The sequence below is a fragment of the Jaculus jaculus genome, chromosome 10 (genome assembly GCF_020740685.1).
Source record: "Jaculus jaculus isolate mJacJac1 chromosome 10, mJacJac1.mat.Y.cur, whole genome shotgun sequence".
Classification (NCBI taxonomy): domain Eukaryota; kingdom Metazoa; phylum Chordata; class Mammalia; order Rodentia; family Dipodidae; genus Jaculus; species Jaculus jaculus.
This window is the reverse complement of record NC_059111.1, coordinates 64,741,490-64,872,130: the sequence shown is the minus strand read 5'-3', so window position 1 is coordinate 64,872,130 and position 130,641 is coordinate 64,741,490. Positions and strand designations below refer to the sequence as shown.

General features: G+C 40.1%; 1 protein-coding gene and 2 pseudogenes across 1 annotated transcript; 2 read left to right on the top strand and 1 right to left on the bottom strand.

The window, feature by feature from the left end:
• Nucleotides 1-37,613: 37,613 nt before the first annotated feature.
• On the top strand, nt 37,614-38,557 carry LOC123463966 (annotated as a pseudogene).
• A 15,080-nt stretch (nt 38,558-53,637) lies between these two features.
• Nucleotides 53,638-122,597, bottom strand: Asb4 (ankyrin repeat and SOCS box containing 4). The gene is made up of 5 exons (XM_004656207.2): nt 122,287-122,597; nt 111,989-112,288; nt 79,266-79,756; nt 56,991-57,104; nt 53,638-55,779 (listed from the first exon to the last, which is right to left on the bottom strand). The coding sequence occupies exons 1-5, from the start codon at nt 122,471-122,473 to the stop codon at nt 55,591-55,593; spliced, it is 1,281 nt and encodes a 426-aa protein (XP_004656264.1). The 5' UTR covers nt 122,474-122,597; the 3' UTR covers nt 53,638-55,590.
• Nucleotides 57,185-66,627, top strand: LOC123464042 (annotated as a pseudogene).
• Nucleotides 122,598-130,641: the final 8,044 nt, after the last annotated feature.

The following is a 130,641-nucleotide window of genomic DNA, read 5'->3' as shown; positions in this document are numbered from 1 at the left end:
CTGCTAACAATTTCCTTGTTTCCTTGACACACAAGTGGTTGATTAAGTGCATTGGACAACCATCTTTACCTAGGTATCCATAAATGATTTCTAAACTCATGACTCTCCATGTATGAACACATATATCTTTTTTGATCAAATCATTGTGTGAATCCTCAGTGAATATGAACTTTTAAATTTTTTGCTATTTATTTACTTGTGAGAGAGAGAGGGAGTGGGGAGAGAGAAAGAATGAGCACACCAGGGCTTCTGACCACTGTAAACAAACTCCAGATGCTTGTACCACTTTGTGCATCTGGCCTATGTGAGTATCACACCTGGGTCCTTAGGTTTCACAGACATGTGCCTTAAATGCTAAGCCATCTCTGCAGCCCAGATATGAATATTTAAACTCAATAAAGTAAGACTAATATTTATGGAAACTCTCTAGACAATTTCACCCAAATTTCAAATTTGGCTACAAATAGTAAAATCACTTAATTTCAATTTGTATGATTAGTGCAAAAGGAAAAACCATTGGGAACTATAGCATAGGCATAGATTTTAATCATTGCTTTACTCTTCTACTACAATTTCAAGGGTTACAGCTACATTTGGATGTGTGTCAACATTGAAAGTATGTGGAAGTACTTGGTCACTTTGGTCTGACCTGGTGAAAGAGGTGAAAGACATATTTTTTTTACAAAACCTATTTAAAAACTCATTGAGCCTCTACTATGAGCACTTTATATCCATTAGTGTTTTATCTACGTTTATCACTTTTTCTTTTTACAATTTTGTTACTTGTATCCAGTTATTTAATGAACACTCACTGGATAAATACCTGAATGAACATATTCATGGTCTTCTGATGATCAGCCAGCATTCTTATCATTAAGGGAAGATTGAAATTCTAGGTTAAATAATTTTACAAAAGTTTTATAAGATTGAATATTTTGTGTGGCATCCTAGAATTTTTATGACATGTCCAAAACTGAAATATGTTTCAAAACCAGTTAATTTACAACTGATTTGTGCTCATTGTTACCCTCTATTAATCATGTTTACCCATTATAAATCATCATCTCAGTCACTAGAAATTAAATAAATAGCTATCACACCCATAAAAATTTCTTAGCACAAAGGGCTAAGTGTTTTAGTCTTTGTGAGTGTTGTTTCTTGCTTTTCCTTATCACTCCAATTAAAATGTGATGCCATCCATATGTCATGGTTCCTAAATGGAAATGAACATCTGTCCTTTGGTAGGAATTTTCAATTCCTTCCCAAGTATAAATAAACATTAAAAGCCACTCAAAACAGAAATGTCAGTAGCCTTGAAAATACTTTAAATCTATTAAATGAAGTGGAAACATGTGGTGAGCTAGCCACATGATAAATGCACAGCATAATGAAGTTCATCAAAGAATTATCAGATATCATTCTTATGTTTACTACTAGCACTTAATGCAGTGATAACACAGGTTTGTTCATTTATTAGCATACTATCTTCCATAAATACATAAGAGTACTTTAAAATCTAAGATATGGGCTGGAGAGATGGCTTAGCGGTTAAGCGTTTGCCTGTGAAGCCTAAGGACCCCGGTTTGAGGCTCGGTTCCCCAGGTCCCACGTTAGCCAGATGCACAAGGGGGCGCACGCGTCTGGAGTTCGTTTGCAGAGGCTGGAGGCCCTGGCGCGCCCATTCTCTCTCTCTCCCTCTATCTGTCTTTCTCTCTGTGTCTGTCGCTCTCAAATAAATAAATAAATAGATAGATAATTAAAAAAAAATCTAAGATAATTTGTTGAATAGAGGAAAATCTAGAGATTTTAACCACTTCACAAAGCTCTGCCCTTCAATGCATCTCTAGCCCCTCTAAACATGCCTTGACATTTGGGAGAATTGCACTTAATTCAATAATTTCCCATTATATTAATTTTCCAATATAATAGCTTGCTTTTGAATTATAAATTTAAGGAAGGCACTTCATATTAAAAATGCTAGAAATCTAAATTTTCTAGTAATTTCCTTTTTTGTCTTTCTTTTTTTATTATTAGATATGGACATATTTTGTATGTAAAATCACATGTTGATGCCATCCTTTCCCTCCTTGCTGCCCCTTTTCTGAAGAGACCTTCCTCACTGAGGATGCAGGTCAACCCCATGGAGATTGTGGGTCATGCATTATGGGGGCAGCAGTCAGTTATGGGGGAGAGGTAATGTCTCTGCACAAAATGCCCCAACTTGTATCTCTAACAATCTTTCCACCTCCTCTTCTGCAAAATTCCCTGGGCCATGCTGGGAGCATTTTAAGTCTATTTCAGTGATGGTCACTTAGAAGCATCTAGATCTCCGGTTTGGTAGGTGTTGAGTGTCCTCAGTAACTTTTTCCATCACCCTTGTGCTGATATCATCTTAACGAAGAAAGTAGCATTCTTGCTCATTTCCCCAATTCCTCTGTGGTTTCAGCTGGGGCCCAGATGGAGTGTGCTGGGTCATTTATCTCAAGTCCACTTCCCATCTGAAAAATATAAGCATATTCTTCAACAGAGAGTGAAGTTAGCACCAGTTAAATGGGATAACCATTATTAATCTAGAGAGAATTAAAAGGGTTTAGACACTTATATTCTAAGGTTAGTGGGAGCTTGACAACGGAAAGTGAAATCTTTATCTGGATATGATTCTGATTTATTTCCGAGTTTCAGACATGGTTTCCTTTTCACTGAGCAGATCTGTTAGCCAATCAAGAGCAGTTGGTTACCCACCATGGCTGTGTGCCACTATTGCACTTGTGTGAGCATCACATCAGGTTGTTTGCTTCTGAATTGCTTAGACTTTGATTTGCTTGGATAGATGTTGACCATTTTTCTCTGGTAGCTCATGTAGTGCCTTCCAGAACTAGATGGGATAATCATCTGAGGACTGGCTCTCCTCTGGATTCCAACCAGTTCTCTCCATGGTCCGTGCCAACAGTGTTTGTGTCTTCAGCAGTAGGGTCTTACCGTTAGCCTCTGGTGGGTAATCAAGTGCTCTGACAGAAGACTTTTTTGCTTTTTTTGGAAGATCCAGTAGGTCTCTCTGATCAATAGCTCATTGTGGATGTAGACCACATCCTGGTACAGGGAATTATAGGCCAGAACCAAGGGAAAAGAGAAAAGAAAAATACAGAGAAGAAAGAGAAACAGGAGAAATTTGAGGTCAGATTTCATCTCACTCTCTCCAGGGCCCTTCAATTCAGGTGCTGCCTCTGAGGTACGCTTGAGGGTTCCAACTTTAGTCTGATTTCCAGGATATAGGATTCTATAGTACCAGTTCAATTTGGGTTCAGATTTTGTGTTCCTCCAACCCTTCCCTTACATAAGGTATAGTGATACCACCAGAGGTGTTTCTTTTGCTGAGGATATGTTTGTATATCTGTGGCCTTCTGCCATTCTATATGAATTGTGTCAGTCTCAGTGAAGAATGATACCGGTATTTTCATTGGTATTGCATTAAATCTATATATTGCTTTTGGCAGAATTGCCATTTTCACAATATTAATTCTACCTATCCAGGAACATGGGAGGTCCTTCCATCTTCTTGAGACTTCCTCTACTTCTTTCTGAATGTTTTAATGTTTTCATTATATAATTCCTTCACATTCTTTGTTAGTGTTTTTTTGTTGTTGTTGTTATTGTTGCTATTGAAAATGGGACAACCTCACTGATTTCTTTCTCTGTATATTTTCCTTTGCATATAGAAAAGTTACTGATTTTTGTGCATTGACTTTGTATCCTGCCACTTTGCTGAAGGAATTTATCACCTTGAGAAGTTTTGGGATGCAGACTTTTGGGTCACTTATATATAGGATCATGTCATGTGCAAGTAGGACTAACTTGACTGCTTCCTTTCCAATTTGAATCCTTTTATTTCTTTCCCCTTTCTTATTGCTTGGGCTAGTACTTCCGTACTATGTTGAAAACCAGTGGTGAGAGTGGGCACCCCTTCTTCCTGATCTCCTTGGGTTTTTCCCCATTAAGGATTATTTGTGCTTTAGGGGCTTTATATATAGCCACTGTTGTGTTGAGATACAAACCTTCCATGCCTATTCTTTCCAGTGTTTTGATAATGAAGTGGTGTTGTATTTTGCCAAGGGCCTTCTTTGTACCAACTGAGGTGATCATATGGTTCTTATGGTTAAGTTTATTTATGTGGTGTGTTATGATGACTATCCCTGCATCCCTGGGATGAAGCCTACTTGATCAAGGTGGATAATGCTTTTGATGTGTTGTTGAATTTGATTTGCAAGGATTATTCAGGATCTTTGCATCTAGGTTTATTAGGGATATAGGCCTATAATTTTCTTTCCTTGTTGCATCTCTGTCTGGTTTTCATATTAGGGTAATAATATTTAAGGTTATTACTGTGAGGTTTGAATTAATCCCTGCCATGATGTGGTGTTTTATGGGATTTGGTGCTTTCTTGTCTTTTGTACTGTTTTGAGCCTGGTTTATTTTGGTTATTGTGATCTTCTTGTTGGCTCTTGAGATTGGTTGTTTGACTGTTCTGTGTGTATTGTCTCAAGTATTCTCTGTAGGTTTGGCTTTTGTTCATATAATTATAGAGTTGACTTTTTATGGAAAGTTTTTCTTTCACTATGTATTACGAGAGATACCTTTGCTGGGTAAAGTAGTATGGGTTGGAAGCTATAGGTTCTTAGACTTTGCTGTGTTCCATTCCAGGCCCTTCTGGCTTTCAGGGTTTCCATTGAGAAATCAGATGTTATTCTAATGAAATTGCCTTTGTAATTTTTGAATTGTTTTTCTCTTGCGGCTTTTAACACTCTCACTTTGTTTTCATTGTTAAGGGTTTTCACTATGATGTGTCTTGGAGAGTACCTTCTTTGGTCCTGCCTGTTTGGTGTTCTGTGGGCTTCTTGTGTCTGGATGAAGCTTCTCTTTTGCAAAATTTGGAAATTTTTCTTCAATAATTTTTTGCATATGTTTTCTATGCCTCTGGTCTGGATTTCCTGTCCTTCTGGTGTACCCATGATCCAGATGTTTGGTCATTTTAGAGTGTCCCATATTTTCCTCATATTGTGTTCACTTGATATTTTTGGAATTAGCAAAGTTTTGGGCCTCCCAATCAATTTCTTCTTTCTGTCTTGTCTTCCAGGTCAGAGGTTTTGTCTTCCACATGAGTAACTCTGTTAGTGAGTGGTTCTAGAGAGGTTTTAATAAGTTTGATTTGGCTTTTGTTTTCTGTTGTGTTGTTTTGTATAATGTACATCTCATTTTTTTTTTTTTATTTATTTGAGAGTGACACACAAAGAAAGAGGCAGAGAGAGAAAGAGAGAGAGAATGGGAATGCCAGGGCCTACAAGCCACTGCAAATGAACTCCAGATGCGTGCGCCCCCCTGTGCATCTGGCTAATGTGGGTCCTGGGGAATTGAGCCTTGAACCAGGGTCCTTAGGCTTCACAGGCAAGTGCTTAACCACCAAGCCATTTCTCCAGCCCCCATCTCATTTTTGAGATATTATTTCAATTCAAATTCTGATTTTCTTGATGCTTCCTGTAGTTCATTCTTGCATTTGATCAAGTCTTCATTAAGCTTAATCAACTGGTTGTTGAGATCTTCCATTCTTGACTTACCTTCAATTTATTCATATATCTTTGGAGGGTTCTAATATTTTCTTCAGTCATGTTAAACCTACTGGCAGAAGCTGAACACTCTAGGAGATTTTTCTGTTCAATTTCATTGATATGATTATTGGTTTTTTGATAGTTTGCATCAAGTTCAGCAATGTTTTATCAGGGTTTCATTGGTTGTTGCATTTTCATTTTGGGAATAAATTTCTGTTGATTTCTCTATGAGTTCATTGAAGGTTTTCATAGTAGGACTAAGCATCTTTGGTGGAGATCTCTCAGGTTTTTTTTTTTTTTTTAAATTTTTCATTGGCTTTTTTGCTTTGTTGTCTGCCCATTTTAGGAAGACTCTATTTTATTGAGGAGGAAGCAAGCTTGTGTCCTTTGGCCCATTCTCCCTCTGATTAATGTGAACAGGGATATTGGTACCTAGTGGCCAGTCAATATACCAGAGCAAAAGGCCTTATTCCACAGCTCACACAGTGGCCAGACCTCCCCAAGTAAGGTACAATGAGACCCACCATGACCAGGGGACAAGAAAGAGTAAGGGAACAGGATCTGGCCTACTTCATGCTGAGCCCTCCAGGACATAGACCAGTGTAGGCAACCTAGCCCAGATACAGGTATACCCATTCCAGATGGCTGTAGGTACCCACATACTGACAGTGTAAGGAACTCAGACCTGGGCAGTGGGAGGAGTCCAGATATGGGTCCTGCCTACTCATCCCAGACCACTGCAACTGCCCATATACTGACTGCACAAGGAACTCAGACCCAGGAGGAGGTGGGAGGATCCCAGATATTGGTCCAGTGTACTCACTCCAGAACCACAGCACCTGCCTACACACTGACCAGGCAAGGAAATCAGATACAGGAGGATGTGGGAGGGGTCCAGAACTGGGTCTGGCTTACTCATTCCAGACCGCTGTGCCTGTCCATGCACTTCTAGTAATTTCTTACTGGATAACTGCCTATAATCTCTTTCTTAACTACTAGATAAGCTCTTCTAAAGAAACTTTCCCAGAATATCACCACCAAACTCAAAACCCTTGACTGGCTTCCCAATACCTAAGAAGTTAATATGTATAGAGTATGTATGAAAAACCTCATTATAGTAGCCATCAAAAACATACTTTAATTTTTTTTCACCTAGCATTGTGGCACACACCTTAATCCCAACACTTGGGAGGCAGAGGTAGGAGGATCACTGAGAGTTTGAGACCACCCTGAGACTATATAGTGAATACCAGGTCAGCCTGGGCTTCAACCTGGGCTAATGAGACCATACCCTCAAACAAACAAACCATATATATATATATATATATATATATATATATATATATATATATCTTGATTTAATTTATTTATTTGAGAGAGAGAGAATGAAGGAGAGAGAGGGAGAGAGAGAGAAAGAAAATGGGCACACCAGGCCATCCAGCCACTGCAAACATACTGCAGATGCACGCACCACTTTGTGCATCTGGCTTATGTGGGTCCTGGGGAATCAAACCTTTATTTTGGTTTTAAAGGCAAGTGCCTTAACTGCTAAACCATCTCTCCAGCGCAAAACATTTTTATTTAGTATAATTTTGATGAATCAGAACAGAAAAGCAATATAACAAACTCTCCTCAAGCAGACTTTTCTAATGATCTAAATGATAACATAGAATTTTGGTCAATATAAGAAAGGATGCGTTTTTATTTTCCCATGTGTCAGGGCCATAACATACACACACAGCTAACTTAATCCCTTTACTTCATGTTCAGTACAAGGTCTTTTCCCTGAAGGAGCTTAAAATCCCATTGGAAACTTGAAAAGTCAAGAAATTAACTTATGAAATGCTAAATCATAATCAAGAATTTTTTTTTTTCTCTGAGGTAGGGTCTCACTCTGGCCCAGGCTGACCTGACATGTTAGTAGAAAAATCACCTTTACATATTAATCAAAATGGTCAAGAATTTTAATAGCAGTTTAACACAATAAAAATATAATAATTCCTAATGTATTCCGGAAAATATACTACCATTAATTACTATGAAAAGGTGATTTTTCTACTAACATGTCTCAAAAGAGAGGGATGTGTCTGTGAGGAGATAGAAGAACCATTGAAGAAAACATCCAGGAATGTTGGAAAGGAATGGGGGAGCTCTCCAGATGATATGTTGAATGTCTCAATGTGGAAGCCAGGGCCTCCAGGAAGCACTGATGAGATAGTAAAAGGATCAGAAAGGAATTAGTGGCTAAAAGGCCATGTAACTCCGGGTCGTTCCTTTTCTTAAAACACTGAAGCAATCATGACAATGTAATGTAATGAAGATTTAACTTCCTATTAAAATAATGATGTGTGTTTTCATGGATGAACACAGTAGGCTTCCCCCAATTACCACAACTGTCAGCCATGCAGAGGCTGGAGCCAGGCTGCCCACATTCCATCCCAGCTCGCTTCTTATTAGCAATGGAACATTACTGTCTGCCTTGGGTTTCTGAATTGTATAATGGGGATAATATCACCTCTTCATTTTAGGACTGCTGTGAAAATTAGGTGATAATGTATGAAAAGCATCTTGACCAGTGCTTAGCACATATATATATATATGTGCTACTTTAGCACATATATATATATATATGCTACTTTATTAGAAATGTTGAGTATTAAATACTAGATCCTTAGGTTAAATACCAATATCAATGAGTTGATAGCAATAATAATAAGTATGGTTCTTCAGAAATGATGTCATGCAGTGTTAACCTGCAATATAACAGTGACATTAACACATTTGCTCTATTATACTCCATTGCTCAATTATGACCCTAGGTTCGATCTTCATGACAAAGGCATGCTAAGCATGGTTGGTGATTGAACATTGCTAACCCTCAAACATGTAGAAAGCAAAAACTAAGATCTTGGCCTCATTTGTAATGTATCCAGCCAAATATTGGGTAGATAGTGGTACCATGTGTTATACAATGATCTGTTGTTTCTCTGAGGACCTTTGGCCACCACCACAAGACTGCATGAACTTCGAAGAGAAGTCAGTTCAATGAATGTTGTAAATAAACCCAGATATCTAACACAGCACCTGTCCAAAGCACACATTCAGTAACTATGTCCAGTGGATTAAAGGAGGCTTATGCCATTTGAGTAACAACTAGGCTTCAGCTGTTCCCTGAGACCCTTCTGAAATATCATGTTTCCTTTTGTGAAGGCATATCTCCAAACAATAACAAAAACAAGCACAAAGTCTGGTTTCTGAAAACAGTACCCTGTTTTGTTGGAAAGCAGAGGGTTATTTTATTTTATTTTATTTCTTTGAGGAGAAAATGCTTTTATTGATCACAACATGAAACTGACATGAAATCCTGTTAGAATGGAACAGGATAAATAGTGCTGTTACAAAATTTGTATTTTCACATCTATTTTAGAGGAAAAATATTACATATTAGGGCCTTTCTTAGTGTTACGGATTGCTATCAATAAAAACTTTTTTGGTAAAAAATAGTAATTATTTTTTTAACTTGTGTTCTTAGACTATCTCGCAATGGTTCTTTGTAAATAAAACTATATTTTACATTCTGTATGGTGAGATGTTATTCTAATTTTCATGTATTCTAGACAGTTCTAGTTAGCATGTTCCTTTACTGTGTACTGATCTAGTTGGAATTATTATAGGAATAAAACTTGCAACTGAACTTGAAGAAATAATTTTTTAACCAAAAATAATAACTATGCATTGGAATTTTTTAGCTATGCTTTTCAGTGGGCATAAATATCTATCTCATATATATTAAACTAGAAATTGATTCTCCCAAACTTTGCTTTTAATATCTCTGAACCTAAATTAAGTTAAATAGTAAGTTGACAAATTTTCTGTAGAACTTGGAGACGAGGAGATGGCTTAGCACTTAAGGCACTTGCCTGCAAAGCCTAAATTACCCAGGTTCAATTACCCAGGACCCACATAAGCCAGATGCACAAGCTGGCACATGCATCTGGAGTTCGTTTGCAGTGGCTAGAGGCCCTAGTGAGCCCATTCTCTCTCTCTCTCTTTCTCTTTCACTCTCTTTCTCTCTCTCTCCCTCCCTCCCTCTCACTTTCTCTCTCTCAAGTAAATAAATAAAAATAAATTATGTAGAACTTATATTTTGGGTGTATTTCTTAGTCTTTTATATTAATTCATCATCATACCATGTTCCATTTTATCTCTTATACAAATTGATTCCTTTTACCTTATAATAACTATAATATTACCATATCCAGGTAACAGATAGGAAGCAAAGCCATAGAGAAGTCATGTAAGCTGTCCTGGTGAGAAGCCAAGCTGACACTGCTCTATGGAAACAGATCCTTAAGGAATGTGCCCTGCACAGCCACAATTAAGAGTGAGATCATGACAGTGCATCTTCTGTGAGTGCCCCTTAAGGGAGAGGAGCACTGACACTAGCTTTATTGTCCCTTAGCCAGTCCCATTAGCTGCAAGTTCTGGACTTCTACAAGTATTGTTGGAAGGCACCGCCAACAGACTGAAGCATCAGCAGTCTGATATTCTAAGGCCAGCCCTCACATCTACAGCATGGTACTTAACCTTTATAGACATTAAAGGAATTCACTTAGTAGTCACCAGCAAATCACCACTAAAATTTCTCAAACCCCATGAGTATCAGAAAGCTTCAGGTTCACTAAAATGAACTTCCAGACCAGGCACAGTTATGGAAGAAGAAATTTATTGAAGCTTACAGATTCAGAGAAAATTCCATTATAACAGAAGAAGCTGGCCTGCTTTCACAGGACCAAACACAGACAGAGAAGCACAGCCAAAAAACCAACAGCCACACAGCACAACACACCTCAGGAACTCCAGCTAGGCATACTTCGTATATCCTTAGATTGAAATCTTAAACCCACCACCACACCTTAGCTTCTGCCCAGTGACCCTGCCTCCAGCCAGGTGGCTACAGATACAAATACGAACTAATAAAATACTGAATATATTGGGGGCCATCTATTCAAAGTACCACACCCCACATGCTGCCAAGCATGAGGGATACCATAATCAACCACAGTGATCCCTATATCCCAGGACCTTGTGGCCTATTTGTATACATTAGGGAACACAAATTTTCTCTGTCTCACTAAGGAATTGATAAACTGTTAGATGCTGTTAGAGTTCTTTACCTACATCACTGAGCATAGTTAAGTATAGGGTGCCACATGACTGTCACTGCACCACTTTAGAGGGGGGAAAGAGAGTAGTCAGGGGAGCTGATGCAGGTGTCCTTATACCTAAGCACAAATACTTTATCCCTGCCTCAGAAGTCTTATAGCTAGTCTCAAGATTATATGACTAAAAATAGATATTAAAGCAATAATATTTATAAGCTTAATTTCCCTAATGTATACAATCTCTTCACTGGGATCAAATACTGAAAATCCCACATTTTCATGCTTTGGAATATAAATAAATGTCTAGAAGTTACATGTAAGACATGTTTCTCCAGATGTACAAACTGATGGCATGTCTCCATGCCTAGCATTCTCTTCACCTCTTGAACTATACCTCCACACAGGGAGATTTATTTATTTATTTTACTATTTATTCCATTATCTTTACATTTCCAGCTTGTCCTTTAACATAGGTCATAGCAAAATAGGGAAGGAGTAAGAAAGAGTGCAAAGGAAGTACTACTTTACAAGTTGAGGGTCAGCAGAAAGGAAGAAATAAGAAAGAAAGAAAGAGAGAGAGAGAAAGAAAGAAAGAAAGAAAGAAAGAAAGAAAGAAAGAAAGAAAGAAAGAAAGAAAGAAAGGAGGGAGAGAGGGAGGGAGGGAGGGAGGGAGGGAGGAAGGAAGGAAGGAAGGAAGGAAGGAAGGAAGGAAGGAAGGAAGGAAGGAAGGAAGGGGGAAAGGAAGGAAGGAAGGGGGGAAGGAAGGAAGGAAGAAGGAAACAAAGAAAGAGGAAGGAAGGGAGTAAAAAAGAAGGAAAGAAGCAAAAGGTGGAAAGGTCTCTGGAGGGTAAGAGGAAGGGAGGGTAGGAAGAAAATTACACAAAACTAATGAATCAATTCCATTCTATAAGATATAACCCTAAATAAGGGGAAGGAAGATATGAACAGAAGAGCCTCATAGAAGGTGTAAAAAGCTTAACCTTAAAACCATGGGCTTTGGCTAGTAAATCCCAGAGCTAGAATTGGGTTGTCCCCATAGTGAGCTTTTGGTCAGAGGGAGCAGGTCTCCAAAACACTGCAGGCCATTGCCAAAGCACTTGGTTGAGAGACCATGGTGGAACTGAGAGGGAAACCAGTTCCCTTCTGGATAGCTCTCACAGTGGTGGAAATTTCTATGAGAGCTAGTGGGGAATAACCTTTGCCAACAGAATGAATAATCAGGAGATCCTGCCAGATATGAAATCAACCAGTTGGGCACGAAGTATACAGCTGTGCAATAGTGGCACATAGCCTATGTAGGTAATCAACTGCTCATGGATTGGAAATAAGACCCACTCAGTGGAGAGAGAACTCATACCTAGTTTTAGGAACCAAGCCATATTTCCAAGGATAGGAAGCCAATAGACTCCAGAGATAAATTCCACTGCCTTTAGCTAAGAAGAATGGATATACACATCAATATATCTCTCTAATAATTGATTATTCCCTTTAGTCCAATTTGCTCTCATTTTTGATCGGGAAATTTTTTTTTTTAATTTTAACAATGGTAGAGAATACTGGGGAAACCAGGGGACATCAATGCATCAAGAATAGATAGCTGTCTACCTACCACAAGATGACAAGATGGGCCACCTTCACCACATCTAGCTGGATCCATGAATAGTGCTGTCATGGCTAGCCGGAAAACAAGTTGCAGGCAAAGGGCAATAAACACTGTGGTCAATCAAGCCTCATAAAAACAGAGATACAGAGGCTACAGAGAAGGTAACAATAAATCAGATCTCTAATGTGTTCATGAGGGCTCAAGGAACATTGTGGAAAAAAAGAGGCAGAAAGATTGTAAGAGGCTCAGGGTGGGTGGGATTAGCCTGAAGTACCATTCCCCTCCCCCCAGGAGACTGACTGGGGCCTTTAGTACCCCACAATGAATAGCAACAACCCCACTGAGGAGGATCCTCAGTAGAAAGGGAATGAGGGAAAGGGGCTATAAGAGTACAGCCTTTTTATTTAAAAAAGATCAATAATTTTAAAAAATAGAAATTCTAGCACATCATATATATTTAATTGTAGTGAGAATGTCATTGCTGGTAGAATATCATTAAAATTTTCAGCTAATCTAATCTGAATCTACCCAACTTGCCAACATACCTACCAGGCATCTCAAGGACTGGATAATAGGGAGCGTAGGGAGGAAGGGAAGGGTAAGGGAGGGAGAGGGGGACACAAAACTGGACCCAAATGGCAATGGTACCTTATAACTCTACATCCCAAAAGACAGACCAAATGGTTGAACTTCCATTAGGCCCTTAGAGGGAACACCAGATTCATAAGGCTCCCTTGAGAGGGTACAATGAAAACTGACCATTATCTCCTCCTGTTTCTGCCTCTCTCTCTCTCTCTCCCTCTCTCTCTCTCTCTCTCTCTCTCTCTCTCTCTCTCTCTCTCTATCTCTCTCTCTTTCTCTCCCTCTCCCTCTTCTCTATTATCTCTCTATCTCTTTTATATCACTTATCCTTTTTTTCCTTCTCTTTTTGGGCACTGACTTGTAACTCCCAGTACCAGCATGTGGCTATCATCCACAATGAGATTTTGATCACAGAGACCTATAAGGTCTCCTAAAAGAAGACAGATTTATGTCACAGTGCTTGAGGACCCACCATAGGTTAGTGGTAAGACCCTACTGCTGAAGACATCATACACTGTCAGTATGTATCATGGAGCAACATGGCTGGAAGCTGGAAGAGAGTCAGCCCCAAGACAGTGAGGTGCTTCATTAGCAACTTGGGATAATGACCAATATCTGCCCAAGCAACACATGGTCTAATCTACTTAGCAACAAACAACCTGATGTAATGGTCATACAAATGTAATAGTGACACATAGCCATTGTGGGAAACCAACTGTTCTCAATTTGGCTAAGTGATCTGCTCAGTGGAAAAAAACCCATAGCTGGAACTGAGGAACAAGTCAGAACTATACCCAAAAATGGACCCACTCTCCACTAAACTTTCTGAAAAACAATGATTATCACATCTTCTTAGTGCTAACTTTACTCTCCATTGGAGAATTTGCTTCTCTTTTTCAGATAGATGCAGATCCTAAGGAGAGAACCACATCATACCTCAGAAAGGCCCCAGTTGAAATTAGGAATAATTGGGGAAACATGCAAGAATGCTGTTTTCTTGGCAAAATGGGAACAAGCACAAGGGTGAAGGAGATAGACACAGAAATCAATCAACCCCTACCAAACCAGATATCCAGAGACACAGAGGCATCCAAGATCTCAACATGGAAGCAGACCTAATATGAACCCAACATGGTCCAGGGAATTTTGCGGAATAGGGGGCCGAAAGAATGTCAGAGCCACACATTGGGTCATGACATGCAGAGACATTTCCTCCTACCCAAAACTGAAGGCTAACCCCACAGTGTACAACCCATATACCCCATCAAGGAGGGTCCCTGTGGAGGAGGGAGGACAAGGAGGAGACTAACAACGGTACCAGCTTGACTGTATTCACTGATTGCAAAAATTATAAAGAAATTGTTCACATAAAAATATTGAGCAAATAAAAAATCATGCATAAAGGATGATAATTGCTCCATCTTCTACACTTCCTTCCACATTTCACTCTTTAGTGAGGTCATTTATGAAAGGACAGTGACATACCTAACATTTATTCCTTGCCTCTTTTTAGAATCAACCAATGTATATGTGGCAGAGTGGTAAATAAATTTTAGATTCATTGCTTGTACCTTGCAAATCAGATTCATGAAAGACAAATTAACAAGAAAAAAAACAGACTTAATTAATGCATGCACATATGTTCACACCAAGAAACTCAGTAAAAATTGTCCCACTTGTCAAGGGATGTTTAGAATGTAGGCTTCCACAGCATCTTTAAAAGAACAATAAATGTGTAGGAAATTTAAAAAAAAAAAAAAAGTTTTGGCTTTCTAGGACTCCAGACAGCAACAAAGGAAATATATGGGGAAATAACAGTAACAACTGTATGAGCCAGTCCATCTCAGCACAAACTTTCTGTGTAGCTTATCTATCTCTGAATAGACTCCATATTTTTTGTGGCCATAAAACTTCATTGGGTCAGATGATTTATGGCAGCCCTTATTTTTTAAAAGCTCCTGCATTGAAATACATAAGAAGCCAAGAGCTCAGCAGCAAAGTAGACTTCTTATAGACCCACTATGGCTCAGGGAATCTTGTGGAAGAGAAGATGGAATGATTATAAGAGACACATGGTGGGAGGATTTATCCAAAGGCACTGCCACCCACCCAACAACTGATTGCTGCTCTCACAACTCATAACCCCAAACCCCATGGTGAATACCAACAATCCCATTGAGGAGGAACCTCAATGGAGTGGGTGCAAGGAGGAGGGAAATGATGGTGCCAACACATGATTGTATCCATAGAAAGTTTCTACTTCATAAAAATAATAAAATGTTTCTGCATGGAATTTGATGACTTTGAAATCTCTAATTTCAAATTAATCTTTATGATGAAGTGGCATATTAGGTAATGGCATTTATGAATCCATCACATAGTGATCAGAATGTTAAGGTTGTTTATTCTGACTGCTTACACATGGATCATGTACCTACCAAGGAGATAACAGGAATGAGACTGGCAACATTTGGCTCCAATTGAACCATGTATGTTGAGCAGGTTAGTTATGAAGTGTAGAGGAACAGGTGTATCTGGGAAGAAAAGGATGCTATCCACCCAGAATGTATCTTCTGCAGCAAGAAAGGAGCCCTAGAGCCAGATAGGGGAAGGGGACTTCCCTCAATTCTTCATTGCTGTAAGAGGAAACAGTGTGAGATACATGTAGATTATAATCTAAAATGAGGATTTATTTATAAAGTAGGGGGTGGTAGTTTGGATGCATGACCCCATAGATTCAGGCTTGTATCTTGAGTCTCCAGTTGGGGGAGCCCCACTGGGGTGGATCTTGGAGACCAGCCTTAAGGGTGTGTTTGAGGGCGATCTTGAGTGCAGCCCTAAGGTGTGTGGAGAGCAGTCTGGAACTCTGGCTGTTCTGGCTTGCTGGTTTTGTGATACTGGTTGTTGCTGGTGTCTCTCTGCTTGGATCTATGAAAGGGAGACAGCTTATTCCCCCATAGATGGTGTTTTTCCTGGAATTGATAAGCCTACAACAAACCATTCCCTCCATAAGCTGCTTCTGGTTAGATGTTTGTCCCAGCACAAGAAACTGACTGTGACAAAGGGGAAGAATGAGAGGAAGACATTTGAGGACAGATAATAGCTTTGAAGTAATGGCAGAGCACAAGAAGATGAGTCTATAAGAGTAAAGATGGTTAATAGGAAGAGTAGAAAAGTTGAGCACTAACTTCTCAGGGTATTTTTTTCATATTTTAATTGGATTCAGTCATCAAATTTCTTTTCTATAAGAGATCAAATAAGAAATACGTTAGGTTTCATTGACTACATGTTGTCTGTTTCACGATATATATATATATATATATATATTAACATCTTTTCAAAAGGTAAAAACTGTTCTTCACTTTAAGCAGGCTCTAGTTTGCTGACCACTGGTCTGGTACAAGCCAAGAAAGGAAGGGAGTCCCAGGCATCTATAGGTCATAATTGGCTTGATAAAAAATTATAATCTCCATTTAGAAATTTATTTAAAAGTGAAAAGACAAGAGATAGACTTGAAGAAATGTTTGTTTTTATCTGATAAATGCACTTATGCAGAAAATACAAAAGAATCTCTTCAAGTTCAATAAAGAAGAAAATACAAATTTTAAAGTTGGCAAAATGTTTTCTTTTAGTCTCTTCTAATGATTTAGTCATGGAAAATAGTTGTATGACAAAGAAAGTCACTGGAGAATTACAGATTAAGTATATAAGGTTCTAATACATATATTTGAATAACTGAAATTTAAAATTGCAACTGCTTTTGCTTGTTGTCAAGGATTTGGAGCAACTGGAAATCTGATATACTATTGGTAATATAGCACAAGCATTTAGAAAAATAGCCTGATGGTTTCTTTAGAAGGTAAATAAGTAATTTATCATATGTTCCAACTTTTCCCTGCCATCTAAAACAAGCAAAAGTAATAAATCTATGCAAATATTGTAAATGGAACATTGCTCAACAATACAGGTAAGTGAAGATACAACTGATACAATAAGAAGTCTCATAATACATGGAGATATTAGACCAGAGAAAGGTAAGTATCCTATGGTGCTATTATAAAAAGCTCTAGAAAATGAAAGCTAATCTATTACAGATAAATTTGGGTCTTATGGATAAATTTGGCTAACTGGAGTGCTTCCTGGAAACCCAAGTCCTAAATTCATGTCTGTTAATTAACCAAAGATTTGACAATCCATACTAAAGAGAGTGATTTTTAAATCACCACATTTTATTCAAATATCACAGGGATGTGAGGGGGGAAAAGGGCTGAGGAAGGGAAGATAGTGGGGAGAGGGGAAGTGCACCATGGTCCAGAACACCATGGACATTGGATTAAAAAAAGAGAGAAACAGTGAGAAGAGGAGTTTAAAAGAAAAGAGGGCACTTTCAAGTAAATTAAAATAAAAATAGCTCATAAAAAATGCCCCTTCCCAGGTTTCCAGAGTGGGCAGAGATAATCTTACCAGCATGAATACCCAGAAAGGAATTATGTGCTGCTCCCTGGCTAGGGCAAAGAAGACCTTCCCTGTGGGCCCCAAAATGATATATTTTAGAGCCTGTACTCAGGAAAAGGTGGATACACCTGCACCAGGTCTCCTAGCCCATCATCCTCTGCTCAGAGGAGGAATCCACCCACACCTGTGAAGGATGTACATTCTCTATATACCTGATAGGGTGAGTTGAGTCCTGCAATTGAAGCAGGCTGGGTGAGTTGAGATAGGTGGGGTGAGCCAAGATGATAGAAATGGCAAGGGTGTGATGTAAGATCTCTCCCTCAAGGTCTGTCCTGCCTCCTTGTGGCTAACATAGCCTCTCACAAATCTTCAGTGGAAGAAAGCCAGTCAGGGATTGATGAGATGGTGGGAGAAGTGGTGAAGAGATGGGATTACAAAGGAACATAAGGAATTCATGGAAGTGGCAGAAATACTAATTATCTTGATGCTTATATAAGCATATCAACTGTACACTAAAAAAAAATTTGTCATGTCAGCTTCCCAAAACCATTTTTAAAAAATTGTATTAGTTATGTTCACAGTGTGTATACAGTCATGTTGGTACCATTGTTAGCCTCCTTCCTATCCTCCCCCCTCCACAGGGACCCACCTCATTGGGGAATATGGGTAGTGCATTGTGGGATTAGCCATTAGGTATGGGTAAGAGGCAATGTCTCTGTGGATACTGACCCAACTTGTGGCTTTAACAATCTTTCCAACCCCTCTTCCATGAATTTCCCTGAGCCATGTTGGGTTCATTTTAGGTCTACTTCCAGTAATGAGGTCATGAGACCCTCTATGTCTCTGGATATCTGGTTTGGTAGGAGTTGAATGTTCTCTGCATCTATCTCCTTTACACTTGTGCTGGTACCAGGTTCACCAAGAAAGCAGCACTCTTGCTCATTTCCCCGATTACTCTTGGTTTCAGCTGGAGTCTTGTAGAGGTTTGATGGGCTGATTCTCTCCTCAGGATCTGCATCTATCTGTAAAAGAGAAGCAAATTCTCCAATGGAGAGTGAAATCAGCACCAGAAAAGTGGGTTAACCATTGTTATTTTAGAGGGAATTTAATAGGTGTAGGCCCTCTTGTAGCCCATGGTTAGTGGAAGTTTGATAATGTAGAGCAAGCTAATTTTTTGGATAGGGTTCTGACTTGTTTCCTAGCTCCAGCTATGGGTTCTGTTCCACTGAGCAGATCAGTTAGCCAAATCAGAGCAGCTGGTTTCCCACCATGGCAGTGTGCCACTAATGGACTTGTGTGAACATCACATGAGGTTGTTTGCTACTGAGTAGCTTAGACCATGAGTTTCTTGAATAAATGTTGGTTATTTTCTCCCAGTTGCTCATGTAACATATTCTGGCAATAGATGAGCTAACTGTCTGTGGACCGACTCTTCCAGATTCCAGTCAGGTCACCCCATGTTATGTGCCAACAGCATGTGGTGTAGTAACCTCTGGTGAGTCATCAAGTACTCTGACAGAAATCCATCTTATTTTGGGAAACCTTGTAGGTCTCTGATCAACAGTTCATTGTGAATGTTAGCCGCATATTGGTACTGGGAGTTACAGGCCAGTGCCAAGGAAAAGAAGTAAGAAAAAGATAGGTAATATAAAAGAGATAAAGGGAAGAGGGAGAAAGAGATAGAAACAAGAGAAGATTAAGGTTAGACTTCGTCATACCTTCTCCAGGCCCCTGTGATTCAGATGTTCCCTCTAAGAACCTCATGAACTTTCAACCATGTTGTCTGTCTTTTATGGTGTAGAATTTTACGGTACCATTGCCATTTGGGTCCAGTTTTGTGTCTCCCACTTCACCCTTACCCTCTCCTCCCTCCCCACCCTTTGTAGTGTCCAGATGCCTCAGATGCCTACTAGGTAAGTCAGCATCTTGGGTATATTCATGTTAGGAGTCACAGATGATTGAGACCATGTGATGATTATCTTTCTGTAATTGGGTACATTCACTGAGAATGATCTGTTCCAGGTTTGTCCATTTTTCTTCAGATTTCATTGTGTCATTTTTTCTTATTGCTGTGTAGAATTCCATAGTGTCGATATACCATATCTTGGTTATTCATTTATCTAACGATGGACATCTGGGTTGATTCCAGCTCTTAGCTATTATGAATTGAGCAGCTATGAACATGGTTGAGCAAATTTCTCTGAACTGAGGCATGAAGATGTTAGGATAAATGCCCCAGTAAGGGAATACCTGGGTCTGTTGTTAACTCTATAGTCATCCTTTTTAGGAGTCTCCATTTTGCTTTCCATAGTGGTTGTACCATCTTACATTCCCACTAACAGTGAATGAGGGTTCCTATTTTGCTACATCCTCTCCAGCATTTGTTAACATTTGATTTTATTAATGCTTGCTATCCTTAATGGGGTAAAGTGGAATCTAATAGTTGTTTTAATTTACATTTCCCTGATGATTAGGGATAATGTACATTTTTTGTTCATTTTAAAAAATGTATTAATTTGAGAGTGACAGACACAGATAAAAAGGCAGATAAAGAGAGAGAGAGAGAATGGGTATGCCAGGGCCTCCAGCCATTGCAAACAAACTCCAGATGTGGGTGTCCCATTGTGCATCTGTCTAACATGGGTCCTAGGGAATTAAACCTCAAACTGGGGTCCTTAGGCTTCACAGGCAAGCGCTTAACTACTAAGCCATCTCTCCAGCCCAATGAACATTTTTTAAAGTGTGTGTTTGCCATTTGTATTTCTTCCTCTGAGAACTGCCTGTCTTGTTCTTTGCCCCATTTTGTGAATGGGTTATTGGACTTTTTATTGTTTAGGTTTTTGAATTCTTTGTAGGTTCTAGAAATTAGGCCTCTTTTAAGTTGTATCACCAGCAAACATTTTCTCAGATTCTATGGGTTATCTATTAGTTCTTCTTATTGTATGTTTGTCTGTGAAGAAGATTTTCAGCTTCATGAGGACCCAATAGTTGAATGATTTCTTAAGTTACTGAGCTAATGGGGTTTTGTTCAGGAAATCTTTTCCCATTCCTATATCATGGAAAGTTCCCCCTATTTTTTTCCCAGTAGTAGCTGAGTTTCTGATCTTATATTGAGGTCTTTGATCTATTTGAACTTGATTTTTGTGCATGGCAAGATGTGTGTATCAAGTTTCATTTTCCTGCATATGGTTATCTAATTTTTCCTGCACCATTTGTTGAAAATGCCATCTTTTTTTGCAGCCTACATTGTTAGTGCCTTTGTCAAATATCAAGTAGCTGTAGTTATTTGACCCAAAATCCAGGTCCTCGATTCTTTTTTTTTTTAATTTTTAATTTATTTATCTGAGAGCGACAGACATAGAGAGAAAGACAGATAAAGGGAGAGAGAGAGAATGGGTGCGCCAGGGCTTCCAGCCTCTGCCAATGAACTCCAGACACATGCGCCCCCTTGTGCATCTGGCTAACGTGGGACCTGGGGAACTGAGCCTCGAACCAGGGTCCTTAGGCTTCACAGGCAAGCGCTTAACCACCAAGCCATCTCTCCAGCCCAAAGTCCTTGATTCTTTTCCATTGGTCTATAATTTTTTTTTAATTTATTTATTTGAGAGTGACAGACACAGAGAGAAAGACAGATAGAGGGAGAGAGAGAGAATGGGCACGCCAGGGCTTCCAGCCTCTGCAAACGAACTCCAGACGCGTGCGCCCCCTTGTGCATCTGGCTAACGTGGGACCTGGGGAACCGAGCCTCGAACCGGGGTCCTTAGGCTTCACAGGCAAGCGCTTAACCGCTAAGCCATCTCTCCAGCCCTGGTCTATAATTTTTTTTATGCTACTACCATGCTTTTTTTATTACTATTGCTTTGTATTACAGCTGTAGATCAGGTATGCTGATGTCTCCAGAGCTGTTTTTGTTTTGCTGAGGATATGCTTGGATATCAGAGGCCTTCTACCATTCCATATGAATTTTGAGATCAATTTTACTACCTCTGTGAAGAACAGTGTGATTTTTATTGGTATTGCATTAAATCTGTATATTGCCTCTAATAAGATTGTCATTTTCCAATGTTAGCTCTGCCTATCCAAAAGCAAGGGAGGTCTTTCCATTTTCTCAAGTTCTCCTTGATTTCTTTCTTGAGTGTTTTTATGTTTTTGTTGTATAGGTCTTTCTCATTCTTGGCTAATGTTATCCAAGGTATTTGATTTTTTTGTTGCTATTGAAAATGTGACAATATCATTTATTTCTTTCTCTGTAACTTTGTCTTTTGCATATAGAAAGGCTACTGATTTTTGTGCATTGATTTTGTATCCCGCTACTTTGCTGAAGAAGTTAATCTCCATTAAGAGTTTTGAGATGGATGTTATCAGGTCTTTCATGTATAGAATCATGTCGTCTACTAATAAAGCTAATTTAATTTCTTCCTTGCCAATTTGTATCCCTTTTATTTTTTTTCTCCTGTCTTATTGCTTGAGCTAGGATTCCTACTACTATGTTGGAGAGAAGAAGTGAGAGTGAACACCCCTGTCTTGTTTCAGATTTCAATGGGAATTCTCTCAGGTTCTCCCCATTAAGTATTATTTGAGCTTTAGGAGCTTTATATATAACCTTTATTATATTGGCATATAAACCATCCATGCCTATTCTCTCCAGTGTTTTGATCATGAAGTGATGTTGTATTTTGTCAAAGGCCTTTAGTGCATCTGTCAAAATGATTGTATGGTCCAATCTGTTTGGAGTTCTGTTAGCTTCGTATAACTTGATGGGACTTTCTTTTGAGAGAGTGGGAAAGTTTTCTTCATTAATTTTGTTGAATAAGTTCTCCATGTCTTGGTCTGAAATTCTTACCCTTCTGGTATTCCCATGATCTGAACGTTGGGATGTTTAAGGGTATCCCACAGTTCCCTCATCTTCTGTTCACAAAAATTTTTGGACTTAGTGAAACTTTGGAACTCATGAACTGTTTCTTCTGTTTTGTCTTCTAGTTCCAAGTTTCTGTCCTCCACATGGCTGACTCTATTCTTGAGTGCTTCTATAGAGTTTTGGGATTATTCAATTTAGTTTATATTTTCTACTTTTTTATGCATAGTTTCCATCCCTCTGTCTAGTTTCCTTTTCACATTATTTTCTGACTTTCTTAATGCTTCTTGGAATTCAACCTTGCATTTCTTTATGTCTCCATTGAGCTTAGCCAGACGGTTATTGACGTCCTCTTTTCTTTTTCACTCTCCTTCATATCCTTTAACTACCTTTGGAACCCTTCCTGGATCTTTTCTATTAGGTCTAATCTAGGGAGGACAACATTCATATGATTATTGGCCCTTTCTTGCTTTTCTGCAAGTTTTGACATTTGCTTGGTCAGGGCTGCATAACTTGTATCTTCATTTTGGGTTTCTAATCCTAATGTCACTTCTATGTTTTAATTACAGACATCCATTGCAGGACTGGGCGATCTTATTGGATTTACTTGCATTTAATTTTTCATGTTATTCCTTTTGTGTTGTGGTCTGCCCATCACAGTGTACAAGTCTCATTTAATTTAGGAGGAAGCTATTGTCTACCCTTGAAGTGGCTTTGGTGATTATCCCTTTTTATGTTTGCCTCCACTAGGCTTCTGATGGCAATGGGGCCTGTCTGCTCAGAGGGAAAGAGCCTGTGAGGCTCTGGTGGGGGCCCAGGGACCTGATATAGGGGTTTGTTCCATGATTTGGGGTATGATACTGCCTGGTCAGGTGGCCTGAGAAGAGGTAGGGGGGAATGGGATAAAACCGACTAATGTTGTGGCTGGGCTGTAGAAATGGAGAGATGGGAATGCATGGTGGTTCTACAATGCTGACGGGTGGGGACAACGGGTCCCTTGGGACCCTGTATCAGGGGGTTGACAGGACTGGTGTGTCCTGTAACAGGGTAAGGTCTGGATATGGGACTGCTGTGGGTCAGGTGACACATGGGGGAGCTTAACGGTCTCCTGTGGTGAGAGAGCCTAGGGACGGAGGAACCCTAGCCTGCTAGCCAGGGTCCACACATGGAGGGACAGTGGCATGTGGAGGTTCCTGGTGGTGGGGGAGTAGATTGCTGACCTGGGTCTGAGTATGGAGGTGGGGAATGGCAGTGAGTGGGAAGGCATTCATATGTGGAGGTTCCCAGGGGAAATACTAGCTTGCTGGCCTAGGTCGGTGCACTGGGGTGGGGTGGAGTGTGGCAGTGAGTGGGAAGGTGTTCCTGGGTGGAGGTCCCCTGGGCAAAGACTACACTGCTGGCCTGGAGTAGGGGGTGCTGGCAAGTGGGAGACATGGGTGGAGCTACATTGGCCTGCTGGCATAGGTCCATGCATGGGCATTGAGATGGCAGGGAGTGGAAAGGCATTCATGAGCCTGGAGGTGCCAGAGGAACTATGCTGGCCTACTGGCCTGGTTCCACACAAAGGGGTGGAGGGCAGTGGTGAATGGAAGGTATTTTGGGCGTGGAGGTGCAGGTGGAGCTATGCTGGCCTGCTGGCCTGGGTCCCCTTTCCTGTGGTTGGTGCAGGAGGAACCTGCAGCTGGGACTATGGCTAAGACAGCTGCTTGAGGGGATTGGGGCACTGGTGGACTACCTGAGAGCATGGGAATCAGCAGAGGTCTATTAGAGTCTGCTTTCCCCTAGAAGATCCAATGAACCCTCAATGTCTTGCCTTTCCTTCCCCAGGAGGTGCAGCACTGTTAGCAGATGCTATCTTGACCGGAAGTCCCCCAAAACACATTTTTAAAGAGCAGTGAGTGGATAGGCATGCTTAGGAAGGTAAAACCAACTCTCAAGAGTAATTCCCAGGCTTCTGACTTTTACTCATGGCTAAATAATGGGATCTTTCCTGAGATTAAAGTAGATGGAACAGACACATTGCAAAGTTTAGCATCACATGAGGCTAGGATCTATGGTTCTAATGAATACAAGCAAGACACTAGTGACAGAAGTGGAGGGTCTAAGAGGTTTATGGTTCAGAATCCAAAAACAGGCATGTCAGCATGAGAACTGCAAAGTTTATGGGCTTTTCATGAAGTCATAGCCATGCTACGGCATAGAGAAATAGGACAGATGCAGACCATGTGTCCCCACATATCTGGGTGTGAGACTTGCGGTAGTGATTTGGCTTACATGAAGGTTATGTGGTGAAGAAAAGTTCAACATACTGGAGTAAGTTACCAAGACATGGGAAAGCTTGAATAGGTAAGGGAAGTAAATGAGTGATGTCATCAGAGCTAAAAGTTAAAGGGTATGAGTTGCTAGATGGCTGGTCTTGGATTGGAGGACAACTAAGGAAAACAGGGAGGTAAAGAACTGATACTTTTGTTTTGATCGTTGTCTGGGGATTAGCCTCCCAAGGTTCAGACTGGAGAAGGAGAGAGTAAATAGAAAGCTTAGAATTGCTGTTTTTACTCTTCTTGATCCACACACAATATGGCTATGGTGGCTACTGGTGAGCTCCATTGCCTCAATCTACTAGGGAAAGGTGACCTGTGGCTAGGGCTTCTCATATACAAGCTTGCATGGAGCCCCTGGTGCAGGGCACTGCAAAGTGGAAATCAGGCTACTGAAATTGAGTGGTTAGTATGCCCATCATGCTCCAGAGGTCAGCAGGAGGTGCATAAGAAGGTTAACAATTATTACAGAGGGGCTAGGGACATGGCTCAGCGGGTAACATGTTAGTTGTGCAAGCATGAACTCAGAATTTGAATCCCAACACCAATGTAAAAATGTCAGGCATAGTGGCAAATGCCTGTAATACCAGCACCGGGGACATGGAGGCAGAGATTCTTTGGGAGCTCACTGGCAAACTTGTTCAGCCAAATCTATGTGAGCTACATTCAAAGAGATATCCTGTCTCAAAGAAATAAGATGGAGAGTGACTAAGGAAGACCTCAGACTTTGACCCTGGCCTCCACAAGTATGCAAATAAAATGCACATGTATGTACACACACATGTGCTCTGACCCATGTATGAACACATCCACATACACAACAACATCCACATGCAAAAATTGTGACAAAAACCTTTATGCTCATTAAAAAATACAAAGTGCTATACTATAGAAGGTGTTTAGCCAAGCACTGGACAATATCATCCCAGATAAGAAGATACAGATTGGCAGTGGTGCTACAAGTCAATAAGCAAGCTTTTTGGAAAAAAACAAGGGCATGTAAAGGTTTTTAAAGGAATTTGTATCCTAGGAGAAAAACAGATAAGCAGAAAAGGTGAAAAAAGGTGTTAAGTGAAGTTCCAGGGACAGAATATGTACGGAACTTGCCCACATATACACATTCATTTCTAAGGTCGCATACATTGGTGTTAAAAGGAAGAAAGAAAGACAAGAAGGTCATGATGAAGTTTATTACAGGGAAACTGAAACAAAAGTTAGTGCAGGTAGGTGGAGTTAAGGGGCTCAAGGGTCATGACAAGTGTCAATATCAGCTGACATGATTTCTTTTGACCAGGGAGCTAATGACCAAAGGAGGGCTGCTAATGAAAATGAGAACTGCGTTTGGGTGCACGATAGCCTGTGGAGGAGGCAGGCAGTTTCACAGCTCTGTAAATGGGCTATGAAAGTCAAAACACTTTCTTAATGTCTTCAGTGCTACACTGAAGAAGTCCCAACAACATGTCATTTTATTTCTTTCCTCTCAAAAGAATGTTAATGTGATAAGCAAAATAGTTTCACCATGTCTTATACTTCTTTTTGAAAAGGAGTGTTAAAGAATCATTTTGCTCTTTCAGTCCCAGGAGCTCCACATATTAGGGTTTTAACAACTTTCTCAAAATTGGATGGTAGGAAGTTTTCCTCTCAAAATGCATACCAGTTATTTTCACTTGATGTCTAAAAAATCATTTCCAGTTTGGCTGTTTAAATTTTAATGTGGATAAATTGATGAGGGACATTTCTTCAAGAATTCAAATAACTAAAAGGTGAAAGCTAAAAGCTTTAATATTAAAGGAGCTAGGGCTATTCACTGAAGACAGTGGAATGATTTAATATTTTCCACCAACGGACATGTTTTGTCTTCAGGATTATCTTGTCACATAGGTTTTTCTCTCTGCACAGGTAATATACAGGAGCATACTATGCTGCATCTAAATGTTCTGCCCTGAGCTTAAGCCTGGTACTAAACACATCATTCTGAACCATAGCTTCACAGAAGGTCCCTAAAAGAATTCTTCTGTAGCAAGTTGTAGACATTCTGTGTTATTAAGAAATGTAGTTAAATTTTATGAAAAAAGTTTTGCCAAATCTGTAAAGATCCAATTTGAGTTTAGGTTATTCTCAAATGTGGTATATTCAGAGGTCTGCAGAAAGTTGGGCTATACATTTAGCTTAATTTACTTCTTCTTCTTCTTCTTTTTTTTTTTTTTTTGATTGTTTTTGTTTTTTGTTTTTTAAGGTAGGGTTTCACTCTAGCTCAGGCTAACCTAGAATTCACTGTGGAGTCTCAGGGTGGCCTCAAACTCACAGTGATCCCCTACCTCTGCCTCCCAAATGCTGGGATTAAAGGTGTGCACCACCATGCCTGGCAATTTACTTCTATTTTTAAGTGACAAATGAAAACCTGTATGTACCTACAATGTGTAGCATAGTGTTTTGACAAATATACATACATTTGGTAGTGACTAAATTACTATGCATACCATCTCATGTATTTATCATTGTTGGTTTTAAGATCTATTTTGTTAGCTGTCTGCAAGTATACAATGTAAAGTAATTAACAATAGTTTCCATATTGTACAATAGATTCCCAGAATATCCAGAATACATGAAACTACCCTAACCAACATCCCTCCATCCTCCAGCCTTTCCTGGTCTCTTTAGAAGCCTTTATTCTACTGTATGTTTCTTTGAGCTCTTTTTTTTTTTTTTTTTTTTTGGTTTTTTTGAAGTAAGGTCTCACTCTAGCTCAGGCTGACCTGGAATTCACTATGTAGTCTCAGGGTGGCCTCGAGCTCACAGAGATCCTCCTTCCTCTGCCTCCCGAGTGCTGGGATTAAAGGTATGCACCACCATGCCCAGCTGAGCTCTATTTTTAATAGTCCATATGTGGCCCTTATAGTATTTTAGCATGTGGCTTTTTTTCGCTTTGCATAATATGCTCTGTGTTTGCACATATTATGTCCCTTCTTTTTAAATTTATTTATTTGCAAGCAGAGAGAGGCAGCGAGAGAGAGAATGGGCATGCTAGGGCCTCTAACCACTGTAATTGAACCCCAGGTGCATGTACCTCTTTGTGTATCTGGCTCTAAGTAAGTACTGGGGAATCAAACCTGGGTCCTTAGGCTTTGCAGGCAAGCCCAAACTTTCCTTCTTTTTAAAGGCTGAGTATTATTTTATGCTATTGTGTTGTGGTGGTTTGAAAGTTTTGAATATTTAATCCCTAGCTGGTGGCAATTTGGAAAGGTTGTAGAGTCTTTGGTAGTCGGAGCCTTGCTGGAAGAAGTATGGTACTGGGGACAGCTCTTGGGATTTTATAATCCAGCACTGACCTCCCAGAGCTAGTGCAATCTTATTTCTTCATCTCACCTGACAGTACAAGATAGAATTCCCTGCTGTCTGCTCTTACAATATTTCCTTGCTGTGATGAAACTTCTCCTCAAGACTGTAGGTCAAAATAAACCCTCTCCTTCCATAAGCTGCTTCTGGTGAGGTCTTTTGTCCTAGCAGCAGGAAGGCAACTCATACAATTCTACATGGTTTTAAAGCATGGTTTCAAAGGTTAAAATATGTGAATATCACATTTTCATCTATTTGTCCACTGATGGGCTGTAGGTAGATTTCATTAAGATTTATAAATAATGCAGTAGAGAATGAGAGTACAGATATCTGTTCAGCATACTGATTCAATTGTCTTTGGCTATATACTTAGAAGTGGGATTGTGTATATATATGTGGTGTGTGTGCATGTACGAGTGTTCATATGTGTGTCAGAGAACATGTGTATAGGTGCACGTGCTCTTGTTTCAACTTAATGATATATAAAGACCTTATTTGCAAGTTTAACAGATGGTAACTACAGCAGCTAGGGGTGAGGTCCTCATCTTTTGGAGGAACATAATTCCACTTATAACACCCACCATGATCAACCTTACTTCTCATCATAATGCATCATTGGCACCAAGAATATTTTGTGATTTTAGGTGAACAAATAAGTTTGGGGACACAAAAAGGTGAAATGGCAACAATAACAACTAGAAACAAAACAAGTTCGATTTTTTATGTGTGTGGTATATTCATGCATGGTTTAGTTTACATGAACAGCCTGTTGAAAATAAATGTTCTATGAATTGGAGTAAGTTTCTAAAAGCACAAGAAAGAGCTTCTAAAAGGAGAGACAGGGTTTCTTGCTGAGCCTGGAGCTCAATGACTTGGTAAGCAGCACCCTTAATCACTGAGTCATTTCCACAGCCAATAATTAAGTTTCTTTTGTTGTTGTTGTTGTTTTGCTTTTTCAAGGTAGGGTCTCACTCTAGCCCAGGCTGACCTGGAATACACTATGTCGTCTCAAGGTGGCCTAGAAGCCTAGAACTCACGACAGTCCTCCTACCTCTGCCTCCTGAGTGTTGGGATTAAAGGTATGTGCCAACCTGCCAAGCCCCAAGACATTTTTTTAATGGATAAACTTTTGTTTATTTTTTTAAGCTTTTAATTGATAGCGAACATAATTATAGACAACAAACCATGATAACTTCCTCAACCATCCTTATCCTTCCCTCTCAAATCCACCCTTCACCAAATTCCCTGCCCCTTTCAATTCATCTATTATTCTGATGGTATCATCTTTTCCTCTTGAAGGAAATACTATGATACTATGAAGGTCTTGTATCAGAAACAATGTAAGACCCAAGACTATTTTTTTTATGATTTATTTGAGAGAGAGAGAGGAAGAGGCAGAGAGAGAGAGAGAGAGAGAATGGGCACACAAGGGCCTCCAACCACTGCAAATGAACTCCAGATGCGTGTGCCCCCTTGTGCATCTGGCTTATGTAGGTCCTGGAGAATTGAACTGGGGTCCTTAGGCTTCACAGGGAAACACCTTCACAGCTAAGCCATTTCCGCAGCCCCCACCAAGACTACTTTTTTAAAGAAATGTTTTCTAAGTTTTCCTTCATACAAGGCTCTTAGAAAAGAGCCAATTTGGGTACAGTTGTGGAGGCCAAGTGCAAATCCGTCCTCTGTCCTCTGTCTTAGCTTGCCAGCATTTCTTCAAGCCCGTTTTGCTCATCTGTTTACCTCCATCTCTGGGTCCTGACTCACAGTTGTAATAGTTTTTCCTTCTTCATGGATGGCTTTCACCTCAAAAAACGAATACGGGACTTGTTCTGAGTCCTATCTTAACTTTCTGACTGATAAATGACTTATATGAAGTTATTACTCACTTAAAGGGGACACTTGGGGTGCATTTACATATCTGAAGATATCCTCTAAACACTTACCACAAACCAAAGTAAGCTTGCCATAATAGCCAACAGAGGAAAACTTGCTGTGCAAGATGATTTTAGAACTCTAATACTGTATACAATCAGTTGCTAAACCCAAAAGCCAATATTTTTCTTAGTGTATCTTATCTTACTTCAATATTTTAAGAATTTGAAATCTGAATTATTTATAGAATTATTGTTGGATAATTTTGCTGGTGAAATACCCAGAGTTAAGTCTAACATGAAAATGAGCCCTCAGGATCTTTCCAGGCCTCTGAGCAGGTAAGTGGAGAACACTGAAACACTGACCCTGATTTTCATAGATCAGGTTCACTCCAGTTCTATTTTCCCCAGAAGTAGAGCTTTCCTGAAAGAGAATTATAAAGAAAAAAGACTTAGCCTCAGAACCAGGCTCTTTTCCAATTCAGTCAGGTTGAAAGTAAGGACAAGGCATGTTTAGTGATGGAAACTCCTTATCTGGCTGATGGATTGGTTTTGTTTGTTTGAACAAAGGACTCTTTCAGACCAGAAGCTTAGCAACCAGCATCTAACTGCTAGCTGACCTCTGAGCCTTTAGTAACAAAAGTGACAGCTGCCAGTGGCAATACTGTAGCTTTTAATAAAAATTAAAAAATAAATTATGAAAGGCCATTTTTGTTTTGTCACAAAGTTGAAATTTTGCAAATAGATTTGTTAAAAGATAATGGGATTTAGTTCACATCTACCTCTTCACTAGTCCATATAAAATATCTTTAAAGGCTTTCTAGTGCCTCAAAAATTTTCCCACAAACTTGGCTCATCATCAAAGGTAACACCACTGATGCATATTATTCATTCTTAAAATACAAACATGAGTTTGTTTTCAATGCTCAAAATTGATTTTCTTCACTTTATGTAATGCTTGCTTTTCTGCTTTTTTCATTGCTTTTTCTCTTCAAGATAAAAATTAGAGTGTTAATATGTGTATGTTTCTGAAATATTTTTTGTTCAGTGTCTGATGATCATGTATTGTATATATGAAGCATATCAAATATTTAGCTACAATGAATTTTTTAAATTTATTTGTTTGAGAGAGAGAGGCACATACAGAGATAAAATGGGCATGACAGGGCCTCTATCCACTGCATACTCTAGAACTCTAGATGCATGTGCCATCTTGCACATCTAGCATTATGTGGGTACTAGGGAATCAAATCCCACAGTTAGACTTTCTAGGCAAGTGCCTTAACCACTGAACAATCTCACCAGCCCCCAATTTTAATTTTTTTTTTACTTGTAAATATCACCTTTAATTAAACTCTGAGTATTCGTACTAGTGCACAAATGTGATATAAAATATATAGCAAAACACACTGACCTTTTGTTCTAATAATGTCACCATGATTTTCTATGGATTTTCACAATAATGTCACACAGCCAGTCAACATCTTTGACTAAAGAAATGAACATTCACATGGTAATTTCTGCCCACCCCACCCCTAATTCCCAATGGCTTTCTTTCTATCCACCAGCACCCACCCCCTCTTCTGCACAGATTATTTTCTGTCCCTGTAACTCTGATCAGAGGACAGAAGCTGTCTTTTGGACATCAACTGCATGCATGGACCTATGCTATGTGCTTGACATAATCTCATATTTATTACATAACTCAGAACTGTTCTAATCAGAGTGTCCATCTTGAAACTAAGAAATGGGGCTGGAGAGATGGCTTAGCAGTTAAACTACTTGCTTACAAAGTCAAAGGACCCTGGTTTGATTGCCCAGAACCTACATATGGCAGATGCACAAGGTGGCACATGCATCTGAAGTTCATTTGCAGTGGCTGAAGGCCCTGTTGCACCCATTCAATTTCCATCTGCCTCTTTCTGACTCTCTCTCAAATAAAATAAATAAATAAACATGTCAACATTAAGGGAATTACTGAATAGTACATGAAAATTGGCATTGAAGATGTCTGAGTTCTCTCTCCTTCACTCACAGCCCAAGGTCTTCTTTCTTTCATTTTACTGCCTGGCCTTTTGTGAACTCCTTTCACACCATAAGCTTGCAGGATTCTTCTCTGTCTGCACTCTTACACAACACAGGTTGTTTTTAAGGACTTGTTTTTCTCATAACTAAGCAGTATGCTATTTTAACCAGGTTGAAAGTGAGATTAGATGTCCCTTGTGATACCCTCCATCCCTAGAGAGCCAGAAGATGCATGAAATGTCAAAGAAGGCAAATATCTAGAACTCCTAGAGAAATATAGTCAACAGCCCAGAAAAATGTCCCTCTATGAGGCAAAATGAAAGCTCAAAGAAATAGTAAAAACATATTGCTTTATCCCAAACCAAAATAACAAATTAAGCATCTTTGCCTTTCAATAATTAAAAACACAGTGATGTCTTCTGAATATCTATCTCTTTAGGTGGTTATCAACAATATCTGCCATCTGTACAGCACTGACTGTTTGCCAAACACTTTACATTCATCTGTAGTTTATTGAACGCTGTGAACTCCACAGGGTTCAAACCTCAGAAGTTTTCTTTTTCCTCCCCTTCTGCTTTACCTCCCCTCAAGTCTTTCCTTCCTAAGAGTTCATGGCATCTCTAGCAGATGCTAGCTTTCAGGTCTCATCAGATTATAAAAATCACTTCCTGAGCCACCAACTTCAGTTTCTCACCCAGTGTAAATGTCCACCTCCCTCCCTGGGCCCTGTGACAGGGAGAGGATGCTTCTTTTGATTTTCTGCTATCTCTGCATCTTCTGCTTCTCTTTCTATGTGGAATACAAACAGAAAGGATTTGCCAAAGGGAATTCCAATGCTTACCAGTGGTCATGGTGATCTCTGCCCCAGGGCCAGCCAGGCAACCAAATGCTGCATCTTTTGAGAGACACCTGATGACTCTCTGCCTCTTCACCATGTGGCCACCTCCCTCAGAATGCCAGTTCCAGTGGGTCTCTTAAAATCTCAGTTTCTGTTCCTATATAGTCCAGCCCACTGATGTTTGCTGTGAAATTTTCTTCTTACCGTGATTTTAGGCATCATGATAGCTCAGTCTGGTACCTTCTAGACCACCTTCCCTAGAGGAGTTGTGTATTTAAATTTCCACTTCTAGGCAATGGGAAAATGTGTTCTCTTGCAGTTCATTTTCTGTATGCTGAATTTGTTCCTTAAATTTCTTTTCCATGGCTCAAGTAGGCCACAAGGACACTTCAGTGGATCCATTGCACAAGTAGTCATCCAACTGAAAAGTGAGATTCTAGGCTCAACTTCTTGTAAGTAAATCTAATCTCTATTAACCTTCCTCTTGGAACATGTCATTGGTTTATTGTAAGAAGTGGAAGGAAATGACACTGAGCTCTTTTGAAAGCTGAAGATTTACAATTCAATAGTTCTCCGAAGATTAGTGACTAGAAAGTGATAACTTGGATAACAGAATGGATTTGTTTCTTATTAAATCCTAATTGTCTACTTGTTCCCTAATTGTCACTTATTTGTCACCAACTTTGGAACCAAACTGCCAATCTATGCACAATAAGAACAATCTCACTTAATATTCTATTACACCCAACTCTTCAGCAAAGATATTGTTATGCCTTAGGAAAGTTGAATGTGAATTATATATAATTAATATGACTTCATGAATTCTATCACAACAGATTATGCTTGGCATCTTATAGAGCTCAATACATATTTATTGAATGAATAAATCACGTAAATTAATGGCTCAAGGTCATGCTTAGGATGAGTAAAGCGGCATTCAAATTCGTTGCTTCTTGATGATCAGCATCTTGCAAATGGCACCTTCCACACACTGATACTGAGGATACATTGTCACCATTCATAACACCCCTTTCAGTCCAAATCAGATAACCTTTTAGTGGAGTTCTACATTCCTCTCCCCACATTGGACTCAAGCTGTGTTACTGCTCCATCCGCAAACAGGTGAAACCAATTAGCAGGTCTTGAACACAAAGTGAGCTTATCCTGTCTGGGCTTGGCTTCATATATTTCATGTAGTGAAATTTTTCGGGGTAGAATCCTTTGTATTGCCAAAGATCATTCTTTTCTATACTTTTATATTTCAGTTGTTTAATAAGAAGCAATAAGCTACATGACCTTTTAAGTTTTATAGTTGTTATAGATTCGTATATGCTTCTCTAGTCATACAAAATTAGGTTACATTTAGGGACTTGGCATTCAATGATTATGGATGGATAGATGAGTGAATGCATATAAGGATGCCTGGATAAATTGCTATGAATGAAGTGAAAGCCTATACTTCAGGTAGTTGACACCATCTGTGGTGGTTTGATTCAGGTGTCCCCCATAAACTTAGGTGTTCTGAATGCTAGCTCCTCAGCTGATGGATATTTGGGAATTAATGCCTCCTGGAGGGAGTGTATTGTTGGGGGCGGGCTTATGGGCTTTATAGCCAGTTTCCCCATGCCAGTGTTTGGCACACCCTCCTGTTGCTGTAGTCCACCTTATGTTGGCCAGGGGGTGATGTCCACCTTCTGCTCATGCCATCGTTTTTCCCTGCCATTGTGGAGCTTCCCCTCAAGCCTGTAAGCCAAAATAAATCTCTTTTTCCCAGAAGCTGCTCTTGGTTGGGTGATTTCTACCAGCAATGCGAACCGGACTGCAACACCATCTGAACATGTCTTGGTTAATGATAATTTCATAAGTCAGAAAAGCAGAGTCTTAGAAACTTGAACAATTGTAACTGCAGTGAAACAAGAAGCTATACTCTACAAAAACATAATATCTGAAAACACTCTTTAAAAATATTTATTTTAAGATGGTATTTGGGGCTAAGTAGATTACTAGAGTGGTTAAGGTGCTTGTCTGCAAAGCCTAATGATTGGGTTCAGTTCCCCCGTACCCACATAAAGCCAAAGGTACAAAGTAGTGAATGCGTCTGAAGTTTGTGTGCAGTGGCTGCAATGACATGCCAATTCTCTCTTCTCTCTATTTCTCTCTGCTTACAACTAAGTAAATAAAAATATTTTTATTTGCATTCATATTTTACATATTATTATAAAGGGAGAAACACTGCTAAATTTTGATTTAAAAACCCCAAGGATTTAGGAAATATCTGTGAAAGGAGACAGAGGAATGTCCAGGACCTCTAAGAGAAGAGTCAACTTTTCTCTTGACTTTGCCTGCATTGGCTGAATTTCAAGCAACTTTCACCTTCCTTGCCAGAGCTAGAACCAAGGGTTAATGGGGCAAAGGCAGCTTAGACTGTCACCTTCCTACCTGCAGTGGGAAAGATTGAAAACAAGTCTAGGCTCCACCTCAAAGTTCCACCTCTGCTTCTGAGACACAAGCTAACTGAAAGTACAGGAACCTTTGGACCTGTGAGTCCACATAGCAAAATTACACCTACCAGGAGGTGTGGCAGCCTCCAGCAAAAATTTTAAAATGAGCAGAAAAGTTGAGAAGTCCAGTGAGAATCATCAGTAGAGTTAATTTGGGATGGCAGAGGAGCAAAGAGGACTATGGCTATTGACTACTACACAATGTTCCAGTCCAAGCAGAAAGAGGCCTAGGGATCTACTTTGGCATTGATCACACTCATAAGTTTCGGGCACCATCCCAGAGAACAGCATGTTCCCTGCCGAGTGTATAGAGGACTTCAAAAACATGTTTGTTTGTGTGTACGGCCAGCAGGCAGGGCCTGGCATAGTTGCTTCCTGTCACGAACTGCCTGGGGTATCATGAGGAGACCTCTGACTTGAGATCTGAACTGCAAGCCCCTGGGAAACTGGTCTTGTCACTGCATCCAGCAGGACAAATTTGCTGGTGTGTTCATCATGCTCATGGAATAAGGGCAGAAATAAATTTTAGCAAGCCCAAATATTCTTGTAGACTATGGTTCAAATATATTCTATTACAGAGAGTAAATATAGATGTGGTTTCAGCTAACCTCCCATTCTGGTCACCAAGACCTCCTTCAGAAAGTTGCACCTGCTTCCCCAGTAAGGTCCTCTCTTGGGCATGACTGTGTACCCCATGAGAGCTAAAATAACACACAAATGAACACTGGACCTAGTCATGCCAGCTCGGAGGCACTGACTCACCAGCTCTTCACACTCCCTTATCAGGAGGGAGAAATCTGAGCTGATGAAAGGATTAGCCAGCCTGGTCCCCACTGGCCCTTGTGGAGCTTCCAGTAAATAGAAATGGGGTCAGTAGATTAAATGAATATCTGGGCCCCTTAGAATGACAAACTAGGCTCACCTGTCCTGAATTCTAATATCAACCAACCACTGTGAGCCATCTCATGGAGAGACCATTGAAGAGAGGAGTTTATTCATACAGACCTTGCTCTTACGGACGAGGTGGGCCATAAAAAAAATGGGTCTGCCATAAGATTTACTTTACTCAATGTCAGTGGCATTCCTATATTTTCCATTTTCTGCCTCCTGAAACATCTTTCTTATCAGGGTCTTGTGCTGCAGTTATTGATTGCAATCTTTCTGTACCCCATCCTCCCATAACTCTCTCCCAAGTGGCACATTTCTCCTGTCCCATAAGCACCTCAAATTCAATGTGTCCAAAATTAATTTTGACATGACAGACCATATAGAATAGTAACTTTAAAACAATACAAGGGCTAGGGAGATGCCTCAGTTGGTAAAAGCACTTTTTATGCAAGTGTGATGACCTAAATTTGGATCCCCAGAATGTACATGAGGCCAGATATAGTAGCAAGCATCTGCAAGCCACCAGAAGCTCTCAGACAAGCCAGCCTACCCTATGCAAAGGAGAACAAGAGACCCTGCCTTAAACAAGATGGAAGATGAGAACACCGAACGTTTTCCTCTGACCTCCACATGGGTGCTTTGGCATGCACAAACCCACACTCACACACAAAAAATGCATATGCACATTACACACACATGAATATAATAAAATAGATAAATATAGACAAGGTGAAGCGCATAAATACTGCATGAATATAACTTATTTTGAATCTGCCTGTATCTCTAACTAGCTGTGGGATCTTGGGCAACTCCATATTGTGTGGCAGCTTCCTTGCCAAGACAATATAAATCACAGTATAATCACAGGTTGCAGTGAGAATTGAATTAGTCAAACAAGGTACATAGTTATAATGGTAATAGCTAAAAGAACACATTCAGTGATGATTTCATTGTTTCATTTGTCAAGGACAATAAAGAAAGAACACAGGATTTGAGAAGACCCGATTTGAGCCGCAGTTTTGGCAGTTACTACTGAATGGTCGCGATCAAGTTTCCTAACTTTTCCAGCACACATACAGTGCGGCTGGCACTATGCCCATCCATTGTTGGACAGTGACTGTGTCAAGCATTAAGCTGAGTTCTCTGAGTATACAATAATCATTTAGAATAATCACTGGTAATTGATGAGATAGCATTCCTTCCCTCACTCAGTCATTAGAGTTCAGTGTCTGATGTACCCAGTGGCAGAAAGAAAACACACTGGTTCTGGTTCGAGAAGAGTCTGTGGGATGATCCCATGGGAGCAATCTCCCTTCTTTCGCATCTTGTTCCTACAGGCTCCTGGCCTGTCTTGACAATGCCACTCACATTCAAGGAGGGTCTTCTCCCTAGCTGGCTGATTCGCGCACTAAGTCACCTCTGGAAATGCCTTCCCAGGCATCAACAGAAGGGTTCTTCAGCCCCTGTCTAGATGACTGTCACCCCAGGGAATTCACCACCGCAAGTGCCGAGATGCTGTGTCAGCTCTCAAAGAAATCTAAGCTAACGCTTCTAGAAACATCAGCACACCTTCATCAGAATGGCTGAAAATGGGTTCTTGCGGGTGGTGACTGAAGGCGGAGGCCTGGGCGCTGCTGTTTCTGAGCGAGGTTCGAGCAGGAGGGAGAAGCTGTGGCCGGGAGGGAGGTCCAGCTGCCCCCAGAGTGCCCGCGGGGGGGAGTCTGGGAGGCCACGGACTGCGTCCTTCAGGTCCTTCAGAGAACCGGGGTGGGCCGGCCAGTGAGAAGAGCACCGCCCTGAGCAAGGTGGCTCTTGGCCCCAGACCTCTCCAAGGAGCAGCTACTCCCGCTACCACCCGCCCACGACTGCTTCAGGTGGTGGCTGCAGACCTCTGTCCCTATCCGCGTCTCTACTCAGGAACTTACATTAATTTTAGGAACCCTGATGGCATCCTTCTGTTCAGAGATCGTTTTGACGGATATATCTTTATTGGTAATAAAAGCTTAGAGTACCCTGCAGTAGTGGAGTTTGCACCATTCCAGAAGATAGCTAAAAAGAAGCTTTAAAAAAAAAAAAAAAAGATGCCAAGACTGGGAGCATCGAAGATGCTTAAAAAACATAACTTTTTTGGAACGTATTAAAAATGGAAAATTGGGAAGGCAGAGAATTGTAGAAGAAAGGTAAGAAGAACGGAGGAGGAGGGAGTTAGAAAAGAAGCAGTTGGGGGAAGAAGAAAAAAGAAAGAGAAGAAGAAATATGCAAAAGAAAAGAGGCAGAGAAGCAAAAGAAAACTGAGAAAGAAGTAAGGATTAACTTCTCACGAAACTGGAAAAGGGAGAGGAAATAACCTCAGAGAAACCAAAAGTAAAAGGTGACTACGTAGGTGTGGGAGCTGAGAAGCAGGAACTGTGTCCAGCTCTGAGGACCCCTGAGTGTGGGCTGTGGAGAGCCAGCTGGAGACACTTGGGGAGAACTGTGGGCTTTTGTTTCTACGACTTCCTCCAACATGGGTTCATAGCCTGATCAGGAACATGTGCACTTCACATTCCCCTCGGAATCTAAGATTTTGGTGGGATATGCAAGCATCCTTTTGTGTATATCCTGTTCAATGGCAGGAGCTTAGTAAGTGTTGAATCTACAGTCTTAGATCTGTCTTCAAATCAGTTTTCTCTGTTATTTCCTTAAATGTTTGTTACCTCTTGGTATTCTTCCTTTTCCTCCTTGTCTTCCTCCCCAGACTCCTGCACTTAGGTCTCCAGGGTCTGACTTCTTGGTCTCCCTTCATGAGTGATTGTTATTTGTTGTTTTCTTCTGCCTTGCAATTTCCCACCCATTTGTTTTTCTAGCGCTCCTCCTGCAGTTTATCTACAACTAAATTTTAATTACACACAATTGAAAAAAAAAAAAAGGCTGAATTTAGGAAAACTAACTTTGCTGGTTATGGACAAGAACACTCAGCAACCAGAACCCTCATAGTAGTTTAAAAGCAATACTAACCACAGAATTTAAATTAAAAATAATACATCATTTTGGAACATTATTTGGCACATTCTTATACAATTTAGCTCATACCTACTGACTGATCCACTTCTGCATATTTACCCAAGAGAAATGGTAACATTTCCATGAAACAATTTTAGCAAGAATATTTATACTGTTTTTCTACTGCATTACGTTAGGGTTTTCCAGAGAAGTAGAATTGACAGTCTGTGTGTTGCTAATGAAGGAGATATGTTCTGATGAACACAATTATAATGACAATATATAGAGTCTACTTACACAAGCCTCTATGGTATAGCCTCGAGCTTTTCAAAGTGTGGGTCCCAGCTCCATATGAGGATGCCTCACTGAGTACGGGAAAGGTTTTCTAAGCAAGTAACAATCATGATGAATTCACACTTACGCATGTCATGAATCAGGTGTTTATACAGCACCTGCCTGGGTTCTGAACACAAACATGCCCTCTGCACTGTGCATGTCGCCCCTCCATGCTACATGACTGAGCACTGCCTGAAACACCTGGGCTCAGACTTGAAAATACTTTATGCTATGAATTGCAGTGCTTTTACTGTACAAAGTTTTCTGGTCTTGTATAAACAATAGGTTGATTATGTAAACAAAGGCTTATTATTTTCCTTAGTGTGTGAATATTGAATTAGTATAACTTTGGATGATACTACTTGAATACTTAATGGTAAAAATTGTTTGTTTGAGGGGTTGACTTGAATTTCATAAAAAAAATTACATGAGTTTTGATATAAATGTAGGACAGAATTTATAAATTTTTCTGGAATGATCCAAACACATTTCTGCTTTCTTATACTTTATATTTATGTAAAATCATATTCTCAGCTTTGACCATTATAAAATCAAAATATCAATTAATTCTGAAAAATGTTGAAGATGACCTGTATCTTATGGAAGCAAAAACTCACCCAAGGTATAACTCCTTTTTATTTTTGTGTATATGTGTGTGCTCATGTTATGAATGTATGTGTGTGTATTCATGCATAGGTATGTACTTGCATGTGAACTCTAAAGGACAACCTCAGGTATTATTTCATAAGAATGCATCCATAGGTTTTTTGTTTGTTTGGTTGGTTGGTTTTAGGCTTGCTTGCTTGCTTTTTTTTTTTTTTTTTAAATTGGACACAGTGTTTCTTATTGACCTGGAGCTTGCCTATTAAGCAAGAAGACCAGCTGCTCACCAAGCTCCAAGGATCTGCTTGTCTCTGCCTCCCCAACACTGGGGTTATAAGCACTTCCCACCTTACCTGGAACTTCTATGTAGGTTCTGCAGATAAAATTCAGGTCCTCATGCTTGCCAACTGAGATATTGCCCCAGCCCACGATTTAAATCTTCATTTAAAAATAAATAATCATATCTGTTGCATTCTGGTTCACATTGCTGGCAGAAATCACCTGACCAAGAGCAGTTTGTGGGGAACCAAAAAAGGTTTATTTTGGCTTACAGACTCAAGGGGACACTTCATGATGGCAGGAGAAAAGGATGGAATGATCAGAGGGTGGACAACAGAAACATTGGCAAGGGGAAAATGGCTATAATACTCATAAGCTTGCCCTAAAAATCCATTGTTCCCAGGAGGCTTTCATTTCCAATTGCCATTATCTGGGGAACTTAGCATTCAGAACACCTACGTTTATGGGGGACAACTGAATCAAACCACCACATTCCACTCCTAGCCCCCATAAACTCATAACCACCCATTCAGTCCAACTTTAAAAGCCACCATAGTTTTTATCAATCCTAATGATGTTCAAATATCCCCATAGTCCTAGATCTTTTGAATGAAGCATAACACCAAAAGGAAACCAAGAAAACCATAATGGCACAGAATAAACACTCACACTGAAAAAGATGGCATTGGGTATACCAAAGAAATATTCAACCAATACAAGACTTAAACAGGGAAGATCTCCAAGTCCAACAACTCTAGTCAGTGACAAATTTCCTAGTCCAATAATTCTAACCTAAGTCTCCAGAGTTACAATTCCACCCCTCCAGCTAGGCTGCTCACAATCTTGGAAAACTTCCTCCAGGAACAGTAGCTCTCCTTAGCAGCCATCTCATGGTCCTGGCATCTCCACTGGGTCTCCACTACAATCCATGGTCCAACATCACAGCTCCATTGGGTCTCCATTGCAGATAATCCAACAAGACTGTTTCATACTGCCCATGGCCATTTCCAAAATACAAGACCATGTTGCAAATTCAATGAACCTTTCTTTCTTGCATTTCTTATATTCCACAATAGAAGGTGAGTTGCCAATTTGTTAATCCAGTGGGAAATAAAGCAGACTTTGAAGAACAGGACACCTCTTCAGCATTCATACCCCTTCAAAAGATTGCATTCTTTCTGTTGTCCCAATGTAGGTCCACTGTCTCAGTCTCAATGGTTGTTTTCTCTCAAACAACTGCAGCTGAAAAGGCAACAATTTTAGCCCAAAGATTTCTTTTTTTCTGTGCCATATCCCACTGCTCACACCAGTCCATTTCTACACAATGCAACACTGCACAACTACTCAGGACACGAGCATAACAGCAAGCCTCTCACACAAACTGCTTCCAGTCCAGTCCAGGCAAAGCTCTTTCTCACCCTTACAAGCTAAATCTCACAGTTCATAGCTCTTACTGCACTTAGATCTTTCAATTCTGACCATAATAGTCCAGCAAGCTATAGTTAAAGTATAGCAAGGCATCTTTTAGGCCAAGGTTTCAAATCCTTCCACATTTCTCTTGAAAATCAGTTCCAAAAGGCCAAAGCCACACAGTCAGGTGTCTAGCAGCAGCCCCACTCTTCAGTACCACTTTACTGTTGCAGTCAGGTTCACATTACAGGCAGAATAGACACAGCCAAGAGAAGGTTGTGGAGGAAAACAAGGCTTTATTTTGGCTTACAGACTCGAGGGGAAGCTCCATGATGTCGGGCAAAAACATTGGCATAAGCAAAAGGTGGACATCACCTCCTGGCCAACAACAACAGGAGTGTGTATCAAACATGGGCAAGGAGAAACTGGCTATAATACCCATAAGCCCACCCCCGCAAAATACACCACCTCCATGAGGCTTTAATCTCCAATTGCCCTCAGCTGGAGAGTATAGCATTCAGAATACCTAAGTTTATGAGGGCACCTGAATCAAACCACCACAAAATCTATCTCATTAGTATGTAAATTTCCTCTTTCTTTAATAAGTGGTAAAGTAGATATATACTGAAAATTTCTTTTTAAATAAATGCCTTTATGGTTTATCATCAGTCAATGTTTGATTTACATGCCTATTTGATATGTCTGTAACCTGGAGTTGTATAAACATATGTCAGATCAAGAGAGGTTGTAAATGGAAAGTTTAAGAGGCCCTTGTTTAGTCTGATGCGCTTAGACTACATGATGTAGCCTATTACTACTAGGCTACAAACTTATATAGGACTGAATACAGTAAGAAACCTTAGCAAAATGGTAATTATTTGTGTATCTAAACATATAAAAGCTATAGTACTTTTAAAATGGTGCATATGTATTATTGTTTAGTTCTAGAATGTCCCTCAGAGTCCCATGTGTTAAAGGTCCTCAGGTTGGTGCTGTTAAGAAGTGATGAGGGGCTAGAGAGATAGCTTAGCAGTTAAGTGCTTGCCTGTGAAGCCTAAGGACCCCAGTTCAAGGCTCGATTCCCCAGGACCCATGTTAGCCAGATGCACAAAGGGGTGCACATGTCTGGAGTTCATTAGCAGTGGTCAAAAGCCCTGGAGAGCCCATTCTCTCTCTCTCTCTCTCTCTCTTTCTATCTCTCTCTGAATCTTTCTCTCTCATCACACTCAAATAAATAAATAAAAATGAACAAAAATTTAAAGAAAGAAGTGATGAGGTGTTTAAGAGTGGGAATCTATTGGATAGATGTGAAACCTTTGTTGGTATGCTCCTGGAAGAGATTGTGGGAACCATTATCTTCTTCTCTCTCTTTGCTTCTAGGCTGTGGTGGTTTGACTTAAGGGTTCCCCTTAAATCCATATGTTTTGAATGCTTAGTTCCCAGCTACTGGCAATTTGAGAGGGGGATCCCTTCTGAAGAAGGTATATCAATGGGGAATGGGCTTTGGACTGTTTGTTACCGCTAGCTTCCTTATGCTAGAGGCTCACTCTGCTGCTGCTGTTGTCCACCTGCTGTGGCAGAGTGATCTTCCAGCCTCTGCTCATGCCATGCTGGCCCTGCCATTACTAAGCTTCCTCTCATGACTGTAAGCCAAAAAAAAAAAAAAAAATCCTTTCCTCCCATAACCTGCTTCTGGTCAGGTGCTTTGTTGCAGCAATGAAAAGGGTAACTGCAAGTGGTTGTCATGAGATGGATACACCTCCTCTAACAAGCACTCCAAGAAAAGTACCAGGACCAAGGGACCATGCTCTTAAATCTCAGAAACTGTGAGCCAAAATATGCCTTCCTCCTTTTGTCACAGTAATGGAAAGCTGACTAATACAGTATATATGACTTATTGACTATGAGTAGAGATTCCAGTACTAGAGGTTTCTGTGTGAGAGCCAGGGAGTGAGATAGAGGTGAGTAGCTGTAAAGCCAGGGACATTACCTTGCACCAGTGTAGGCTTTACAGAAGTGTGCACTTGGGCCATACTACATTCAATTTTCAATTATTTCTTTAATAATCAATTATAGCTAGGTATTTAATTATTAAGCTATTGTGTGGGATGGTTTTCTTGATTTTCTTCACTCTGAATTCATTATTGGTGTAGAAAAGGGCACTAGTTTTTGTGTGTTGATTAATGTGAAAGACCAGAACAGCAATGCTTGCTCCTGGAATCCCTCCTGAAGGACCTGAGTGGGGCTGAACTACAGTTAACTTTATTTGTTAGGGATAGAAGTGTACTGTAAAGTAATGACCTTAGTGTGGTATAGTAAATTCATAACCCAGTATCACAATATCAAATGTTATGTAGTTACACATGCTGTACTTTTCTACAGTTGCCAGGGCAGGAGATTTGTTTGCACCAGCAGCATCTTAATCACATGAATACCTAAGCATTATGATGTTACATCTGGTACATCATTGGGTACTAAAGTTTTTAATCCCATTGTAAGCATATAGACACTGGCTTATATGCAGTCTATCAGTAACCAACATGTTTACACACAGTGCACTGTATGAGAGGGAAGAGAGGAGAGAAAGAATTTCATGGTTCACTCTTCTGATTATGCAGCTCTGTAGGTCTCAGTTCTGCAAGTCAGCTCACAACTTCTATCGTAAATGTTTCAGGCACAAATCTGAGGACAGCCTGGAGACAGCAAGTCCTATTATTCTAACACAGAAACTGATTAGATGAGCCTCACTCCCACATTATGGCCTGGAATTCACCCTATTTTTTCAAATGTTAAAAAAAATACTTTCACAGAAACACCTAGACAGATTTTTGGCTAAATATCTGCATACTGTAGAGTAGCCAAGATAATCTGTGAAATTAACCATTATGTCCAGTATTTACCAAACAGGAACCAAATGTCAGAAAAAGAAATATGGGGGCTGAAGAGATTGGTCAGCAGTTAAGGCATTTGTCTGCAAAGCCAAAAGATCCAGGTTTGACTTTCCAGTACCCATGTAAGCCAGATGCACAAGGAGGTGCAGGCATCTGGAGTATGTTTTCAGTGGCTGGAGGCCCTGGTTCACCAATTCTCTCTTTCTCTCTGCCTCTTTCTCTCTCAAGTAAGTAAATAAATAGATGTTTTCTTTTAAAAAAAAAAAAGGAAATATGGGACTGGAAAGATGGCTCTGCAGCTAAAGGTGGTTGCTGACAACATCTGCCTGCCCAGGTTCAATTCCCCATTACCCACATAAAGTCAGGTACACTGCACTGGCATAGGCCCTGGCACACCCATTCTCATTCTCTATCTATCTATCTATCTATCTATCTATCTATCTATCTATCTATCTAACTCCCCTTGAAAATAAATAAGTAAAATATTTTTAAAATAAATATGTCACAGTACATTCATATGAAGGGCTACTAGTAAACAATGAGTATAACCTACTAGCACATGGAAAATTATAATTTACTCTTGAAAATATTAAGAGAAAGACAACAGACACAAAAGAGGACATGCTATATGATTCAAATTATTCAAGGTCAGAGAAAAGTCAAACCAACACTCACCAGAATGGCAGCAGCAGGGCAGTGGTGCCTCAGGGAGGTGAAAAGAGGCCAAAAAACAAACAAATGAAAAACACCCAGGGGTGATGTGTCCTTAATTTTATGAAGATTGGTCACAAAGGTGGATACATTTTTTAAAACGTGTGTATTTTGCAAAAATTTGACCTTAATATTCTAAAAACCTGTAGATGTTACAATTCCTTCCTTTAAGGAGGTTGCTGCCTAGTGGAGGAGAGTTATAGGCAGGCACATCTATAATACCCTGGGGCAAGTGAAACCCTCAGTTAATCAACTCATTAAAGCTCACACACTGGACATGGGATATGATGCACTGATGGTTTTAAGCACCTCACGGATAACCTAGTGTTCAGTCTTGATGAGAACCCTTGTTCCCATCAGGACCCTGTGAAGGCTAGATTTTGCTATTATTGACCTTTGAAGCCCCAGCACATACAGGGTCCAACTCAGCAAATATTTGTTGACTAGATAGATAGTAAAATTCTATGCTTCTTCTAATAAAAAAAAAAAAAATGGAACCACAAACACTGTGCTGACAGTCATCACTTGCTTTCTAGTCATTCCAGGGCTTTCTCTATATAAGTACTTTCCATGATCCTAGGAAGACACTGAGACTAGAATACAGAAGTGGCCACTGTATTCCAACTTGACTATCAGCTCCAAGCAGTTGGAAGTGACGGTCTACATACAGTATATTGAGTAGTATTCTGAGAATGAGTCTGAAGTGGAGGGGAGAAACTATCCTAATTGGCTAAGCCTGCCTTCCAAAGATATGGAAAATGCCATGCTATGCTTTGGCCTTCCCAGAGTAGCTCAAGTTGAAGTACCATGGGTTCTTTAAATAATGAAGTATTCAAATAATAAAGCTGTGCTTAAAAAGAGGCACATGCTGCATCAATAAGACAGCTCTGTTCCAATGCAGAAAAATATTAAGACTAATTGAGAACCAATGCCAGTATCAGCAGATTGAGAGCCTCTCCTCTGTTGATTGATTGGCATGTGGCAAGTTTCCTCCAGTGAATGGAATAACCCTGCATTCCACTCACCCCCCAACCTGTTTGTTAGGTATATATGTGTGTTAGCCATAAATGGAATGTGTCGGATCCACAAATCAGCATCTTATAGAAGTCTAGATAGACCATTCACTGATGAAAGGCATGGGCCACCACACCCAGCTTAGAATTCAACTGAAAAAATAAAGTATATATCACAATACAACTATCAAAATTTGGGCTGGTGGTGTTACTAAGTGGCTGAATATTTGCCTGACATGGCCCAGAGTTAAACTGAAAAAGAGGGGAAGAGTAAAGGAGAGAGAAAAAACAATGAATCATAATATATTCCTGGATGTATTAAACATGCTGGAGGGTTCTTCCCAGTCAACTCCCTAATTAAGCAATTACTCTCCCTAGTGGCCAACTCAGAAACTGCCTCTGAGGCAGTATGGCAGAGTCCAACTCCTTTAGGATGTAGGTCAGCTATTCTGCTGTTATCTTGAGAAGCAACTCTTTTTGTGCTTTTGCCAAAAAGAGCCTTTATGTCCTGCAGTAGATTTGTCTGGCCTTGAGCATAAACATATGGAGTCCTGTAACCTGGATCTCTGCTTCAGCTTTGCAAGGTCTTATTTAAAGACCTAAACTTAAATGTCTTATTTTTATGTATTCCTCCTTGTTAACTCCCTGGTAGTCTTTGGTTTTTATCTTGATCCTGACCCCCACCTGCAATCTTTTGCTAAAAGACAATAATCTTATCCATAATTGAGGCTTTCAAACTGGAAATAGGAAAAAGATTAATTAAAGGGGGCAATATTAAATTTCCTAGTTTATGTCTGGCTTAAGAGTAAACTAGATACAGCTTCATTTTGCAGAAAACACTAGTCAATTGTTGACAGTCCACAAGAAGATCTAAGCATCTCCACTATATGGCCTATTCTAAAATCTACCCAATCGATGGCAAACAACATACCAAGGTTAGAAGAAGAAACAAAGTGAAGAGAGAATAGAAGGAAGGAAGGAAGGAAGGAAGGAAGGAAGGAAGGAAGGAAGGAGAGAAAAGAAAGTAAATGAAATTAACAGCAGTAGTAATGAAGCTGTCTAAAAGGAGCTACAAGGAGATGCTGGCTACAATGCTGCACCAACTATTCTTTCCAGATTATGATGTTCCCACAGGCTAGATAATGGTGAAAAGCAGGGAAGATTTATTTGAAACTATAATCAGAAGATTAAAGAAATGCACCATGGACTATCTCTTAGGTTTCCTTAAGCTTCAATGTTTGATTTTCTTTGGAGATACGTTTTAGATGATTGCTGTACATAGTTCCCTAGCTCTGAGGCTTGGCCGGAGAAAGTCCTCTCACAGTGCTTTCTTAAAATCATACCGCCACAGGCAGAGGACCATTAAAGGTTAGCTTGGACCCACACTTCAGAGTGAGTCAGTAGCACAGGAAAAATGTCAAAGTAAAAGCACAATTAAAAAAAAAAACACAGAAATTGAGTCTTGGCTTTAGAAATTCTGGCATGAATTCCAATGTGATATTTGACTACCCCATCATCATTTACCCCATCTGACCATTTGCTGGAGACAAACCACATCCATGATGCTACTTTAGATGTTTTATGTATGTCATTTTGTTTCATTCCCCAAAGGGCTTGGTGTGTCAGGTATTTAATCATGATTGTCCAAACAAAGCACCTAAGTGCTAGGCATATGGCTCAGTGGTAGAGTGCTTGCCCAGCATTTATAAGGACCCAAGTTTAAAGGTCTCAGCACTGTAAAAAGAAACAAAGAGAAGACACTGACACTCGGGTTCAGAAACTGACCAAAGTTCACATAGATAATAAATAGCACAATCAAGATGGAGATGGAGACCACGTGTTTCCCTAATGCCTCACTGAGGTGTTTACATGAGGACTGAGCATTTCATCTCGCTGTAACCTCACCACAGAATTACCCAGTGGTTACTTAAGAGACAATCTGCTGATGCCTAAACTTTGTCTGATAGATGGTCCTCTGAGCCTTTTCCTGTCTGTCTGCTTCAGCAGTGCTGAGCTTCCAGGCCCTGAAGGTCTGTAATTATGCCTCTGCTTCTGTAAACAATTCATCAGTTGAATCCGGGTGCTAAGAACCAAGACAGTCCTACAGCTCCAAACTCCTGTTCTGTCATACTCTGGTGCCCTAGAATCCTTTTCTCAATGTAATTGTTTAAATAATACTTAGCCTCTGGTATTTAAAAGTGCAGAGCTGAAATCCCTCTTCTACTCAAAAATAAATCAATCCATATGACTGCAGTGTTTTATGTGTGAATAAAAGGGTTAATTAGTACCATGTATAACCACAGCTTCATGTCTAAAAGTTCAATATTTATTTATCATCTGGGTATGAAAGAGGCAAATTTGAGGGTAATAGTGAAGGCAATTATCTGGCTTTAAGCATCATGAATGCTCAAAAATGATAAAGCATCCTATATACATTCCACAGTACTATCATACTTATTAATATTGCAAAAGTTACAAGGTTGAGAAAAGAATACTTATGATGATAATATCCATTAGTTCCTCAGGCTGCGTCCCCACAGTTCAAGACATTTCACTACATGGGCCCACCCATCTTCTCCATCCTCATTCTCTACTCTCTTGTAACAAACATCCATAGTCTAACAGCAAGTCTACATAGTTGCTAGTGGTTAATTCTCATTGAACATTACAGATCTGAACTTATCTCAGTGATACTTCATAATCCTAATGGTTCCTCTACCTTAGTTTTCCTCCAGCCTTATCCTCCCTTATGTCACATTCCCCAATCCCATCCTATTTCAAAACACAACTTCATCCTCCCTTAGGTCACAAACTGAGGTGCTTTCCATGTGAATGTATGTCCCCCATAGCCTGAGGATTTTTTAAAATTTGCTTATTTTAAAGCAGAGAAAGAGAGAGAAAGAGAATTAGAGAGAATGGGCATTCCAGGGCCTCCAGCTGGTGCAAATGAACTCCAGATGCATGTACTACTTTGTGCATCTGGCTTTATATATGGTTATTGGGGTACTGGACCCAGGGTATTAGGCATCTCAGGCAAGTGCCTCAACCACTGAGCCATCTCTCCAGTGTCTGAGGTACTTTTTTGTTTGTTTATTTTTATTTATTTATTTGAGAGAGACAGAGAGAAAAAGGAAGAGAGAGGGGAGGAGAGAGAGAGAAAAAAAAATGAACACATGAGGCCCTCCAGCCACTACAAATGAACTCCAGATGCAAGTGCCACCTTGTGCATCTGGCTTAAGTGGGCAGTGGGTAATTGAGCCTTGAACTGGGGTCCTTAGGCTTCACAGGCATGTGCTTAACCACTATGCCATCTCTCCAACCCCTCTGAGGTAATTCTTTTTTAAATTTGTTAAAATATATTTATTTTATTTATTTATTTGAGAAAAAGATGGGGAGAGAAAAAAAGAGGGAGAAAATTGGTGTGCCAGGGCATCTAGCCACTGCAAATGAACTCCAGATGCATGAGGCCCCTTGTGTATCTGGCTTGTGCGGGTCCTGGAGAATCAAACCAGGATCCTTAGGCTTCACAGCCAAGCACTTAACTGCTAAGCCATCTCTCCAGTCCACTGAGGTATTTTTTATTAAACTTGCAACTTAAGTCTCCAGCAGCCTGCTGGTGGAGGTGTCACTGGGAGCAGGTATTTTAGTCTACTCCTAAGTCATATTAGAGCCAGTTAGAGTGCTGGCTCTTTGTGTTTGCTAGCTGATGATGGTGTCTCTCTGCTGTGGATCTATGGAAGTGAGCCAGTTCTTGTGCTGTGAAGGAACTTCCCCTGGATGCTGCAAGCCTGAGAGAAATGCTTTCTTACCATAAGCTGCTTCTGGTCAGATATTTGTCCCAGCAGTGAAAAGGTAACTGTAACACAGACCAATGTCATCCTCCCTCAAGTCATAGACCCCCATCCTTATCTTCATAAGGCCATAGAAAAGCCCACCAGCCCATAGGCTGTACCAGAGCTACAATAAACTCTCTGTGCCCTCCACCCCAGCACCAATTTCATCCAAGCCACCACCACTGAGCAGGCAATGTCATTTGGGGGGAAGGGAGTGTGCATGTGTGTGTGTGTGTGTGTGTGTGTACGTGTGTGTGTGTATGTGTGTGTGTGTGTGTCTGCTTTTCAGGATCTGAAGAAGAAATAGAAGGATGGCCAAAAGTAATTTAATCATTTACAGGAGAACCAGCAATGTGCAAGGCAGGTTTAAGGCACCTGTACATGGGTAGAGGCAGCTCAGCAAAAGATGTGATGACCCCTAGGAATGAAGGAGCAAGGGGAGGAAGCAGTTACTATAACCCAAGAAGGAATAGAGGACTAGGTAATAGGCTCCTGACAGGGAACTCAGCCACCAGCAAGCAGCCCAGTGAAGACAAATCCAGGCCATGCCCTAGTTTCTGCTGAGCTCCCCATTTACTGGACCTGGAATCTGGGAGTCTGGTTGATGCCTTCCATGAAATCATTCTGTAAAGACCCATAAGCAGAGAAGAGGAGGGACTGGTACTCAAATAGATTCATCTTTCCAGTGCTACCCACTGCTCATGAACCCCATACTGCTTTCAGATTCCTCAAATGTGGAATTTTTCAGGGAGGACATGTCTTCTTGTGTGTCAGGAGATCCTTCCCATCTTCAGCCTCCAATACTGCCTTCGAGTGACAGCTCTGTTTGGTCAGTCCTTCCCTACTTGATGAACACCAAAATCTAATCCAGGGGCATCTTTAATGTAAAAAGTATAAAGTAAATCACTATCTTATTTTGTTAGTTGTATTAGCATATAGCTGTCTCACAATATCATTGAGGCCTATCTTTATTGGAGAAAATCAATTAGTAAAGAGGAAAATTTAAAAAAAATAAATAAAAATTAAAAAAAATAGATTTTATTTATTTGAGAGAGAGAGAAGGAGAGAGAGAATGAATGGCACACCAGGGTCTCTAGCCACTGCAAACAAACTCCAGACGCAGGCACCACTGCCCCCCCCCCTTGTGCATCTGGCTTACATGGGTCCTGGAGAATGGAACTGGGATCCTTTGGCTTTGCAGGCAAATGCCTTAACTGCTAAGCCATCTCTCCAGCCTCCAGTAAAGAGGAAATTTAAAGCTGGGGAGATTACTCAACTGTTGAAGACACTTGCAAAACCTGCTGACCCAGGTTTGATTCTCTACTTAAAGCCAGATATTCAAAGTGGCATATGTGTCTGGAGTTTGCCACTGCAAAAGACCCTGGTGTACCCATTTCCTCCCCCCACTCTCTCTCCCTCTCTCTCTCTCTTTATCTCCTCAAATAAATAAAATAAAAATATTTGTGATAAAGATAAGATTGTATTTTTTAAAGAGGAAATTTAAACATGCCTGATCCATTTAGTAGATTGTTTAAGGAGACAGAAAGGAAAAGAAAAAGCAATCATCACGAAGAGGACTTTTGCATACCTCATGCATTTCATCTCCTTGGTGGCAGGTGTGATGAAACATGAATACGGCAGTTAGTCATTTATCACTAAAACATGGCTTCTGAAAATCATCTTTAAACAATCTTCTTGTGGGGCTGACAGAAAAAGATCCTACAATTAGTATCTAATTCAAAGAAATACAATTTCCTTTTTACTCTTCCTTTCTTAGTAAAAGCAAATAAAACACTGCGATACTAAAAGTGAGTCTTACAGTGTACTTCTACCTTCATCAAACCCAAAACTGAATGTGCATAAATACTGAATAAAGTCTTGCAAGAAAAAATGAAAAATGAATGAAATCCTCCATGCACCCTGATGTGGCATAGCCTCCACTGTGAGAACGCTCTTTAATCCACACTGCTCACCAACACTCTTGATTTCCTCCTCTTTCCCTCACTGAATACAGAAGCAACTGAATAGCTCTCTCTGTCAACGTGGCAAGTGTTCAAGTGGCTCCATGTTCTACCAGAAATAGTAAAAAGAAGTTTTAAAATTTCATCCACTTGCTTGCTCCCTAGCCCTCCATAGTAATCTAATCCCATTTCCATCCCCATTCCTCGCGTCAGAAAAACCCAACGTGGTCAGGGTCCTGATTTGGGGCTGCCTTCAAAGTGCCTGACACAGTGGGAGCTCACCTGAGTCCCTTCCCAAAACGAGCAGAAATCCCCCGTGTGTCTGCTGCTACAGTGGCTTCTCTTGAAGGATCTGTTACTCCACGGAAAGAAGCCTATCCCTAAATAATAATGGCTGTACCAATATCAAAGACGGTAACAACATGCCTCCAGTGCGGCAGGGTATGTGCTTCACTACACGAACAACTTAGACCTCAGCACAATCCTGTTAAAGTTCACAAGGTAGATATCACTATTATTCTCCTGTTATAGGTGACAGCATCTTATGTTCTCCATGGAGCAGGTATGTCATTTTGTCTAGAACTTGGGTGAGATGAGGGTGGAACCCAGGATATGAGCCAGGCAGTCACCAGAGCCCAAATTCGGAATGTCTAAGTGTACTGCACCTACTTCTGCCCTGATAGAAAGTGTCAAAGAATCTTTTAGGGATGGTAACTATTGTGTGTGCATCCCAAATAAAATAAGTGAATAGATATAATCTTTTTTCAAAAAGTATTTGAAAATGTATCAACTTAGAACTTTGTGAGTTCTTCACAGTCAATCAGATGAGTAATAAAAAATACAAGGCTCAGCTGTCTTTCCTCACTGATAACTCACTGCAAATGGTTTGCTACATTTCATATCCCTACCATCTGTTTTTGACTACTGTGTTCTTATCAGAAACTAGTGAGGTCCAAATAGAAGGATAAGTAAAGATATAACACTAAGTGATTAAAAAAGTAGACCACTATTGTGTCTAGATTCCAAGAAGGGCAAAAAAACAAAACTGGATAGGAAGTCATTTCCTCATAACAAAGTTTCTACCTCTCATGAAACTTCGTACAAAAGACAGATTGTGTGTGTGTGTGTGTGTGTGTGTGTGTGTGTGTGTGTTTCTTTTCTTCAGGACATTAGATGTCTATTTACAGAAAGTCCTCTCAAATACAAAGGTATCGATAAGGGTATAATTTCCTCTGTTGCTTGGCTCAGGGTTAAGTAGATGGTGAGAATAAAGGGAAATGAAAAGCCCCAGGATAAGAGAAATGGTGAAAAGTGGATAGAAGGATTCAGTTCCTTTCTTTTTTGTTATGATTAAAGTTCACTCACTCCTACAGCAATAGCTTGCATTTTATTTGGGTTCAAGCCATACTTACCTTTTACTTTCTTTTGAAAAAGTTATTTATTTACTGGCACAATTTCTCATTCTCTCACCTTTTTTAAGGTTGAAAAATGCCATGAAAGGTAAGAGTTCTTCAATGTTCTTGCTGAAAAGTCAGCATTTGTGTGGGAAAATGAGTATTATTGATAAATAACTACTCACAAAGATGAAGGAATCAAAGTGAGCTTTATTTGATTTAAGTACAAGTTCAAAAATAAAGAAAAATCACATTAAGTCCACAAATAATTCAAAACAACTAGCCACATATTCTGATAAACTAGTGTGAATGTTTAAACACAAGTAAGCCAGGTTAGAAGTATTTTATTTCCCCTGCAAGGAACGTCGTCGCCTCTTCTCTTGTCCTCAGCATCTGGTTACTTGTTGTAAGTGAGTCAATCACAGAGTTTTCTACCAGAATGTGTTTGAAGGTGGAAGGACCTCACAACCCTTTGACTATTCTGGGATGGGTCTAGTACCATGTACTTAAGCAAACTACTTTTTAACATGATTCACATAAACTCAGCATTCTGCTCCACAATAGATATCATGTTTAATTACAAACTATTTTCCCTAATAAGTTGAATAAAACTGATACTTCAAAATGATGATTTTTGCCTGCCTATTGGTTTTCCTACACAGCTCTGGGAATAAGAAAATCCCAGGTTAGAAGCACATCCTAATGGAAACCTAGTGGAATATTTGACATTATATGTAGTCAACACTCAAGTATCCAATAGCAAATGAGATGCAAGGCCACACACAAGAAAGAAGCTTCTGCACAACAGGCAGGTCAATGATTTTGTACTCCATTACCTCTGCTCTAAAAACGTCATGCCCAGAGATCATAAGCTTATCTAACAGTGATTGGCAAGAACAAAATACTGAAGCAAAATTCGCCAGGAGGCCCACTGACAAATCATCTACATTTTTCCTTCTGCAAAACACTATCCTAAAAAGTCTGATTAGCACACACACTTACATCTCCAGGATTCTCAAACTTTCACCATTTTTAAGCGCTGTGCTTTCTGAAGGGTGCCATCCTAGCAAGAGGCTTCTTATCTTTGAGCTAAAATGTTCTGAAATCTATGTCTGGTGTAGAAAAAGCTCAAGACACCCTTTCTTTTGCCCACTTTTCTAGATCTCCCTGTTTTCTATAGGGATGCCACTGACTGTACACTATGGTTCTCAGCATCTGGAAAGGTACTAAGTAGGAAACTATATAAAATAAAACACTATCTAGGTTGTTTGGAGAAGTTTAACTACATTTATGCTATGAGCAGCAGGGGATCCCTCTACATCACATAGTCTCTCACTCTTTGTCTTCATGCATCAAATTACAATCCCATGGTTCACATCAGAAGCACACTTTTGAAGATAAGCACTATAAACACATCTGCACCTGTACTCGCCCCGTTTCTCCATACTGCAGTCACCTGCTTGTATGTCCGGATCCTCTGCTAAAGGGTGAGACTCAGGAGAGCAGAAGTCAGAGCAGACTCCTCCATATCTCCAGTCTCCGGCTCAGTGCGTGCTGAATTCCTGACTACTAAGTGGACTGGACTTTCTTTCCTGTTTCTCACTTGACTCAAAGATGTCCTGGTTTCAACTATACTCATGTTCTGAGGACTTTGGTTTGGGGAGTAGGAGTTTGTAAAACGAGTGACAGTAATGACTGCTCAATGCCCATGGGCTACAACAACAAGTGAAAGAGGCCACTCACAAAACCTGCTATGGCAAACTAAATGGTAATGTAAACTTATTACTGATAAGGTAGAGAATGAGATTGGTTGTAAGAAAAATGTGGGTCCCTCTTTAGATTAGATAATGTATGAAAAGTTTTACAAAATGTGTGAGGCTTCAAATAAGGACACTATGCATATGAGCTACTACTGTGACGTCAGTACCTTCCAGATACATTCTTGTCTTTGAAAATTCCTTAACTTTCCTTGCTTGGTTCCCCTCGCCATGATACTCCAGGATTAATGACATAGTGTTTGTAAAGTGTTCTGAAATCCCTGAAGTGTTATAATGAGCCCAAGTACCATTTTATTTATGCAAACTGTGTCTACCCAGCGAGTCCACTTAAATGTCTAGGATTGGGAACTGCTGTCTCATAAGGCTTAATAAATGATTCCCTCTGGCTCTAAGAGCAAGTACTTTTTCAATGACAATGGGAGGGAAAGCAAAGGAATTGCTTTGTGGCATCTGTTGTGCAGTGCTTTTCGAATGGCACATCTCGATAAATGCATGAGGGTCCTCGGAGTGTTACAGCACACCGTGAAGAGAGAGTGGTAAAAATCCCAGTGTTTCTGAAAAGGAAGGCAAGGCAGGTTAAGAGGAGGAAGGCTCACAGTTCCCACTAATGAAACCCATACTGATGCATTGATCCCTGTTTTATACATAAGAAGAGCTATCTATGGTCTCTGACAAACACAATTAAACATGAAATTAATATTGGGGAGGTGGGGAAGTGGGTTATGAAGAGCATAGAGAAAGAAGGGGGAAAGTAATCTCAATTCACAACCCAGGAAATGAGGTAATGTATACTTGTATGAATTGCATGGACCAGAATAGTAATTTTACATTACAATTTTACATTAACCTGATGTTCCTACATGTACTTCAGCACCTGATATAACCCACACATTCAGATCTTTAAAGCAGTTTTAAAGCAGGATAATTTTTAAAGGTAAAATAGTTAATAATCAGCAGAATCAAATTCCACAGCTAAGTCATTGGCCTCTAAGTCCAGGGAAGTTTATGCTCCATGCCTGGTAGCTCTCTGTATTTGAGACAAACTTAACTTCTAAAACTAAAAACAGGATGCTATGTATGAAGTGCTAGTTTACAGAGGGAGAAAATTTCTAACTCCACACATGACAACATGGCTCTGCCAAGGGCTTTGTGTAGGATCTATTGCAGATTTTGCAGTACTGTTGCCTGCTTGGGAATAAGCACTTCAAGAAAGGTAACGGTTGATTAAATACCTACATAAAGCACTATAATTGTCTAGGAAAAAATGCTACGTGTGTAATCCCTAACATTATTATTTCATTCATCATATATATGATGATATCATATATATATATCATGTAATCATATATATATATTATATATTATATATATAATATATACTATATCATATATATATATATATATATATATATATATATATATATATATATATTCTAAAACCAATATTGTTTTTAAAAGTGGAAGCCAGGTTTGGTAATGCACATCTTTTATTTATTTATTTATGTTTAAAGACAGAAAGAGAGAGTATGGGCATGCAGGGCCTCTAGCCACTGCAAATGCCACCATGTGCATCTGGCTTATGTGGGACCTAGAGAATTGAACCTGGATCCTTAGGCTACATAGGTACGTGCCTTTAGCCGCTAAGCCATCTCTCCAACCCTCAAAACCAATATTTTAAGACAGAAAGTTCCACACTTGTTTGACAGGCAGTCTATCAATACTAGGTAGTGAATGTCACAGAAGAGCAGGAAATTTGATTATTTACCTCCAAGTCATCATCAGGAATAGCTGTCCTCCATTTTATGTTCCATCGGATGTGTTCATAGGCATTGACAACCACTTCAATTGCTTTGGGACAAGAATGGCAAGCCTCTATCACCTGCAGATCAAACACAGAGTTTTAATTGTTCAAAACGCTCATATGATTCAATATTCTGCTTACAGATACATCAAGAATCCATGGACCATGGTAGGTACAGTAGCATGGCATGCACTTGTAGTCTCAGCTATTCAGTAAGCTGAGGGATCCCCAGACCCCAGGACTTTGAGCCTCACCCAGGCAACTAATCAATTTCCTGTTTCCACAAGAAAAAAAATCCCACAAGTATTATGCTACCTGAAGTCTCGCATTTGAGAAGTCTCACATCTGTGTTCAAATACACTGCCTGCCACATAGCAGATGAATAGATTAATGAAGTAAAACTTTCTTCACTAACCATGAGTAATGAAAACCAGGTGTTAACAAAGAGAGAGGGCGGGTGCTGGAGAGATGGCTTAGTGGTTAAGCGCTTGCCTATGAAGCCTAAGGACCCCAGTTTGAGGCTCGATTCCCCAGGACCCACGTTAGCCAGATGCACAAGGGGGCACATGCGTCTGGAGTTCGTTTGCAGTAGCTGGAGGTCCTGGCGCACCCATTCTCTTTCTCTATCTGCCTCTTTCTCTGTCTGTCACTCTCAAATAAATAAATTAAAAACCAACAACAACAAATTTTTTTAATTTAAAAAAAATTTTAAAAAGAGAGAGAGAGACCCTGAAAAACTACTTCTCTTGCCCATTTAATTAAAGCAATTTTCAAAGAAGTTGATCTTAAAAATATACTTCCAACTGCCTAGGACTGCTTTCTCAAAGAAATGTTCTCACTAATTGCCTGATATGTCTCAACCTTAACCTATGATTGTTGTTTTCCCACTCCTACACTAGATCTTTAGACATGGTCTAGCATTGCATGTGCCAGTGTGGGGGATAAATGCCTATGTCTTAGAGCCTTGGACAAATCTGTGACAGAAAATACATCATTTGAACATCCAGATAGTAAGGTGTGTGGTGTGTGTGTGTATGTACATGTGTGCTGGTGGTAAAGAGGTTAGCCTGAAGAGGAGGCTCATGGTAGGAAAGTATTCAAGGTAGACCTGGCAAGATGGAGCCAGCTGACACAGGATTTCTAGAATGCCTGAGTGAAGACCCTGGCATTGACTTGACAGAGGGAGGCTGTTATATGTTATTAACAAGAACAAGTTGTATCCAATCTATTTATTACATTAGGAAGCCTTTATTGAGCTCTGTGTTCAATACTATGACAGTAATTCTGAGAAGTTTATGGCCTGTTTTTTGTCTTCAAGGAGTTTACAACCTAGTTGAACAGAAAAGAAACAGATATTTCAAAGAGTTAAAGAGCAATATAAGTCAGTAAATAATAAAAGACTACTTAAAGATCATCAAGGGTCCCTTGAGCACCATGAGCAAAGGCACAATGAGGAAAACAAGCATGTCAAGGGCAGAGAGCTGCAAGAGGGTTAAGTCTGCTACCTCACAACTTGTCAGCTGTTGTTAATCCCAGGGAACAAAGGATAACAAGGTATGGAAAAGAACAAGCAGGGCTTAATGTTAATCAGTGTGGGAAGGAAAGATTGTAACTTAGAAGGCTGAAATCAGAGGAAATGGGCATACCACTGATAGAGATGAGGTCCTTGGAAGGCAATATGAACTTGGAAGTGGGTAGATGATAAGCAAGAAGATATTTTACCTGTAGTATCTGAATGTCATTCAAGTGAATAAGATAAGTGGCTCTGGTGAGAAAGCCAAGATAGAGATAGTGATTTGTGAATCCTGAAATCGATGCTGGCTACAGCTGTGAGGTTTAGTCAACCTCTGGATGATATGAATGGGAAATTCCAGCTCTAGGAATCCTAATAGATAGGAGAGAGAAATAAAATGAAAACAGATAGCTACCACTATTTGAAGACTTCTATGTGCTAGGAACTATGTTGAATCCTTACAGACCTTAGCTTACTCAAGTATCAGACATCCCTCCATGCTTGATCCAATAGCCATGCCCAGTTCACAAACAACACCACGGGCTGTGAAAACTTTGGGTCTTTTAAATACTAAACAGTACAGCTAGGTTTCAAACTCAGGCTGAACAACTCCAAAATTTAAAAAAAAAAAGTGTAGGAAGAGGAGTGAAGGATACTAAGTTTAAAAAAATAAATGTGTTCAGAGTTGGATTATCACCAGGTGTTGCAGTCCGGTTCTCATTGCTGTTAGAAATCACCCAACCAAGAGCAGCTTCTGGGAAAAAGAGATTTATTTTGGCTTACAGGCTTGAGGGGAAGCCCCACGATGGCAGGGGAAAACGATGGCATGAGCAGAGGGTGGACATCACCCCCTGGCCAACATAAGGTGGACCACAGCAACAGGAGGGTGTGCCAAACACTGGCATGGGGAAACTGGCTATAAAGCCCATAAGCCCGCCCCCAACAATACACTCCCACCAGGAGGCATTAATTCCCAAATATCCATCAGCTGGGAACTTAGCATTCAGAACACCTAAGTTTATGGGGGACACCTGAATCAAACCACCACACCAGGCTATGATGACCAGAGGTCCCACAGATGGAATCTCCCCAGATTTGAGTAGCAGGCCAGTTTTCTCAGACTTAGATGAACTGAAACAAGTAAGGACCAGATCATAAGGAATAACTAGAAGATGAATGGACACCAAGGCTCATACATAGCAAATCCTGATCTTTAATACCCTACATGTCACAGCATGCAGTTTTAGAAATTTCATAAATCACTTTCTGAACTAAAAATCAGTTAAAACAATAACATGTGGATAACAAAAAAGTTAAAATGTCACCCGCATCACGAATAAAGCTGATGATATATAATATATTTAGTTAGGGACCACACAGGGCTTCTAACACTCTACCATAAAATTAATTTTATGCAGTAAAACTACAGGCCTCTCCCTACAGCTGAAGCTGGTTCCCCAAAACTTGCCACACTGATGAATAAAGAATTGAGATGGCCTCTGAGCCCAAGGATAAAGAAGTGAACTCAGTTTATCCTCCAACACACCAGTGTGCTGATGGAGTTATAAGACTGGGAACACAGACTAGGGTAAAGTGATGTTGTACCAGAATGTTCCTCATGAATACCCAAGACAAATATTATGGCAATTCTCCTCTAAATAGCTCATCAAAACAGCACCTGTGGGAATAAGGAACAAGACTGAGTGAGATGGAGCAGGGCCATCTTCAACAGCTATTACAAAAGAGGGTACAGGTATTAATTTTAGGCAGGTCTATTATTCATATATCCTTGTTAGACTTTTCCCCAACTATGCCTTTGTAGCTTGAAAAAGGCCATCATGGAAATGTCTACACCAGAGAGGTCAACACATGTTTAATATAGGCCACTGTTAAGTTAAATATGCATTCGAGAAATATGTTCTACATTTCTTAAGACTAGCTATCAATGAGAAAATAAATCAATGTCTGCTTAGTAGCATATAGAAATATCAGGTCAAAGAGCAAGACACCTGTTATGTAAAATAACTGCTAAATATAGTGAAAATAATTAATAAGCAATGTACTTTAAATATTTACCCTTCTGGTTTCCTTTACTTGTTTTAAGTTTATATGGTTTAATATTGGCCAAGGGCCTACAATAGTCACCTCTCAAAGTTGCTGATGATTTTCTACTCAGGTCTAATGTCTACTGTGAACCAGTTCAGCACAAAACTGCTTTAAGTTGTCCCCATATTTAAGAAGCACCATCACAAGCTATTGTATTTCAAATGCATACATTTGATATTCCAAACCAGGGAAGGCAGCAGAATTATTTTGCCAGCTGGATCTACATGAGTATAATATAAATATTTTCTTAGTAATTGGATCTATTTACTAAAAAAATAAAAAGTATTTAGAGCACTGTGCTTTTTTTTTTTTCAGCCACATCTAAAGAAGCAAAGAACAACCCCATACCACTGGTCCACAGCAGGATGAGCAAGTGGATGAGGCAAGTCACCCATTGCTGCTGGGACTTCTGAAGAGTCATTTTTGAACCTCCAAAATATATATTCTAGCTGGAGGGTGTGCTTGTGGAAAGGTAGCAAGACCTGAGGACATAAACTACGCCTCACACTTCAGCCAGACCATAGCTGAAACCAAAGAGGAATTGGTGAAATGCGCAAAAGTGTTGCTTACATGGTGAGCCTGACAGTCAGCACCAGGGTGAAAGCGGCAGACCTTGAGGATGCTCTACACTTACCTAAGCAGAGATCCAGAGGTTCCCAAGAGCTCATCACTGAAGTAGACTTAAAGTTCACCCACCATGGCTCATGGAATTTTGTGAAAGATGAGGCAGAAAGTTTGTAAGAGCCACAAGTTGAGACATCATGCCCAGAGGCATTGCCTCCCCAGCCAAAAAAATACTGACTGCTGCCTCAGAATATATAACCCACAGTCCCATGAAGAATACCTGCAACCCCACTGAGGAGGGTCTCCAGCAGAATAGAGGCAGAGATAGGGAAAAGAGTGCACCAATACATGAAGTGTCCATACAAAATATGTTGTTAATAATAAACAAATAATATACATGTATATATAACTCAAGAACATTATGACATAAAACTGAGTATGCTCTGAAATGTACTCTCCTACATGTTTAGAAATTGGCCCACTCCTACATGCATATGATATGGTTCTATCATTCAGAAATTTAGAAATGGCTCCCATGTTCTCTTTGCCTGTTACGAATAATAAATCCTTCTGCACTTAAAAAATATATACTCAACAGACTTTCAGCTGAATGTGCAGCTATCAGGGTGGGTTGTTGTATTCTGTGGAGCTGTGAAGATCACAACTACGTAGCTGTGTGCAAGACACAGACCACAGCTGAAGCTGCCAAAATGCTTTGAATCCTAGTTGAAAACTATTATGATAGTGGCATATCATTGAATGTTACAGTTCCAAGGGACCCTATAGATAAATCAGCTTCCTCTGATTGAGAGATAAGAATGTCATATCATGCATGGGCTTACTTAAATTTCAAAAGAATTCTCTTTTAAGATTTTTTTTTGTTTATTCTTATTTATGTATTTGAAAGTGACAGAGGGAATGAGAGAGAGAGAGAGAGAGAGAGAGAGAGAGAGAGAGAATAGGCACACCAGGGCCTTCAGCCACTGTTAATGGACTCTAGATGTTTTGGGCTCTGAAAGGCTCAGGCGTGAGGCTAGTGGAACTTCCTGAGCCTAGCTAAAGTTTGGCGACCTGTCTGTGGCCAGCTAGGACTCAGCAAGACGCCTAATGGCTTCTGGCCTGCCACTTCCACGTGTTAATTGCAATTACCACTTCAATAGTTACAGTTTACTATTGGCCCTTACCTCTTCCCCCATCCTAAAATCCCCACCTTCATCCTCAACATGATATAGGCAACTGCTCAGAGTAATAAAGCGAGTTGTTTCTGTGAGTTCCTGCATCGAAAAGACTCCTGACTCAGTGTGGTTTTTCTCCGGTGGCCAGGAGAGGTTTCTGAGTCGTCCGATGTTCATCATCCTCCTCAACCCCTAGGGACGAGCCAGCAGGCCTGGTCCTTCCCTCGGCACTGCCTACCTGACTGGGAAGGAGCCCCGCATCTGGCGCCTAACGTGTGGCTCTGGGACCCCAACAGACTAGTGCACCCCGTGAGAGGCAGTCATTGAGGAGGTAATCGGTGTGTGCGGGTGAGCGTACCCTCATGAGCTATGAGGCAGTCTTCATATTCATATGAAACTTTGCTTCTGTAACCTGTACTTACTTGTCGTCATCTCTTCATTCCCTTTCTCTTCCCCGTCACCTTTGGTTTGCAGGCAGCTTTTGTATTTCTAAAGGCTTGTGCTTCTCTCTCTCTTTCTCTCTGCTTGGGCCTGTGAAGGCAGGCCAGCTTTTTCTGGCATTATGGAACTTCCCCTGGATCTGTAAGCTTCAGTAAATTTTCCTTCCTCCATAACTGTACCTGGTCTGGAAGTTTATCTCAGCAAACCTAAAGCTGTTTGATGAGCTGAGATGAACCTGACCATGTGGATGTTAATCTTTTGGAACCTTTGCTTTAAAGAAGTAGACATGGACTTGATGCCTACAACTGAAGGTGTCTTCTGGAATGGTAAGCCAAGTTTTGTGGACTATTCAGATAAAAATTTAAAAATTCTAAGTACAGACAGCATTAGACTTCAAGGCTTAGCTTATAAGCTTTCTAAGGGATAGAAAGACTACAGGGAACATTGTTGGAACTGGGCTACTGGCATAAGGGCTGGCTGTGTCCTGCTGCCCAGGCCCAAAATGTTTAATTAATGTTAAATTTGTAATAGACTGATACGCTTAGCTAAATATTGGATTAAAAAAATTAAGATTTGTTTTTTCTTTGTTTTGGTTTTTCAAGGTAGGATTTCACTCTAGCCCAGGCTGACCTGGAATTCCCTATGGAGCCTCAGGGTGGCCTAAAACTCATGTTAATCCTCCTACCTCCCCCTCCCAAGTGCTGGGATTGAAGGCGTACACCACCATGCCTGGCTGAGACTTCAGATTTTAAGCTAAAAAACCTCAAGAAAGTTAAAATTACAAACACTGAGACTAATTTTAGGTTATGATGGTTCAATATACATTGTTTTAGTCTCTCCTAACTTTATCTTACACCAGTTAAAAATGTTTTCTCTATGCCTTTATATGTTAAAAAGTGCTTAACTTGTTTACTTTTACAGATCTTAATAAAAAAGGGGGAATTGGCGGGAGCCATTTTGGCTGGACTTGTATCCATGGCTCTGGGCTTTCGGCAGCAACACTTTAGCAAAACTATAACAAGGCAAAACTATAGCACCTACAGTAAGCAAGATTATGTATATTCAGTGTCAGGAAGCCATACTGGCAGCAAGACATTAGCACCTACATGTAAGCAAGATTATGTATATTCAGTGTCCGAAGCCATTTGGTTGGCCTTAATAGTCTTTTGTACTGAGTAGTTAAAATACAAAAACTCTGTAACAGAAAGGAGTTTTCTGATAGAAACTTATGTGAAGCTCATAAAATTTTTGTCCATGGAAAAACTGTAAAAAGAAAAAGACCCATTTGGGTACTAGTGAGAGACCTAAAATATTTGTCCCAACAAGGGGACACTGATAATCACTTCTCTAGGGAGTGTCCCGCCCCTGAGGACTGTTCCTAAAATGGTCCTTCACCCTGCTAAACTAAATAACTCCCTCCCTTGTGGAGGATTGCTGGCTTTGCCTCCGATCTGGGCCTCTCCGGCTACTTGCAGTACAGTTGTCCATAGGACCTTTAAAAACTGCTCAGCCACCTTCCCCATCCCTGTCCAGCTTTTCCCAATGTTTCCTCTGGGCATTTGGGCCCTGACTTCCCCTAATAATACCAGTATAGATGTGAGATACATTCATCCTTCCTTCTGTACTTTTAACACAACTGAGCCCAGTGCTCAACGCTGCCTGCCTTCTGGAATGGTTTATGTTTGTGGAGATGAGATGGCCTATAACTTTCTGCCCACCAATTGGATGGGCCTTTGTGCCCCAGCCACCTTAATCCCAGATGTAGATATCATTCCTGAAAGCTAGATTCCCTGGCTGAGGCAGTCCTACAAAACAGGAGAGGACTAGACCTACTATCAGCCAAAAAGGGAGGCGTATGTTTGTTTTTACAGGAAAAATGCCACTTTTACGCCAATAAATTGGGAATCATCCAGCACAAGATTAAGAGGTTCCAGGCAACGGGACCCCCAGGACAACCTGCTGCGGATGGGCTTACATGACTTCTTACCCTACCTCCTCCCACTACCTGGACCCCTCCCCCTCCTTCCCCTCCTCCTTATCCTCACTGTCAAAAATTACACAATTTATTCACCAGCGGCTAGAGGCAATAAAACTTCATCAGGTCAAGATACATTACTACAGGCGGCAACTCAGGAATTAAGTTCCTCAGATGACCACTGCCACCTCCTCTGCCCTCCATGTGACCAATGATGGGTAAGATCCCCAGTGGGGTCAACCTAAGACAGGCCATAGAGTGGCTTCTCAGCGAGCTAACCACCTGATATCTAATGACAGGTAAGATCCCCGGAGGGGGGACAACCTAAGACAGGGGCCATGGTAACTAAAGCTCTTACAAAAACAAAAGGGGGAGATGTTGGGCTCTGAAAGGACCAGGCGTAAAGCCTAGTGGAATTTCCTGAGCCTAGCTAAAGTTTGGCGACCTGTCTCTGGCCAGCTAGGACTCAGCAAGATGCCTAATGGCTTCTGGCCTGCCACTTCTGCGTGGTAATTGTAATTACCATTTCAATAGTTACAGTTTACTATTGGCCCTTACCTCTTCCCCCATCCTAAAATCCCCACCTTCATCCTCAACATGATATAGACAACTGCTCAGAGTAATAAAGCGAGTGGTTTCTGTGAGTTCCTGCATTGAAAAGACTCCTGGCTCAGTGTGGTTTTTCTCCGGTGGCCAGGAGAGGTTTCTGGGTCGTCCAATGCTCATCATTCTTCTCAACTCCTAGGGAGGAACCAGCAGGCCTGGTTCTTCCCTCGGCACTACCTCCCTGACCTGGCTAACGTGGGTCCTGGGGAATCAAGCCTCAAACCTGGGTCCTGTGGGCTCTCAGCAGAGGTCAAGAATAAAATTGCCTCCAAGTATGATCACCAGAAAGAGGAAGATCTGTGCAATTGGATAGAAGAGGTGACAAGCATGAGCTGGCACCAACTTCCAGCTGGGCCTGAAGAATGGTATCATCCTCTGCAAACTCATTAACAAGCTATAGCTCTGTGAAGAAGGTCAGTGTGTCCACAGTGAATTGGCTTCAGTTGGAGAACATTGGCAACTTTATTAAAGCTATCAAGGCTTATGTCATGAAGCCACATGATGTATTCGAAGCAAATGATCTTTCTGAGAATGGAAACATGACCCAGGTTCAGACCCCACTGGTAACTCTAGCAGGTCTGGCCAAAATAAAAGGATTCCATACAACCATTGATGTTAGAGTCAAGTGTACAGAAAAACAAGACGTTTCAATGAAGGAAAACTAAAGGCTGGCTAAAGTGTAAATGGTTTGCAGATGGGAACTAACAAATGTGCCAGCCAGGCAGGTATGACTGCATATGGGACTAGGAGGCATCTTTATGACCCCAAATTGCAAACTGACAAACCTTTTGACCAGAACACAATTAGTCTGCAGATGGGCACCAACAAAGGGGCCATCTAGGCTGGGATGTTAGCCCCAGGCACCAGAAGAGACTTCTATGATCACAAACTAACACCACAGCCATTGGACAATTCAACCATCTCTCCATAGATGGGTACCAACCAAGTAGCTTCCGGGAAAGGAAAGTGTTGTATGGACTCTGCTGGCAAGTGTATGACCCCAAATACTGTGCTGCTCCCACACAGCATTTCATTCACAACGGAAGCCAGGGCACAGGGACAAATGGGTCTGAAATCAGTGATAGCGATTACCAGGTAGAATACCCAGATGGATATCATGGTGAGTACCCCAAGACTACCCCCAAGATTACCACTATGGTGACCAAGGGAATGATTATTAGTCCCGCTCAGAGGAGCTCAGCATGGAGGCCATTGTTTTAATCCTGTGAGCACCAAGCTAGACTTGAGTAATTTTTATCTCATCTTCCTAAAACACTATTATGCTTATTATACCTAAAAATAAATTGCCTTACATACGTTCCTTTTTTCCTTTTCATGCCTCTTCCCTAACTGGTTGCCTTTTAGTACTGTAAATTAAATCCTACACATAACAAATACCTTGCATATGAAGTATAAAGGAATACTATGAAAGGGGAATACTTTTGTTTAGCCAAGTCTTAGATTAATGATCTATGCATTTTTACAACCTTACAACACTAAAATTGGTCCTTTCAAACAACTGGAAACTTACTTTTTTCTTTTTCTTTTTCTTTTTCTTCTTTTTTTACAGTTTAGTGTGTCATGTTTCTACATGGAAGACTAAACTCAGGCTTATTTGCTAAATGTGGGCTTTGCTAACTAAACCCAAGATGCAGCATTGTGGAAGTTTACATATCTGTCTCTGCAGTATTGTTCTGTAATTTTTAAATAAAGTCCTGGTCAGTGTGCATCTGTGAAAAAAGCACTAAATATACTCTTTCTGTACAAATAATCTGTAATCAAAAATAGCTATTGAATCACAGTTGATAAATCCAAAATAAAGACAAGTTTAGGTTGCCAGCTGACAGCTGAAATTAGTCCAACATCTGTAATAATCATAGGCTTGTTCTGTAGCAGTTGTAGTGGCCATCGCCTGAAATTCCAACTCATGGGAGATAGAGGTGGGAGGATTAAGAGCCCAAGTCCAGGACTTCCAGTTACGATGGCAGCGTAGGTAGCACGCCAAAGCAGCCTGGAGCCAAAAAATCCTCAGCAAAATACACACTTTTACTAAAAAGTGAGGAATATAGGAAATTGAGACGGCAGCAGAGAAATAGGAGAGATCCAGAGCATCCAGAGCCCACACAGGCCGGCAGAAGCACCTCCATCAGGTCCGCTGACCACAGCAGTGGCTGCAGCGCACTAGAAAGCCGCCAGGCTTGGCTTGAGCTGCAGGAAAAGCCAGGTGAGGGGCGCTTCCACTCTCACCGGAGCTCTCCACAAACTCAAGAAATGTGAAGGGAGAGCAGCAGTGAACAATGGAGGAGCAGATCACAGGGTAGAAGAACACGTGGAGCAGCAAGAGAACTAGAGCAGCTGCAGCTCCCTCTCCTCCTCCATCGCCAGTGCCCAGCTCCAGCAAAAAGAGCAGCGGTCCAGGGACCCCACCAAGCCAACTTGAACTGACAGCGGGACCCAAGCAGGAGCAGAGGTAACTGGGATTACACCAGGGAGGGGTCTCATGTGGTCACAAACTGACTTGGAGCCCTCAACAGATCAGAAATCTTAACCTATTTGTTATCAGGATTAAGGGTGTGGGTGGGGCACCACACACCCTAAGGGACAGTTAGAGGATCTGGTTGTCATAATACCTACTCATGGATAAATACTCTGAGAGTCTTAAGAGTCCAAGGCCAGCATGGACTATCTAGTGTGACCCTACATCAAATATATGTAAGATAAAAATAAATATAAATGGAATATACTTAGCCCTGAACTTTTAAAAACAAAATAACATGGAGTAATTGGAAAGCTTATCATGAGGCTCTGCAGATGGTCTAGGTTTCCACTGAGAATCTGATCTCTTTCATATGTATTAGGTCCCATGCCACAATGGCTCTTCACTGGTCATATTTAAACAAACAGTGACTATACACCATCCAAGTATTTTTGCTCTTACTTATTCCTTATCCACACCCTTGGGAATGGACACTGAGAAGCTAGAAACAGAGACAGAGAGATTATACTTATCCATTCTCTTCTCATAACATTACATAGTTCTCAAATAGGGTTCCCAGACTTAGCACATCATAATCTGGGATTCCCAATTAAAGTTGAATTTCATATAGATAACAATTCTGAATATTAATATGGTCTAAGAAGGGTACATACTAAAAATTGATTGTTATTTTAACTGTAATTCATATTTCCTTTAGCACCCAGTATTTTACCTAGAGGTCCTATTCATGAGAGAAAAAAAAAAAAACTCAAAGTTGTGTGTACAGGAATGTATGCATCCATAGTTTAGGAGCCAAACCTCACACAGGTGGTACTTCTTTTTGCACCTGACATATTATAGGGTGATGAATTCTTAGGTTGTATTAGGGTAAAAAGCTAGGTGGTTCCAAATCCTAGCCTTCTGCAAGCTTAAGAGACACAATGTCCAAAGCCTCCATGGTTCTTACTAGATTTTGGTGACACTCAGACTACTAAGTTTTCTGCTGAGAAAACACTGGATTCTCCAGCATGAAGGGCTCCTTTTAATCTGATCTCCCACCTGTTATCATTAGCATGTTAGGCTTCTTCTAGAACTATGAGATGGACATACCTACACATGCCTTGGAAATTATTTCACCCAGGACCTAAAAAGAAAGAAAAAAAAAAAGGAAGGAAAGAATAAATTTAAGAAGTAGGTAGTAAACTCTAAATTAGTCTAAAGTATAGAACATCACTCTGTAGTGATGGCCAGAACTCTCCAGCAAAAAATGACAGTGGAGCACTGTAGACCACAAAGGGAGAATCTACCACATCCTCTTTACCTTTGCTGGTCTGGGAACCATAAGACAGCCAGGGAAATTTACCTCCTATCAGTCTCTGGAGACTCTTCTGCCATCATAGATGAGCAACTGGATAGAAAGAAAAAGCTCTTTCAGGGAACTGTACTTTCTTTTTTTTTTTTTATAAATGTTTTTGTTTATTTTATTTATTTATTTGGGAGCTACAGACAGCGAGAGAGAGAGGGAGACAGAGAGAAAGAGGGAGAGAATGGGTACATCAGGGCTTCTAGCCACTGCAAATGAACTCCAGATGCATGTGCCCGCTTGTGCATCTAGCTGACATGGGTCCTGGGGAATCGAGCCTTGAACCAGGGTCTTTTGGCTTCATAGGCAAGTGCTTAACCACTAAGCCATCTTCTCTCCAGCCCAGGGAACTGTACTTTCAAGTAAGATGGCTGCACAGGAGTCACACCAAACCAGCCTAAGGAGGGATTCAAGCAGAAGCACAGCAAAATAAATATACTTTTCTTCTGAAAAATGAAGGTGCATAGGTTTGTATAGGCAACAGGAGAGAAGCAGAAGAGACCAAGATCTACAAGAAAGGAGTAAACCGGCCAAGAATGCCGGCCAAGGTGCTTGCAGCCCTGATCCATACCGAACTGCAGGGGCACACCTGACCCAGCGCCCAGTTGCAGGAGCAGAGACTAAACAGGGTATAGTAGAAGGAGAAGAATTTCAATCAAAAGGCATCGTGGGTGTTGTCAAAAAATCATAGAAGAGAAATTTCCCCAAATTGGGAAAGAAATGCCAATGCAGATACAGGAAGCTTTTAGAACACCAATCAGAGAAAACCTGGAAAGAACTTAAACTTGCCATGTTACAATTAAACTACTAAACATGCAAACCAAAGAAAATATGTTGAAAGCAATTAGAAAAAGCAAGTCACCTATAAAGGCAAGCCTATCAGGATCACAACAGATTACTCAACACAAATTCTAAAAGTCAGAGGGCTTGGAATGATCTATTCCTAGTTCTGAAAAATAACAACTGTCAACCAAGATTACTTTCTCCTGCAAATCTATCCAAACTCAAGGAGAAATATGAACATTCCACACAAAAACAGGCTAAAAGAATTCATGACAACTAATCCAGCTCTACAGAAAATACTTGACGGAAATCCTTCATGCTGAAGAGAAAGCAAAGCACATACAAAAGGAAATGGGAAAAAGTAAACCACACTCAAATAACAGTTAAAATAAGAGAGTAAAGGGAAATAGGAAGCATGACAAAACAAGACTGGTGAGAGTAAACACATACCTTTAAATAAGAACTCCTAATATCAATGACCTTAATGCCCCAACCAAGACAGAGGCTTTCATACTGGATTAAAAAGCAGGATCCTGCCATTTGTTGCCTCCAGGAAACTCATCTCTCAATAAAAGATAGACACTGACTTATGGTGAAAAGATGGAAAATGGTATTTCAAGAAAATAGGCCTAGGAAACAAGCAGCAGTTGCTATCCTAATATCTGACAGGATAGACTTCAAACTAACATTAGTGAGGAAAGACAAAGAAGGTCATTTTATACTGATTAAAGTAACACTCCAACAGAAGGACATTACAATACTAAATGCATATGCTCCCAATTTTATCAAACAAACACTATTGAACTTAAGGTCGAAGATGACAATGAACACGATTTAGTGGGTGACTTCAATACCCCACCCCCATCAATTGACAGGTCATCTTGGCAAAAAATAAATGGAGACATCTGGACTAAATGGTGTCATGGAAAAAATGGACCTAACAGATAACTACAGAATATTCCATCCAAATGCTTCAGAATACACATTTTTCTTATCAGAACATGGAACCTTCTCTAAAATAGACTACATATTAGAACACAAAGCAAATCTTAACAAATACAGGAAGCATGAAATAATACCTTCTACTCTATTTTATCACAATGGGATTAAACTACAAATCATCAACAAGAAAAACTATAGAGCATACAGAAACTCATGAAGAATAATCAGTGCACTATTAAATGATGAATGGGTTATTGAAGAAATAAAAAGGAAATCAATAAGTTCATAGAATCAAATGATAATGAGAATACAACATACCAAAACCTTTGGGACACAATGAAGGCAGTCCTAAGAGGGAAATTTATAGCCCAAAGTGCCTATATTAAGAAATTAGAGCGTTCACAAGTAAATAATTTAATGTTTTACCTTAAGGCCCTGGAAAAAGAAGAACAAGGCAGACCAAAAATCAGTAGACAGGAAGAAATAATAAATATTAGGGCAGAAATTAATAAAATAGAAATAAAAAAACAAAGAATCAAGGAAGCAAAGAGTTGGTTCTTTGAAAGGATAAACAAGATTGATAAACCCTTTGTAAATCTGACCAGAAGAGGCAAAAATTAATGAAGAGATGAAAAAGGTACAATTATAACAGATACTAAAGAAGTTCAGAAAATCATAAGGACATACTTTAAGAATATAAGTTTGAAAATCTGAAAGAAGTGGATAATTTCCTTGATTGATATGACTTACCAAAATTAAATCAAGATGAGATAAATCATTTAAATAGACCTATAACAAGTACAGAGATACAAGCAATTATAAATATTCTCCCAACTAAAAAAAAGTCCAGGCCCAGAGGGATTCACTGGTGAATTTTACCAGACCTTAATGGAAGAACTAAAACCACTGCTTCTCAAACTTTTCCATATTATAGAAAAGGAAGTAATTCTACCAAACTCCTTCGATGAAGCCATACCACCCTCATACCAAAACCAGATAAAGACAGACCAAAAAAAGAAAATTACAGACCAATCTCCCTACTAAACATAGATGCAAAAATTCTCAACAATATACTGGCAAACAGACTACAAGAATATATCAAAAAGACCATTCAACCCAACCATGTAGACTTTATCCCAAAGATGCAGGGATGGTTCAACTTATGCAAATCGATAAATGTAATACACTGTATAAATGGACTGAATGACAAAAATGACATGTTCATCTCAATAGATCCAGAAAAGGCATTTGACAAAATTCAACATCGCTTCATGATAAAAGTCCTACAGAAACTGGTAATAAAAGGAATATATCTCAATATAATAAGAGCTATTTATGACAAACCTATAGCCAACATAATACTACATGGGGAAAAACTTGAAACTTTTCCACTATATTCAGGAACAAGACAAGGGTGTCCACTGGCCCTACTTTCATTTAATATGGTAACTGAAGTCTTAGATATAACAATAATGCAAGAGACATTCATAAAAGGGATAAAAAATGGAAAGGAAGAGATCAAATTATCATTATTTGCAGATGATATGATTCTATACATAAAGGACTCTAAAGACTCTCCCAGAAAACTGTTAGAGCTGATAAACACTTTTAGCAATGTAGCAGGATACAAAATAAACACATAGAAAATAGTAGCTTTCCTATATACTAACAACAAAATGCAAAGGATGAAATCAGGGAATCTCTCCCATTCACAATTGCCTCAAAAAAAAGTACCTTAAAATAAACCTAACCAAGGACGTGAAGGATCTCTACAATGAGAACTTTAAAATATTTAAGCAAGAAATTGCAGAAGACAGAAGACATCCCATATTCTTGGATTGGAGGAATAAATATTATGAAAATGTCAATCTTACCAAAAGCAATCTACACATTTAATGCAATCCCCATTAAAATTTGAATGGCATTCTTCACAGAAATAGAAAAAAAAAATCCTAAAATTCATTTGGAAACACAAAAAAACTCAAATAGCCAAAACAATTTTGAGCAACAAAAATAAGGGTGTTGATTTCACCATACCTGATCTTAAGCTATATTACAAAACCATAGCAACAAAAACAGCATGGAACTGGCTCAAAGACAGACATGTAGAAGAATGGAACAGAATAGAGGATCCAGATATTAATCCAGGCAGCTACAGCCATCTGATTTTTAGCAAAAATGCCAAAAATATTCATTGGAGAGAAGACTGCCTCTTCAACAAATGGTGCTGGGAAAACTGAATATCTATATATAGGATGAAAATAGAACCTTGTCTCTGCATGCACAAGAATCAAGTCCAAATGGATCAGGGACCTTAATGTCAGACCTGAAACTCTGAAACTGTTAGAGGAAAAAGTAGGGGAAACCCTTCAACATAATGGTCTTTGTAAAGACTTTCTGAATTTTTTATAACTGTAATTTCTCAAGAAATAGAACCACTAATTAACCACTGGGATCTCATGAAATTACAAAGCTTTTATACAGCAAAGGACACTGTGAATAGAGCAAAGAGACAACCTACATAATGGGAGAAAATCTTTGCCAGCTGTACATTTGACAGAGGATTAATATCCAGAATATACAAAGAACTCAAAAAACCAAACAATAAGAAATCAAACAACCCAAATGAAAAATCAGCTATGGAACTAAAGAGAAAGTTCTCAAAGGAAGAAATACAGATGGCATATAAACATCTTAAAAAGTGTTCTACATATTTAGCCATCAGGGAAATGCAAATTAAACTACTTTGAGATTCCATCTTACTCCTGTCAGAATGGCTATCATCTAGACAACAAATGACAATAAGTGTTGACGGGATGTGGAAAATGAGGAACCCTCCTACATGGTTAAGGGGAATGTAGTCTAGTACAGCCATTGTGGAAATCAGTGTAGAGGTTCTTAAGACAACTAAAAATAGATTCTCCATATGATCCAGCTATAGCATTCCTAGGCATATATCCTAATGACTTTGCTTACTACCTTAGAGATACTTACACAACCATGTTTATTGTTGTTCTATCCACAATAGCTAGGAAATGGAACCAGCCTAGATGTCCCTCAACAGATGAGTGGATAACAAAGATATGGTAAATTTATATAATAGGGTTCTATTCAGCCATACAGAAAAATAAAATTATGAAATTTGCAGGGTAATGATGGATCTGGAAAGGATTATATTAAGGGAGGTCCCTGGCCCAGAAAGCCAATGTCACATGTTCTCTCTCATATGTGGATCCTAGCCACAAATGTATAGAATGTATAGACTTGTGAGTGAGCAGGAACCAAAAATTGGTAGTAGAGGCCAGTAAGCTAGAAAAAGGCTATAAGGGAGGGAGGAGAAGGAGAGACTTAAGGGATGATATTGTATATATGTAAGTAGAAGAACAGATTATAGGAAGTAGAATGATCTGAGGCCAGGGGAAGAAATTGAATAAAAGAAGGGTTGGGGGAGGGTCAATTAAAATTCAAGATATTCTGAATAAAACATATCAAAACCTAATTTTTGGATAATGGTACATCCAGAAACCACAGATTGTTACTAGAAAATTTTCAGTGCCAGGGATGGGATACCTTCCAGCGAGTTGATGGCCAGGGAGGTCCCTATTGCCTCCAAAACATTACAGGCTTTTGCCAAGGCCCTTGGTTTCCCATGAGAAACAGATAGTAAGACTCTATTGCTGAAGACCTCACATGCCTGGTTGGCAAGGTCACTGAGAAATCAAGCTGGAACTAAGATGAAAATCTCCTCCTTATAGACCAGCCACCTGAAAGCTGGAAAAACCTGCACTGTATGCAGCTTTATGGAAGACAGAAGTCATCAGTGGCAAAAACAGTGGACACTGGAAGCCTCGAGATTGGCCAGGCAGGCCAAGTGACTGGATGAGTGCAATAGTGGCATGTCTGCTCTATGGGAAACCAATTGCTCTCTAATTGGACTGGAGGCCCAATGTCCAATGTATGGAAGGGAATACATGCCTGGTACTAAAAACCTAATCAAAAGCCTATGGCAGGGGTGGTCATGAGTCTTAGGGGTATAAAGTTTGCTCTTGTCTGGCTAAATGCATATAGTATTCTCACCAAATGGTCCTAGAAACACTACACATAATGTTCATATTCACATATTAATGCTACTATCCCTTTTGGTTAGAGAAGCTTCTCTTTTCATATGGCAGCGACCACTAGGATGACCCAAAAGACAACATAGTGCTGCGAAGAAGGGACAATGGAGTGTCAAGTACTGAAACATCTCCACCACACCCTCCAAGGCTCAGGGCCCATTGCAGAAATGGTGACAGGAAGAATGTAAGAGCCAAAGGAAGGCTACCACTCCTTACAATGCAACTGTCCAGACAGAAATTGGTCTCAGTATTCATGACTTCATAATGCCTAGCAATACCTTCACAAGACCCTCAGATGATGACATCAAAATAAAGGAGAGACTAATGGAGAGAGGGAGGGGATATAATGGAGAGCAGAGTTGTGAAGGGGGAAGAGGGGGAGGGAAGGGAATTATCATCGTTTATTGTCTGGAGAAGTTGTCAATATTAAAATTATACATTAAAAAATAACTAAATAAAAATATAAATAAGTAAATAATATCTTTTAAAAAAAGAAAGAAAAGGCTCTTTCTACAACAATGATAACTAAAGAGTGTTTTAGATATGACCTCTCATCATCTTGCCCCCAAAAGCATAAATAGGACATATTCAAAAACAAATTCAAGATAAGTCTACCTGCCACTTTTCCAACCTGAGTGCCACTTGTACACACCCCTTCAGTAGACTCTCCTACAGGTAGCTCAGACGCTCTGTAGCAGTATTTTTTTGTGCAAGAAGATATTTAATCATCAAGGGAGCTGCTTGTACGTGGGATTTACATACAGCATTCAAAGGCAGAAATCACACTTATCTCCCCACAAAGACACACAATACTTTCCCCTCTCCTAGAAAAATGCCTTTTTGCCCTGCAAGAAATCCCAATGCTGGCTCCCCAGGGTGTCACTTCCTTCTGAATTATACTTGGAGAGAAAAAAAATCAAATGTCCTTTTGTGCCGTGGAAAGCAATCGCAGACCCTATCATTCTCCACCCCAACCCCCGTTTATGTAATTTATACATTGACTTTCAGTGAAATACACCCTCTACAAATTTGCCTTGTATCGGGAAGACAGCATCTTCAGCTCTGACCTTGTTCCTTGTAAATAAGGAAACTGAATTCCCCATCCATGAGAGAACAAATCGCTTTGTCTTCTGGATAAATGAGTCAGTCATTTGCTTGTGGTAAAGATGGCTTTCTCTTTGGAAAGCTGGGCTGTGGAGTAGGGTTCTAAATCACTTCCTTATGTGTGAATAGTAAATCTAATAGTTTTTCTTTCATTTTCCTTTGGAAGGGGACCAGCTCTCTTACACACTCTGGGAGGTAGCAACAAAAATGTTTACAGTACCAGCCAGCTACTTGTAGCCAGCTCTATCTTAAATCTTTTTCACAGACATCAAACTAGTGGAAGCTAGAAAAACTAAGCTAGTAAAACTAAGAAAATGCTACCCAAGCATCCTATGTTGCCTGGGGCACATGGCTGCATGTCTCGTATACAGGCTGGTGAGGGACCCTCTGCGCCAGGAACAGTAAAGCGGAGCACAGGGAGTGGTTGAGTATCACAGTGTGCCTTGCTCACGTCTTGCTCACGTATTCCTGAAAAGACCATCCTATTAGCTGCAATGATCAGATAGGGAATCTGGAGTCTGGGAGATTAAGAAAATTCTTCAAAACACTTACAACAAATAAATGGGCAAGTGCGGACTTGTGTACACAATTACTCAGCCTCTAATCTTTTTATTTTACTTATGAGAGAGAGAAAGAGAGAGAATTAGCATGTCAAGGTCTCCAGCCACTGCAAAAGAACTTCAGATGCATGCACCATCTTGTGTGCATGTGCAACCTTGCACTTTTGCTACACCTTGTGCATCTGGTTTACGTGGGTCCTGGAGAGTTGAACATGGGTCCTTAGACTTCACAGGCAAGCACCTTAATCACTAAGCCATCTCTCCAGCTCTCAGCCTCTATTATTAACAGTCCTCGTCACTAATACTTCTCAGAGAGCTGCCTCTGTGGGAAAGATCTTGGGACCATCCCATGCTCACAGGACTTCCCGATAGGTTTAAAAACAAACAAACAAACAAACAAACATTTTACTTGGGCTGGAGAAATGGCTTAGCAGCTAAAGCGCTTGCCTGAAAAGCCAAAGGAACTAGGTTCGACTCCCCAGGAGTATAAATACCAAGTGTGCTCTGTGGACTGAGCTGTACTGGAGAGATTTCTACTTAACGTCTAGAAGTCTCACTGTGAAGAGTAAGAACTTGGTGAGGTGTGGGTGGGGGTTTTCAAAAGAAGGAAGGAAACAAAGAGAAAGATACTTATAAATACAGCAAGAGGGTCCCAGTGAGAAACTGAGGGATTCTCTACAAGGACTGAAAATGTCCTAAGAGATAGAATTTTAAAATGTCTGGCACCTTCCTTGAGCTTGGGAGATGTGTGCTGTGCTCTGAATAGGATTAACTTCCTTCTGGGGAAGGTCTTTCTTGGACACAATCACCAAAGAACAAAAGCCAAGTCCACCCATTTCACAGGGGAAGAAACTGAGCCTTAGGAAATTTAAGTCACCTATTCAGTCACATTGTCTCTCCTTATGTAAGCAGGAAGGCCCAATTGTGATCCCAAATGTTGTGCTTGTTTATTCTTGACATGAGTAGTATGGCTACGTTTACAATGAATGAACTGTAAATGGCAAAGCAGAGATACAAATTAAAAGCAAGGGGCTACTGAGATAGCTCAATACATAAGAGTACTTGTCATACAAAAATGAAAACCTGAGTTTGATCCCTAGCACCACATAAAAAGCTAAATGTGGTCATGTAAGCCTCTGTCTTTCCCATGTCCCTAGCACATCCTACACTCCACAGCCTTGTCATTTACTGTGGCATATTTCAATGACCTCTCAGTTTTGGTTTTGCACATGATTCTAAGCTAGTTGAGAATGGATCCCTTGTCTTAGACATATCATTGTTGTTAACATCTGATCCCTGCCAGCCCATTAGAGATTTCTATCCATTTCATTCAAAAAAGGGCCAGGCATGGGCTGGAGTGATGGCTCAGCAGTTAAGGTCTGTAAAACCTAATGGCCTGAGTTCAATTCCCCAGTACCCATGTAAAGCTAGATGTACAAAGTGGTGCATACATCTGGAGTTTGTTTGCAGCAGCTGAAGGCCCTGGTGTGCCCTTTCCCTCTCTCTCCCAGGCATGAGTGTGTGAAGGTAGGAGTATCACTGTAACTTCAAAGCCAGCCTAAGACTACAAAGTGAATTATAGGGCAGCCTTGGCTAGAGTGAGATACTCCTTCAAAACAAAAACAAAAACAAAAAAAAAACCAACAAAAAAAAAAACCTACAAAAGGAAGGAAGAAAGGAAGGAAGGAAGGAAGGAAGGAGGAAAGAAGGAGACCATGCAGGATTGGAACCAAATTATCTATGGCTGAGTGCCTTCTCCACCACCGGGCGATGTCAGGAAAAGCCGCATGCCTCTCCTATGGAACTGAGGCAACAGTGCATATCTTTTAGTATTACTGTAGGAAAAAATCAGCAAATATAAAGTGCTTATAACAGTGTGTTGAGTTCATAATAGTTAATAACATGATTAGTCCCTAATTGTTTGCTAACATTTGCTGTTAGCTTTCATCAGACTGGAAATTGAGTTGTCCTTTCCTGGTTCTGACCTCACTCATTTCAAAACAAGTTGAGTCATCTTTAGATTAGATAACAGTCGATCTTAGAGATCCACCTGTTACTATCTCATGTCATTCACCTGTCTAAAAACTCACTTCGGTTCTCCAGGAAGCCACTGGGGTACATAAAGAATTTCTGTAGCTGGGCGTGGTGGCACACGCTTTTAATCCCAGCACTCGGGAGGCAGAGGTAGGAGGATCACCGTGAGTTCGAGGCCACCCTGAGATTCCATAGTGAATCCCAGGTCAGCCTGGGCCAGAGACCCTACTTCAAAAAAAACACACACACAAAAAAAAAAAAAAAAAAAAAAAAAAAAAAAAAAAAGAATTTCTGTCCCTCTGACATTCATTCCTAGCTCTTGGACCCAGATTTCAAACAAACTTGGAATGCGACAAAATAACTCAGGTACTATGTGCAAATGGAGGGTCACACAGCGATCAGAGGTGACTGGTCCAAGTACTCTTGGAGACTGGAGAAGAGGCCTCCACTGTTTCTGAACTCGGGACACTGCCCCTCACCTTGTGGAACTGGGGAGGGTATATCCGTGCAGCCCCATGGTTCAACAGCAGCTGGTAGCAGATCTCGGGCTGGGCAGCAGGTCGCACGGAGGTGACCTTCAGCACGTACTGGATGGCTGCACAGCCGTTGATATCCATGAGGTTGGCCTCGGCGCCGGCCTCCAGCATCATATGCATGAGCACGTGGTCGCAATTCCAGGCCGCCTTGTGCAGAGGAGACTTGAAGTCATCGTCGCGGGCGTTGACCTCAGCCTTGTGGTCCAGCAGCGTGCGGCAGATGAAGTGGTGCTGCGGGCTGTACTGCTGCTCCTTGAAGCGGAGCGCCCAGGACGCGGCGATGGCCAGCGGCGTCTCCATGTGGGCGTTCACGCTGTCCACGACCGCCCCGTTCTCCACGTAGAAGGTCACCAGCTCCGAGAGGCCGAAGTGGGCGGCCGTGTGCAGGGGTGTCTCCTCATCCTGGTTGTTGGTCTTCATGTTCACGTTGGCGCCTGGAGAGGGAAATTGAGGCAAGCAACTCTTTAAACTATGTTTATCGTTTTGTTTCTCTTTCTTTCTATGACCTGCTCAAAATTTTAAACAGGACGCTTTCTCCCAAGCCCGCTCTTATCTCTGACTGCCCGGCACGCCCCTCACCCAAATACCCGCTGCACCGACCTTGTGAAGGTCACGCCTTTGAGACAGCAGTGCCATCTCCTGGCCAGCCAGCAATTGCCATGAGAGAGGCATAAAGGCTTCCTTCCAGAAAGTTGGGGCACTGCTGCACCTCAGTCCTTCAACCCCAGGTGGATTTTGAAATAGAAAGTGATTTCCGCAACTAGATAACTTTTATCATTAAAGTTCCAAACACCATTAAAAATAAGGGTTCTGTCCAAAACTTTGAGGCTCATGCAAGTAGCTTTAAAACTTATTTTGAGGGCTGGAGAGATGGCTTAGTGGTTAAGCGCTTGCCTATGAAGACTAAGGACCCCGGTTCCAGGCTCGATTCCCCAGGACCCACGTTAGCCAGATGCACAAGGGGGCGCACGCGTCTGGAGTTCGTTTGCAGGGGCTGGAAGCCCTGGCGCACCCATTCTCTCTCTCCCTCTCCCCGTGTTTCTCTTTCTCTCTCGCTCTCAAATAAATAAATAAAAATAAACAAAAAAAATTTTTTTAAACTTATTCTGAAGGTTTCATAAAGCAATGTCTATCTTTCCACGCAAGTGAACCTAAAAGTTGGATGTGGGCAGACTTTGGTGGCACGGAAATTGCCAAGTACTTTGGCTGAATTTTAAATATTAGGGAAGCCTGATTTTTTTTTTAATACAAACCAGCCTGAATGTTCTATTTTTAATTAAAAAGTGTCAAAGCTGGTATTATAGAAAAGTAGTCATCAAAAGAACGTAAAGACAGAGACTGTAACATGCTTGATTTGTGGATGAAAAGTGACATTAGAAATATATTTTTGTGTTTGGAAAGTCCCTTAGAAATTACTTAATCCAACCCACTTATTTAGCACACCTGGGCACTGAAGTGAATTTTATTTTTCTATTAGAAATGTTAAGTATTAGAATGGTCAACTTGAGAAGCTGGAATTTTCCTTCTTTGCCTATTTTAATGGGGTGAACCAAATGAACCTTAGGGGCCAACTCTTTAATTAATTCAACCAAAAACTTTTATAGCTACTTTAGACATAAGTCTGAAGAGACATTATTATTATTATTATTAATTATTGTTGTTATTACATGTCAGTAACTAATATTAACTAAGCAACAACCAGGGAAGTTTTCTGAACTAAAAAGCCTTTATATGTTGAATCTTCCCAGCCACTCTGCAGTAAGGACAGTTTTTAGCCTAATTTTACAGGTGAAGAAATTTGTACTTTGGTTAACAATTTGTCCAGAGTATACCAGCTTAGTGAATAGTAAGACAAAGGTTTGAAATCTGACAGGATTTCTAGATCCCTTATTACTGTGATCTTCCATCTCATTATTTTTCTTCAGGAAAATTACTATTACTTGGTATATGAAAAGCACAAGTAGTAAAAATACCCTTGAATTTGATAAATCTAAAATATCTTTACCCTGTGGATTGTTCCTCCTTAGCCTTATCTGTGGTGTCTCCTGACTACAGGAAACATACCTGAGAAAAGAAATGCTCCCATACAAGTGGTGACTATACTGTATGAAGCCCTTCCATGAACACCTCGCTTTGTAGACTCTGAGACTGTTTGGCTTGCAGGAAGCAGAACTGAAGCAAAGCCTGTCTTTATCAGAGTTTCCGTGTTCATCAGTATTCTGGCCTGGAAGGGTTCTGAGTGAGGTCTCCATTCAGGTCAGCTCTTTGCTCCAGAGTGAAATGGAGTGAATGAGCAGGTCTTCCCAGAAGCCATGTGCTGGGCCTCTTCAGGCACTGGAGCATTTCCAGGAAGGGAGAGAATCAAAGGGTCACAATGAAATTTTCTCAGGCCTACTTAGAACAAACCACATCCTTTACTTTCTAATGGACTTGGACATTTACGATTGATCTTTGACATTTTGATACAACTAGATACATGGCAAAGTTGCCTTTTCTGATAAAGAATATCTTATTTTTATACTTAAATTGTGTATTTCAGTGTAACTTTGCTAAATAATATATAACACTTTTTCATTTTAGATTTTTGTGATTCATTCAAGAAATTAGAGATCAAAAATATAAATTTGGGGGAACTTTCAAACTATTTTTAAATGAAGAAACAGTGTGTTCACTTGCAAGAACTTCTATAATACGGTGTCACACAGTGGATAACTTAAAATATTAGATATCAGACCGGGAAATGGCTTAGCGGTTTAGAGCCTTTGACTCTGAAGCCAAAGGACCCCGGTTCCAATCCCTGGGACGCAGGCGAGCCCGATGCACAAGGGAGCGCTCGTGTGGGCTAGGGCACCTGGTGTGCCCCTTCCCTGTACCTGTCCCATTCTCTTCGCTTAAAAAAAATTAGATATCAATTCTCCCACAGTGCTGGAGACTAGAAGTCTAAAGTTAAGTTGTCAGAAAGGTCAGTTCCTTCTGAGGGCTCTGAAAGAGAATCGGATTCAACTTCTGTCTCAGTCTCTGGTGATTATAAGCATTTGTGTTCCTTGTATTCTTATTTCAACCCTGGCCTCCATCATCACATGGCCTTGTTCCCGTGCACCTGTATCTTGAAATGGTCATCTTCATACAAGAACATAACAAATCAGTGTAGGGATCAAATTTGTAAATTGAGATGTTTGAGACTAGGACTTCAAGATATCTTTTTGTTTATGTTTTGCATGATGTGGGTATTATTCAACTTATAACATGTGACATACATTACACAACCTATAAAAAAAAACACATGTGTTCATTTTCAGAAGCTATTGTAAAAGCACCACCCATGTGATCCTATCCCAGGTCAAGAAATCAAATATTTCTAGTACTAGAAAAGCTCTCCATGTTCCTGCTCTCTCCTCCATCACAACTTCATCCTGCTAGAGCTATGATTGGACCATCAGTTCTTCACAGTCATTTCAGTCTTGTAGAGAGAACTTAAAACTTGACCATTTAGTTTTGTAAACTTTCCTTAAATGGAATAGTGAGCACACAGCTTTTGTTCTACTTCTTTTGACATTACATGGTGATGTTTAGCACTCATTTGCTCATTTTGGTGTCAATCTGTTTTATTTCTTTATTTGGAATATGGAGAATTAGGTCTCATTGACACTGGGGTTTTCCAATAAAATTTGGTTTTGTTGAATCTTGCCTCCCTACCCTGCTTTTGTCTCCTATTCTAGCATAACATATCCACAATGTACCCATTCTACTGGTGATGAGAATTCCCAATTTCAGGCTATTTCAAACACTACTGCCATGGACAACTGTGCAAGACTCTCCCCAGTACTCATGCATAAGGGTTTCTCCAGGTTCTGTACCTATGAGTGGAATTGTAGGACAGAAAGTCTGATATTCTGACAATCCCTGTGGGAAGATTCTCACTGCGCCCCAGCCCCATCAAAATTGATATGCTGAGGGGTCCTCCTGTCAAGATGGTGGAGTAGTAGCCACAATAAAGAATAGAAGGAAGAATAGAGAGACAAGATCCCACACAGTGCACCCCACATGGTATACCCTCTCCCTAAAAAATCAAGATGGCAGAAAATACTGGGGAGATTCAAGATTCATCAATATTTATAAGTATATATTTATATCTAAGTAAACAAATAAGTGAAAAAATGATATTGTTTGTCTATTTAATTTTAACCAGTCTGGTGGGTACACAGAGATGTCTCATTATATTTTAATGTTACCCCTAGTTTCCAAGTTAGACATATTATGTTTTATTTCCCCTTTAGTTTGCTATTATAAGCATTTGTGTTATTATATTATCACTTTAAACATCATTTTAAAATAACTACATAATATTCTATAGAATAGTTTTTCCCTTAAATTGGATGCAAGTCTTTGCCCCCAAAAGTCTGGTGTTACAATGAATACATGAGGATAAATTTTTGTATTATTTCCTTGGAATAAATTCTCCCAAATAGAATCATTAAGCTGAAGCATCTGAAGAATAAAGGTCTTTATGAATGGATGTCCAAAGTTATATTCACATCTTTCCTAGTAGTATATAAAAGTAGCTATCTCACTAGCCAGTATGTTATACATTAAAAAAAAAAAAAAACTTGTGCTAGCTGAGAAGAAAAAAAGTATCTCATTTTGAATAGTCTAAAATTATTTAGGAGCTGGAGGGATTGCTTAGTGCTTAAGGTGTTTGCCTGCAAAGCCAAAGTACCCTGGCTGAATTCCCCAGGACCCATGTTAGCCAGATGCACAAGGAGGCGCAGACATTTGGAGTTCATTTTCAGTGGCTGGAGACCCTGACATGCCCATTCTCTCTCTTTCTCTGTCTAATAAATAAATAAATATAAAATATTTTATAAAAAATAAACAAAATTATTTAGTTAGTAAATATTTGACACTTTATTATTATTATTTGATTAACTGTCTAAATTGTCATCTGGTAATAGACTGAGTCTTTTCTGCATTGTTTTCATTTTTATGAGCTCTTCATTAAGTTAAGATGTTTATGTTATAATGTGATTTAAGCCATTTTATTTTGATTAATCTTAAGTATTGTCACAATAATTTAGTCAATTTTTCTTTCTCTTTTTTTTGTTTTCTTCACATTACAATGTCCTATTTCTCCTCAGAGGTGGTGGACGTATCCACATCAGTTCTAACCTAACTTCTTACAAGTCTTGCCGAATGTTTGACATTTGGTTCATCTAAACCTTTGTTTGATCTACATGTCAGTTTTGAAAGCATTAGCGTCAGTACAATATGGAGTTATTCCATGTAGAAACAGTCTCTTTAAGCGGCCTTCTTCACATTCATTTAAACTACACTCACCAAAGTAGTTTACAAGACGTTTTCCCTTGAGCAGGGTAAGTCACCTGTGGGTAAACCAGTTTTTCATTTTTTGTAACCTTATTAATGAACCTGGACAATGGACATGAAGTTGTCTCCAGATGACATTTGGAATGACAAGTAAGAAGACAGATTAACAACTGAGAGTAGGCTGGAGAGATGGCTCAGTGGATAAGGCGCTTGTCTGCAACACTTAAGTACCAGGTTTGATTCCCTAGTACCCACAGAAGCCAGAGGCACAAAGTGATGCATGCATCGGGAGTCAGTTTGGAGGCCCTGGCATGCCCAGTTCTCTCTCTCTCTCTTCTCTCTCTCTCCCTCTCTCTCGCTCTCTTTTAGTAAATAAATAAATAAACAAATATTTTTAACTGAAATTTACTCTGCACTATAAAGAAGGAAATTTCAGATGTCACCAGTGGGCAAAAGAGACCAAGACCTATGTGTACTGAGAACGGAAAATAGAGCGAAAATTGGGACAGAAAACAAAAGGAGCTAGCCACAAGAAGAAACCTAGGTTCAAAGGAAACCGTGCCAGAATGAGACTAAAGATGGCGTCATTCATGTTGCATCTGCCCTGCCCTGCCAGTTTCCTTTCATTACTTCCGCAGGACCGAGTCCTCATAGCATCCAAGCTAGTCTCTCTCCTTGGTTATCAACGTAGCTCCCTCTGCTGGGCATGGTACGCCTTACAGGCCCTCGGAGCCAACCTCACCCATCATCCACTTCTCCCAAGTTCCCTTGGGGATCTACTGTAGAATGGAAACCTGGCAGATAGCAGAAACTATCACCACCTGGCTAAACCATCTCCCCTCTCTTCTCTCTGTCCGGGTGGTCTTACTTCTTGAAGAGTTTGTGGTGGGCAGGGGCTGAGATGGAGAACCAGCCCAAATCAGTGCTTCCCACCCCGTCAAGACGTGCCTTTCTTTCTATTCATCTGCTTTCACACTTAAGCTTTGTAAACATAAATACAATACACTAACTAACATGGAATGGATAGGATGGTTACAACTAGTAATATGAAAACAGATGTTGTGATTGCTCAAATCTATATGTCATAGCCATACTGCTACATAGTTGAACTGATGGGGACATTTTCTATTGTAGTACAAATTCCATGAACATTTGTGTCAAAATGAAGGGCATTCTCAAAGAAGAAAAAGTCTTGGGAAAGCTGTAAATACACCAAACCAGTATCACCTTAATTTTTATTATAGTTGAATTACCAACATGTCTGTATTTAAAATTCAACGGAATTTTGTGTTTATGTGTGAAATGGAATTAGATTCTATCTCTGTTGTGTGACTACATTCTCGTACCTATTGTTAAAAGATACCAAAACTCAGATTTTTTTCCCACAAGTTATGAAATATTCAAACATACTGAAAGTAATGATGTAACACGTAGACAGCATACCCACAATTGATATTTATTAATTTTTGCCATATGTACACTGATTTTTTTTCTTTTTTAAAAAATATTTTGTTTATTTATTTGAGAAAGAGGGAGAGGCAGATAGAAGGAGCAAGAGAGAAAGAGAGAGAAAGGAATGAAGGAAGGAGGGAAGGAAAGAAGAATAAAAGAAAGAAAGAAAGAAAGAAAGAAAGAAAGAAAGAAGAAAGAAAGAAAGAAAGAAAGAAAGAAAGAAAGAAAGAAAAAGAGAAAGAAAGAAAGGGCATGCCAGTGCCTTTAGCCACTGCAAATGAACTCCAGACCTATGCACCACTTTGTACATTTGGATTACATAAGTACCAGGAAATTGAACCTGGTTCCACAGGCTTCGCACTTAGCCACTAAGTCATGTCTCCAGCCACTTGATTTGCTTTTTTACATCTAAGACAGAATTTCACAGGAACACCCAAACAAGTTCTTTTTTTCTCTCTCACTTTGTTCACAGAGATGATTACCATTCCAAAGTTGATGCTTGTTAAGCAATTTTGATAACTGCCTTTGAATTGAAGATAATGAAACTATGATTATTTAATTTATTTTTATGTGCTTATCTGTTTGTGGTGCTGTAAATAATAGCCAGACGGTGGTCAAGCTAGACCCAAGAAGGAAAAGTGTTCTGTCTCTGTTTTTCTTCCCCTTTCTCTTGCACAGCCCCATGGCTTGGCAAATAGAAGAGCCCAAGAAGTGCGGGTAGAGACTGCATTCTTCCTCCAGTGTGTGCTTCCTGGATGAGGCAGGTGAGCCCATGGCAGAAAGGAAGGAAGAAAGGAGCTTCCATTTTATATCAAATTCAAATGATTAAGCAGCCCTGAATATCAGACTTTGAAATTAAGACTGTGTTTTGATTTAGACTGACTATATGATTTTTCTTACTGAGACTTGGCTCAGAGGAGGTGAACTTCCCTATTATATCATTCCACAATAGGGGAGGAATTAGATCTCTGAGATAATTCTAAATGTAAAGGGTGCACTAGAAAACAAAACTAAAATTGTTTTATAACTATATCTCATGTGCCATGCATGATGCAATTATTATAGGCCCAGTAAATCATTAGGCAGTATAACTAAGACCATATTTTTCAAGAAACTGGGTTCCTTGAGCTACTTCCCTACTGGTAGTATATATTGAAAGTAGCACTTAGGGCTAGAGAGATGGTTTAACAGTTAAGGCACTTTCCTTCAAAGCTAAAAGACCTCAGTTCAATTCCCCAGGACCCATATAAGCCAGGAGCACAAGGTGGCACATATTTCTGAAGTTCATTTGCAGTGGCTGGAGGTCCTAGCATGCCCATTCTCTCTCTCTCTCTCCCTCTCTCTCTCTTTCTCTCTCTCTCTCCCCCGCCCACACTGCTTTTTCTCTGTCAATAAAAATAGAAATGTATTTTTTTGAGTTGCACTTCATGCTGAGTGAGGGGGCATGGGCTTATCATCCTAGCTACTTGGTAGGCTGATACAGGAGTACTAAAAGTCCAGGTCAGTCCAGGAAACTTAATGAGATCTGCATGAAAATCTTATATATGTAAAATAAAAAGAGGGCTGGGAAGATGGAGGTTGTTTACCTAGTGTGCATAAGGCTATAGGTTCAATCCCAAGCCCAGGAAAAAAAAAATGGCATTTAAAAAATACACAATTTGGGCTGGAGGGATGGCTTAGCAGTTAAGGTGTTTGTCTGCAAAGCCAAAGGACCCAAGTTCAATTGCCCAGGACCCACATTAGCCAGATGCAGAAGGGGGCACATGCATCTGGAGTTCATTTGCAGTGGCTGGAGGCCCTGGAGCACCCATTCTCTCTCTCTCTCTCCCTCTCTCTCTCTCTCTCTCTCTCTCTCTCTCTCTCTCTCTCTTTCTCTCTCTCCCTCCCTCTCTCTCTCCCCCTCTTTCTCTATCAAATAAATAAATAAAAATAAAATATATTATTAAAAATACACAATTTTTGTGTAACAACATTTTCACCACAAAATTCCATCATTTTAAATTCCTTTTTAATAATGACCATTGTGGAGAAATATAAGCCCATTACATTTTGTTTACTTGTAATTCATCTATTTATTCACTTATTTGCATTATTTTGCTATTTTTTACAGTTAAAACTTGATATTTTACTAAATATATATTTTGCTTAGATTTTTTCCATTAATTTTGCCAAGAACAAAACCTACCCATTTTATCTCCAAATAAATTAAAAGTTTCTCCCAGCCTTTTCGAATGTTAGGCATAGTTTAAAAATGAAGAATACTTTTGTGCATGGAAACACAAAATCTTTTTGTGTGCTTAAATTATTCATTACCCATCAATTATCAAGATATAGTCATTGATAAGGAATGTTTTCCTCACAAGTTTTTTTTTCTTTTTTTAATCTGAATCCTCACATGTATGAACAAAAACACACCAACTACTCCTGGATTGCTTTTGAACATCATATTGAAAAAATTATACTTTTCTTAGAAAATTAATAAGAGGGGCTGGGAAGATGGGTCAGTAGTTAAACATGCTTGTTGCCAAACCTCCACCCAGCACCCCTATAAAGTCATATACAGAGAGCTGTATGCATTTGTGATCCCAACACGCCTATGACAGTGAGTAGCAGTGCCAGGAGAATCTGAAGCTCTGGCCAGCTAGTGTGAAATAGGTTTGAAGCCCGGCAGTGAGAAGATCCCATCTCAAAGAAGGTGGAGCACAGATACCTCGAGGTTGTCCTCTGACCTCCGCATGCTCCATGACATGTGTGCCCATGCACACACAAAGAAAAGAGGAAAGGAAAGGAGAAAGAGGCAGAGGCAGGCAGGGAAAGGGGGAGAGAAGGAGGAAGGGGGGAAAGGCAAGGAGGGAAGTGGTAAGGAGGAGTAATAAGGATGAAATAACCATCTTTGATCTCATTGGTTATAATGGCCTGGAGGATGTGTGAGAACCCAGAGAAAATATTAGCATGCAGGAAGAATGGTAAGGATCTGAGAAGGAACTTGAATCAACTCTCTGACTGCAGGTAGACTCAGAGACCGGGATGGGCCAGTTTTCCCTAGTCTTGGTCATTGTACCTTCTATAAGATATTGGCCCACTGCCTCATTGTCCCTTTTTTCTTTATCTATACCTAGAAGAACAGAGCTGCAGGAAGTTTGGGTGAGTTTTCTTATGATTTATTTCATGAAGCCTTATTGATGATTTTTCATGACTACAGGCAGAGAAGTGATGTTTTAATTGTCTACCAGCAAAATGGCATTAACTTCTAAGGTGGGAATTAAGAGCTTGAAAATATCATATCCATTTGACCATAAATACAAGTTAGCTATGTGAAAAATGCAGAATCTTAACATTCTCATTAGGCTACCTGTTTTATTTGAGACATCTCATCAGGATTCATTCACACTGTCTCATCCAACTTAACTTTTCCTGCCTCAGTTGAGAGAGTTTGTGGTAGACTTTGTGCAGATGAAGGACAGCATGTTTATCCCCTACTCCTTTGTGGAAATGTTAATAAAGTCTGTTATTTTTGAGCTTTCCCTGAGAGTTTTACATAAATTTCCTTGTGTGTTATTAACAACAATGTTCTTTTGAAACATCTATTATCCAAAGGTTAGATCTTGGGGTTTGTTTTTTGTTTTTTGTTTTTTTCTACTCAGAGATTTTCATTTGCCACATGTTCTGGAATTGTTTCTCAAGTCTGTTTCTTTGTCAAGGATGCAATTTTGTACAGTGTCAAGTTTGTTATTAACTGTCACCAAAGCATATTTTCAGTTGGATGCTTAGTTCTTGTTTCAATTTTGCCCTTTCAGTCTACAATCTAAAGCAAATATATTTCCTTGTATCTTCCATAGTCTTGTCTTAAATGAAATCTCAAATGAAAGACCATTTTCCTTAAGGTCCCATTTCTCTAATACTTACATTCTTAATGCTCTGAAGCTGAGAACTACTTTCTTCTAGATCAGCCAGAACTTTCTCTCCCTGTGTATGCGAACGTGATGAGGTTATCCTTTACCTTTTCTTATCAATAATCTTACAGATTCCTAGTGACTCTCCCATCTTTGCTAAAGACATAGATTTTCTGACTCAATCTTTCTTTTATCTCTTTCCTGACATCATCCTGCAACATACTTGTAGTCATAATTCCTAAATCACACTGCCGTAAATTCCATCACCACCACCAAACATCCTTGGACCTCCCTGCAATGGTAGATTCTCTATGAAAGGCTGACTTATCTCTTCCCTGCTACACTCAGTTTGAGTTAGAATTTTTAAGCTGTAACTCTGTTACCCTAAACTATATCATCCAGCTCTTTCTTTATCTCCAACATGTTGATTTTTCCTTGGGCTATAATTAAATTGTGATACACTAAGTTTGTAACGGTAATGAAAATCAAATTCGGGAAAGTTAAAGAAGACATGTATTACTCCTCAATCTCCTCTAGAACCATGGAGATCTGGGTGGCAGTCCAGAGAATCATCTCTGGCTCTTTCAGGAATCCAAGAAGCACTATGGTCATGGTTTGCCATCTCCACCTGAGGTCTCCTCAAGCATTCAGTACCAAAGGGGGAAGAGGCTAAACCTCACATGGGATTTGCACTGCCCAAGTCTAACAGTGAATTGTTTCTCCACAAATCATTAGCTAGAAGAGTCTCATGGCTGAGGAAATGGAGGGAACTGGAAAGTGTGGTCTTCCAAGAGCCTGGAGGGGAGGGGTCTATTGTTGAGCAGTATTTATTACCACAGCTGAAGGTAGCTCTTGTGGGTTGCAATAAAGTGAACAAATGATGCTGATTGGCTGAGCACTATGCTGACCTCCTCTCTTTTATGGTAGGAGAAAAAGGTCATTCCTCCTTGTTTGTCATGATCACGTACCAGCAGTAGAGTCTGCCTCCAAGTAATTTGTGCCCTATATTTCCAACATTTCTCTGCGCCCTCATTTGATAAGCATACTTAAGCTTTCCCCAACTGTTTTTCTCACTTTCAGTTCACCCCCAATTTCTTTGCATCTCTTTTTTTAAAATTATTTTTGTCTTTTTTTATTTGTTTATTTGAAAGTGACAGACAGAGGAAGAGGCAGAGAGACAGAGACAGACAGAGAGACTGGGCATGCCAGGGCCTCCAGCCACTGCAAACGAACCAGATGCGCCCACCCCCTTGTGCATCTGGCTAACGTGGGTCCTAGGGAATCGAGCCTTGAACCGGGGTCCTTAGGCTTCACAGGCAAGTGCTTAAAGGCTAAGCCATCTCTCCAGCCCTCTTTGCATCTCTTTATGGGCAAACTTGTAGTAAGTATGGAATCTGCATTTCATGCCTTCTTTTTTCCCACCCAGACACACCTAAGTCCTTCAAAGTGGTCTTCGTGTAACTAGAACAGCTATAAAATATATATATAATTATATATATATATATTTTATTTATTTATTTATTTATTTATTTATTTATTTATTTATTTATTTATTTATTTGAAAGAGGGAAAGAGGGAGAAAGAGAGGGAGGGAGACAATGGGCATGCCAGGGCCTCCAGCCATTGCAAACAAACTCATGTGCCCCCTTGTGCATCTGGCTTACGTGGGTCTTAGAAAATTGAACCAGGATCCTTTGGCATTGCAGGCAAATCCCTTAACCGCTAAGCCATCTCTCTAGTCCATAACTGGAACAGCTTTGACAAAGACTAGCAGTGGCCTTCAATTGATCACCCACATGTTTCACTCTGCATCTTACTAAACGTTCTCTGCTGCTCCTGTTCCTGATGCTGACTCACTTCCTAAAATTCTATTTTGCTGGTTTTTTTTTTTTTTTGCCTCCTTGGGAGCACTTTCTTCTTTCCTTCAGGCTACTCATTAATGGTTTTTCTGATTCTCTTCTTTTTATTACCCTTGCATAATTTCTGTCCCACTCTGGGTACCATCATTTGCTCTGGGCATCTCACTACATACTGCCTTGAGAAATGAGAGCCACACTTTTTTTTGTTTATCAATGAACAGATGACTTTCAAAACTATACAAATAATCATGTATCTGATAAGGAACTTTGACCAGAAGATATCAAGAACTAGTACAAGTAGCAGGAAAAAAATACGTGTTAACCCATTTTAAAAATGAACAAAGTCATTCTATAATGAAAATAGATTTGGAGTGATAGCTTAGCAGTTAAAGGTGCTTGCCTGTAAAGCCTGATGGCTTTGGTTCAACTCTCCAGTACCCAAGTAAAGCCAGATGTAAAAAGTGGCACATATTTCTAGAGTTTGTTATAGCAGCAGGAGGCTCTGGTATGTATATTGTCTCTCTGTCTCTTCTCCTTGTCTCTTCTCTTCCTCTCTTTCTAAAATGCATAATTTTTTAAAAAGAAAATATACAGATAGTCATTAACACGTGAAATGCTCAATGCCTTTAACCACCATGGAAATGGAGTTAAAATCATTATCTTATATTACTTTATGCCCACTGGAATGGATTTGTACAAGGGATGGACATTTAGGAATGCCAGCATGAATATGGGGAAAGGGAAATCCTTGTACACTGATAGTTGGAAGCCCTTAGAAAATCCTACGAAAGTTCCTTTAAAAGTAAACAAAAGTGTTACTGTCGGATCTAGAAATTCTAGATTATAAGGCATATACTCAAGGAAAATGTAAGTACATGTCCACACCAAAAAATGTTCATATAATAATAATGTTTATAATAATGCTATTTATGGTATCCCAAATAGAAACAAACCAAATGTCTGTCAATTAATGGATGAATAAATAAAACTTGGCACTGTCCTATAATGAAATATTATTAATCAATAAAATGGTGAAATGCTGACCTATTGCTTCATCTAATTGTTTAAAGACATGTTGAAAACATTAAGCTAGGTGAAAGAAGCCAGATCCAGAAGGTCACTTATCAAATAACTCCATTTATATTAATAGACAAACATGTAGAAACAGAGAGTAGATTAGTGATTACCTGTGAGCAAGGACTGAAGGAAAATGGGGGTGATAGCTAAGCTTCACAGCACAAGTTTTTGTTGGGTAATGAAATGTTCTAAAACTAATTCTAGTGCAGCTGCATAGAAGGGTATCCATTTGGCTTAGCGGTTAAGCGCTTGCCTGTGAAGCCTAACGACCCCAGTTCGAGGCTCAGTTCCCCAGGTCCCACGTTAGCCAGATGCACAAGGGGGCGCCGCACGCGTCTGGAGTTAGTTTGCAGAGGCTGGAAGCCCTGGTGCACCCATTCTCTCTCTCTCCCTCTATCTGTCTTTCTTTCTGTGCCTGTCACTCTCAAATAAAAAAAATAAATAAATAAAATAAATAAATAAATAAGGGTATCCATTGCACTCCTCCCTGTGGACCAGTTCCTGTTCTAGGTTCTAGGAATATCATAGTAAATAAAATAATGTTACCAACTCCATGGGATTGACAAGCTAGTAAGGAAAATGAACTGGAAAGTTTAGCCATACTCAACATGAAAAGGGAAGGAAAAGAGCTGGGTACAGGGCAGAGAACAACGATGGAAGGAGATGAAGTTTCTCACATAACAACTGTCTGAGGAGGTGGCAATTGTCGGGTGAGGAAGAAAATTATCTGAGGTTCATGATGCGAGGTACTCCTAGGAAAGAAGTGGCAAAATTTCTGAGGTAGGAATGTTTGTGGTGCTCAGAGGGTACAAAGAAAGCCAGCACCCAAAGTGCTGAGTGACAGAGAGAGATGTGGGAAGTACCACGAGGGAGGCAATGAAACAGCTATAGTCTCCATGGCAAGTGACCTAAGGGAACAATATGATGATATTCATCTTTTATCACTCTGGCTGGCCCTGTGGAGGAAGGCATGAAAGAAAAATAAATAAATAAAATATAGCCAGGTGTGGTGGCGCACACCTTTAATCTCAGCACTCAGGAGGTAGAGGTCAGAGGATTGCTGTGAGTTCAAGGCCAGCCTGAAACTACATAGTGAATTCCAGCCAGCTTGGGATGAAGCAAGATCCTACCTCAAAAAAAAAAAAATAAATAAATAAATAAATAAATAAATATATATGGAACTCTAGAATTAGTATGGCACTTGGGAAGAAGCAATGGGACTTAGGGTAGAGTAGCTGGGTTAGATATGGTCTGAGTGGAGTATCCACCTGGAGAGAGGCGTTGGCAGCACCAGTATGGATTGCCATTGTGGAGTATGAGTCCAGGAGAAAGTATGGAGACAGATGTCTGATGGTTTTTCTGCCTGAGTAACTAAGACGAAGCAGATTGTTAATTATTGAGACAGGGCCACTGGTGGACACACAGGCTGTACAGGGAAAGAGTTTTCTTTTGGGCATAGTAAGTACGAGAAGGTAGTTAAACATCCTGGGCCAGAGTAGGTTAATGCTATCTAGAACCCACAGGAGAGGATAGGGCTTGAAGTAACAAATGTGGAGTAACCACGATTTGATTTTCAAAGCCAGAGGTCTGGATGGGCTTTTTTTCAGGTTTGAGTATAAACAAACAGGACACCTTATAGGACCTCACCAACACACAGTAGAGAAACAGGCCCAGCTCACAGGATGTGATGAAGCTGAAAACCAGCTTGGCTCTTTAAATGCTAATTAGACCAAAGGCTATTACCTTGTCCTACTCACAGAGCAAGTTTCTTCCTTAACAGCTACCTGTAGTTTGTTTTTGCTTTTTTTTTTTTCAAAAAAGAAATGAAAATATGAAGCAAATATCACAAATGAGTTCCCTCTCTCTCTCTTGAAGCAAATCTTTTTCATATCAAAGCTTATCTGCCAACTCCTCACAATATTGCTTCTCGTCCCCTGGGAGAGAGATGCTTTTCATGGAGCCCATGTTTATTTATCATTTTGTTTATTTTAAAGTTACTGAACCTGAAAGAAAAGATATCTTTCTAAATGTGCTATTGGAAAACAGCAAGATCCTGGCACTGAGCTCAGCCACCTTATAGTTACTTTATTTTTTATCTTTTTAATTCGAAAAACCACTGGTTAAAGTTTAGCCAAGTAATCATAGATAAGACTGAATAGCTCAGACTTGGGAAAATGGACCATTATTATACAATTTTGCACTAATCTTGTTGGGCACATGAAATCAGACCATTATCTTCCAGTTGAAACTATTGAAATTGTGTTTTGCTATAGGAAATAAATGCTGTTATTATCATTCAACTGAAAAAGAGACTAATTCTGAGGAATTTATTTTCAAAATGACTATGAACTTAGGGGAGAAAATGAATATGGGCTTCTTCCTCTACCCAGATACAAAATTCTGATTATTTTGGTATCAAAGCAATGAAACCCCTGGTCCAGCCCCAGGTAGAGATGAATGACCCTAGCTGCATGGATACAGGAAGGGACTGACACAGGATCATGACATGGTGTGAGGCCAACAGGTACAAGAAGGACATTAAGATGACAGAAACCACTACACAAGAAGATTAACCAACAATGTCTTCCTTCTTCCAGTGGCAATAAAAGAAGCAAAAACCACATTGGCAAAGCTCATCTCTTGTATTGCCAGTATCACTGATGACAAGTGAGGGGTTCCATAGTCCAGAGGTAATACCTGGGGTCTTTCTACAACCAGAGCCTTACAGAAAAAGCAATAGTTTGAACATGGTTCTGATCTCTTTTGGGATTCATAGCAAGAAGTGTGAGTGTGAGTGTGTGTGTGTGTGTGTGTGTGTGTGTGTGTGTGTGTGTGTGTGTGTTACTGTACAACAAACCTAGGACATCATACATGCTAGACAAGGGCTCTACTGCTGATTATATGCCTAGCTTTTTTTTTTTCTTCACTTTTTGAAATTAAGTTTTTATATTTATTAAGGGAAGTACAGAATTAACGGAAGGAAAATGAATGCATCGACATGACCTGAGAGACCACGTGGTGGGACTGGACAAACCGTGCATTACAGAAAAGGAAGCACAGAGAGCATCTGCTGTGCGGCAGGCAGGAGGGGTAAAGAGCCCACATGGGAAGTAGGGGTTGGGGGTTCTCCCTGTGGCCTGGCTGGGCCGAGAAGAGGGGAAACTCTCCAGAACTTTCAGGTTCATGAGTGGTTGGGCAGCCCATTTTTGTCACTTTTTATTTTGAGACAAGGTTTCACTGTTTCCCAGAACGGCCTTGAATTTACTCTGTAGTCAAATTGGCCTTAAATATGCAATCTTCCTGCCTCAGCCTGCTGAGTGACAGAGATTACAAGTCTATGGCACCAGGTCCCGCTAGGCCAGGTCCCTGGGGAAAGACTTCCTGCTGACAGTGTATGAAACAGTTGTAGCTATTATGCCCAGGACTCCCTGTGTATGTGTGTGTGTGTGTATATATATATATTTGCCTAAAGTACAGAACAGCTGTGGAAGTGAATGAAAATACTTAACTAATTTTCTAGCTCTCTTTGTGCCCCTGCCTTTATCTCAGACCATTGTTATTATGTCTGAGAGAGACCATCTTCTCTTAAGCTCTATGTGGCATTTATCACAGGTCTTCCAAGTTTTTGCCTACTTCTTGCACAGACAATTTGACAGCCATCTTTCCCTGAGTAATTAAAGGTACTGCTCCCTCGCAGTTGGACCAAGGCATTTTTCATAGCTCCTAAACTGAACTTCCTTTTAGAGTCTTCTTGAGATGTTTGCCAGAAATGTGGATGCTTTCTTTCTCTCATCTCAGACATGCAGCATTTTCGAGCTGTATTTTACATGAATATAGTCTAATAGAAAGAGTTTGTTGTCCTATAAATCTAGACCCTGAGCAAGTGGGTCACCCACTCTCTAACTTTTGGAGAACTGTCTATGTGTTCAAGAGTGTACAGCCTATGGCATCTTATCACACCATGCATCCCAATCTGTTCTCTTTGATGATACCAGTAAAAAAAGCCTTCTTCATGCTGTGGTTTCTAGTTTGTCCATATAAATAATTCCTATAGATGTGACACATGGTACTTTAGTAGCAAGTATGCAGAAGTACATTGGTGTAGGTCTGTGGTAGCCACAGAATGCCTATGTGGCAAAATCATGATGTTGGAGGGACAATAGTTCATATAATAAGTGGAAAAGCCCAGATTGGAAAGGGAGAAAACTCATGCTGAGAGGCTGGAAGACCTAAGTGAAAAGCGATGAAAGGACTCAACCAGAATGGTGGTGGGTGTGGCCCTAAGGAACTGATAAGGGTATTCATGAAATGATAAAATTCTGGAACAACAGGGAACATTGGGGAAGAATGAGGAGATGGAAAGATTTTAAGAGCCACAGGGTGAATAGAAATACCCTGAGGCACAGTCTTCCCACAGAGAATGAGGCCTTCATTACCCTACAGTGAATACCACCAAAACCCCATTGAGGGGGGCTTTCAGAGAAAGCAGAGTAAGGGCAAAGGGATATAAGTATAACCTTTTTAAATTTTTTTTTTTTAGTTCTAGAGAAGCCAGGCATAGTTGGGCATGCTTTTTATCCCAGCACTTGGGAGGCAGAGATAAGAAGATTGCCATGAGTTTGAGGCCATCCCTATACTGCATAGTAAATTACAGGTTACTCTGGGCTATAGCGAGACCCTACTTCTTTAAAAAAAAAAAATCTGGAGCAATGTTAAGAGATAGGATGGGAGTGTGACTGTGAGTGGTGACTGGGGTGAAATGATAGTAGTGGATGGAGGTCTAGAAGCTGAAGGCTGAGTTTGAATGTCAGTCTTTAAATCCTGGCTGTGGCAGATCAAAACAGAAGCTGATGATCCTGACCTCAATAGGACATGATGGTGATATGCTTAGACAGAATAGAGGCTGTGTGTTAATTTCTTATCACCACAGTAACAGAAAACCACAGAGTGACTTTAGCAATACCAATACATAATAGTCCTGTAGATCTTATAGTACATCCCACAAATACATAAGATATATTCTGTATGTGTATACAGAAGTCATACACACTTCTTTGGATGTGACAGTTCATTTTATGTCAACTTGGCTGGTCCATGAATCCCAGATATTTGAACAAATATTATTCTAAATGTTTCTGTGAATTTTTTTTAATTAATTAATTTATTTATTTATTTGAGAGTGACAGACACAGAGAGAAAGACAGATAGAGGGAGAGAGAGAGAATGGGCACGCCAGAGCTTCCAGCCTCTGCAAACAAACTCCAGACGCGTGCACTCCCTTGTGCATCTGGCTAACGTGGGACCTGGGGAACCGAGCCTTGAACCGGGGTCCTTAGGCTTCACAGGCAAGCGCTTAACCGCTAAGCCATCTCTCCAGCCCCAAATTTTTTAATGTTGTATTTGTGTGGTGTGCATGTGTATGCATGTGTGTTTGTATTGTGCAGGAGTGAGCCTATGTGTGTGTTTGTGTGTGTGTGTGTGTGTGTGTGCGCGCGCATGTGGAAGCCAGATGACAACTACATGTCATTCAGGTACACAGTACACTTAGGTTTGAGGCAGAGCTTCTCATTGGCTTGTCTCTTCCTCCACAGTGCTGGGAATACAGGTGTGCACCACATACCTGGCCTTTTACACAGCTACTAGGGATCTAACTCAGGTCCTCATACTTGTGAGGTAAGCACTTTATCAATTAAGCCACCTCCTAGGCCCGTTATTATTAATTTTTTTAGCTAAAATGCAAAATAATAAATTTAATTATGACATTTTCAGCTCTATATATCAACATACCCTGTTCATATCCCCCATTAATGACTCCTGTCCCACCCCCTCACATTGGTCCACTTCCTCCCCTTAGATAATCTCCCTTCTACTTTCATGTCATAAGTATACACACACACACACACACACACACACACACACACACACACATACACAGACACACAAATCTCCCACACATGAGAGAAGACAGGAAAATCCCCCCCCCCCACTCACTCATGTTTGAAGCAGTACACTTTCAGTGAGTACAGGCTACCTTTCTATAATATAGGTAACCTCAACCACTCAGGTAAGGCCTTACCACATAAAAGTCTGACCTCCAAGAAGCAAGAAGGAACTCAGCCAGTGGACTGCAGCTCTGCCCTGGGCCTCCACCCAGCCCACCTGTGCATGGGTGCAAAGCAGGAAGGAACTGGTTGGCACAAAATCTCATGCAATTTCAGTGTACCACATGTGAGTTTCCCTTCTGACTATAAGCCCCAATCTGATCTTTCTGAGCCAGTGTTTCCCAAAGTCTGCTCTGTTACTTATAGTTACTGTGAGATGCATTAAAAATGAAAGCTCTATAGCTAAATAAATGTGTAAGTTCTGTGCAGGGTTGGACAGCTATAACTCATGTTAATAATAAACCTAATTCTGAGAAATCTTATGGTAAGGAAGCCTTTGTAACTTAACACGAGCTTTCCCAAACTTATCTGACCAATGTGCCTTTTATAACACCTATTAACAGGACCATAAGCAATGTTTAATACAGTGAACTTTGCGGGATGAATTTCTAGACAGAAAAACATTATACACAGGTCCAGACTTGAAGAAGGGAAGAGCCATAGCTATTGCTTGAATTTTTTAGAGTCACTTGAATTATTAACAATGTCCCTAATTAAGTAAATGAGGATTAAAATTCAAGGGAACTAAACATTTTACACAGCAAGTGAAAGGGAGAGTCGAGATTTGAACTGAGGAATTTACATTCTTAAGTCCTATTTCAAGTTTAGTTTTTCCCACTGAGATAGTTTGAAGCCCGCTGCCAGCCAGATGGTAGGAGCTGAGCAAGTGTTACAGAACGTAGCAACTTATGCATTCCTGTGATCCGAAGCAGGCCAGTGAGTTCAGGTTCACTGGCTAACGTTTAGATTATACTGTGAACACAGACTTTCCTTGGATAAGGCAACAGTGAAGTCAAGAGCAGTCCCAAGACTAATTTACCTTACCGGCAGGACTCTCACTAGCAAAAGTGAGATGGTACCGCCTAGTGGACAAAACAGGTACTCTGCATTGAGGTCAATCCATGGTGAATCATTGAAGACTAAAGCTCTGTGTTTTAATTTGCAAGTGGGCATAATAGGATTAGCCTCATAGAATACTGGGAAGGTTAGTGAGGGTGTGTATAAAAGGCCCAGTGTGGCCGGGTGTGGTGGTGTACTTCTAGGCAAGCCTAGAGCTACAAAGTAAGTTTCAGGTCAGCCTGGGCTACAGTAAGATTCTGCCACCAAATAAAAGAGGCAAGTATTCAATAGGAACACCATATATTATATTTACTACTTTTTTTTTTTTTACAAAAGATAGGGTCTTGCTGTATAACGCAGGTTGACCTGAGATTTATTATCTCCCTTTCTTATCCTCCCGAATGCTGGCAGTATAGATGTGTGCCACCATACCTAGCTTTATAAATATTGTTAATTATGAAGTCCAGTTCATCTTTCCTCATGCATCCCCCGACTTCATCCACGTTAACTCAACCTTGCTTACAGAAAGTGAACTCACTTTCTACTTCACCGTTGGTGTGGTCCTCTTCATTGGAGAACAGTTCTGGGAGTGCCAGGCTTCTAAGGCCACAAGTCAGCAAAGGCCAAGGATGCTCTGGGAAATTGTTTTTAGTGGGTTCTTTACTGGGGTCCCCCAGCAGTCTGCATCCCTAATAGGGGCTGGTTTATACTTCTGATTGCTAGGGAGATGTTTTGTCTCCAAAAGAAGATGTATCCACCCTTATTCTGTTCCCATGAGTTTTAACGAGTATAAACCTATACGAATTTGCAGGGGTGTACATTTTTTCAGCCTCCAATTCTAATGTTTTTGCCATTTTCCATCTTCGTGACTTTTTTTTTTGTTTTGTTAGATAGATAGAAGCTAAAATGGGAGCCTCAGGATCTTGTTGGATTTACTTCCTACCTCCAAATCTGGGTCTCTTTCTATAAAATTGCTTAGATTATCTTCCATAAGTTATTGCATGCAGAGGTTACAAAGAAATGCAACATTTCTGCTTTGAAATCTGATATCTTTTGTTAAGTGGTGTTTAAAATGTTCGAGGGATAATGAGATCTAGTCTCTCCAAAGCAAGAAAAAAATTAGAGAAATGCTGATAGGAAAAAAAAAATAGTAATAGAGGCCCAAGGAAATGTCATCCTTTAATTTCCGGTTTCGGATGCTTCCAGCCATAAAACAAAGATAACACATGTAGGCTGGAAACTGAGAATGTAAGTTGCAGATGGTTTCTGAAGGGGAGCTTAAAGTCAAGAAAGCCAGTTGGAGGAAGAAACCTATAATGCTAACAGCAGAAGTCGGAGGGAGGTGTTCCCACTTTCTCTCCTAAAATGCTCCCAGGAGTGGACTGTACAGCACTGTGCGGTTTAAATTGGAGACAATAGACTGGAATAGTCTATGAGTGAGAACAGAACAATTATCAATTGGATTTTAAAACTTAGTTGAAAACAAAAGCACCCTGCTAAAAGCTACATTTAGTGGCAGGGCTTTAATGTGCCCCTTGATATTTCCACAACTGAATACCTGGGCAGATCCCATTGTTGGCAGCAGAAACTGGAAATTGATCAGAGTTGCACTTTTAATGAAAGAGTTTAATTTTAAGAAAAATGAATGAGTGGATTTTTTATATCTTCTTCAATCACTTATCTTCAATTATTTTCATCATTGAGGCAAATTCAGAAAAAGAAAAGCAAAGCATGCCTCTACTTAAAGGGAAGCTCATCAGCTTCCCTGTGGAGAATTTTCTTACAACTCCAAATTTCTGTATGCTGGGAAATGAGAGGGAGGAGCAAAGAATTGCTTGTGGCTGGGTGGGGGGCACATTTTGCAAGAAGCATCAACTAACTGTCATGCCTTTTAATTACACATGCTTTTACTATGAACAGTTGCTCTTTCCTTCATTAACAAGTTTTTCAAAACATCTCATGGCTGTAAATTTTTTAAGTTAATGGAACTCTAATATAAGATTTCAGGTTCTCCTATCACGTTAACTGTCCACAAACTTTTCTTCAAATGTTTTCATTAGCCAACTGACTCAGAAAGAGAAGTAGTTTGTGATTTCCCATGAGACATAATGGGATCGACATGGACTTTAAGTAAAGAGAATTGAGCCTGCTGGGATCAGACAAGCTGTGTGAACTGAGGCCTCAGTTAACTTCTCTGAGCTTCCCATTCCTCATCTGTAAAATGAGGAGAATAATTTGTGCTTCACATGGTTATCGCAAAGATTAAATGAGACATTTTATTTTAAAGTACCTGACATAGCCACATTGTTGATGCTTAGTATATGTTATTTTCCTTTCCCTTTTTCCTTCATATGAATATATACTGGCAACATCAGTTCTCTTATATATAGAGCCAACGCTGTTAACTTTATTAACTTAGCTTTTCCATTAAGCATTTATCCTTATTCATTAGCTTGGAGGACTGGCGCGCAAAGATATTAAATTATTTACTCAAGTTTAATGAATGAAATTGAAAACCTTTTCCCCTGCTTAACATGAATGTGCCCTTTTCAGTATGCGGAGCCTTGTTGCATTTATTCAGAAGCTATTGCTAAATGCTTAGTTTGGGACACAGGATTAATGAGCCTGGAGACATGGTGTTGGTTGCCATGGAAACCAAACTAGCTTTGCTCTCTCCCAAGCTCAAATAAGGGATGCTTAACTCTGGCCTGAACTATATGGCCTGTGTTCCTTTTCATATGTCTGACTCCCCAATCCTGCTTCCAATTACTTCCTAATTCTCTCTAATAAATAAATAAATAGAACATTCTTACTTCTATGGGGCTCTGCTTTTTTTCAGTTATTCCATTTAACCTCCTTTCTCAATACATTTATCTCCTATCAGGTCCTGTAGATGCGGGCACCTGACTCACATGTTTTCTTCTGTACACAACTGCCTGCTGTTCTCCTGAGCATCTTTGAAAACCACAGGGATGATCACCCAATGCCTCTCTCCCTGATTTTGGTTCTCATTCTCCTCAGTGATGCTCTTCACCCCCTTGACTCAGCGCCTCCCACCCATAGTCAGACCAGGAGTGAGCACTAACTGGAGCTGGTCGGTGTGCATAAATCACTGTCACACCCCAAACTCTTTGATGACTGTAGCTTTCTACCTTTGTATCTTGCTTGCTTAATAACCACTATCACCACTCTGGGATTCATTCAAAGAATCCTTTGTGTGTTCTTTCCATTAGAAATTCCTTACTATTATCCCTCTCTATCTATCCAGCTAGTTCCGTGTCCCATCATTTCATTTAACTACTTCTCCATTCCCTGGCCATGAATGAACCTAACCATGAGGGAACTTAGTCCAAGTCTCCGTGCCTGCAGCCAAGGATCTGGGTGCTGTGTGGCAAGAACTCCTCTGCTGGTGAGGAATCATCTGAAAGTGACCGTTGTCATCACAAAGACATGCATGGAACCCAGCTGTGCGCTCCAGATTGCGCAGCAGTCCAGTCCCTCCCTTCCCATTACTCCCTTGTGCTCTAGAATAATTATTCCAAGCCTTTAAAAATTCTTTAATGCTTTTCCTTCCAGGATTTCCTCATTAACTGCTTTACATAGAAAATATCCTTCAAATCAACACTTTCTTAAACCCTTCCACATCCTGTCTCAGGTTCTCATTCTCTCTCATTTTGCCTCGGGCTATGGTATAGATAAGGTTGTCTCTCAAGTCAGTTCTGCTCTATCTTCCCTGGACCTTGTTTCCTTAACATCTAAGAATCTTTTTAATATTATACCTTCTTTCTCCATCATCTTCAACATTTGTCCCCCTGAGTCAATTTTCCTTCAATTTTCTTTTTAGTGTCATAAATGTATAAAAGAAAACGTTCAACAGTATTTTCTTCCTCATCTACCCTCTTGCCTCCTCCTCACAATAGTTTTTAAAATCTCCATTGTGCATATCCATTACACATTATATCCCACATGTTACATAGGGATCTTTTCACATAGGTATGCACTATATGATGAGTGCTTTTCCATCCTTCCCTCTCCTTTGTCCCCCTATATAGTTATCACGTCTATTTTCATGCCATATATACTTATATAATTTTTCTGTACATATATATAACCTAGGAACCACATATAAACAACAGAGCTTTGTTCTTTTAGGTGAAAAATAAAGTTCATCATGTATGTGGAACACATTTTCCTTATCTATTTCTCTGTTGTTGGACACTTAGATTGGTTATATAACTTTGCAATATCTTCACTATACTTTTTGGAAACCTTGTTCACTCTCATAGACAACTTCACTTTAGTTATCAGTCACTTCCATTCTGGTTTCTACATCAATCACTCAATTGATTGCTATAATTTTAACTCCATCCATGTCATCAGATCAACAGAAGCATTTTAACTGCCAACTTACTGGTTGAGTGGCACTCAGTACCTCTGACATCTCCTTCCTGAAAAGTGCTCTTCACATGGGAAAGAAGCAATGAGTTCAGTAGACCAAACACTGGCATGATTTTTTTTTTTTTCCCAGTAACAGTGGTAGAATATTTTCATTTAATCACCCTATCCTCCTAGTGTATGTTTCCTCAGGTTCACATCCAATACATTTTTAATTGTCAACACCTTAAATATACTACGTTCTTAGCTATGCTGATAAAAACATTCTCTGTTCTCATGAAACCTGTAGGCCAACACCAGTTAAGCAAATTTAAAAAAGAATTAAGCAAATAAAATAGAAGTGCCATAAAGGAAAATGATGTGTTCTCAGAAACATAGAACATAATTCTGTTTGAAGTTGTGAGGAAACAATGACCTTCAGAATGGGAGTCTAGGCTTCAGTTTCACCAAAAATGTGTCAGATTTCAGCTCAGCAGAGAGATGGGAGAGCATCCTAGAGAACAGGAGACTGACCAGCATCTGCATTCCTTGCTTTTCCCCTTACTCCAAGACACCAGGAATACTGGCACTTGGCCTTGAGCCTCTAGGAAGAAGCTACTTAGAATTTTCTTTAAAGATTCTGACCAAGAGCTGGCCATGGTGGCACATGCCTTTAATCCCAGCACTCCAGAGGCAGAGGTAGGAGGATTGCCATGAGTTCGAGGCCATCCTGAGACTGCATAGTGAATTCCAGGTCAGCCTGAGCTATAGTGAAACCTTACCTCCAACAACAAAAAAATAAAAAAACATTCTGACCAAGACAAAAAATTAAATTTTTTTCTCAAATGACAGTTTTAGCCGAATTTGCTAGAGTGAAGCTAATTGTCAGCAAGGCTCACCTGGATTTCAGTCTCTCTGTCTTGACAGGTAGACAGCCAAGAATCAGAAGACAGCTAAGTAAAGTATCATGGAGAAAGAGTAGAAACCCAATCTGGAATAAATTGCTCAGAAAATAAATCATAAAGATGAAGAAATGTAAAACAGGAAAGGCAGCACCAGTGAATTAGAAGAACAATCCAGGAGATCCAAGGTCTGGATATAGCCACTCAAAACAGACAGCATTAAAAAGAGAGGGAAAGAATTCATGCAGAAAATAATTCAGGAACGTTTTCAGAACTGATAGAGAAGCATTTGGGAGGTTGAAAGGACCAGGTACAGTGAATGAAAATGAACCAACTGCAGAACTCTGTGGGAATTCAGAATATCAAGGGTGGAAAGAAAATGATAAACACTCCTTAAGGGAACATCATAGATACTAATAAAGGTTGAAGGAATAAAATGGCTTTAGATACACAAAGTGTCACATGCATCTGGAGTTCATTTGCAGTGGCAAGGGGTCCTGAGGTGCCCATTTTCTCTCTCTCTCTCTCTCTCTTCTTTCCTCCCTCTACCTCTCCTCTTCCTCCTCCTCTCTCTTGCTTTCTCTGCTCTCAAAACATAACCAAAAATATTTTTGAAAAAAAATAAAATGATTTAATTTTTTTTCAGTTACATTACTGCAAAGTAGAAGCTATAAATGAATGCTTTTATGGTTCTAGAGGAAACAATTGTGAATCTAGACTTCTACACCAAGCAAGGAAGGACAGATGCATTGGCTGGCACTCCTAGTGGCAGGCACCCTGTTGCAAAAGGCTGCTCAGAGATAGTAACTTTAACAAGTGATAAACTTGAATTTAAGAAGAGGTAATTTAGGAAACAAAAATTCAGCACATGGAGAGAAAAATAGGAAAGGATAATCAGAAAATGGACCCTCCTCCATGCCAGGGCACACCAGACCTGCATTAAGCTAGGCCTATTTGGACTAAATCTGAAAGTTCTGGAAGGTTTTTTTTGGGGGGGCGGGGATAGGAGGATGAAATGGATACTTTTAAAGTCCACTGAATTTACATATTTCAAAAAATGAAACTTTTAGCAGAATATTTGAGGTTAAAATATGAATGGCATATAAAAACTAAGCAAATAATTTGATGACAGCAAGGAAGGAAGACATTATTGTCCTGGTTTGTCACAAGGCTCATGATTACAATGTAACTATTTTATAAGACTGGGGATAGGAGTGGTCTTTGGCGTTAAGAGTTTTAGATGGAGAGAAAGGAGCCAGGTACACATCTCCCCACCACCACTAACCAACTGGTTACCACAAATCTTACATTGCTACATTATCTTTTCAGCCTTTCTGCATAAGTACTTATTTGGTAGTGTGTAGCTTTAGCTGCAAAAATCAGACTAATCAAATTAAAGAAGTAAAGTGGTTGTCTCTATGGAGAAAATAATTATGTGCTGCATGTTTCAAAATAAACCTTGAATTTGGGATATTCTTAATATTTTTTAAACAGTCCTTTTTCTTCCATAGCTTTTATTACATACATTCTCTAGGTCTCTTACATTTTGTGTGATGTATAGCTTCTTTTTATAAGTTCCAGCAACTTGTTTCTGGCATATAGAAATTGATTTTTTTTGAAGATTGTTGTTAAGTTCAGTGTCACTTCTAAATTCAGTTTCTGAGTCTAATCATCTGACAGTAGATTTTCTCAATGATCCTGTATAGACAAATATATTGTGTGAAATAATGGCAGTTTGCTGGCTTCTTTCTCCTCTTCATAAATGATTTACATCTCTTTTCTCTTTGTGTGAGCTAAGACCTCCAGGACAGGGCTGAAGAGGTATGTTAAGAGCAGTCCCAATTCTTCAGGGGTGCTTCAAACACCCCACTGCCAAACAGATCGTCGGCTTTTCACAGCCTGCCAAAGGCTGTGTTTTGCAAAGTGTGGGATGATTTCTTGAATGGGGCACTCACTATGTGGCATGAGAAACTGTTGTCTGGCTACATGGGAGATATGCCCTATAAACTCATTTATATTCTCTAATTCAGAGCAGAATGTGCCAAGGTGAGACATGGCAACATCCAGAAGACAAGACTATTTAGGGACATTCTGCCATCTGCAAGGAGAGAGTCTCTGAGTGGAAAGAGGTCAAGAGATTCATTGTCTGATTTACTGGTACTGTTTCTATGTGGGAAAATAATTTTTTCTTTTTTTAAATTATTTTTGAGGCAAGCCCAATGGACTGCTTTTTTATGTGAGAGTAAGAAAGAGAGAATTGACATTTGTATGCCAGGGCCACAAGCCGCTGCAATAGAACTCCAGATAAGTAAGCGCGTCCTCTTGTGTGCATGTGTGACCTTGTGCACTTGCATCGCTGTGCATCTGCTTACATAGGACCTGGAGAGTCAAAATGAGTCCTTAGGCTTTGCAGGCAAGTACCTCAACTGCTAAGCCATCTCGCCAGCCCTCTTTGTTTCTTTATATAGCAATATATAATATCCTTTAAAATTTATGTTAATAAATAATGTCAACTTAAAGAAGAAAACTTGAAATAAAATTGCCCAGATGTGCTTACAATACAAGGAGAGTGGCAGTGTCTTTTGAATGGTTTGAGCATGACTAAGATGGTCAGATTTGTACTGTTATAATATATAGCACAAGTGATGGAAAGATGAGCCACGGCGAGGTGGAAAGAGATGTCTGCCCAGCAGGCATATCTATTTCCTGATTAAAATGAAGGCCAGTGACATCTGGCCTCATTACGTGTGCTTCATTCAACAGGAACTCCCCTAACCTGCAGGTGACTTGTGTCACTGTCACACTAAGAACAGTCTTTTAAAAGGCAGGGTCTTCTTTACATTGTCCTCATGCAACATTTGCCAGAAACCATTTGAATTTTTATGGCTTTCCTGCAGTAGCAAATTTTCCTCCTACTGTCAGGATTTGCTTCATGCAGAGCAAAGCAAGCAGCCTTCATTTTCCTCTTAGGAAAAGGGACAGGTAGAAATAATACACTGCTTAGGAGCGAACCAAACCTGACCTGACTGTCTGTATTCACAGGGAAATGCGGGATGCAAGGAGAGGACATTTTCACTGAGGTAAACACACGTCTCAACTGATGAGCACCATTATACTAATACCAAAGGAAACAAAGGCCAGAAGATGGCGGCATTAAGTAGAAAGGCAAACAGAAAAATAGCAGGCAAAATCCAGCATAGAGACAAAGCCCGCTCTGCAACACGGGAAAAAAAAAAAAACAGAGGAAAATCCTTTAAGAGAAAATTGCATGCAATTTTTTGGACTCAATTAGCCTTTTCCACAAAGAGCACTTTTCCACAAAGAGCCCATTAAATAGCAAATGAAATTACATCAGTTTTCAGTTGCCATGGCATTGGTTCTTCCTCTAATGGACTTCTCTGGTCCTGAGTTTGATGTGAGCCTGACTTTTTTCCCTTGTCGATGTGCTCTCTCTACTTTCAGTGTCCAGCTACAATGTGATGTATGTGACTTGTCCTCCACATTGCCTGTAACATAATCCCGGCCATATCCCTAGAGACCGGAGGATAAAACTGACAAAAGCAGCATTTCATTAGCAATGAACATAACAATCTCCACTAATTACAAGGTAGAGGGTCTCACCATGCACTCCGTGGTCCTGAGGCCATCCCTGATCAGTCAGGTTTCAAGTATAGAGTGCACTTTCTCTGGGCCAAGTGTTCTCCAATAAACTTAGGACATAAAGGCCCACCCACAGGTGTGTTTCCATAATATTTCTATGCCCTGTGAAATTGACAATATTGACCATCACAGGTTGTTTTTGCTCTTCCTGCTTAAAGTCTGAACACACATATTTGACCTACCTTTGCACATATATGGTTACAAGAAAGATGATTGAAGTTACTTAGACAAAGGTCAACTCTGGCTATCGTTAAATTTGTTTACATTATTCCTTTTCTTCAAAAAAAAAATGCAAAGGCAGGGACATAGGCTGCACACAGTCTTGTAGAGTTTTGAGACGAGACAGTCTACCTGTAAGCACTGTTCTTTTCTCTTGCTTCATCCATATAATGGAAGAAACTTTTCCCAATTATCTGATTCACAGTTTTGTTTATTTATTGGCTTCTAGTTTTCAGGTGGCTTGCTTTTGAGAAAAAAAAAAAAAAAAACTATCAGACTGAGAATGTAGCTCAGTTAGTAGAGCTTTTCTGAGCATGCACAAGACCCAGGTTTGATACTCAGCACTGCAGAAACCCCGCCAGTTCAAAGCCAGCCTAATACATGAGACCTTGTCTCAAAAAAGAAAAACATTCTACAACTAAGAATCATAACTTAAAGATGTGTCTCTGATAAATTATTCAAGTACAGTTAATGTTAATTATAATATCAAGCTTGATAATTTAGATGTCATTTTCTAACAGGGTTAATTGTATATAACTTAAAACATGTCCACACCTAAAAACCTGCATGCAGATTTTATATCAGTATTTTTCCAAAATGACAGGAACTGATATTCCAAATGTCCTGTACAACATAGTGGATGAACTTCATATGTGTGCAGCAGAACACTAGTTGGCAACTAATGTTTGATTTTCTGGTCCATACAACCATATTCACAAATTTCAAATACATTATGATTAATGGGAAAAGATAGACTCAGAAGCCTACATACTGTATAATTCACCTTATATGACAAAAGCCAAAACTATAGGGGCAGAAACAGATCACCAATGGGGTGTTGAGGGAAAGAATAAATACAGAAGGCATTAAGAACCTTCTAAAGATGATAATAGGATAGTTACATTGAAAAGGGTATTTTTCAAAAATAGTCAATTTTGCCATGAATCTTACTATGGGTGAGTTATACTCTGTTAATCACGCATTTTCAAAAGCTCATCAAATCATTCCCACATGTATATTTCTTTCTTAAATTTTCCCTTAGCCAAAAGTGTTAGAAGTGATCACTAAATTATTCCATTTCAAAAACAAACAGTATGACTGCCTACCCGTTTTCAGAAACCAGAAACCCAGCAATGATACTTGCATCTTCCTTTTTCGTAAGCCCCACTCACATCTAATGCATTTTCAAATTTTATCAATTCAATTCTGTGTCCACAATATACTTCAAATCCACCTTATCATTTTCCTAGCCAGGTGGCCCCTTATGTAAGCCCTATCCCCTTAGCCACTCCACGAAGAGCGCTTCCCTGCTGCTCTGTCTGCATCCATTTCTGCCTCTGTCTATTCTCTGCATCGCTCCAGAAGGATGACTGAGTAAAATTAAATCAAGGCATCACCTTGACTGAAGTATTTCAAGATCCACATTTTCAAACTCCATACCTTGACCTCCAAAAGACCCTAGATCATCAGACATACCCAATGGCCACTGCTGTCTTGGGGCACTCCCCTCTAGTCTCTTATTTCTCCCAGTACACCTGCACCTTTCATACTTGCAATTTGTTTAATGATCCAAATCTCTCTCTCTCTTACAAATTTGCTACAAGATCTAGACTTCTCCTAGCCCCTGTTTTAATACTTAGCCCCATCTCATTCTCTCCTTGTTTTTGGACATGTGTACATGGTGTGCAGTGTGCATGTGTGTATGTGTATTCATCTGTGTATGAGAACACATGTGTGCATGGGACAATATCAGCTTCTGACAGAGGACAATATCTGGTGCTGTTCCTCAAGTGTGCTGCCTGCTTGTTTGGGGGATAGGGTTTTGAGATAGGGTCTTTCATTGGCCTGAATCTTGTCAACTAGGATAGACTGGTTGGCCAGCAAGCCCCAGGAATCCTCCTGTCTCCACCTCCTCTGTGTTGGGATTACAGGTGTTTGCCACTATACTCAGCATTTGAACATTAGTTCTAGGAATCAAACTCAGGTGCTCATGTTTGCCAGACAACTATCTATGTCCCCAGCTGTTATCTCAGTCTTAAAGCTTTAGCTTGCATATCATTTCCTCAGAGAAATTTTGACACACTTTAAAGTAGTTCCCTCCTGGCACTCTCTTTCATAGTTCTTCATTTTATCCTTGATAATGCTTTCCCCATGTACAAACACACACACACACACACACACACACACACACACACACACACACACATAGTTAACATTTATATTCTCTACTGGACTGTATATTCTTTGAGGAAATGAATAATTTTCTTTTTTATTTACCACATTACCTGATACATGGTAGGAACTAAATATATACTTGTTAAGTAAATATGTAAGTTTAATATACCTTCCAAACTTAAACTAAGACTCCAGGGCTGGGGAAAACACTCAGTGGTTAAAAGCACTAACTGCACAAACTTGACAACAGGAATTTATGTCCCTGGTGTCCTCAAAAAGTCAGATCCCCAGGACACATACATCTGAAACCCCAATGTGCCTACCACAATGGGAGATGGAGTCAAGAGAATCCACAAAAATCACAGGCCAGCTAGTCTTGTATTTATAGCAGCAAAACCATGAGCAAAATCCTGTCACAAACAAGGTATAAAGAGAAGATCATCACCACAAGGTTGTCTTCTGACCTCTATCTGTGCACCATGGTACTTGTACAGCCAAACACATACATTATACACAAACATGCATACCATTCACATACACCAAAATAACAATGGTAATAAAAATTCCTCACTCATGAATGACCTCAGCTTTAAAAACTATATATGTATAGGCAGACTTGGAACCTCTCAATGAGCTTGAAGATGCTGGGATGACTCCCACATTGCCTGAGATAAGAGGGATGATAAAGTCCCAAAGCCATTAAGTGTTCAAGCAAGAACGATGTCAGCTTACCTCTCCATACCAGCTGCTTGGCACAGAGGATGGAGCTTGGCGTTGTGCAAAAGTGCAGCGCCGTGTGTCCACTCAGAGAATAGCAATTGAGCTTTGCACCACGGTCACAGAGGATCTTCACACAGTCCAGGTTGGCCATTTCGCAAGCCACGTGGAGCGGGGTCTTTCCGTTGGGGCGACAGTTGATGGTAGCATTGTGGTCCAGCAGCAGCAGAAGACATTCCACATGACCAAACAGAACTGACAGATGCAGGCCTGTTGCCCAGGAAGACTTTAATTTATAACTGGGCAACCAATAACCTGAGAAAAGTAAGGAGGGAAGTTTTACTTTGTAGTCTAGGAATTCTTTCTGTTTCATGAGGATTTTGACAAAGTCTTTTATTTTGGTTATTTATAAACTTGGGGAGGGATGGCTCAAAAATTTTAGGCAAGTAGCTGAGGAGTTGCCCAGGATTTTTCTCTGTAGTATTCTTGGTATATATGTACGTTTATCAAGCTTAAGTTCTTGCTATCTCTGCTATTCCTGTGTGCTTGTTCCTTCACTTTTGTGTTCCAGGTTCTCAAAAGTATTTAAGTTCTTCATTTTCATTGATGTGGCTATTTTTTACATGTTCTCTTACATTAGACTCTTGAGGATTTTCCATTCATTTGAATGATTCTGCAGCTCTCAGTTACAAGCTTATAAAGTTTGTGTCAGGCCTGTTCTCCTTCCCTGTACATACTGTTGTCAGTCCCACGTGTAATTGCGGTTAATCCTATTTTTGTTTTTGCATGTGTGTGTAGTGTGTGTGGTGTATACACACATGTGTGCACCCAGTGCAGGGGGAGGTAGAGGCCAAAGGGAAATAGCAGGTGTCTTTCATGTGTCATTCATCCTCTTGTTTCCTTGAGATGGTTTCTCACTGAGCCTGAAGCTGCTATATGCAGTGAGACTGGGTGACCAGTGATCACCAGCAATTCTCCAGTCTCTGAACCCTACAGTTACAAGCCTGTGTGGTCACACCCAGCTGATTATGGGAGTACTGGGGAATCAAACTCGGGGCAAATCTGGGTAAGCCATCCCCCGGGTCCCTTTGTTTATTTTTTTTTTTTTAAGTTCTCACACTAAGACTTTACCTGCTTGTTGATTTATGCAATACTTTCTTCTAAAGAAAAAATTAAGACTAATCACAAGTTTTTACAAAGTATTTTCTATGTGATTTAGAAAATAATGGCAAAGAGGAAAAAGATAGGAAGTTAAAAAGAAATAAGTAAGAGTTATACACAATATAAACTGTCTGATTGACAATTTACCTCTAAACTTCCTAGCAGCCAAAACAAACAGGAAAACCAGTTGTACTACCCACATAACTATGTCCAGCTATGTACAAATTAACTACTCAAAGAAAGAGTAGTTGAGAAAACTCCTAAAGCTCCTAAAACTGTGATCTTAGATATATTTTTTTCCAAAATTTAGAATGTTCTCCCTCCTGCCCTTTTCCCCCTGAGTCAACTTTTTGAGACATGATGCCAGCTGTGCAGTGCAGTGGGGGGGGGGGGGCTTGAACTCATAGTGATCCTCTTGCCTCAGCACCACGGTGCACACTTGACCCTATATATTTTTTTAATTTTTTATGTATTTATTTGAGAGCGACAGACACAGAGAGAAAGACAGATAGAGGGAGAGAGAGGATGGGCACACCAGGGCTTCCAGCCTCTGCAAACGAACTCCAGACGCGTGCGCCCCTTGTGCATCTGGCTAACGTGGGACCTGGGGAACCGAGCCTCGAACCGGGGTCCTTAGGCTTCACAGGCAAGTGCTTAACCGCTAAGCCATCTCTCCAGCCTGACCCTATATTTTTATAGACTGAACTAGCTCTTTTCTACAAGTCTCCAATTGCTGTATTTGGCAAGTTGTAGCAGCAGAGAATTTATCAATCTCTCTCTCTCTCTCTCTCTCTCTCTCTCTCTCTATATATATATATATATATATATATATGGCATATATACAATATATAGTGTATATATGTATATACAATACACACACACACACACACACACACACACACACACACACGGCCCCAGCAAGCATTTAACTCGGTGTGAGTGGAGTATGGGAAATAGGAAGCAAACAATGAAAATTCGTGTGGGAAAAGAAAGCTGTCACAGCAAGCCAGCAGCCCCATAGGCGAGGCCTGAGACAACCAGATAAATGTTCGTGTGATTGAATCATAAGTTCACTTTTAGGCTATAAAATCCTACTTACACATGTAAGGTAAGTAGAATATGGTTTATTGGTTTATGGTTCTTTGTTTGGATTTTATTTGGGTAATTTCAGTTGACAATAATCTCAAAATGAGTCAACAGTGTGATGGAACTGCAAAAAAAAAACAAAAAAAAACTAATATAACCTTAACCCATTTTAACAAAGTTTAATGCCCAATGCGTGAAAGTTACGTGCTTTGCTGACTGGATGAGATGAGAAGGAATCCCGACTGTAACTGGGACTTTTAAGCATAACCGTGTCATATAGGAAGAGCAGCTAGAGGGCACTGTGAGGATGCCGGCTGGGTGAGCAGCCAGCCTCCTGAGCAGGTCTTCATGTTTTCTCATGTAGGACAAAACTGCTGCATACAACCATTTCTGGATTTGTTTTTCTTATGAGTATAGTCACACCTGTGGAGATCCACAAAATACCAATGCACTGCACAACTCCAGTGAACACCATTTTCACTGGACTCTGAAATGTAATATGGGATAATGAGTGCTAACAACTTAGTCTTCCTCTCTCTCTCTCTCTCTCTCTCTCTCTCTCTCTCTCTCTGTGTGTGTGTGTGTGTGTGTGTGAACACATAGACATTACAGCATCGTTCATAGTGGGTAAACAAGTAAAACTAACCTCACTGTTCATCAGCAGGACACTGCTTAAGTTATAGCATAGCCATAACTGAATAACCTCTGACTGCTAACAGGAATGAGGCAGTTCCACCCAGGCTGGAATGTGCAGTTGTCAAGATACATCTTACTGTACATATGGCACCATGCTATCTCATGCAAATATGTTCCAATCTCGTAGAATCAGACACCGCTTATACTGGTAGCCTTTAAGAACTTGGAGGTTCGGAATAAAATGCATGGGTGTTCTTGAAGAGGCCTTTGTCACTTTAAAATGAGTCCCTATGCACATATTACTGTTTTATAATGTCTTATTTGACAGGGTCTCATTCCGTAGCCCTGGTAGGCCTTAAACTTATGGGCAATCATCCTGCCTTAGCCTTCTAAGTGCTAAGATTATAAGCATGAACCACTATGCCTGGCTCACTTCTTGTAAAAATGAATAAAATCACACTATTGTCCTTCTGTCAAGAGAAGAAAAAGAATTTGATTTAAAGAAACATTTACACCTCATACAGTGTTGACCAATCCCTCAGGAATGAATAAACTTAAGGTTGATCTTTCTTTACACACCCTTTAATCTAACCTCTCTCTCTCTCTTTGTGTGTGTGTGTGTGTGTGTGTGTGTGTGTGTGTGTTTCATTCTGTTCAAAACTCCTAAACCATCCTTCTTTCTCTCCCTGTGATATCTTCCACTGCCCAAATCTGCTCTGCCAGAAGAATTTTATTTATTTCACACTAAAGCAAACTGACTGAGGATAGTTTCCACTGTGGTCCCTTTTTGGATTGTCTGAATTTATATAGGAGTCTGTATTCAGCCACTAGACTTAATTTCTAAGGCACTAATTTGAGTTTACAGACCCCGAGAAAAACAGTATTTGTTGACATAGACTCTCCCTGGCAGAGCCATGAGCCTCAGTCGATAGTGTCCCAGGGAGCCTGAGCTGGGAATATCAATGGTGTATGAGCGCATGTGTGTGTGTGCATGCATGTTTGTGCGTGTGTGTGTGTGTGTGTGCATAGATGTTGAATGTGTGCCAATACTGTCCTGTTTATACATTTCTGTTTAGTTATATACATAACTATTCCAAGCAAAGTTCTTAAGCTATGTGGAATGCAGCCTACTTTTGATAATGAGCCAATCACATAAATACCAATACTTAGTCATTTGAATATTCAAAGCTCCTCGACAAGCAACTTGGCACAGACAGGTTTTTCTAGCTGTCTTGGAAACTGGTTCCAGATCTGAAAATGGGAGTGTGTTGTGTTGATTAGCAGCAAAGATTAGGCAGCTTCATGCTGCAACTGATTGGAAACTCACGCCTGCTTCTGCAAAGGGAAGAAAAATGAACTCTGAAAGAAACAGCAGAGAGCTGATTAAGAAAACACCGTTTTGATGTAAAATCAAAGAAACACAGGGAGATGATCCAGTCCAAGCCTTTCATTTTCCATATGGGAAAACTGCCACTTTCTCAGCCTGCTGGAGCTCCAAGTCACCTCCGCCTCAGTCCAGTCTCCGAATCTCCACACTGGGGGCTTTCCGTAGCATTTGTGGAAACAGAATGGGTTTAGCTACAAGCCTATTTGACAAATAATAAGAAAGAAGATCCTGGATGTATGTGTGGAAATGCCTCTGCTTGTTGGTGATGTTGTCTTCTCCTAAACTTCCAGTAGCACCTGCAGAATTTTCCCTGCCCATTTGTTCCATGCATCAGCCTGCTTCATCTGTGATGTACTTACGGCTCATCAGCTTGCAGACCACCAGGTCCTGGAAGGTTACCTGCCCCATAATAGAACTGTCCCTCTTCTAGTAGAAATGTGTGTGGTTAGTTGACAACAAGGACCCTTAGCTGCTGCCCCTAGAATGCTGCCGAGCATGGCTGGCTATGGCTCTGGGCATGCTGGTGTGTGTCTTTCAGTAGTGCTGTAGGACTTTGCTGGGAGGGATGGGGATGGGGTGGGGAGGTCTGGATAACTCCACAGTCGGTAAAGAAGAATAACTGCTGCTCCTGAACAGAGGAGCCACACATACACACACAATTTCTGCCTTCAAATGAGGCTAGAGCCCCCATTCCTGCATAGCATATGTATAAGGACATTTCCCCTTACAGAGGACCAAACGGGAGTAACGCAATCTTCCAAAGCTAAAGATGAGGCTGTGCCCATTCAGCATCAATGCTGACATGTCAAAAGATGAAAAGTTGTCCTCCAAAAAATAGCCACTAGTAGTCACAGCATGCTGGCAACAAGTGACCCAGTAGGTCTGTCGTGTACACTCTCCTTTCTTCTCCCAGAGTAAGTGAACTGAGAACGTGATTTCTTCTTAACATTTGTCTTTTGAAGGCCCTCTGCTGTTCACCACTGCAGAGGCCAGGCTGCCCTGTGACTGCGTGCTCACACTGCACAAAGGGCAGGAGTAGAGAGTAATGGGCAGGCAAGCAGCCTCCTTCTCTCTCTAGTGTAAACCCATCACGGTACCCCACATGCTCAGGCTGTGGGCACTGAAACTCCTTCCAGAAAAGCTTTGTTTCAGCAAAGGTCTCAACTAGAAGCTGACAGAGAAATGAAAAAAACTCTTCCCTGAAAATAAATTCCACGGGGAACTCCCAAACACAAGCCTTACTTGCGATGACCTTCCCCTCGCTCTGATGCATAACCCTCTTACAGAATTTCCCTTCATCACATCACAGGTTATCTGCATTCAAGGGAAATAGGGCTTGACAAAGCCTCTGTTTGACATACTAGGGCAATTATTCCAGTAGAGGTAAGGTATTAGGAAGTGTTCCTGATCATATAGCCAATACAGACAAAGGTCAATGTCTCAAACTCAAGTCTCCCCTGAAACTTTTAAGTAGCTGTCTCTGACCTAAATGCTACAAGAAGTTTACCTCCAAGCTGATACCTCTTATAGCTAAAATTCTAAAGAAACATTAGAATTTCTACTCTTATATTTAAAAAAGTACACAGAGTAATCTCTTGTGTGTGTGCTTGTGTGTGTTTCATTCAAATCTGAAACTAAAGGCATAAGTCTGCGTGGATGGGTGAAAGCCCCCTTCTCTCAGGAAACATGGGAAGGCAGAAAGGATTGTGGCTACCTTTTAAAAGAGACCATTTGTACTTTTCCAGCACTTGGGGAAGAGGATACACACATCTCTGACAAAACCAAAGCTAAGTTCAGAGTCTGTGACAGTTATCAATTTCAATGCTATAGGAGGGAAACAAACCCTACACATGAAAAGCCTCTATGATTCTAACCAAACGTTACACATGCTACTTTGGGCTGGATTACCAGACATTTGCTCTGACCATGTTCTCATATTTATACAATTCTGAAGTACAATTCTTGGCTATTTTTAATATCTAATATTCGTGGGATAATTCTCAGTTCCCACAGGGAGGGGTTGAGGTAAGAATACTTGAATTAGAAATTTTCAAGAAAAAAAATCCTAAACATCTAGAAGAGGGAAAGAACCATATAGGATAATAATTGGAAATCATGTAAGTAAAATTCTGGCTAAGACGAAAATTAGGTGATAAAGAGATTATTCATTAGAAGAGCAGAAATAAAAGCTTACATGATCCTCAAATAGCTGCTGCTACTTAAAGTAGATAGAATACCTGCCAGAAAGTTTGCAAGTGAAATCATTCGTTGGTTATTTTAATTAAAAATATGACTGCCGAGCAAGAAACCTGAGGCGATGGGCCATAAATGGAGTACTTAGAGTACATTACACTGATTAATAAAGGATGTTGATTAACCTCGCTGACCAGGGAATTTCATTCCAGAAGTAGGTGTGAGAGTGTGCCTGTCTCATTAGGAAGCAGAAGCTCATTCACTTAAGTTAGAATCAAATGTGTAGCTGTGAAAACTTTTGACAACAGCCTTCTGGACACCCATCCATTATTCCAGTACATAGGCCACCAGCGGAAACCAATTTGAAGAATCTTTTTGAGATTTCAAAGAATTTTTCTTCCCCCCCCCCCCCATTTGCCTTCACTCAAAATATTTCTGGCTTGTCTCAGAGTAAACTTTATATCATGATATCCCTTGATTATTCAACTTTTAGTGGCAACTAGCAATTAAAAATGCACTCACTCTTTGTCCTCGGACCTCCACATACATGCTGTGACACATGCTCATGCACACACGCGCACACACACACACACATACACACGCATGCATAGCATACATGCACAAGGAATTTTGAAATGTATGATATATTCATGGTTTCCTCAGGTCATTCCTATTTTAAAATGATTGTTTGGTAAATGACATTTTATGGATTTGTTTATACTTTAAGACCCTTTTCTCTGCTCACCATTCTCTGGGAGGGCTCTCAAGTACCAGCTTGCATATTTTTATTATTCACTTTACCAAGTGAGAAAAAGTGGCCTTTTTAAATTAATAAAACTTGATTTTCTTTTGCTGAAGATTTAATGATGAAACTAAAAATACCTTGAAAAATAAAGTAAGATCTCTCTAAATTTAGGAGAGCACAGTTTGAGCAGGGAACTGGGGATGAGCCTCGAAGTCCAGCTCTCCTCGGCTGGAAGCAGGAGCTGCTCAGATGAGCAGACCCAGCACAGCGGGAGGAAGAGAGCAATGAGCTTCCAAAGTGCTCTAACCCACTGCCTCTGTTCATCTTCCTCACTAAATCCGCACTGGCTTAGGAGGTCAGCTTTGAATTACTAGTGTAATTATTAGTTGGTAGATTTGGGGGAGGAGTGCTCCAATATTTGCATTCTAAGTTAATTTATTTGGCAACAGAGTTCTGTTACCTTTCCAAAAACCCACACAACTGATTTTGACATTGTATTGAGAATGCTACATTTAGAAACAAAATTTAATCACTTTTTGAAATCCTGTGGAAGAAAAAGGATAGTGTGTTTTAGAGAAAATAAAAGTGGATAAGAGCTAACTCTAGCACTGTTAATCTCCTGAAGATGATATTCAATTGAATACAGAATTATATTATCAGTTACATAAAAGAACTTTAATGTAGTGTAAGATCTGTCACACGTGTTACACATTGTTTTGCTTATTAAGTGAAAAATAAGCAAAAGCTAAGAATTACAGTCATTTTAAAGTCAGCGGCAATGTCCCTTCTCCTCAGCTGCATATTAGATACATATATTTGTTTATTTTGTAAAAGAAAAAATAGCAACCAAGCTGCACAGTTGTGATTTACATACTTTTCTCGATCACTTTTATTTGTGGTTTTTCCAGTGGAGTTAAAAAAAAAAGTCAAAGAGTAACACACAGCAGTTCACCAGTGTTAAACATCCAAAAAGTCTGCTTTTATTTCACAACATGTCCAAAACTTGAATCTAGCTACAAACCCTTTAAGGCCACACAGGAACTTCAGAACTATTCAAGAGTTCATTGACGAATTAACTAACCACTTGTATTCTGCTCAGCTCCACACTGTTCCCTGAGAATTCCTTTGTGAAGGAAGGCATTGATACCACCACTTGGATCTACTTTTGTGGGGCAGAAGTTAAGGTTATCTAACCTTCATAGTAACTGGATTGATAGGCTAGAAGCATATGACAAAAAATTTTCTAGTAAATTTCGAGGAAAAGGAGGTTTTACTGTGGGATTTAAGACAAAATAAGAAAACAGAGTCTTACACACATGTTTGTGGTAAACACGGGGGAAGGGTATACCTACACGAGCTGCATGTGCACACTCACTGATTCCTACACAAACGCTGATGCTACATAGGTTCTGCTACGTCTGCACAGACACCCGCCAGGCATACATAAGAAGGGAACTGTTTCCTTCCTCTCGCAGAGGTGCAGCTGGCTGTTCCCTAATTGAAAGCTAATCCCACAGTCCTGACACTATGAAAACACTCATTAGTGTAAATAAAAATTTAGCTCTATGGGAACCAAAGGAGTTAGCTCCTATTGACAAGAAGAATTTAAGATGCAGTTCCTTCTCATTCAAAAGTGACAGCACCAAGAAACAGCAGAAAAAGCAGCCTGCTTCTCTGCAGAGCCCACACCTCAAAGTTCCTTTCCCGGAGTCTTGGAACATTTGCAACGCCTGCAGCATTTACCTGCTCAGGAAATGAGAAGAGGCAGTCTTTGAGACACCGGGTCAAAGCGATTACCCACTATCTTGAACCTGATTTATTTTATATGGGGCACAAATATAAGTTTTCAAACTATCTTTCCAACGTGCTCAGCATTCAGAATTCTGTCACTGAACAGACTCATAAGATCAAACAGTCTAATCACACAGTTATAGTTGTTCTTTTTCAGCAGAGCACCTTTCAACTTAAAAAAAAAAAAAGACTCCTTTATCTTTCAGTCAAAATAACAATACCAACTGACCTTAAAGTACAAATCACAAACACAGCAACTGTCCTCAACTACTACATATTTCTTCACAACTCACAACTGGAGACTAGGCAACTAGCATAACAGTATATACCACCAGCATTTGTACCTGGTGGTACTAAGAAGTGACATATGAAAAGAAAACAGATTTACATGTAAACATGAAAAAACATTTTGGCTCCCTAAATGCATGTACAAGACCTCATTCATTTTTTTAAGCAGAAGTGAGGTCAAGCAGGGTATTTCTTTTCAGTCTGCTCACCAGATGGCCTGACTCCTCTAAGTTCCTCCTTTAGAGAGCTGATTTGGGGAAATCAAAAGCGGAGCGCTAATTTATTTCTGATTTATTAAGCAGAAGTTGCAGAAAATCTTTGGGTGAAAAAAATGTTCTAAATTTTGTTTTCATTGTTTGTTTTTGTACAAAGCGGATATTCTGCATTGCCCTTCTAAAATTTAAATCTATTATTGTTGTCTCAGAAAAAAATGTCATTAACTTTGGATTCAGCTTCTGTGACTGAGCTGAAACTCATGACAGTGATGGAGAGCGTACAGGTAGCTGTGGTGTCTCTTTCTCCACTCATCAACACTCTAAATGGAGGAAAAAATCCTCTTTTTCATCTACAGGGACAGAACCATGATAAATCTCTAAGTGTCTGTTCACAGAATTAACAGCCTGTCCTACACAGCCACATTGTCAAGATTCAGTCTCCACAGTTTAACCATACTCCAAAGATGTTCCTTTTCTTTAATACTCTGTCATCAGTCACAAGGAAAGTTACAAACACACAGCACATGACTAAATACAACCGTCCAGGAATCCAAATTCTAGCACATGGGGTGGAGAATGGACAGCAAAGTAAAAATACATACTGACATCCATGTGTATAATATATAAAATTAGCCCAAATGCATTCTAGTTTAAAAAGGAAGGAAATATATAAATTAGAAATGTTTAAACAAATAAGCAATAAGCGCGACCAATTTATAGTAGGCAACTGACCTACTGACCTAAAAATCAAATCCATTTTCTATCAATTTCACAGTTACACTTCTGTTGGTTTTTTTTTTTTTTTTTTTACCTTGCTTGTAAGATGCCAGAACCATATTCTCATCTTCAACTTCAAACACTGTGTCCACATCTATTTGCTTTTGGGCTAAAATAGCCTCCAATTTTCCGAAGTCATTGGATTTTATAGCCTCAAGAAAATTTCTCTTAACTAACTTGGTAGCTCCAGCTTTGGTGATGGGCGCTGTGCTGCCTTCCATCCTCGGCTCCCTGCGCAAGCTGAGCTGTGATCTCTCAGGAGAGCAGCACCCAGCAAGCAGGCTGGAGAGCCACAAACGGCCAGCTAATTTTATCCCAAAGTTATGCTGATCCGTTCTATTTATATAGGGATCATTTCAAACTTCAAAATACCCTCCCGCCTGGCTGTCACTGCACCGTCAGGTCCTTTAAACTGGTGCTACGTAAGCAAGTCCTCTCAGCAGTATATGGTGTCGAGAGGAAGGAAAGCTCCCATAGCACATTTGCGAGCATGAAATGTCACTATTATTTTTTTATAGGGCCAAAGTGAAAGTGTTAAGATTTAAAAGTGCCCTTAATGCTCCCCCACCCCTAGCAGAAACATCTGGTGCCTGGCTAGAGACCCAGAGTCCTGTTCTAACTAACCAATAGCCAAAATGAAAATTTGTTTCAGGTGTTGATACATGTGCTTCTGAAAATCTATAATGATTTCGTAATATGAGCCTATGAAATCAAGCTTCATTATACACGTTTGAAAGCAAACAGAAGGCTTGCCAGTGACTAGACTTGAAAATGTTCAATATTATGAGAAGCGGGGTGGAGTGGGAGAGGGGAGAATGGTTTAGGTCAAAGGAACATCAAGCAACAGCACAGATGAATGCAACAAGTGAATGAACTTTATTGAGTCCTGATCTTTTTTTTCCAAACCAGTTAGAAAAGGTTGTATCCAGACAATTTGGAAATATAAGTATAGACTAAAATATTACTGGCTGACATGAAACTGTTGATTTTGAAAATGTTTAAATGTTTGATAAAAGCAGTAGGGTTATACAGAAAAAAATGTTTTTCTCAAATGATATACTTACTAATTGTCATGCTGTCTAAAACTTCCTATTTTGCTTCCCTCCCTCCCTCACCCCCCCTCTGTGTCTGTGTGTGTGTGTGTGTGTGTGTACTGTTGGGGATCAAATGCAGAGCCACACAGACCATCAGACCATGTGCTTTCTTTACTACTGAGCTACACTTCTGCCTCTAAAACTTACTATTAAGTAGTTTGGCTATACAGATAGATAAGAGAGAGAGAAGCCAACTGTGCCTGAAAGTGTAAACGTGGTAAAAGCAGTGACATCTCTGTAGATGTCTCTTTCCTCTTTCAGCATTTCTAGAAGTTTTAAATTTCAAAAGAAAAATATACAGTTGTATAAATTTATAATAATTAAAAATTAGAAAACTAATAGAAAGTACTAGCTAGAATCCAATAATTACATGTTACATGTAATGGATCTATAAGCTGCAGAATAGTTAACAATATGAATTTTTCAAAATTTAAAATGATGCTATTTGATTCTTAGAATTTATAGAAGTAGGCTGGAGAGATGACTCTGCACTTAGGTCACTTGCCTTCCAATTCTAGGGAGTCAGGTTTGATTCTCTAGTACCCACAAGGTGGAAAATGTGTCTGAAGTTCTTTTGCAGTGGCTCTCTCTATCTCTATCTCTCGCTCTTCTTCTCTTTCTCTCTCTGCCTCTCTGTCTCTCTCAAATAAGTAAATCTGCCTGCTTCTCTCTCAACTAAATAAAATAAATATTAAAAAGCAAATAAAAAAGAAATAAATTTTAAAAAGAATTTATTTAAGCATAGGCATGGGTGAACATTAACATAATTCTTCACTTACTATACAGGTATGTAACATAAACACAAAAAAGTGACAGGTCATAAATATACAATTTGTCACATCTTCATAATTTATATAGGCAACACCCAGAACACTCCATTGAATAGTTCAAACCTTCCAGAAGCCCTCTTTATACTCTTTTCTAGTCAAAACACCTACCTACTTCCCATTGATACCTGTTGCCATGGCTTCAAATACTATGCGTCAACTTTGTTTATTTTTAAGATTTATTTTAAAGTCTTTAACATTTTATACTTTATCCATTTGAAACTGTTTAAGTATGGCTGGACAGATGGCTCAGTTGACAAAGCACTACCCCACAAACATAAGAACCTGAGTTTGGATCCCAAGCACCTACATAAAAGCCAGGCATTATGGTGTGTTCCTGTAGTAGAGTTCTTGGGGGAAGTGGAGAGAGGTGGATCTCAGTGCAAGCTGGCTGAATCAGGGAGCTCTGGGTTCCGTGAGAGACATTGCCTCAATAAATAAGGTGAAGAGTTATAAAGGAAGACACCTGATGCCCACCTCTAATCTCCACAGGCACATATGCATGTGCCCATTAACACCTCCCCCCAACACACATACATAAAGTTTATATTTTAAAAACAGCAACAGAAACTGAAGAGAGACCACGTGGAAATGCTTTCTTAACCTTGGGCTTCGTCCCAGCTGACTGTTAGTGACACTGTTTTTGTTGAGATAGTATTGAGATTCTTACAGGAAAGTTTGCAAGTCTGTTAGAAGTTGTCATTTCTTCATCTGCTGACTACCTATCATGGACCAGAAACTTATCCATGGGACTGGAGGGTTAGTAAAACGAAACAGGCAAAAATTCCTATTTAAATAGAATCTAGTACAGCAACAGATTTAAAAGATGTTCGTAGGTCTTTTCCATCTCCTAGGCTCTGGAGTTTTTTAAGTTGCAAATTCACTGAATTACATATAGAGATAGTACAGGCTTTGGAGCCAACTACATTGGTCTGACCGTCCCCCTTGTGAGTATCCTCATTTTTACAGTCAAGGGGAGGACAACTTAATTTCATTCCAATATGATGTTTATTCAGACCCAAATACACAGCAGTCTCTTTAGGTAACTAGTCAGTACACTTGTATAAAATGCCATCTTTGAAAGTTCTGACTTTCCCTCTAAACTAACAACTGCAAAGATGGGATAGGTACAGAAGCAATATTTTAAATACTAATATTTAATGACCAATATTCAGTACAAGTATATCCAGGTCTGTGTGTGTCTAGTGGATAATGGAGTCTCCAGATGAGCTCTGTCCTCTAGACCTTCCTGGACCTCCATATAGAGTGGCAGAGTAGCTCCTCACTAACCTTGTGCTATTTGGCTGCATTCAGACTTCTGGCTCCCATCAGTGCTATATTATGTGTTCCTAGCCAGTTGCCTCCAAATTTGAGATCCTTGACCACAGTAGCCACATGGCTTAGTGCAGTCAGTTACCAGTCAACTCAGAAGTTGTGTTCCTTCTCTCCAGAGACATAACTATTACTGGGCCTTTGTGTTACAGATAAATACCAAAAAAAACAAGGTCAGACCTGGAAGAAGGTTGTTGAGGAGGGAAGAAAACAGCCTCTAACCCCTGGATCAATTTGCATCTGCACTCAATCCATTAAGACTTCCAGTCTTCCTGGCTAGAATAGTCCAATCTGGGATAGATTACTTCCTCCATAGCTTTTCCTTTTTTCTGTTAGGTCAACAGGCCCGTTGGCCTCTCTACAAAGGTAGAAGAGTTATAATCTTGGAATTATGGATAAAGTTTTTTGAATTGAATCCTCCACACATGGAGATAAAGTACTTAATCAAAACGACCCAGTTTTCTTTAACATTTTTGTTATTATTACATATTAGGAGGTTTGTAATAGTTTTGTTTTCTGATGCATGCTATGTGTGTGTGCTTCCACCGAACTATCCTCCCAACCTCCAAATCCTCATTGTCTTAATGCCTGGTTTGCATACTATTACTTCCTTGCCAAAAGTCCTCCTTCATAGCTATAAAAATAAAATGGTTCTGCGTTTTGTGAATATTTTGAGAAAACAAAGCAAATTTGTGAGGACAAACATGAAACAGAAGATGTTCTCTATTACTTTTCTAAGAGTTTTTGAACAAGTTATTCAAGCTACAGAAGGCACTTAAAAAATACTAGCTTAATATGCTGACTTCACTCTCCATTTGGAGAATCTGTTCTTTCCTTTTCAGAAGATAGCAAGACCCAAGGAGATAAACTACCCTTTGCACTTCAGCCAAGACACAGCTGAATCCATAGAGGAAATGAGCAAGAGTGTCGATTCCATGCTGAACCTGATAATCAGCGTCAGGGTGTAGGAGACAGACCCTGAGAATACTCACCAAAGCAGAGATCCAGAGGCTCCTAAGAGCTCACCACTGAAGTAGACTTAAAACTCACCCACTATGGCTCAGGTTTTTGTGGAAGAAAGGGTGGAAAGATTATAAGAGCCACAGATTGAGACATCATGCCCAGAGGCATTACCTCCCCGCCCAAAATAACTAACTGCTGCTGCCACATAACCCACAACCCCATAGGGAATACTTGCAACTCCACTGAGGAGGGTCCCCACAGAATGGGGGCAAGGACAAGAGAAAAGCGGATACCAACACATATTGTAACCATATAAAATATGTGGTTAATAATAACAATAATAAAAATTTTAAAATACTACTATAAATAGGTCATTGTAACACATAGGAAGTAGTGTGATTGATACTTATTAAAAATAAAAGCTAAGGCCTTCCTTCATTATCTAGTGTATGGCTTTAATCTTCCAGTTGCCATCCCAGAGGTCTCAGGAGACCACATTACACAGTGGCCAAGGCCATGTTTCACACTGTCAAGTCAGGCCTGTCACAAACTCCTGTCTCCTCAGCTCTTAGAAATTAAAACTCTCCATCCTGTAAGATGAGTTTTTTATTAGTGTTTCATGACATGCCCAGGACAGTGTCCTCTGCTCTTGAAATGGTATGAAGAGCTTCCTGACAGGCAATGATGCTGTGGCAAGTGGCCCTCTTGTATTCTCTGGGGACATGTGGCTGAGACAGCCAGCACGAAGCCTCGCTGCTTGTTTCCCTGGTTCCTGTGTATAACGTAATCTGTCCACTGCATATCACAAGAATAGCTCCTTGGTTTATTACAACAGTTAGGTGTGAATTTAATACTACTCAGCTTTGATTGTTAAGTGCAACCATAAGAAAGAAATCAAAAGCCTGGATTCTTAAAATATAACTTCAGATGCTAGAATTTCTAGGCAAACACAGTCCCTTGGGCTCCCTGACTTTCCCTGCAAATGAATTAGGATGGCCTTGCTATCAGCTCACAGACATGGGTGACAAGATTGTCTGATATCCCCTTGTTCTTATCTGACTATATAAAATCTCACTACATATTACCCTGTTCTGTTTGGCATTATTTCAAATATATTTATATGAAATGTCATATAAATATGCTTTAGCTATAGGTTTCATTTAGTAATACCATCAATGAGAACTGACTTTAACAGTAAAGATGGTTTATTGGTTCACACAATGGAAAGTTTCAGTTGCAATATGGGGTTTCTCTTCTCTTTTCTTCTCACTATCACTCTCTCCCCTCTTTCCTCTCCCCTCTTTTTCCCCTTTCTCTTTCTCTCTCTGAAAGTTTCTCACTCTAGCCCAGGCTGACCTGCCACTCACTCTGTAGTGCAGTGCCATAAACTCATGGTGACCCTCCTATGTCAGCCTTCCAAGTGCTGGAAGTAATAACATGAGCCAGCAAATTCTCTGCAGGTCCTTGAGAAGCTCGATAAAGTTAAGAATATTTGATGATCACATTTCTTCTGCTTCTTGAACTGAAGCACAGTTCTCTCAGAGCTACTCTGTGCTGTATCTGATGCAGAGTTGGTTCTCCAAAATTATAACTGACGATTTTGCTTTTTCCATAGATAAGCAATAAAGTGCAGTTTTATTTCTGGATATTCAACATTATAGGTAAGCCAAACCACTTTAGGATTTCAGTTAGCTGTTCCTGGAGGCGGCTGTCTCTTCCTAAATGTGGACGTAGGACGCAAGGCTTATCCGAGATCAGGCAAGGTATTGCAAGTGTACAACTGTACTGCCTTTGAGCAAATGCACCACTGAATAAGAACAATTCCCAGAGTTGTAAGAATCAAGGGAAACAAGGCATCGAAAGTGTCTTGTACGTTGTCCAGCACTACCAGAGTTACAGGCTGTTCCTGCTGGGAGGCTTGCAGTCGTGGCAGATCTCCTGGGAAAGACCAGGTGCTGCTGTGACTCTCAAGCATGGGGCCAGGAATATTGGGCGGCATTTCTGGCTCTGGTGATAATTAGAAGTGTTTCATGCAATTCCAAATACCTTAGTAACTGTTTCCTCTAAGCAAGACGATGTCTGGTAGACTCATTCAGGTATTAGAATCTTTTTTTTCTTCGTTGAATACAGTGTCTTGGAAATTGCAAAATTTGGCAATTTTTTTTTTTTTTTTTCAAAGACGGGAGATCCATGCGTGATATTCTGAAAGTGCCTCAAGGACTGCTCTTGTCCACTTACTGGTGCAGATTCCGCCTCACGCCAGTTGAGGGCGCTGGAAGAACTCGTAAGCCGCCCCTCACTCTAAAGTTCAGAGCATCTCTTGATCTTAATCGCAAACTGGAAGCGTGTGTATTTCGCATTTAAAAAAAAAATCTATTAAACAATTCCCACAAATGGCTGAAATGATTGCTTTGAAAATGGCAGGGTCCAAAGTCCTACTCAAGCACATCTTTCCTTAGATCTCCATTTACAAACTGGTGTCCCTCCCTGAAATCCTGAAGTGCCTGGTTCTTGGAACTGGTAACCAGCAAACAAACTAGCTGCCCTTCATCTAGGAGCATTCAAACTGAATTTGTACCTAATTACCCTGAGCGTTTACGGACAATCTTGGTCCCTGGCTCTATGCTTTTAAAATTCCTTTTTCTGAAACCCCCTTTATGAATGACGGATGCCAGAATGGCTGAATTGACACAAGCAGTAGCCAAGCATTAGTTCACCTGATTGTTTTTTTCCTCTTGATTTTGAACAAACTATACATTCAATGTCATCTTTGTGAAAAAAAAAAAAAATCCCCGCGCAGTAGGAACATTATCAGTGTGCAGGTCTCCTGGCAACTGCCTTGAATTTTCAAGCACTGCCAGCATGGTTTAAACACCAACACCAGCTTGTATTTCCAGCCCCTCACCCCATTACACACTTTGCAAAATCAACTCAAGGGAATAATCCAGTATAATTTTGTCTCATCAGAACATTAACCCTACCATTGTACTGCAGGCAAGCATTTGCATTCTCTTTTTACTTTTCACAAATTTATGAAGCAGAAAGAGTCATAAGAGAAGAAAATTGTCCTTCACTTTCAGGTGGTAAAGAAATCAGAACCTCTTCTGAATTGTTTTTTCTAATATCCCAGAATGTCCTTTAATGCCCATAGTTCTCAGAGACCAAGAAGCTATCAATAGCCAAGATTCATCAACTTTATTTCATATTTGTGAAGGTGCCTGATATATGGAATCTATCTGAGCTGAAGCCGTCCTGAACATAACAGAATCTCTAGGCTCTTTCAGAGACAATATCGCATGATGAGTCATGAAAACAACACTGTAGAGTTGGGAAGGTGATGGAGAGAGGAAGGGCATATTATCAGGGAAAGCTGACAATGAAATCTACGTGAACAGAAAATTTTAAATTCTGCTTTTAACATAACTTGTTTGCTTGTTAATTAAAATCACAAAATCACAGCTGAAAAGCATTTTCTTATTAAACCTTCTTGTTCAACAGAGACCAGTGTTTGTTGGCCCAGTCATGTACATCACTGACAACACAGAATCCAAACTTCATGGCTTATATTTTCAGCCTCATAACCCTGCCGTCCTTACACTTCTTGTTTGGAATCTTCCTCCCTAAGCTGACTTGTTCCTATAAAGGAAAAATAAGCAGCCATGTTAATTTACATGGAAAATGCATTCTACTCGCTTTCGGGTGGACAAAGTTATGACAACTTCCCAAACTTATAAGGTAATCCATCATTGATCAGTTGCTGCTTTTTGTGTCATTTTTAGTGTGGTAACTAGGTCATCAAGGGATTTGAAAGCTGACACAGAGATCATCCTTTGCCAGATATTTTGAGGGTGCTGGTTCAAAACTGAATGGACAGATGAAGCTGCAAACAGCAGAGCACCTTTCAAAACCCTAAGCCCTATTACTTCGCAGTAAATAAAAATTAAAGCACATGCCTTTAATACTAGCACTCAGGAGGCAGAAGTAGGAAGATCGCTGTGAGTTTGAGGCCAGCCTGAGACTCCATAGTGACTTCCACGTCAGCCTGGGCTAGAGAGAGACCCTACCTGAAAATAATAGATACATAAATAAATAAATAAATAAATAAAAATTAAGACCGTGCTGCCAGTTTTCATAAGCTGTCTTAATACATGAGACCACTTGGTGGTGGTATTC

Coding starts and splice junctions, on each gene's coding strand:
- Asb4 (XM_004656207.2), bottom strand. CDS start 122,473: ATGGAAGGCAGCACAGCGCCCATCACCAAAGCTGGAGCTACCAAGTTA. Junction 112,289..122,286: donor TCTGGCATCTTACAAGCAAG/GTAAAAAAAAAA, acceptor TACTTTTCTCAG/GTTATTGGTTGCCCAGTTAT. Junction 57,105..79,265: donor ACCCTCCCCAGTTCCACAAG/GTGAGGGGCAGT, acceptor TTTGATCTGCAG/GTGATAGAGGCTTGCCATTC.